Source organism: Conger conger, chromosome 16, assembly GCF_963514075.1.
Source record: "Conger conger chromosome 16, fConCon1.1, whole genome shotgun sequence".
Classification (NCBI taxonomy): Eukaryota; Metazoa; Chordata; class Actinopteri; order Anguilliformes; family Congridae; genus Conger; species Conger conger.
Window position 1 is genome coordinate 3,222,248 of NC_083775.1, and position 144,179 is coordinate 3,366,426.

Sequence of the window (144,179 nt, forward strand, 5' to 3'; positions counted from 1 at the left end):
TCATATTTTAGATATAAGGCTATAGTCTCATGTATTTTTTCATTTTCCACTAAAAACATTTTTTCAACATTAATCATTTTTTTGTGCCATTTTTCTTGCTTTACACTTAAGACTATAGTCTTATGTATTTTTTCATTTTTGTTTTCCACCGAAAACATTTTTTCAACATTAATAATTTTTCATCTTTTTGATATAAGACTATAGTCTCATGTATTTTTTCATTTTTGTTTTCCACTGAAAAATATTTTTCAATATGAAAATAAATTTTAAGCATTTTTCATGTTTTAGATATAAGACTATAGTCTCATGTATTTTTTCATTTTCCACTAAAAGCATTTTTTTAACATTAATATTTTTTTGAGAATTTTTCATTTTTTAGTCATAAGACCATAGTTTTACCTATTTTTTCATTTTCCACTAAAATAATTTTTTCAACATTAATAATGTTTTTGAGAATTTTTCATGTTTTAGTCATAAGACTATAGTCTCATGTATTTTTTCATTTTCCACTAAAAACATTTTTTCAACATAAAATTTTTTTTTGAGAATTTTTCATGTTTTAGTCATAAGACTATAGTCTCATGTATTTTTTCATTTTCCACTAAAAACATTTTTTTAACATTAATATTTTTTTTGAGAATTTTTCATCTTTTAGATAAAAGTCTATAGTCTTATTTATTTTTTCATTTTTCAACATTAATTATTTTTTTGAGAATTTTTCATGTTTTAGTCATAAGACTATAGTCTCATGTATTTTTTCATTTTTGTTTTCCACTGAAAAATATTTTTCAATATTAAAATAAATTTTAAGCATTTTTCATATTTTAGATATAAGACTATAGTCTCATGTATTTTTTCATTTTCCACTAAAACATTTCTTTTAAATTAATATTTTTTTTGAGAATTTTTCATCTTTTAGATATAAGTCTATAGTCTTATTTATTTTTTCATTTTTCAACATTAATTATTTTTTTGAGAATTTTTCATGTTTTAGTCATAAGACTATAGTCTCATGTTTTTTTTCATTTTTGTTTTCTACCAAATAATATTTTTCAATATGAAAATAAATTTTAAGCATTTTTCATATTTTAGATATAAGACTATAGTCTCATGTATTTTTTCATTTTCCACTAAAAACATTTTTTCAACATTAATAATTTTTTTGAGAATTTTTCATGTTTTAGTCATAAGACTATAGTCTCAGGTATTTTTTCATTTTCCAGTAAAAACATTTTTTCAACATTAAAATTTTTTTTGAGAATTTTTCATGTTTTAGTCATAAGACTATAGTCTCATGTATTTTTTCATTTTCCACTAAAAACATTTTTTCAACATTAAAATTTTTTTTGAGAATTTTTCATGTTTTAGTCATAAGACTATAGTCTCAGGTATTTTTTCATTTTTGTTTTCCACTGAAAAATATTTTTCAATATTAATCATTTTTCATGTTTTAGATATAAGACTATAGTCTCATGTATTATTTCATTTTTGTTTTCCACCGAAAATTTTTTTTCAACATTAATCATTTTTCATGTTTTAGATATAAGACTATAGTCTCATGTATTATTTCATTTTTGTTTTCCACTGAAAAATATTTTTCAATATGAAAATAAATTTTAAGCATTTTTCATGGTTTAGATAAAAGACTATAGTCTCATGTATTTTTTCATTTTCCACTAAAAACATTTTTTTAACATTAATATTTTTTTTGAGAATTTTTCATCTTTTAGATAAAAGTCTATAGTCTTATTTATTTTTTCATTTTTCAACATTAATTATTTTTTTGAGAATTTTTCATGTTTTAGTCATAAGACTATAGTCTCATGTATTTTTTCATTTTTGTTTTCCACCAAAAAATATTTTTCAATATGAAAATAAATTTTAAGCATTTTTCATGTTTTAGTCATAAGACTATAGTCTCATGTATTTTTTCATTTTCCACTAAAAACATTTTTTCAACATTAATAATTTTTTGGAGAATTTTTCATGTTTTAGTCATAAGACTATAGTCTCATGTATTTTTTCATTTTCCACTAAAAACATTTTTTTAACATTAATATTTTTTTTGAGAATTTTTCTTCTTTTAGATAAAAGTCTATAGTCTTATTTATTTTTTCATTTTTCAACATTAATTATTTTTTTGAGAATTTTTCATGTTTTAGTCATAAGACTATAGTCTCATGTATTTTTTCATTTTTGTTTTCCACTGAAAAATATTTTTCAATATTAAAATAAATTTTAAGCATTTTTCATATTTTAGATATAAGACTATAGTCTCATGTATTTTTTCATTTTCCACTAAAACATTTCTTTTAAATTAATATTTTTTTTGAGAATTTTTCATCTTTTAGATATAAGTCTATAGTCTTATTTATTTTTTCATTTTTCAACATTAATTATTTTTTTGAGAATTTTTCATGTTTTAGTCATAAGACTATAGTCTCATGTATTTTTTCATTTTTCTTTTCTACCAAAAAATATTTTTCAATATGAAAATAAATTTTAAGCATTTTTCATATTTTAGATATAAGACTATAGTCTCATGTATTTTTTCATTTTCCACTAAAAACATTTTTTCAACATTAATAATTTTTTTGAGAATTTTTCATGTTTTAGTCATAAGACTATAGTCTCAGGTATTTTTTCATTTTCCAGTAAAAACATTTTTTCAACATTAAAATTTTTTTTGAGAATTTTTCATGTTTTAGTCATAAGACTATAGTCTCATGTATTTTTTCATTTTCCACTAAAAACATTTTTTCAACATTAAATTTTTTTTTGAGAATTTTTCATGTTTTAGTCATAAGACTATAGTCTCATGTTTTTTTTCCTTTTTGTTTTACACCGATAAATATTTTTCAATATGAAAATAAATTTTAAGCATTTTTCATGTTTTAGATATAAGACTATAGTCTCATGTATTTTTTCATTTTCCACTAAAAACATTTATAATGTTTTTGAGAATTTTTCATGTTTTACTCATAAGACTATAGTTTTACCTATTTTTTCATTTTCCACGGAAAAACATTTTTCAACATAAAAAATTTTTCGGAACATTTTTCATCTTTTAGACATGAGTCTATAGTCTTATTTATTTTTTCATTTTTCAACATGAATAATTTTTTTGAACATTTTTCATGTTTTAGTCATAAGACAATAGTTTTATTTATTTTTTCATTTTTGTTTTCTACCAAAAAATATTTTTCAATATGAAAATAAATTTTAAGCATTTTTCATATTTTAGATAAAAGACTATAGTCTCATGTATTTTTTCATTTTCCACTAAAAACATTTTTTTAACATTAATATTTTTTTTGAGAATTTTTCATTTTTTAGTCATAAGACTATAGTTTTATCTATTTTTTCATTTACCACTAAAATCATTTTTTCAACATTAATAATGTTTTTGAGAATTTTTCATGTTTTAGTCATAAGACTATAGTCTCATGTATTTTTTCATTTTTGTTTTCCACCGAAAAATTTTTTTCAACATTAATCATTTTTCATGTTTTAGATATAAGACTATAGTCTCATGTATTACTTCATTTTGTTTTCCACTGAAAAATATTTATCAATATGAAAATAAATTTTAAGCATTTTTCATGTTTTAGATATAAGACTATAGCCTCATGTATTTTTTCATTTTTAACATTAATATTTTTTTTGAGAATTTTTCATCTTTTAGATATAAGTCTATAGACTTATTTATTTTTTCATTTTTCAACATTAATTATTTTTTTGAGAATTTTTCATGTTTTAGTCATAAAACTATAGTCTCATGTATTTTTTCATTTTTGTTTTCCACTGAAAAATATTTTTCAATATGAAAATACATTTTAAGCATTTTTCATGTTTTAGATATAAGACTATAGTCTCATGTATTTTTTCATTTTCCACTAAAAACATTTTTTTAACATTAATATTTTTTTGAGAATTTTTCATTTTTTAGTCATAAGACTATAGTTTTACCTATTTTTTCATTTTCCACTAAAATAATTTTTTCAACATTAATAATGTTTTTGAGAATTTTTCATGTTTTAGTCATAAGATTATAGTCTCATGTATTTTTTCATTTTGGTTTTCCACCGAAAATTTTTTTTCAACATTAATAATTTTTCATGTTTTAGATATAAGACTATAGTCTCATGTATTTTTTCATTTTTGTTTTCCACTGAAAAATATTTTTCAACATTAATAATGTTTTTGAGAATTTTTCATGTTTTAGTCATAAGACTATAGTCTCATGTATTTTTTCATTTTCCACTAAAAACATTTTTTCAACATTAATAATTTTTTTGAGAATTTTTCATGTTTTAGTCATAAGACTATAGTCTCATGTATTTTTTCATTTTTGTTTTCCACTGAAAAATATTTTTCAATATTAAAATAAATTTTAAGCATTTTTCATATTTTAGATATAAGACTATAGTCTCATGTATTTTTTCATTTTCCACTAAAACATTTTTTTTAAATTAATATTTTTTTTGAGAATTTTTCATCTTTTAGATATAAGTCTATAGTCTTATTTATTTTTTCATTTTTCAACATTAATTATTTTTTTGAGAATTTTTCATGTTTTAGTCATAAGACTATAGTCTCATGTATTTTTTCATTTTTGTTTTCTACCAAAAAATATTTTTCAATATGAAAATAAATTTTAAGCATTTTTCATGTTTTAGATATAAGACTATAGTCTCATGTATTTTTTCATTTTCCACTAAAAACATTTTTTCAACATTAATAATTTTTTTGAGAATTTTTCATGTTTTAGTCATAAGACTATAGTCTCATGTATTTTTTCATTTTCCACTAAAAACATTTTTTCAACATTAAAATTTTTTTTGAGAATTTTTCATGTTTTAGTCATAAGACTATAGTCTCAGGTATTTTTTCATTTTCCACTAAAAACATTTTTTCAACATTAAATTTTTTTTTGAGAATTTTTCATGTTTTAGTCATAAGACTGTAGTCTCATGTATTTTTTCATTTTCCACTAAAAACATTTTTTCAACATTAAAATTTTTTTTGAGAATTTTTCATCTTTTAGTCATAAGACTATAGTCTCATGTATTTTTTCATTTTTGTTTTACACCGAAAAATATTTTTCAATATGAAAATAAATTTTAAGCATTTTTCATGTTTTAGATATAAGACTATAGTCTCATGTATTTTTTCATTTTTGTTTTCCACTAAAAACATTTTTTTAACATTAATTTTTTTTTGAGAATTTTTCATTTTTTAGTCATAAGACTATAGTTTTACCTATTTTTTCATTTTCCACTAAAATAATTTTTTCAACATTAATAATGTTTTTGAGGATTTTTCATGTTTTAGTCATAAGACTATAGTCTCATGTATTTTTTCATTTTGGTTTTCCACCGAAAAATTTTTTTCAACATTATTATTTTTCATGTTTTAGATATAAGACTATAGTCTCATGTATTTTTTCATTTTCCACTAAAATCATTTTTTCAACATTAATAATGTTTTTGAGAATTTTTCATATTTTAGTCATAAGACTATAGTCTCATGTATTTTTTCATTTTCCACTAAAATCATTTTTTCAACATTAATAATGTTTTTGAGAATTTTTCATGTTTTAGTCATAAGACTATAGTCTCATGTATTTTTTCATTTTTGTTTTCCACCGAAAAATTTTTTTCAACATTAATAATTTTTCATGTTTTACATATAAGACTATAGTCTCATGTATTATTTCATTTTTGTTTTCCACTGAAAAATATTTTTCAATATGAAAATAAATTTTAAGCATTTTTCATGTTTTAGATATAAGACTATAGTCTCATGTATTTTTTCATTTTCCACTAAAAACATTTTTTCAACATTAATAATTTTTTTGAGAATTTTTCATGTTTTAGTCATAAGACTATAGTCTCATGTATTTTTTCATTTTTGTTTTACACCGAAAAATATTTTTCAATATGAAAATAAATTTTAAGCATTTTTCATGTTTTAGATATAAGACTATAGTCTCATGTATTTTTTCATTTTCCACTAAAAACATTTTTTTTCAACATTAATAATGTTTTTGAGAATTTTTCATGTTTTACTAATAAGACTATAGTTTTACCTATTTTTTCATTTTCCACGGAAAAAAAATTTTCAACATTAAAAATTTTTCCGAACATTTTTCATCTTTTAGACATGAGTCTATAGTCTTATTTATATTTTCATTTTTCAACATGAATAATTTTTTTGAACATTAATAATAATTTTAAGCATTTTTCATTTTTTAGTCATGAGACTATAGTCTCATGTATTTTTTCATTTTCTTCTGAAGAACATTTTTCAACGTGAATTTTTTTTTGTGCCATTTTTCTTGCTTTACACTTAAGACTATAGTCTTACGTATTTTTTCATTTTTGTTTTCCACCGAAAAATTTATTTCAACATTAATAATTTTTCATCTTTTAGATATAAGACTATAGTCTCATGTATTTTTTCATTTTTGTTTTCCACTGAAAAATATTTTTCAATATGAAAATAAATTTTCATGTTTTAGATATAGGACTATAGTCTCATGTATTATCTCATTTTTGTTTTCCACTGAAAAATATTTTTCAACATTAATCATTTTTCATGTTTTAGATATAAGACTATAGTCTCATGTATTATCTCATTTTTGTTTTCCACTGAAAAATATTTTTCAATATGAAAATAAATTTTAAGCATTTTTCATGTTTTAGATATAAGACTATAGTCTCATGTATTTTTTCATTTTCCACTAAAAACATTTTTTTAACATTAATACTTTTTTTTGAGAATTTTTCATCTTTTAGATATAAGTCTATAGTCTTATTTATTTTTTCATTTTTCAACATTAATTATTTTTTATAGAATTTTTCATGTTTTAGTCATAAGACTATTGTCTCATGTATTTTTTCATTTTTGTTTTCCATCAAAAAATATTTTTCAATATGAAAATAAATTTTAAGCATTTTTCATGTTTTAGATATAAGACTATAGTCTCATGTATTTTTTCGTTTTCCACAAAAAACTTTTTTTCAACATTAATAATGTTTTTGAGAATTTTTCATGTTTTAGTCATAAGACTATAGTCTCATGTATTTTTTCATTTTTGTTTTCCACCGAAAAAATTTTTTCAACATTAATAATTTTTCATGTTTTAGATATAAGACTATAGTCTCATGTATTTTTTCATTTTTGTTTTCTACCAAAAAATATTTTTCAATATGAAAATAAATTTTAAGCATTTTTCATGCTTTAGATATAAGACAATAGTCTCATGTATTTTTTCATTTTCCACTAAAAACATTTTTTTTGAGAATTTTTCATCTTTTAGATATTAGTCTATAGTCTTATTTATTTTTTCATTTTTCAAGATTAATTATTTTTTTGAGAATTTTTCATGTTTTAGTCATAGGACTATAGTCTCATGTATTTTTTCATTTTCCAATAAAAACATTTTTTCAACATTAATAATTTTTTTGAGAATTTTTCATCTTTTAGTCATAAGACTATAGTCTCAGGTATTTTTTCATTTTCCACTAAAAACATTTTTTCAACATTAAAATTTTTTCCGAACATTTTTCATCTTTTAGACATGAGTCTATAGTCTTATTTATTTTTTCATTTTTCAACATGAATAATTTTTTTGAACATTTTTCATGTTTTAGTCATAAGACAATAGTTTTATGTATTTTTTCATTTTTGTTTTCCACCGAAAAAATTTTTTTTACATAAATAATTTTTCATGTTTTAGATATAAGACTATAGTCTCATGTATTATTTCATTTTTGTTTTCCACTGAAAAATATTTTTCAATATAAAAATAAATTTTAAGCATTTTTCATGTTTTAGATATAAGACTATAGTCTCATGTATTTTTTCATTTTCCACTAAAAACATTTTTTCAACATTAATAATTTTTTTGAGAATTTTTCATGTTTTAGTCATAAGACTATAGTCTCATGTATTTTTTCATTTTCCACTAAAAACATTTTTTCAACATTAATAATGTTTTTGAGAATTTTTCATGTTTTACTCATAAGACTATAGTTTTACCTATTTTTTCATTTTCCACGGAAAAACATTTTTCAACATTAAAATTTTTTTTGAACATTTTTCATCTTTTAGACATGAGTCTATAGTCTTATTTATTTTTTCATTTTTCAACATGAATCATTTTTTTGAACATTTTTCATGTTTTAGTCATAAGACAATAGTTTTATGTATTTTTTCATTTTCTTCTGAAGAACATTTTTCAACGTGAATTTTTTTTTGTGCCATTTTTCTTGCTTTACACTTAAGACTATAGTCTTACCTATTTTTTCATTTTTGTTTTCCACCGAAAAATTTTTTTCAACATTAATAATTTTTCATGTTTTAGATATTAGACTATAGTCTCATGTATTTTTTCATTTTGTTTTCCACTGAAAAATATTTTTCAATATGAAAATAAATTTTAAGTATTTTTCATGTTTTAGATATAAGACTATAGTCTCATGTATTTTTTCATTTTCCACTAAAAACATTTTTTTAACATAAATATTTTTTTTGAGAATTTTTCATTTTTTAGTCATAAGACTATAGTTTTACCTATTTTTTCATTGTCCACTAAAATCATTTTTTCAACATTAATAATGTTTTTGAGAATTTTTCATGTTTTAGTCATAAGACTATAGTCTCATGTATTTTTTCATTTTTGTTTTCCACTGAAAATTTTTTTTCAACATTAATCATTTTTCATGTTTTAGATATAAGACTATAGTCTCATGTATTATTTCATTTTTGTTTTCCACTGAAAAATATTTTTCAATATGAAAATAAATTTTAAGCATTTTTCATGTTGTAGATATAAGACTATAGTCTCATGTATTTTTTCATTTTCCACTAAAAACATTTTTTTAACATTAATATTTTTTTTGACAATTTTTCATCTTTTAGATTTAAGTCTATAGTCTTATTTATTTTTTCATTTTTCAACATTAATTTTTTTTTTGAGAATTTTTCATGTTTTAGTCATAAGACTATATAGTCTCATGTATTTTTTCATTTTTGTTTTCCACCAAAAAATATTTTTCAATATGAAAATAAATTTTTAGCATTTTTCATGTTTTAGATGTAAGACTATAGTCTCATGTATTTTTTCATTTTCCACTAAAAACATTTTTTCAACATGAATAATGTTTTTGAGAATTTTTCATGTTTTACTCATAAGACTATAGTTTTTCCTATTTTTTCATTTTCCACGGAAAAACATTTTTCAACATTAAAATTTTTTCAGAACATTTTTCATCTTTTAGACATGAGTCTATAGTCTTATTTATTTTTTCATTTTTCAACATGAATAATTTTTTTGAACATTTTTCATGTTTTTGTCATAAGACTATAGTTTTATGTATTTTTTCATTTTCCTCTGAAGAACATTTTTCAACGTGAATTTTTTTTTTGCCATTTTTCTTGCTTCACACTTAAGACTATAGTCTCATGTATTTTTTCATTTTTGTTTTCCACCAAAAAATATTTTTCAATATGAAAATAAATTTTAAGCATTTTTCATGTTTTAGATATAAGACTATAGTCTCATGTATTTTTTTGTTTTCCTCCAAAAAATATTTTTCAATATGAAAATAAATTTTAAGCATTTTTCATGTTTTAGGCATAAGACTATAGTTTTATCTATTTTTCATTTTCCACGAAAAAAACATTTTTCAACATAAAAAATATTTCCGAACATTTTTCATCTTTTACATATAAGTCTATAGTCTTATTTATTTTTTCATTTTTCAACATTAATTATTTTTTTGAGAATTTTTCATGTTTTAGTCATAAGACTATAGTCTCATGTATTTTTTCATTTTTGTTTTCCAAAAAAAATATTTTTCAATATAAAAATAAATTTTAAGCATTTTTCATGTTTTAGATATAAGACTATAGTCTCATGTATTATCTCATTTTTGTTTTCCACTGAAAAATATTTTTCAATATGAAAATAAATTTTAAGCATTTTTCATGTTTTAGATATAAGACTATAGTCTCATGTATTTTTTCATTTTCCACTAAAAACATTTTTTTAACATTAATACTTTTTTTGAGAATTTTTCATCTTTTAGATATAAGTCTATAGTCTTATTTATTTTTTCATTTTTCAACATTAATTATTTTTTTGAGAATTTTTCATGTTTTAGTCATAAGACTATTGTCTCATGTATTTTTTCATTTTTGTTTTCCATCAAAAAATATTTTTCAATATGAAAATAAATTTTAAGCATTTTTCATGTTTTAGATATAAGACTATAGTCTCATGTATTTTTTCGTTTTCCACAAAAAACTTTTTTTCAACATTAATAATGTTTTTGAGAATTTTTCATGTTTTAGTCATAAGACTATAGTCTCATGTATTTTTTCATTTTTGTTTTCCACCGAAAATTTTTTTTCAACATTAATAATTTTTCATGTTTTAGATATAAGACTATAGTCTCATGTATTTTTTCATTTTTGTTTTCTACCAAAAAATATTTTTCAATATGAAAATAAATTTTAAGCATTTTTCATGCTTTAGATATAAGACAATAGTCTCATGTATTTTTTCATTTTCCACTAAAAACATTTTTTTTGAGAATTTTTCATCTTTTAGATATTAGTCTATAGTCTTATTTATTTTTTCATTTTTCAAGATTAATTATTTTTTTGAGAATTTTTCATGTTTTAGATATAAGACTATAGTCTCATGTATTTTTTCATTTTCCACTAAAAACATTTTTTTAACATTAATATTTTTTTTGACAATTTTTCATCTTTTAGATATAAGTCTATAGTCTCATGTATTTTTTCATTTTCCACTAAAAACATTTTTTCAACATTAATAATGTTTTTGAGAATTTTTCATGTTTTACTCATAAGACTATAGTTTTTCCTATTTTTTCATTTTCCACGGAAAAACATTTTTCAACATTAACATTTTTTCAGAACATTTTTCATCTTTTAGACATGAGTCTATAGTCTTATTTATTTTTTCATTTTTCAACATGAAAATTTTTTTTGAACATTTTTCATGTTTTTGTCATAAGACTATAGTTTTATGTATTTTTTCATTTTCCTCTGAAGAACATTTTTCAACGTGAATTTTTTTTTGCCATTTTTCTTGCTTTACACTTAAGACTATAGTCTCATGTATTTTTTCATTTTTGTTTTCCACCAAAAAATATTTTTCAATATGAAAATAAATTAAGCATTTTTCTTGTTTTAGATATAAGACTATAGTCTCATGTATTTTTTTGTTTTCCTCCCAAAAATATTTTTCAATATGAAAAATTTTTTTAAGCATTTTTCATGTTTTAGGCATAAGACTATAGTTTTATCTATTTTTCATTTTCCACGAAAAAACATTTTTCAACATAAAAAATTTTTCCGAACATTTTTCATCTTTTAGATATAAGTCTATAGTCTTATTTATTTTTTCATTTTTCAACATTAATTATTTTTTTGAGAATTTTTCATGTTTTAGTCATAAGACTATAGTCTCATGTATTTTTTCATTTTCCACTAAAAACATTTTTTCAACATGAATAATTTTTTTGAACATTTTTCATGTTTTTGTCATAAGACTATAGTTTTATGTATTTTTTCATTTTCCTCTGAAGAACATTTTTCAACGTGAATTTTTTTTTGCCATTTTTCTTGCTTTACACTTAAGACTATAGTCTCATGTATTTTTTCATTTTTGTTTTCCTCCAAAAAATATTTTTCAATATGAAAATAAATTTTAAGCATTTTTCATGTTTTAGTCATAAGACTATAGTTTTATCTATTTTTCATTCTCCACGAAAAAACATTTCTCAACATTAAACATTTTTCAGAACATTTTTCATCTTTTAGATATAAGTCTAGTCTTATTTATTTTTTCATTTTTCAACATTAATAATTTTTTTGAGAATTTTTCTTGTTTTAGTCATAAGACTATAGTCTCATGTATTTTTTCATTTTCCACTAAAAACATTTTTTCAACATTAATAATTTTTTTGAACATTTTTCATGTTTTAGGCATAAGACTATAGTTTTATCTATTTTTCATTTTCCACGGAAAAACATTTTTCAACATTAAAAATTTTTCCAAACATTTTTCATCTTTTAGATATAAGTCTATAGTCTTACGTATTTTTTCATTTTTGTTTTCCACTAAAAAATATTTCTCAATATGAAAATAAATTTTAAGCATTTTTCATGTTTTAGATATAAGACTATAGTCTCATGTATTTTTTCATTTTCCACTAAAAACATTTTTTCAACATTAATAATTTTTTTGAGAATTTTTCATGTTTTAGTCATAAGACTATAGTCTCATGTATTTTTTCATTTTTGTTTTCCACCAAAAAATATTTTTCAATATGCAAATTTTTTTTTAGCATTTTTCATGTTTTAGATATAAGACTATCGTTTTATCAATTTTTCATTTTCCACAAAAAAACATTTTTCAACATTTTCATTTTTCAACATGAATAATTTTTTTGAACATTTTTAATGTTTTAGTCATTAGACTATAGTTTTATGTATTTTTTCATTTTCCTCTGAAGAACATTTTTCAATGTGAATTTTTTTCTCCCATTTTTCTTGCTTTACACTTAAGACTATAGTCTTACGTACATTTTTGTTTTCCACCGAAATTTTTTTTTAAACATTAATAATTTTTTGGAGCATTTTTCACGTTTTAGATATAAGACTATAGTCTCATGTATTTTTCATTTCCCACTGAAAAATATTTTTCAATATGAAAATAAATTTTAAGCATTTTTCATGTTTTAGATATAAGACTATAGTCTCATGTATTTTTTCATTTTCCACTAAAAACATTTTTCCAAATTAATAATGTTTTTGAGAATTTTTCATGTTTTACTCATAAGACTATAGTTTTACCTATTTTTTCATTTTCCACGGAAAAACATTTTTCAACATTAAAAATTTTTCAGAACACTTTTCATCTTTTAGACATAAGTCTATTGTCTTATTTATTTTTTTATTTTTCAACATGAATAATTTTTTTGAACATTTTTCATGTTTTAGTCATAAGACTATAGTTTTATGTATTTTTTCATTTTCCTCTAAAGAACATTTTTCAACGTGAATTTAGTTTTTGCCATTTTTCTTGCTTTATGCTTAAGACTATAGTCTTACGTATTTTTTCATTTTTGTTTTCCACTGAAAAATATTTTTCAATATGAAAATAAATTTTAAGCATTTTTCATGTTTTAGATATAAGACTATAGTCTCATGTATTTTTTCATTTTCCACTAAAAACATTTTTTCAACATTAATAATTTTTTGAACATTTTTCATGTTTTAGGCATAAGACTATAGTTTTATCTATTTTTCATTTTCCACGGAAAAACATTTTTCAACACAAAACATTTTTCTGAACATTTTTCATCTTTTAGATATAAGTCTATAGTCTTATTTATTTTTTCATTTTCCTCTGAAGAACATTTTTCAACGTGAATTTTTTTTTGCCATTTTTCTTGCTTCACACTTAAGACTATAGTCTTACGTATTTTTTCATTTTTGTTTTACACTGAAAAATATTTTTCAATATGAAAATAAATTAACATTAATGTTTTTGAGAATTTTTCATGTTTCACTCATAAGACGATAGTTTTACTTATTTTTTCATTTTTGTTTTCCACTGAAAAATATTTTTCAACATGAATAATTTTTTTCAAGCATTTTTCATGTTTTCGATATAAGACTATAGTCTCATGTATTTTTTCATTTTCCACTAAAAACATTTTTTCAACATTAATCATTTTTTTGAGAATTTTTCTTTTTTTGTCATAAGACTATAGTTTTATGAATTTTTTAATTTTTCACTGAAAAACATTTTTCAGCATTAATCATTTTCTTTAGAATTTTTCTTTTTTTAGTCATAAGACTGTAGTTTTATGTTTTTTTTCATTTTCCACTGAAAACATTTCATCAACGTTAATGTTTTTGAGCGTTTTTCCTGTTTTAGTCATAAGTCTATAGTCTTTTGTATTTTTTCATTTTCCACGGAAAAACATTTTTCAACATGAAAATTTATTTGAAGCATTTTTATGTTTTAGACATAAGACTATAGTTTTATGTATTTTTTCCATTTTCCACAGCAAAATATTTTTCAACATTAATTATTCTTTTTGGAGCATTTTTCTTTTTTTGTCATAAGACTAGTTTCATGTATTTTTTCATTTTCCACTGAAAAAACTATTTCAACAGGAATTTTTTGTTGTTGCATTTTTCATGTTTCAGACATAAGTCTATTGTCTCATGTATTTTTTCATTTTCCATAGAAAATTTTTTTTTCAACATGAATATTTCTTTTAGCATTTTTCATGTTTTAGAAATAAGTCTATAGTCTTACGTATTTTTTCATTTTCATTTTCCACTGAAGAACATTTTTCAACATAAAAATTGTTTTCCAACATTTTTCATGTTTTACACTTAAGAATTATTTATTTTTTTATTTTCCAATGAAAAAAATGTTTCAACATTAAAAACATTTTTGAGCATTTTTTATGTTTTTTTTAAGTCTATAGCCTTACGTATTTTTTAATTTTCCACTGAAAAACATTTTTCAATATGAAAATTAATTTTAAGCATTTTTCATGTTTTAGATATAAGACTATGTTATGTATTTTTTAATTTTCCACTGAAAACATTTTTTCAACATGTTTTACTTTCCCCATCCATAGATGATTAAATCACAAATTTATTTCAATCTTTGTTTCACTTATAGTACATAAGATTTTCACGATTTTCTCAATATTTTTATCTGCAAATGTTAAAAAAGAAATGGGATTCAATTTATTTCTCCATATTTATTAAATGTAAAACTTTTTAAGCATATTCATTTTATTTTATTTCCTTTATTTTCTGGAAAAATGTTTTTGCCAATAAGTATTTTTTCATAATTACTAAATATAACACATTCCTCATCAATTCAGGTGATTCTTTTTCAATAAATTTCTTTTTCAAGCTTACTTTCACTTTTGGGACATAACTTAAACTTTTGTATTTTCAGGATTTTCTGGAAAAATGTTTTTGTGAAGACCTGCCAAAAAACCAATGGGATAAATGTTTTCTTCATATTCATTGAATATAAAACATTCCTGCTGGTATTTTTTATTCAAGTATTTTTTTATGTTTTGGACCCAATAATGTGTATGTAACTATGGTATTTCACTGTTCTTGAAATTGTTTTGCCAATAAATACTTAAAGACAACTGGTATTCAGTTAGTTTCTTCATATTTGGTCAATATAATACATTCCTCTTGCATCCAGTTGTTTTCGAGAATAGTTTTTCACTTTTTGGAAAGAAATTAATATAGACTTATATATTTTTACTTCCAATACGATTCAATTTGTTTCTTCACATTTTTTCAATGTAAGACATTCCTCCTCCAATCTCAGATTTATTTTTCAAGCATTTTTTCTCTTTTTATGATGCACTTTTTTTTACACAGATGGATAAGAAATCATTTTTCTGTCAGAACCATCATAAATATAAAAATAATTATAAAAAATAAATTAATAAATTAATAAATATCATAATGTTTAATTACATCCATATGTCTGAAAACATCCCAAATATCCATACAAAGTTTATAGACAATTCTCACAAGAGTAAAACATGCCAAACACACAAGGCAAAGGTTAATTGTATTTGACATGACAGGAGCAGTTTCCCTTTCTCCCTTGATTTCTGTGAGGGTCTGTGTTCGTTCGATTGATCACATCTTCTTGCCTTCAGTTCCACACAACTGGAGGTCCAGGGTCAATCTCAGCACCCAGGCTGCCATCACTGGGTCCGCTTCCAGCCACTAATGCACGATCGCTCTGCAAATAAGGAAGTGCAATTATGAATGGCAAATCTGAAAATATTTACTGACACGTGGGATCAACAAATAAATAAGAGATAGGTGGGTTAAAGTAGGTCCACCAAGAATGGGTGAGTGGTCAGGTATATGGCCTAAATGTTTTAGTACCACACAAATTAACATAAAACTATAATCCTACATCCAAAATATGAAGAAAATGCAAAGAAAATCGCAAATTTCAGTTTTCTTCCCCATCCATCCGTCAACAATCAGACTTGTTCTCGGAAATGTTCTTGGCATTTGCACTAAAGTCACTCTTGATAAGAACTCCAGAGATAACATTACATTGTGTTACATTATTAGCATTTTGGCAGATGCTCTTATCCAGAGCGACGTACAGTTCATTAGACTAAGCAGGAGACAATCCTCCCCTGGAGCAATGCAGGGTTAAGGGCCTTGCTCAAGGGCCCAACGGCTGTGCGGATCTTATTGTGGTTACACCGGGATTAGAACCACCGACCTTGCGTGTCCCAGCCTTAACTACTACGCAACAGGCCGCCACATAAGAATAAGAACTACTTTGTTGAACCCCGTGGGGATACTCTGTCCGTTGCATTTGACCCATCCTAGTTACTAGCTTAGCCACAGTGCAGCACCCAGGGACCAACTCCAGTGCTGAGGCCAGAGCCTCGGTCAAGGGCAACAGCAGGAGCACACCTTACCTGAAATGCATGTCTTCAGTGTGAGAGGAAACCGGAGTAACCGGAGAAAACCACGCTAACACGGGGAGAACATGCAAACTCCACGCAGAGAGGATCTGGGCAGCTGGGACCACCTTGTTGTGAGGCTACTGTGCTGACCACAACACCACCGTGCCAACCTTCATCCCATTAAACAAGCATAACTTCTGCCCAGTTAAACCTAAATGCGAAATTAACAAGATCCTACTCCTCCCTGAAAACTAATTTAGAACTTTAGGACTCAATGTCCACCATGTTGGATTTTTTCACCATTTTGAATAGTCTGTAAAACACTTCAAATGGTGCTGCTGCTGAATAGGCCGACTGGCCTAAAAATTAGGTGTGCGGGATCTATGGACATGCCACGATACAAATATCACTTTTTACATTACATTACATTATTGGCATTTGGCAGACGCTCTTATCCAGAGCGACGTACAGTTGATTAGACTAAGCAGGAGACAATCCTCCCCTGGAGCAATGCAGGGTTAAGGGCCTTGCTCAAGGGCCCAACGGCTGTGCGGATCTTGTGGCTACGCCGGGATTAGAACCACCAACCTTGCGTGTCCCAGTCATTTACCTTAACCACTACGCTACAGGCCGCCCCGGGGATCATCCAATAACTGGTTTTCCACCCTCCCTTTACCTGGGGGTCAGGTGTGAGGACAGTCTGGTCAATCAGTAGTACTAATTGTTCAGTAAATTACCTGAGAGCAAAGAAAAGCAGGGCCAGATGTGGATTTGAGGGCCAGATTTGATGATCCCTGACCTATACATGACCCTTGGATTCCCTACCCACATTGATTCCCTGGGTCATGAATGAAAATGAGACCTCAAAAAAACCATTGGGACTTTTATTTGTTTCTTCGTATTCAGTAATTGTCATGAAGTATTAGGAGATTAGGAGACTTTTATTTTATTTTGTTTGTGGCAATGACCAGCGATTAAGTGCCAGTGAGCTTGCCTGTGGGCATGGCCTTTCACACACACGACTGCAACTTTAAGAGGGTTTGATGAAATATGAAGCAACCCAAAGACTTATTTGCACACTTGACAAGATCTCAAGGCAGTGAAATTGGCTTTCTCAGCCCACATGGGGGCGCAAGAGAGCAGCAAATATTGAACAAAAGATAAGGTTGACTGAAAATCAACATTTAATCAAAGATGCTACAAACGTGGTGCATTGCTGCACAGTACAGAGAAAATTACTCTGGCAAAATCTGACACGGGTGAACTGAACCCATTTCTTAAAATGAGTGCAATTGCACTGAGGCTGGGTGAAATCACCACAAACACTCACAGTACCCAACCACGTGAGCACCACCATGTGCTCTGATCACACGTGTTTGGGAGAAAGTGTTTTGAAACCAGTTGCATTTTTCAAACCAACCTTCCAGAGAAGTGCTTCCAGTCCTTCTCCCTGGTGGAATGTGGACCTGCGAGACTGCCCAGGCTTCAGCTTCAACGTAAAGGCAGCCTGTGACTTCAGCTTCAGCTTCAACATAAAGGCAGCCTGTGGCTTCAGCTTCAGCTTCAACGTAAAGGCAACCATGTAACTTCAGCTTCCTGCTTCAACGTAAAGGCAGCCTGTGGCTTCAGCTTCCTGCTTCAACGTAAAGGCAGCCTGTGGCTTCAGCTTCCTGCTTCAACGTAAAGGCAGCCTGTGGCTTCAGCTTCCAGCTTCAACGTAAAGGCAGCCTGTGGCTTCAGCTTCCAGCTTCAACTTAAAGGCAGCCTGTGGCAGCCTGCCGCAGCTATCCAGAATGACGGCTGAGATGTGTCTAAAAACAATTTCAATTACTTTCATAGACCTTCTCTTGTCTGCTGTTATTAGTTTCTATATGCCAAGTCAAGTCAAACTTTATTGTCCCACCAAGGGAAATGAGGTTGCAACCAGGCTTAAAAAACACAATCACCATAAAACCCTAAGAGTAGAATATACTACACAGACCAACAGCAACAGACAAAATAAAAATATGAGATCACAAACACGGAGAAAATGCAATACGGCACGAAAGCAAGGAAGCCAAAGTGCCTCAGTGCAAGGATTACTCCTGCAAATTCAGACTGCTGTGCAAACAAAGGAGAGTTTATATGGTAAATTTACAAAGCAGCTGATTGTAAAGAGCTAAATTTGCTTCTGCTTTTCCACTCTGTGCCAACATGAGCATTTATGAATGAAAGTAATAATCCTTTGCCCATTAAGGGTGATATACTTATGAAATATAAAATATAATTTCAAGTAAATTCAGAGCCACCAACTGCCCAGATCCTGCCGTTTCTAATAATTGTAATACATGTATTATTTATCCAAAGCAGGCTAAAATCCCCCCTGGAGCAATGCAAGGTTAAGGGCCTTGCTCGAGGGCCCAACGGCTGTGCGGTTTATCACAGCTACACTGGGGTTGAACCACCAACCTCCCGGGGTCATGCACCTCAGCCACTAGGCGACAGGCTGCCCCTGTTTCTGCAGGCAAACGGCCTCATTCACAGCAAGGGAGCAGCGAACAAGCGTTACATTATTATTACGTTGTTATTACATTATTGGCATTTGACAGACTCTCTTATCCAGAGCGACGTACAACAAAGTGCAAAGTACAAACCCAACACCAGGAACATGAGCGCTGAAAGTACAATTTCAACTGCTTAAGAGTACAACAAAGATAAGGACCAGGGCCCACTTGGTTTATATCTGCCAACGGATTATATCTAAAAAGTTTTTTTTAGACAGCACAACGTAATAGAACGACCCACATTTACATAGGAACAGTAAACAGCTTGCATAGCCAAACAAAACAAGCAGAAATGCAAAAGTAAACTGGGCCCCAATCAAAGAGAGGTGTGTTTCCTGTGTGAACCGCAGCAGTGCAGAGAGCGGAGGTCTGCTGATCAAATGATCTACCGCACTACAGAGACAGCCGGAGCTGAGCCAGGGCTGCCAAATGCATGACGGGATCTTTAATTTGCGAGCTCCCGTCGCTGTGGCAACACGAGACCACAGGCTGAAGTGACAGAATAAAAAAACAGCTACTTCATCTCTGGCGAGTCTGTGAACACGGCGATTCTGCGGGATAATTTTCACACACCGGGGAACTTACTGTAAGAGTTAGCATGAGACAACCGCAGAGCAGCAGTGCCAAAATGGAGATTTATCTGCATACTCCGAGCATTACTCATGATGAATACTCATTACATTACTCAGGGCAGAGATGTCCTCACTCCCGCTCTGAGAAACTTTGTGACTATGAGCCCGGATCTGTTTAAGCTGAAAAAAAAAAAAAAAACCACGTCCATCTTTTGTACATGACTGGGACCTGGAAGGTTGGTGGTTCAAGCCCTGGTGTAGCCACAATAAGATTTGCACAGCTGTTGCGCCCTTGAGCAAGGCCCTTAACCCCACATTGCTCCAAGGGAGGGATTGTCCCCCCTGCTTAGTCTAATAAACCGTAAGTCGCTCTGGAAGAAAAGCGGCAGGTGAATAACTGTAATGTGTGTCAGTGGGCTGACCATAGGCCGGTAGCCTGAGGCCAGGGCTCCCCGAATGCTGGCTTCTGGCTCATTCCTGCCAGTTCCTCTCAGCGCTGCGGTCGGGGCAGGTATTGAGCTGTGCTCAGTCACCGACGGGCGAGAGTGGGCCTGAGCCCAGACGGATGGGAAGCCTGACCGAGCGCGACTGATTGGCGTCGGAGAAGAAGCACCGCCCGTCCAGTTCTCCGCTGTTCCGCGAGAGCTAGCCGCTCCCTTCTGACACCGAAGGCAGTTTTTCACTGTGCTGGTAATTGGCCAGATAGCACTTTCACCCATAAACCACGGGTACCAATTTATGCTACCTGCATGAGTGGTGCACAGCTTTTTCTTACTGTAATGGTAAGGGATATGCCTGCCCGGCTGGGTTTTAAGGTATTAGAAGAATGTGTTTTTCTGCAAAAAGTCGCATTGTTTGATAAATAGGGGGCTCGAAACAAGAACAGAATGCAGCTGAGAGGCTTTGGCTAATTAGTTTAATTAACTAGTAACTCTGCCATCTAGTGGAAAGACGCAGGTACTGCAATTACCGTGGTGGGGGGGAGCGGTAGAGCGAATAACTCAGCCATTGAGATTCATGGGAAGACGGGAGCTTGTTCTAACTGTCATATTTTACAAGTAGGAGTCAGAGCCACACTTCCAAAGAGAAGAGAAATTGGAAAAACACGGGGGGGGGGGGGGGAGAGAGGGAAGAACATGACACTTCCTTTGAAATGCGGCCGGAAAGCTCCTAGGAGGCCGAGTCTGCCACTCATGGTGGGAGAGGATGAGAAAAGCCAGAATGTGTAGAAAGGTTCCCACTCGCAGGACAACGAGCATTGCCGAAAAGATACCGATGACCTTGCTTTGCGGTCACTTAAGCCGGCACCCGACAATCAGACTATACATGACTGGAAAATTTGCAATAAAGGTTAATCTACTATCAACCTTAGCCCAACAAGCCGACCATTACACAGTGAAATCTAAAACTTGGTAATACCACAAAAGGAACGTCAAAATCAAGAAAAATGGACAAGCTTTACTGGTATGGGAGAACCACGGTGCGATCTGAAGAGGAGGAGGTGGTCATTTATAGCCCAACGAGGATTGAATTTAGAAAAACGCTCGTTAAGACAGCCATTTTTTGCGGCGTAAGGAATAGGTTCACTGCGGGCGGTCACAGAGCAGAACCCGCCTCTTCCCGTCACCCTCTTGGACCGCTCCCGGCCACTCCCGGCGCCAGACAGACGGAAAGGTCCGGAATGCCGGGGAAACGGGAAGCACGGACACGGAGGCCGCTCTGCGAAATTCCCGCCCGGAGCGCCGGGCCTAGGAACGCTCCGGGAACGGGAACGGGTTCTAAGAAGGTTCTACCTCAACGTTGCAAAAAAAAATAACGTTCCTGGAATGGCTCTGTGGGAACATTTTACAGTTGCGTTTTAGTCATTTGGCAGACGCCTTTAATCCAAAGTGCACAGGTTCTAGTTAAAGCGTCACATCCATAACTAGTAAAATACACATGAAGAGCCATTCTAAACAAAAATACAACGCAAATTATTATTATTATCACTATTTCTTTGGGTTAGACAAGAGGGATATCGGAAAGGGGGGGGGGGGACATGTGAGGCAAGAGTATTTAACTGTTAATCGTGTTTTTAGAACGTTGCACACAATGTTCCCAAGGTGATGTTCCTGGAACGTTCCGGTAGCGTACGATTTTGGAAAATTTTGCTTCACAAGGTTTTTTTAGAACGTTCCCCAGTAGCCCAAAATATGACATTCAGGTAACGTTCAGGTAACCGACAATAAGGTTCGGATAACATCACTGCAACGTTGTGAGAACGTTCAGGGAACCAAACCTATTCGCTCACGGTGGGCTGGGAGTCATGGACCAGCAGCGCCCAAACGCTGGCCGAGCCGAGCAGGCTGCGGAACTTTCAATTCATTAGTCAATTCCTTGCGGCGCGTTACGTTAAATTTTCAATTAATTGAATTTAAATTAATTTCCTGAATTGAAAGGCCCCCCAGACGGCCGGCGCTGGTGCCATTACTTCATGCCCACAGGCTCAGCAGCGACTGCAGCACCCCCAGCACAGCGCCCCCAGCACAGCGCCCCCAGCACAGCGCCCCCAGCACAGCGCCCCCAGCACAGCGCCCCCAGCACAGCGCCCCCAGCACAGCTCACCCAGCACAGCGCCCCCAGCACAGCGCCCCCAGCACAGCGGACCCAGCACAGCACCCCCAGCACAGCGCCCCCAGCACAGCGCCCCCAGCACAGCGCCCCCAGCACAGCACCCCCAGCACAGCGCCCCCAGCACAGCACCCCCAGCACAGCACCCCCAGCACAGCACCCCCAGCACAGCGGACCCAGCAGGAGGGAGAGGGGCGGGGGGAGAGGGGCGGGGGTCTGGGTGGGAGGCAGCTGCTCGGTGCTGTGAGTGTGTGAGGTGGTTTTGGGGTGGTGTGTTTGTGTGTGTGCGGTGGGTTTGGGGCGGTGTGTGTGTGTGTGCGGTGGGTTTGGGGTGGTGCGTGTGTGTGTGTGTGTGTGTGAGGTGGGTTTGGGGCGGTGTGTGTGTGTGTGCGGTGGGCTCAGGGCAGTGAGTGTGTGTGAGTGTGTGTGTGTGTCGTTTATCAGGCGGAATGGTGTCAGAGTCTTTCTCCCTCTCCCTCTCCCTCTCCCTCTCCCTCTCCCTCTCCCTCTCCCTCTCCCTCTCTCTCCCTGCCCTAATGAACAGCTGCCTTTATGCAGAACTTGCCTGACCCTCCCGCAGCGGGGGGATTCTCTCACTCTTTTAGATGATTCTCTCCCTCTCCCTCTCCCTCTCTCCTGCACCTTCATCTCTAATTTATCAAAGTGACAGATTAAAATGTGTTCGTACTGAGCTGAACTGGAGCTCCCGGATTGGCAGGGTGAACACAGCGCACAGCCCAGAGCAGGGCCCACACTGGATCCACAGGAGATCCACCCTACCTGCACTCACAGATTCCTCCAAGAGGCACTGCCAGATTAGAAATTCAGTTTCCCTGAGCTTCACAAGTATAGGTGAGCTATTTCTGGATTCTCTGAGAGAGAGAGGGGGAGAGGGGGAGAGGGGGAGAGAGGGAGAGAGAGAGAGAGAGAAAGAGAGGGAGAGAGGGAGAGAGAGGGAGAGAGGGAGAGAGAGAGAGAAAGAGAGGGAGAGAGAGAGAGGGAGAGAGGGAGAGAGAGAGGGAGAGAGAGCGAGAGAGAGAGAGAAAGAGAGTGTGTGTGAGTATGTGTGAGAGAGAGAGAGAGTGTGTGTGTGTGTGTGTGTGTGTGTGTGTGTGTGTGTGTGTGTGTGTGTGTGTGTGTGTGTGTGTGAGTGTGTGTGTGTGAGTGTGTGTGTGCGTGTGTGTGTGTGTGTGCGTGTGTGCAATGTCAGTGTCTGCACAGTGCACTTTTTCCCTGCTGCATGGGTCTAGTTGTCAGTAATTAAGCAGCGGTTGGGAGTCTCTACCTGACCGTGGAAGAGCTCTCCCCCTTCTGCTGGAGGAGCCGGGTCTTTAAAAAGACTTCAGACGGCAGCGTTTCAGTGAGCGTTCGGCAACCTCCCGTTCTGACTGGGAACCCTGCGGGCGAACGAGGCCAAGGCACCGATCTCTCATTGTGTACGAACACTTCTCCACTCCTCTGATTTGCAGCATTCTGCTCGATGTGCCAGTTCCTCTTAAAAGTCTTAAAACAGAATATCAGAGTGCCGCTGATGTCACAAACCCCCCCGTTCCTGGTCTCCAGCACAAACCTCTCCCTTCATTAAAAAAACACGCAAAAAAAAAAACATAGTTCCACACTGCCCCCTGTTGGTAATTTCCTGTATTTCAGAGTCATTATAAAAGTTAATAACTTTTTCTTTTTTTTTAATAGTTCAAACAGATTACTGAATGAGTTTATGAAATGCAGTGTTAGATGCATTGTAATTGCATTTCCTGGACAGAATCCCAACCTGGGAATCTTTATTTTTATGTTGTAATTTATATTTATGTAAATACACATTGATCAACGTCACAGATTCAGCCAGATAATTTCCATCTGCTGACCCCGGGCAGGCTGATGCGAACACATCATCGAGGGACAGGCTTCTGTGCATCAGTCATGAAGCACAGCGGGTGAACAGGAGTTCTGGATAATTACCCATGATAACCACCCACGTTTTTTTTCAATCACAATTACTATTTACAGGAAAGCATTAAGCTGGAGGCTGGCAACATTGCCCTCAGTCAGGGATTTGAAATATATCACCCAAGAAACTCTACAGGGAGAATGTAAATGCTTTTAATGGTCAAGGCTGCTTCTCCCTATGAAATACTGAATTGTGATTGTATCTTATGCCCTAACTTTTTCTGTTGCACTATGGTTTTATTTGTAATCTATGTTTTATTCACTTTTTTTGTTTACTTATTGTTGCTGCCATCTTGACTAGGTCTCTCTTGTAAAAGAGATATAATGTCTTGAGACTTCCTGGTGAAATAAAATAAAACTAAATAAAAAAAATTGTTTTCCACACCATGCACCTTGATGGCTCAAGCAAGCCAGCAGCAGAATCCCTCATTTTCTGTTGTGACGATCGAAGATAAGACATGTGCAGATAAGTAACCTGATCTGCAATCTAGATAACACAACATAATCTCTCTCCACACTCTGATCTCTTGAAGCTGTACAGGCAATGGGTGGGGGGTCACGCCATTCAGATATACAAGAACTGGAGACGGCTTCCGCTCACCGGATCCATGGGTTCCTATGGGAGCCGCTCAATGGCGTGAGAAGCCCGTTCATGGAGGCGGCCACGTTTGATTAAGGGGTTTTCTTGGCAGCAGAGCCTGAGCACCGGGTACCTAAACGTGACGGGAAGAACGGGAATGAAAGAGGTCTCACACATCCTCTTCTATGCAGCTCCAGGTCCCTGGAGAGTAATTAGTTTGGTGTGAAGAAATGCTATAATTTAGAAGTACCGCCCAAAATAGTGGAAACTTGCCGGGGTAAAGTTGTACGGACTTCAATGGGGGGCGGAGGGGCGGGGGGGGTGCTTTTTGGCAGCAGAGGCTGCCTCCGGTCAGCACTGGAGTCTGGGGGCTTCCGGGGGGGAACGTCACTCCCCCGTGGGGCCGGCGGGCGGACGTACAGCCGGCTCCAACATGACAGCTCTGCCTGAGCCGGGGATTAGGGAGGCCGGGGAACGGTCACCTGGTCCAGGTACGGCGCCACGGCTTCGCGGTCGGGGTCCAACCTTTCCTCGTTTTCCAAATTCTCCTCCGAGCACAGTCTGGCTCCGTCTGCCGTGGCTGGAACACGTCCAAACCGCCATTAACCGACAAATAACCCGCGGGACTGGGGCCCCAACCAGGATCGGCCCTCTCCACAGGCCTGGGGGGGGGGGAATCACAGAGCAGGATTACTGCGTTAGCTGGATAACTGCACTGTGTAAAACCCACAGAGCAGGATTACCGAGTTAGCTGGATGACTGCACCGAGTAAAACCCACAGAGCAGGATTACTGAGTTAGCTGGATAACTGCACCGAGTAAAACCCACAGAGCAGGTTTACTGAGTTAGCTGGATAACTGTACTGTGTAAAACCCACAGAGCATGATTACTGAGTTAGCTGGATAACTGCACTGTGTAAAACCCACAAAGCAGGATTACTGAGTTAGCTGGATAACTGTACCGAGTAAAACCCACAGAGCAGGATTACTGAGTTAGCTGGATAACTGCACTGAGTAAAACCCACAGAGCAGGCTTACTGAGTTAGCTGGATAACTGCACTGTGTAAAACCCACAAAGCAGGATTACTGAGTTAGCTGGATAACTGCACTGTGTAAAACCCACAAAGCAGGATTACTGAGTTAGCTGGATAACTGCACCGAGTAAAACCCACAGAGCAGGATTACTGAGTTAGCTTTATATCTGCACTGAGTAAAACCCACAAAGCAGGATTACTGAGTTAGCTTTTTATCTGCACTGAGTAAAACCCACAAAGCAGGATTACTGAGTTAGCTGGATGACTGTACCGAGTAAAACCCACAAAGCAGGATTGGTGAGTTAGCTGGATAACTGCACTGTGTAAAACCCACAAAGCAGGGTTACTGAGTTAGCCGGATAACTGCACTGTGTAAAACCCACAGAGCAGGGTTACTGAGTTAGCTGGATAACTGCACTGTGTAAAACCCACAAAGCAGGATTACTGAGTTAGCTGGATAACTGCACCGAGTAAAACCCACAAAGCAGGATTACTGAGTTAGCTGGATAACTGCACCGAGTAAAACCCACAGAGCAGGATTACTGAGTTAGCTTTATATCTGCACTGAGTAAAACATAGAGCAGCTGTTCCAGCTGTGTTCCAGATGTTCCAGGATTTCCTAGGTGGATTTATCCAGCTAAGCCCGTAATCCCACTTCATGTTATACCCCCCTGGTTGGTCAGACTCATAATAATTACAATAACAATAATAATAATAATAATAATAATAATAATAATAATAATAATAATAACAACAATAAATAAAGACAAAATATTTCAATAAAAGCTGAAGCGGTTCAATGGAAACACAGTATAACGGCTTTATGTATAACGTGTACATTTTAACCTATTAATAAAAAAAAATGAAAAAAATAAAACATATTTTTCCAACTGGCCTTGGCGACTCCTCCAGTGAGGCCGGATGGAGGCCGCGAGCCCTCCAGCTCCCGTCTGCGGCCCTGAATCAACGGCCCTCTCGCCGCCGCGGAGGAGACGCCTGGCCGACTCGTAAACATAGCCGTTATTTAGAGCACTGTATCGGTAGGGCGGGGGAGTCTCCGGCAGGAACCCTCGGTTCTCCATGGAAATGCTTCACAGGCGGGGGCGGGGGCGGGGGCGGGGGCGGGGGCGGGGGCGGGGGCGGGGGCGGGGAGAGACACCGAAAGGTGAAATTTGTAAACATCAACAACACAGCCTGACCTGCATATGAACTGTATGAATATGCATCCCCCTCTGTCAGATGCGTTTGCTACTGTATTACAGACTGTACTACAGACTACGCCAAGAGGGGAGTACAGCGAGAGGGGGAAGGAGAGAGAGTCTGACATCTATTGGTTGATGCATCTGTATGTACTTTACAAGAGTTTGTTTATATTTCATACGTTGCATTAGAGTTACAGTACATTGTGATGTTCATGTAAAGCTAGGGCAACACATACTGTATATTGTCTTATGTCATGCCAATTAAATTGGGTTTTTTTTATTTGGGAGGGAGAAAGGGAGAGGGGGGAGAGAGAGAAAGCAGAGGTGGAGATACAGACAAGTCATCTTCCTCTCATCCCTCTCTCCTCTCTCCCCTCCCTCCATCTCTCCCCCCCTCCTCTCCTGCAGTGGAAGGGGTCTAGGATGTATCGACGGCCTGCACTCAATATTAAATCATTTAATATAAGCGGATCACCTGACCCTGGCCTAAGCATGAGCCCCAATCTCACCACAGTTCCACTACGTTTAACCCCGTCGCTAACGCAATTACGCCATCACCGTTACATTTTACCCCATCACTAATGCAATTACGCCATCAGTGTTACATTTTACCCTGGCGCTAATGCAATTACGCATCACCGTTACATTTTACCCCGTCACTAATGCAATTACGCATCACTGTTACATTTTACCCCGTCGCTAACGCAATTACTCATCACCGTTACATTTAACCCCGTCACTAACGCAATTACTCATCACCGTTACATTTAACCCCGTTGCTAACGCAATTACGCCATCACCGTTACATTTTACCCCATCACTAATGCAATTACGCCATCACTGTTACATTTTATCCTGGCGCTAATGCAATTACGCATCACCATTACATTTTACCCCGTCACTAATGCAATTACGCCATCACTGTTACATTTTACCCCGGCGCTAACGCAATTACGCCATCTCCGTTAAATTTAACCCCGCCGTTTTATTTTACCGTTGCCACTCGCCTCTCTTAGAGACAGCGGCAGAGTGTGTTTGCATGTGCGTGTGCGTGTGTGTGTGTGTGTACAGTCTGCATGTCTGTGTGTGTGTACAGTCTGCGTGTGCGCTTGCACGAGGGCGTTTCTGCGTTTGTGTGCGCATGCGTGTCTGTGTCATTCGTGGAGGTGGTGGTGGTGGTAACACAATCAGGTGTATCACCTGCAAACGACACAAAGTTGCAGTCAGGTTGCTTTTCAAACTTTTCAAAGTCGCAGCTTGTCATGGATTTCCATAATGTAAAAACTTATATTCAAAATCATAATTTCCCCCCAGCTTGGGTCACGGTGTCCCTGAATCCTCCTGACGCACACTGGCCAATCACAGGCCGCAGCGATGAAGTGAAATCCAATCGGAGCGATGAAGTGAAATCCAATAGCGTTAACGATTAAGCCCTTTCCGGACCGCCGTCGAGTACATCGGAATGCACGACGCGATCTTGCTTTATGGATCGTTTGCGCAATTGATTGTCGTTTTGGCGCCATAACTGTTGCTATATCATTTGAGTCCAAGACACACTTATATGTCATAATTACACCTTAATAATTGCCAGAGGCTGTGGGAACTCATTTGTCAATACGATGGCATTTGCTGCTGTTCAGCACATCAATAATGCAAATTTAAATGAATACGGAGCAGCATCTGAAGGCAGAACCCTGCCATCTCTGGGGGGCTATGTTTGCTATTCCAACATGGCAATCCAAAGGACGCACAGTGACCACATTATTAGGTAGACCTATGCACTGGCTTCTTAATGCAAATATTTAATCGGCCAATCATGTGGAAGCAACTAAATACATACAAGCATGCAGACGTGGTTACAGGTTCAGCTGTTTTTAACAACCGAATGTCAGCATGGGGAAGAAATGTGATCTAAGTGACTTTGACCGTGGAATGATTTTTGGTGTCAGACAGGGTGGTTTGAGTATCTCAGAAACTGCCGATCTCCAGGGACTTTCACGCAAAACATTCTCTAGAGTTTGCAGAGAACGGTGCAAAAAACAACAAACAAAAAAAAATCAGTGAGCAGCAGTTCTGCAGACAGAAACACCTTGTCAATGAGAGACGTCAGAGGAGAAGGGCCAGACTGGTCAAAGCTGACAGGAAGGTGACAGTCACGCAAATAACCACACATTACAACAGTGGTATGCAGAAGAGCATCTCTGAACACACAACGTGTAAAACCTGGGTAGGCTACAGCAGCAGAAGTAAGTAAAAAATAAGTCTAATAAATACCTAATAAAGAGCTCACTCAGGGTATATATTCAGTCATTATAGTGCGATATTACAAATATCTTTTACCTTACAACTTATGCATTTTTTGATTATACTGAATTGGAAATTAATATTATTATATAAGTCATCAAAGTCTGATAATAGACTTTAGTGCAATATTTTATATATTGTAACTATGTCAACATGACAGCATTTTACGTGATTGCATTATTAAAGATGTTTTATATGATAATATAAAAGAACATGGATGGAGAGTTGAGTTGCTGCAGCAGTGAAGTGTTGTTGGAATGTCGGTTCACAAATCTCTCTCTCTCTCTCTCTCTCTCTCTCTCTCTCCCTCTCCCTCTCCCTCTAATTCAATAATGCTGCATTGACAAAACAGTTGATGTTAATAAATAAATAAATAATGAAAAGGGGAAGGAACAGACCGGTTGAATGAACTCTTTCTCTCCCCCCCTCCCTCTCCTCCCCCCTCTCCTCCCCCCTCTCTCTCTCTCTCTCTCTCTCTCTGGCATGGCTTCCTCTCTCCAGCAGTCCGTCCTACCTGCCATCTGCTGAGCAGCCCGGCCAACACTCCGGATTCACTTTAGTACAGCAAAGCCCCTGCAGTCAGCACGGCCGGCCAGCTGTACCATTATATTCACTCACACACACACCGACACATCGACACACACACACACACACACACCGACACACACACACACCAACACACACACACACACACACACACCCACACACACCCACACACACACACACACACACACACACACACACACACACACACACACACCGACACACCGACACACCGACACACCGACACACACACACACACACACACACACACACACACACACAACACACACACACACACACACACACACACACACACACACACACCGACACACCGACACACACACACACATCCACACATCCACACACATCCACACACACACACCCACACACACACACGCACACACACACACACACACACACACACACCGACACACCGACACACCGACACACCGACACACACACACACACACACACACACACACACACACACACATGCACACTGTATAATTAACCCTGTTAATTAAAATGGGCCCCCCACTGCTTAATTCACGAGCGCCGCTGTTCAGCTCTTGCCATAAATTAGGGTTTGATCCCACGATTTACATTAGACCGGGAACTGTCCAAGAAAGCGTCCGTGTGCAGGGAAGGGAACGCAGCAACGCTGCACGTCAGATTTACCGGTCTTTACTCGTCAATAGCACGTCGACGTGGGCTGCAGGCGTGGATTTAAGTTCGCCGACAGAAATAGGCCAGCTTCCTTTACGCTGGAAACCCCAGTTTCGCCGCTGCTGACCGTCTCGTTTGCGTAACTATAGCGACGTGAGCGCACGGCCGGATCCACCCGGCTCCTTCAGACGCAGTTAATCAAACCCGAGGATCCACCCGGCTCCTTCAGACGCAGTTAATCAAACCCGAGGATCCGCCCGGCTCCTTCAGACGCAGTTAATCAAACCCCGAGGATCCACCCGGCTCCTTCAGACACAGTTAATCAAACCCCGGGGATCCACCCGGCTCCTTCAGACGCAGTTAATCAAACCCCGAGGATCCACCCGGCTCCGTCAGACGCAATTAATCAAACCCCGAGGATCCACCCGGCTCCTTCAGACGCAGTTAATCAAACCCCGGGGATCCACCCGGCTCCTTCAGACGCAGTTCATCAAACCCCGAGGATCCACCCGGCTCCTTCAGACGCAGTTAATCAAACCCCGAGGATCCACCCGGCTCCGTCAGACGCAGTTAATCAAACCCGAGGATCCACCCGGCTCCTTCAGACGCAGTTAATCAAACCCCGAGGATCCACCCGGCAGCCGAGCTGTGAGCGGGAGCAGTGAAGCGTGGCCGCCACAGAGAGAAAAGAAAAGGCCGATTAAGCCCCATCGATCTGCCGAGGAATAAAACGGAAGGTGATGGCGGTTCACGGACCCCCGGACGCTCACTCTAATGTTCACAATGGCTCTCGTAGTTTTTGCGATATTCGGGTTTTTAATCTTTGTGACATATTCATTGATTCGCGTCTTCTCGGCCGACTGACAAATGACGAGAACTGCAAGTCCGGAATGGCCCTTTGTATTGGCATGGCAATACACCTAATAAAACCTATTAGTCTTTCACTGGCATTGGTCAAAGCAGGGGGCTAAAACCAGGCCCAGGAGAACCACAAGCTCTGCAGGTTTTTGTTTTCACCTTAGCCCCGTTTAGAACTCTAATCAGGGGGGAAGTGACAGATTTTAGGGGGGCAATTTTATTCAGGGTCTAGTGTTTTTTGGCTCTGTACTACAGCATCGTGGATTTGAAATGAATTTGAGGTTAGAGTGAGACTGTTAGCTCACTAACAAGACTGTTAGGGGCGGCTTGTAGCGTAGTGGTTAAGGTACGTGACTGGGAGCCACAACGTCGATGGTTTGAATCCCGGTCTAGCCACAATAAAAATGATCCGCACAGCCGTTGGGCCCTTGAGCAAGGCCCTTAACTCCACATTGCTCCCCGGGCGCTGCACTGTGGCTGCCCACTGCTCCTAATAACTAGGATGGGTCAAAAGCAGAGGCCAAATTACCCCACGGGTTTCAATAAAAGGTATATTATTATTATCATTTGGTTATTATGTTACATTTAGGCTTTTTGTTTTGTTTGAAACATACCAATTATTATAGATTTAGCAATGGAAATGTGTGGAGTGGGGCACCGGGACCTAACAGAGTTTAAAGCGTACAGGATCATGTGTTCGTATACTAGGAGGAAACCTATGTGGAACATCTACTTTATTGAGCCTTGTGGGGTAATTTGTCCTCTGGATTTGACCCATCCTAGTTACTCAGCCACCGCGCGGTGCCCAGGGAGCAATGTGTGGTTAAGGGCCTCGCTCAAAGGCCTAACAGATGTGCGGATCTTATCGTGGCTACACCGGGGCTAGAACCACCAACCTACCGGGTCGCAGTCACGCCCCCGAGCTGCTAGACAACACGAGGCAGATTCGGCTGAAGCCTCGGCACTGGAAGCCTTCGTCACGGACTGCTGCGGCTAACGAACGACAGGGTCTAATCTGGCCGGGTCGATACGTTACCGCCCCCCCCTGGCCGGGTCGATACGTTACCGTCCCCCCCTGGCCGGGTCGATACGTTACCGTCCCCCCCTGACTGATGCCGCAGAGCAGAGCAGCAGTGCGAGATTCGGGCAGGCCGTCTGTCGAGCCGAATTTAGGCCCTGCGGAGAACACGGCCCGGGCCCAGAAGAGCCTGCCTGTGCGTGTCCCGGGACAATAAGGTATTCAGAAATGCACACGCTGGGTGTCTCAGTGGCGCAACCTGTAGAGCACTGACCGCGTGCTCATTGCGAGCCGTGACGTCGGCGGTTCGAATCCGACCGTCCGACCGTCCGACATTTGTCGCATGTCTTCCCCTCTCTCTCGCTCCCATTCTTCCTGTCTCTCTCTATACTATATACTGTCCATTAAAGCTGAAAAAAGGCCTAAAAAATATCTTTAAAAAAAAAAAAAGAAATGTACACACCGACATGCAATATTTACGACTTCACCATGAGCCTATTCATAGCCTTGTTAAGAGTAGGAATATGCCATTTTTCCCCACCAATGCTTACAGATTTAAAACAAAACATAAGACACATTCTGACCTAATTAAGAGTGCAACAAATGCTTTTAATCAGTGGCATGTTAAGTGTATTTTAAAAAGCAATACCCAACAGCCAATTTGTTGGAAATAATATAATGATACCACAGTATTTTTTACGAAATAGTTTGTAAAAGGCATACTACTTGTCATTCGGAAATTATCAGTTAAGATATTCTCAGTCCAGTCCTCCAAGGACACCAAACAGCAGTGGAACTAGAGCCCCGGTCAAATAAACCCACACTCCACAGTCCTCAAATTATACTCATTTTAATATTACGCCATTCTGTCCAAACTGCCACTCATCACATAATGGCTATTAGTGCTTTTTGCAGGCTTTCACAAAATGTGGGAGCACAGCTAAGCACACGAAAATAAACCCCTTTCAACGTCGGCCTCGGCCCAGGTTATTCTTCAAGGCGTGTTGCCTCCATTTTCTTCTCCTTCAGAGGCTGAGCCAGACTGGGAACCCTATTGGTGGGATTATAAACCAATTAGCCAGTTTGACTAATACCTCTGGATTCTGCCACCACATAAATACTGATACTTTGCCTTGTGAGCTGTGCTTAACTTTCCATCCGCCATGTCTCAACGGGATGCTTGCCCTGTATTTAATTTAGGCGATGAATAACTACGACTTCACAGTTTGTCTCGGATCCTATTACACCCCCTGTCCGTCAGGGGCTGCCCCCCTCTCTGTGACACAGGAAGACAAGCGAGACGGCGTTTTGAATCGCGTGAAATAAAATGGATCAGGAACAACTCGAAGGCTAAAACGCTGTCGAGGACCGGGTACATGCATCATACCTGAGAAAAAAAGATGCTTCACATCATATTACATTACATTACATTACATTACGAAGCATTTAAGCAGAGGCTCCTATCCAGAGCGACGGACAACGAAGTGCAGTTCAAACACAGGAAGAGGAGCCTAGAGGACAGGGTCACAAATTAAGACGCATGCCACACGGTCTCGTTAATCCCAGCACAGTGCAATCCTCCCCTCTGCAGCTCTCTCATATTCAATCAGCAGACACACCAGCGAGGTCCAAAGAGCCAACATGACGCAACACCAAACACGCACCTCCAAGCCTAACAGCGCCAACGCAACGCTCTGTGAGACCCACACATTCCTCGCAAAAGTTCAGCAACATAAAATCACCCGCTACTCTGAGTAAATTCTAAACCCCCGTCTCACTCACAGAAGACAGCTGTGTGGTTTGTCAAGGCGGAAATTTGCACGCTCCTACCCACAGGTGCAGCCTGAAGTTATCAGCACCGTGTACTTTGGTAAAAGATTTAGGGCAAGTTAAAAATATCTACTCTAAACTTGCTTTAATTTTCTCCCACTAAGAATTATTCATAACATCTTTACCAATACAATACAATATCGCTGATTACTGATTTTGTATTGATAAGAAACTAATGCAAATTGTCTGTGCCTTTATTTTTTTTGCCTATTTAGCTAATCTCTAAATTATTTCATTTACGAATACAGAAATACTTCAGAACATTTTCAGAGATACTGTAGATCACACAAAAACATCAAAACTCAAGTATGCTTGTATGAAGCATGCATGTATGTTTTAACCCCCTACATGCATGCATGCATACATAATACGCACACAAACACAAATTATTTTCCTACATATTAATTAAATGATTTGACAAACCTAAAGAGAATGGGTACAGATACTTTGGTTTCAGATTACATCAATGACACAGGAACACTCCTTGCTGAGAAGTATATCTTTTTCATGTGGTATTGCCGGAAGCCTTAGGGAGGGCTAGCATCAAACTCTGGAGAAAGATTTCAGCATAGAGCAGACACAGCCCAATGCAACTCAAGTCTTCAGCGTTGCAGAAATTACAATCTTTCACTTTTTGAATCATATTTTATTGCATGATATTGTTTACATTTTTTTGGGCCTTGGTGTCTGCACTGCAAGAATATCTACATTACACATTAAAGACACATAAGAATGCACACACATACACACACACACATGCACACACGCACACACACTCAGTAGTGGAGAACATCAGGCAGAAGCACAGCACAATGTTCACCAAACAAAAAAACCATTTGCCGGGACCGCAGTGGAGCAACAGGCTAAGATGAAGCGGCCTTGCGGTTGCAGTTCGCTGCTGTTGCACGCCAAAAGCCAAGTTTGGCCGGCTCACATGGAGCAGCATAAATGGCTCGCTGCTCCAGAGGGAGGGACTTGGCAGGGTTAGTAGACTGCTGCACAATAAAGCACCTCGGGTGCCTTGGAATCACGATCATGAGCATGAGACGAGACGTCTTGAAGAAAGAATACATATATATATATATATATATATATATATATATATATATATATATATATATATATATATATATATATTTGCATCGTAACACACAAAAACACCACTCCACAGCCCAGAGGCCTGCCTACTAAGGCCCAGGAAGGCTGGACACAATTTATTTGTCATTTAGCCAACACTTTTATCCAACTTATTGTGATGACACTGAACTACCAACCTTGTAGCCACTAGGCTACAGGCTGTACCAGTCATGTACCTTAGCCACTAGGCTACAGGCTGCCAATAAATGGTAAATGGTTAGCATTTATACAGCGGCTTTATCCAAAGTTCTGTACAATTGATGCTTCTCATTCACTCATTCACCCATTCACACACACACCAACAGCGATTGACTGCTATGCAAGGCACCAACCAGCTCGTCAGGAGCATTTTGGGGGTTAGGTGTCTTGCTCAGGGACACACCTAGCGCAGAATCGAACCAGCAACCCTCCGACTGCCAGACAACTGCTCTAACCGGCTGAGTCAATGTCGCCCCATAACATAATTAACAATTAACAATAATAACAATAACATAATTATGACCTGGGATGTGGCATGAGTAAGTTCTGCTGTATCTATTTTCATTTGAAACACTGCTGGAAAATAGATGTGGACCGTGAGGCCTTCTCGAAGTCATGTGACAGAAATCGGCGAGAATGTTCTGGAAGGTCCCTTTTTCTCTCAGCCCAAAAAAAGAGGAGGGGGGAATAAAAGATTTAATGTTTGTTGAAACTCTGTCGCCAGAGTGATAACGCAACCTTGTTTTCACAAATCAGTAACCAAAGTATCTTCCCTTTTTTTAGTGTGGTAATATGTAATTTCTATCCAGTTCATTGTGTAATTTCAGAGACGGGAGAAGAAGTAATATTTCAGTGCCATGGTTTGAGACGACAAACCGGTTAATATCTAACGCATTAACAAACGTGGTTAAAGCATTATAGCCCGGGCCACGGCAATACGCCGTATAGACTTCAGGCGTTGGGTGTGTTTTCAAACAGTGTGACACGCAGGAACTCCTGATTTCCTAGTTCTCGATTTCACCCCACCGATCGTCGTTGCAGAGGTAAGATTTGAGGAAGCTCTGACCGGCAGGGAGTGGCTCAACCGGAAAGTCGTCGTTTTCACATTTTACATACTATCTTTCTTCACCAATGGCGCAGGGAGGCTGAGATAGGCTTCCCCCCCCCCCCCCCCAGGTCCGGCTCTGGTGAGTCAGAGGAAGTGGGTTCACAGGCCTGCAGCTCCAGAGACGACTGTGGGTCTCAGCACTCATTTAACTTCTGCTCTTAACTTTCATTTACCAACGCCATTTTGATTTCAGACGGGAGTCAATTTGAGACCATACAATTTTCACTACTTTTTACTACTATATAACTTTATTATGCAGCTCTTATAACATATCAGCGCATTATTTTATTACATCTGGAAATGATACCGACTGGTGTCCACCATGACGTTTTTCATGATTAAATTATTACCAGGAGGGGGTATCACAAAACGTTTGCTTGTGACACACCGTGACGGGTGTTTTTTTTTCTTTTCTTTTTCCTCGTTTGGAACAATAAACATGTTCCAAGCCTTTTGGGTTAATCATCTCTTCATAACATGACCTCAAAATCAAATGGCAAACATGCAGTACTGGAATATTCCACAATGTACTCCAAGCTTTATGTTTCGGCTGGGTAATCTTCCATTCTGATGAAAACGATTACCATTCTCATTTCCTCAAATGTCGCGGAATATGACATTAATGGGTATACTATTGTTAGTGGTAGTCATAATGAACACAATTGCCCTATCATTATTAGTTTTTTAATTATATTATTAGTTTTTCGCAGTAAACACAAACTACAAGATCTGTGTTACAGTTTCACCATGTTTCAGCGCATTTTATTCCATGCGAGTGCTCATTATTTATATTTTTGCTTGTTTACTCATTAAAAAGCATGAAAGGACTCCATAATGGCTTTAGATCGGGCACTGATTCCATTGAGCATCTTTAATTTCAACAAAATGGAAAGTTTCACTGTCCTGGACCCTGTTGATATTGTCTGTTCCCAACAAATACAATGAAAACAAATCAGCACTTTGAAAATGCATGATTGATACTAAATTGGCTGATGTTTAACAGAACATGTATATAAATACTACTGTATATACAGGGTCACGACAAACCTGTTACTCGTTCTCAACAGATCACAGATGGTCAATTTCCATTACATAACATTTAAAATTAATTTACTACCTTTCAGCATTATTGGTTCTTAATGACACAAAAGAGAAATCGACGTGCAACGCTGCCTGCCGATCGGTACCGTTCTAGGGCACACAGTCGAAACATTTGATATGCCCCCCACAAAATAGCCTAGGTAAGGGCCTGTTGGAAAAACATACATTTTCAATGTGGTGTGGAACTAGAAGATAATAGAAGGGGAAGGGAATTTAGAAAGCGATAAATAGAATGAAACCACAGAGTTCCACCCCACGTCATTCTCTGTGAGGTCCTGACTTCCTGTAGCACGCTTCACCAAGGCCAACGGTACAACATGCCCTGCATGATGACTTCTTATAACCCTCTCGGCATAATATACACCGTGTTAGTCTTCCCTCGATCATCATAGGACCTGAAATAAACACCGAACAAAAGACACAACAGTCATGTAATTAATATTATAATAATATATAATATATAATAATATATACAAGTCATTTTAAGACTTCTGAGATTTACTTTAAAGCAAGTGAACTGGCATGCACGAGATGGCAACAATCAGGCCGTCCTGACGATCAAATCCGCAAACCGTCAGACGTCTGACCGTTTTCCTGAGTTTTAAACACCCCCTTACCATCACCTTATTACACTAAAATTCAAAATTCTAGTATCACTTTTAATTAAACTTGGTGGAACGACCATGCCCGTTTATTAGGTTAAAGGTTTTTTCAATTTACACAACCTTGCGTAATATCAGACATTTGGCCAAGATGATGCCCAGACTTCAGATCGTAAACAATATAAATGTATTTTTTCGCACAGGGGTAACATATTAGTAATTCGGGTAAACATACAAGCCAACAGTACGTCCAGAAAACAAGTGGGGTCTTGAAGTTGCCATATTAAATCACACGTTTCCAAGTTCACCATTCATTTACATGACGCTGCGTAGAGGAGGGGCAGCTAGAGATACTGTACTGTATCTCAAATTTGTTGCTCAACTAATTTATGACTGCGGCCGACGCAGCCAGTCGGATGTGAAACTTGAAGCGAAAGTAATCGCTTTTAGATTTCTCCTAATTCATTGGTCGAGGAGCTGTCCCAGTTTTCTTTTCATGGCTTGGAAAAGTATAGATTTCATCTTCAGCCTGGACAGTTTTTCGAGAATCGTAAAACCCTAAGAATCGTTTCCCCGTGGTTCCGCATGTGGAAAACATAAGTAAGTGTAATTTGTTGTTTTGCCTCATTCTAGATTCTAGTGGTTTCATATGACATCTTGCGGTTCAGTGGCATATTTAGGCCCTTTTAAAAAAATGAAACTACAATGTTTACAATGTTTGATTATGTGCTCCGGTGTGTACATTTTACATGCAAGGTATACTATTCAGAAATGTGATATCTGCCTTCATTCTAGGTTCAAACGTCATTTCTCAAGTCACAGATTGTGTTCCTCTATTCGTGGGTACCGCTCTTGAATGTGTTGCAACGCCGTTTTAAAAGTTACAGATCTACCCACTTATGGTTTTAATAGGCTTTCGGTGTTTCACAAATTTTGCAGCTGTTCAGAATTCCCAGTGTTTTCCCAATTTTACTGTGAACTTCTGGCCAAAAGCATAAACCATTACCCGCTATGTTTTGTATAGGCTGCCTCCGACAATATCGGTTTTTTTGTGCCACATTAACCATTGATCCTTTATCGATAGCAAGATCAAACATTCGGGTAAATTAGGCAGATGTGTATAATTTAAAGCAATGCATTTACCGCAAACCCATTTGCAATTTCATTTGTGAATACAACCGCAGAATAACAACGCTATTGTCGTAATTCGTGGAAAATGCTTAAAGAGGATAACGCGAGAAAGTTTCGTTCCAGTCCGTTTACGCAACTACAAGATTTGAGAAGAACTATTTCCTCCTCGCCCACGTGTCGTAGGACGCCTGGCAGAGTACTGCGCTGTCAAAATCACTCAGACCACACCCGGCCCAGCGCGCACAAGCACGTGAGCCGTTCTGACCAGTCCAGTAAGGCGTATGAAATCCGCGATGTTGCGCGCGCTTAATTGACTACTAGTGGAGCTTTTCCTGACACCAGAGCTGGCCGACTGATGGCTGAATTATTGGTCGCTGTGTGGCTATTCGTGCCAATGGCATGACAACACAAGCTGCTCCCCAGTGTGCTCTTTGTCAGAGGTATCGATGGTTAGAAAGACGTAATTTAATAAAGGCGTTGTTAATTCATGCTGTTGCTGTTCTTAATCAAGATAAGAGAAGCACTTAACTGGGAAACACAGTCATCTGACTGAAGTATCGTTCCCTGGAATCTCTCTGGCTGCTCATTTCGAAATGCTTTCACTTGAAAAAAACAGGAGATGCCAGGAGGTTGGCGTTCATGATAGTGGTTTAACCCTTGACTGAGGGGGTGGCCGGTTTAACTGCGAGGGACACCACTAATTTCAGACAGAGAAAAACACTCCCTGTTTATGATGGCTTCCATTCAGGTCTATCACCCTGGGATATCGCATGTAGCCTGTAGCCTTGTGCCTAAAGTACGTAACTGGGACGCGGACGGCTGGTGGTTCAAGTCCCGGTGTAGCTACAATAAGATCCGCACAGCTGTCGTGCCCTTGAGCAAGGCCCGCATTGCTCCTTGGGGGGATTGTCCCCTGCGTAGTCTAATTTTAGTTGGCTAGGTAAGCAGTGCTTTGATAGTTAACTTTGGTCACTTTTGCTCTGTTTGTTTGTTTCTTGTTTAAAAAAAATAAATAAAAAATTGGCCCTCGTCCTTATCTTTGTTGTACATGTAGCAGTTCAAATCGTACTTCCCTCTAGGGTCTTTCAGCGAACTTATCCCTGGTTATGGATATGCACTTTGTTGTACGTCGCTCTGGATAAGAGCGTCTGCCAAATGCCAATAATGTAATGTAATGTAATCAATAGTAAGGTACTTTCGATAAAAGTGTCAGCTAAATAACTCATAATTATTATAATATAACCAGTGCAGTATACTCCTTAAAGTTTTGCATACGGCCTCGTTTTTTAAGCTACGCATTCTGAATCCCGTCAAACGCAAATACAAAACGCTCACGGTGCAGGTCAAGCGCAGTGTGAATGCACGACGCGGCATTAAAGGATGTATGGACACCAGCGACAGGCGGATAGACACAGATTGTCTTTTTTTTTTCCCTCAGGAAACCTGCACTCACCTGTATTATATTATATTATAGGCTACAGAGAAAAGCGAAGGCTACAGAGTAAACACTGCCAGTATGAATTATGAAAGATGAAAACAGAGATGATTACAGCAGACAAGGATATTACACATTTTTCTCTGGAAACGGGACAGTAAGGTGAAGGGGGATTTCTCAACAAGGCAGTGGTGGGCAGTTCATTTTGGCTTCAGGTGCGAAAAACAATGCTGAGGGACAGTGCATTAAGCTTGTCGGGGCCTGGCTGTGGCAGTGTACTTTAGCTCTCCGCAGACTGTGTTTTTTGTTTTTTTGGAGGTTTTTTTAAAAGCAGTTTTGGCTCCAGATGGTGAGAGCTCACCTCGGTACGTTTAAAAGGTTAATTTAATATTGAAATATTGAAACTGAAAACCACGTGAGAAGCAGGGCCACTCACACTAACTCGTAAAGCACATTTTGTGGTCCTTTCATTAACTCCGGTCAGGCTAAATATCCTCCTAACTGAATATTCATTTGTGGGCGAACAAGTTGATTACCGGTGCCAAGGCCCGAAACCTTGTTAATGAAGGAAAGCAGATCGGTTTGATTCGTTCTCGTCTCCATAAACAAAGAAGAATCAATTACGATGGTTCGTTCACATGCCTGAAAGGTTAAGTGACGGGGCAGAGTCATAATTTGCGTATGTACCGAGCACATGGGAAAGAGAAGCGTACAGTTATTTGAATATTCATTCTCGAAAGCTGCAGAATATTTGAATAACAAACTCAGGAGAAAAAGAACATACTTTTCGACTGGCTTCAAAACAATATCTGTCTGTTTCCATCTGTAAGATCAGGACAGAAGACCACACCCAGGCCATCCGAAACCTGTACATCCTGACAGGTAATAAATGCCCAGTCATATTACAGTTTGTGCCACAGTGGCAATAAGCTAACAGTTATTTATCAGAATCTAGTAGTAAAAATGATAGACTGTGATGTGTCTTGGGATTGTGAAGATACTAAATAAACTGAATCAGATATCATCACGTTTAGCAACAATGTTTAACCTGTCACAAAACAAGTTTGCCACAGAAGAATGGGAGTCCTTCAGCCATTTAACTGTAAAATTTGCTCCCATTTCGACTTTCAAGTCAAACGTTCAGTCTGCGGCATCATAAGCTTCAGACATTACCCTTCCTGTTCTATTGTTTTTGCTCTTAAACTTTTAGGTTGCTGGCTCATGCCGTCTATAGCTTTGGATACTTTGCGTCGTAATAAGGTCACTGCAAAGTCACCACTTCACTCAAATTCATGCAGTTTAATATACATCTAAAAATGTTAATGTTACCCAGCCATCCAGACTGTCAACATACCAAGGACAGCTGAGATCTGAAGTTGAAATGATGTAGATCAGGGATCTGGATTAACCGTCTCAGACATTACCTGGAACGTACAATTCATGTAGAAATAAAATGCAGAAAGTATCAGAGACTTCACCTCCATCTGTTCTGAGGAAGTCCAGATATTGGTGCTCATCGTTAAAACAGCACGGTGGTTTTTCTGATCGTTCTTCCCTCCAGGGGGCACGGGGCGTGAGCAACAGCAGGTGCAACGGCAAGGCCAAAAACATTGCGTTTGGCACAAGCCCAGAATGAAAACAGGCTAATGTAATGTAAATTCTTCTGTTTCACCCTCAAAAAACATACAATCAATCTAAATAGATGAATGGACGGTGACACGTGAAAACGGGACGGGCCAACAGGCACAACTACAGCAATAGTATTGCAGCCCGTGCTATGAAATTTGTAAGCATACTTATATTTATTTTTATTTTTTTGAGGATAGATCGGTGTATTTTTTTGTGATTGAAATAAGGCGTTGCAGGCAGTAAATCAGCCCAGGCTATATTAGGGGGCTCGGCGGTGCTAAGATCCTTCCTGCTCAGCCCTCATTGAAGCGTGCTTTGGGTGGGACAGGAAAAGGCAGGCGGATATGCTTCAGCGTATGGCTTGAACCTGAGCAGGACACTGTTTACGGCCTAAGCTACTCAGAGAAGTACATTTCAGATAGCAAATAAGCAAACACCACATTGCAGTTATTTAGCTGACACTTTTGTCCAAAGCGACTTCCAGGGGCCAATTCACCCTGGAGCAAAGTGGGGTTTAAGGGCCTCAAGGGCCCAACAGCTGCACTGATCTTACTGTGGCTACACTGGGTCTCCAACCAGAAATCTTCCGGGTCCCAGTCATGTACCTTTTTTTTTTTTTTTTTTTTTTTTTTTTTAATCGCTAATGGGTGGAGCTAAGAACAAGATAAAGAGCAAGGAAAGGAACGTGGAGGTAATATGTGGCTTGAGATAGGCAGTTACAATCATATAAGGGGCACCATCAAGGTTCATCATTTAAAGAGCAATCCCTGGCTCACTGCGATGGCTCTTGAAGCGATTTTAAAACGGGCCTCATTCACGCACTAGGAAAATCTAAATGCTAATCGTCTTGCAATCTCGGATGCTCTTCACCGGAAGCCATGGGGGGGGGCGCACTCACCCGAATGGGCACAGCATCCACCAGGTCACCATGGAAACGGCACACTGGATGGGGGCGGGGATAGCGTGGAGGCGGGGGCGGGGACAGCGTGGGGGCGGGGGCGGGGGCGGGGATTCAAACAGTCTGCTCAGCTGTCTTCACACACGATGACTCTCGCTCGTTGATGCTGAACAGTGTAAGATCACAAGTGTGTGATTAGAATGTTCTTAACTTGAAATTCTAATGCTGATGTAACAGTCACTACTGGTGAGTGAAAGAAGTGGAGTTCTAGAACATTGACTTTTAAAGAAACATTCCAAAAAAAAACTATAAGGGTTACATGAAAAAATAACTTAAAGGTCATTCACTGCTTGAACACTTCTACTTCTTCTGCAAGAATGCACACGAGAGAACAGTCAACCTCAACAGGACGCTGAAAGTACGCTGCCAGTTTTTTTTAAGAGACAGTCCACCTTCTTTTGCATTCTTAATTCAGGTGGTAGGAAAGCAGTGAGGGCAAGTGAGAGAGAAAGGATCAGTGAGCAGAAAGTGCTTTGGCAAAGCTCAGACTGTGTGTGTGTCTCTGCGTGTGTCTGTGTGCATGCGTGTCTCTGTGTGCGTGTGTGTGTGCATGCGCCAGTATGTGTGCATCTCTGTCTCTGTGTGCATGTGTATGCGCGTGTGTCTATGTGAGTGTGTGTGTCTGTGTGTTCATTTCTGTGAGTGAGTGTGTCTGTGTGCATGCGCCTGTATGTGTGCGTCTGTGTCTCTGTGTGCATGTGTCTGCGCGTGTGTTCATTTCTGAGTGTGTCTGTGTGTTCATTTCTGTGAGTGAGTGTGTCTGTGTGCATGCGCCTGTATGTGTGCGTCTGTGTCTCTGTGTGCATGTGTCTGCGCGTGTGTTCATTTCTGAGTGTGTCTGTGTGTTAATTTGTGTGTGTGTTGTGTGTGTGTTGAGTGTGTTCATTGTGTTGTGTGTGTTGTGTGTGTTCATTGTGTGTGTGTTGTGTTTATTGTGTGTGTGTGTGTGTTTATTATGTGTGTGTTGTGTGTTTTGTGTGTGTGTGTTTATTGTGTGTGTGTTGTGTGTGTGTTCATTGTGTGTGTTTATTATGTGTGTGTTGTGAGTTTTGTGTGTGTTGTGTGTGTGTGTTTATTGTGTGTATGTGTTCATTGTGTGTTTATTATGTGTGTGTTGTGTGTTTTGTGTGTGTTGTGTGTGTGTTCATTGTGTGTGTTTATTATGTGTGTGTGTGTTTATTGTGTGTTTGTTGTGTGTGTTCATTGTGTGTGTGTTGTCTGTGTTGTGTGTGTAGTGGGGGGGGGGGGGGGGGGGGGGGGCTGAAGACCCAGCCGCCCTAGAGACTGCACCATATGTCCAGACTCGCATGCCCAGCAGTGTGATTACACAGCGTCCCAGTCTACAGGAGTCCTTTCAGGACACAGATGTACTGCTGATTTCAGCCACTTCTTTGGTAGCCTCAGTAGGTAAAAGAGGAAAACAAACGGATGCCATTTCCACAAGTACCCACCAGCCAGTTGGGCTAATTGTTTTTCCACAGAGTTCTGACATGTTAACCAGCGCAATTTAATAAGGTGAAAAGGTTACCTTGGATACAAGGGCAGCGACGGAGCGTCTGGCTGTCTCGTATGCGGTAAAGAAAGGGTCCAGTGTGTCCGTGTGTCCTGAGGACGCACGGGAAGAGAGACGCAGACTCAGACATCTGCTGAGGAAGGAGCTCAGTACCTCGAGGGGGTAACAAATAATAACCCAAAACAGTCGATACAGAGAGCGCGGTTTGTGCGCCAGTAATTCAATTTCATCAGCATGCCCCGTGTATGAGAGGCACTTAATCAGAATCATCCTCCCCGTAACTCTGATGCAAGCGCGCCCGTAATTACGGTCTGGTCTATGCCGTTTCCGCTCGTTTAATGAAAGGGAGGGAAACAGACGAGTCTGTCTTTTTCCCTCTCCCATAATTCCCCCAAGGTCGGACAGGCGTACATTAGATGCCGTGCAGGCTCCCGATTGTTCTTTACAGATCAGGACCAAACTGAAAGAACAATGTTAGGCAAGTGGTCTGCATTTATATAGCGCCTTTATCCAAAGCGCTGTACAATTGACGCTTCTCATTCACCCAGCCACACACTCCCAACGGCGATTGGCTGCCATGCAAGGCACCACACCCAGCTCATCAGGAGCAATTGGGGGTTAGGTGTCTTTGACGCACCCAGGTCGGGATCGAACCAGCAAGCGCCCGACAGCTCTTCCCTGCTAAGTGAATGTCGCCCCCTTAAACGAGGTCTTAATGCTGCTACTCGGTGTGAGATACGGTTCCAGCCTGATTCGACTGACTTACGGGCTCCCGGATGTTTTTTTGACGTAAATAAATGTGGGCAAGACCGGCTTGAATTCGTCAGGTGGGAGAGGTCCTGCGAACAGAATTTGTGTTTTGATTCCTGTTGACCAATCGGGAGGTGGTTCCGTTCATGAAGTTTTTCCGGATCTGGTTCGGAAGCCAGTATAGTCTATGCCATCATCCGATCGGTGTCACAGTCTGACCTCACAAAGTGTGAGAGGTCATCTGAGCTCCCAACATCATAACGACCTCGTCTTCCTGGGACACTACATCATTACATTACATTACATCACATTACACTACACTACATTACATCAATGGCATTTAATGGCAGACGCTCTTATCCAGAGCGACGTACAGTTGATTAGACTAAGCAGGAGACAATCCTCTCCTGGAGCAATGCAGGGTTAAGGGCCTTGCTCAAGGGCCCAACGGCTGTGCAGATCTTATTGTGGCTACACCGGGGATCGAACCACCGACCTTGCGTGTCCCAGTCCTGTACCTTAACCACTACGCTACAGGCCGCCCAGACCTGTACGTACGGAAAGACAGACAGGGCCATGACAACGTTAAGTAAAACAGTAATGAAAAGTGATTCAACTAAATGGGCTCTAGCAACAGGAATCTGAGACAGCTCCCAAACTCCATAGTATATCTCAGTGCTTTTCTAGCGCTGCATTTTCCAGTGCTAAACGTGTCACACTCCCAGTGCTGATGGGTCAGAGAGTCCGCTGGTTCTCAGTGCGTTTCAGTTCTTCAATGATTCACTTAAGTGATCGGCTGGATGAGAATCCACACACCTCGTACTCAAGAGGGTGTAGAGCTTAGAACGAAATCTTGCAGATGTAGCAATCTCATCATGATGTTATGTTATGATCGAAGGGAAGTCACGACCACCTGTAGATGCTGTAAATCCCAGGACTGGAGAGGTTTCACACCTCTGCTGCGATGGCTCTCATTGGCTCATCTGCCCATCTGATGTCCCACAGGTGGAGTAGTGGATGCTGGGAGTCTGTACCGGGCGGTGGACTGTCTCCAGGTGTGTGACCCCAGGAGTAACAGGGGTGGACTGTCCCCCAGGCGTGTGACCCAAGGTGAGTTGCGAAGACAAGAGAAAGGGATTGTGTGAGGGGGTGGCCCCTGGTCAGAACACGCCCCTCTTTCCTAGAAGTGAAAAGTCTTTTTTGACAGTCACAACCTCGTCCCGGCTGAGGGAGCATGGCCAGGCTCCCAGAGTGACTGATTCACCAGGAGCGATGTCGAAATCTCTGGAGCGATCAAACATTTACTCTTGCGTTCTTCCACTACACCCAGGGCCCCGGCACACATCCCCTCCAGGGCCCGACTGTGACTGAGAGATCCGCACCGTATTAACCGCCAGTACCCAACCTCCGCTGTCCCAAGGACACACGTGAAGAAAGGGCCTTTACGCATGACAGTCACTCACTCCCGTTAGCGCTCGCAGAACAGCACTAGAGCAAACACTGCACGCTAATTGTGCTAACAGAGTGCGATTCCACACACGCGCGCACGCACGCACGCACGCACGCACGCACGCTATCTTACAGTCCATACTATCGCCAGACTTGAGAGAAATGCTTGATTTGACCTTTTTGATAATCATAAAATCATGCAAAAAAAAAAAAAAAAAAGAAACGTCTATTTTCAAATGCAGAAAAAAAACTGCTTCTTGATATTGATGCACTTGCTCGTTGACAAACAACCTGGTGTGTCACTTCCTCTCAGTTCTCCATTTGTGGTTAGCACACAGAACCGTAGAGGGAGGGACAGAGGAGATTTTGCTGAAGCCTGACATACAAGACTCGCAGTGTAGAAAAACAACTAAAAATATTGACCAATAAGCATGTGAGAAAAACCATCTCCCCCTCCACTCTCCGATTGTTGAGCCCACCCCATTCTCTGTTCTTCTTCTGTGGTATCAACATAAATATGTGCTGTGTGGTTGAATTTACACTGCCATTAATTGTAAAGTGTTTCAGACGAAAGCGCTATATAAATGCAGTCGATTTACAATTTACATTACATTACATTACATTATTGGCATTTGGCAGACACTCTTATCCAGAGCGACGTACAACAAAGTGCATACCCATAACCAGGGATAAGTTCTCTGAAAGACCCTAGAGGGAAGTACAATTTCAACTGCTGCCTGTAGCATTACCATTTACCATATCGATTTACCCCTCCCTGCTCTCCCTCTCCTCCCCTCTTGTACCCCTCCCTGCTCTCCCTCTCTGTCAGTGATCCTGCTTAGAGCCTCTCACCCCGTCCGTCACCATGGAAGCCGTCGGGAAATACGATTTCGCCGCCGCGGCCGAGGACGAGCTCAGCTTCCGAAAGGGAGACGTTCTGAAGGTAAATGGTAAAATGGCAGGCATTTATATAGCGCCTTTATCCAATGCGCTGTACCATTGATGCTTCTCCATTCACCCATTCATACACACACTCACACACCGACGGCGATCGGCTGCCATGCAAGGCCCCGACCAGCTCGTCAGGAGCATTTGGGGGTCAGGTGTCTTGCTCAGGGACACTTCGACACAGCCCGGGCGGGGGATCGAACCGGCAACCCTCCGTCTGCCAGACGACTGCTCTTACTGCCTGAGCCATGTCGCCCGGGGTGAGACGCCCAGGGGGTTAGACGCCCTGCCTGAAGCAGGCCCAAATCGCAGCCTTAACCACAACGTGTCCACCCAAGAGGCAGAGCTCGCTTCAGTTCGAATAACACGTGAGACCTTGGAATTATAAAGTTATAACTAGGCCCAGATGGAATCTGCTGGCTTTTCGGGGGGTTTTCTGCAGGGTTTCCAGATTAAAATCTGCAGAAGATCTGCGGTATTAATTTTAGCTCCAGAACTGTACTGCAGTCATTCACTACATTAATCAACGTGTTCAACCAAGCGGAGAGGACCACAGTGTTACAGGAAGTAAAAAAAAAAACATTATTATGATTAATGTAATCAGCATTCTAAATCTTTATTTCAGTTACCACAAATTGCAAAAGTGTGAAAATGTCAAAGATTGGGACACACATTAAACTATAATTGACCCTGGAAAGTGAATAGATCAGCCTTGAACATATTAAGAACAAATGTGCCGATTGTTCAAGAGATGCTTACAAACAGCTGGCAGTTTAACACTAGAAAGGCCATCGGGCATTTTTGACTTTACAGACAAAATTAACTTTTTCCTCAATTTAGTCAGTTCTTCACGACCATACGAACCGTCTTGAAGTATCTATTCCAAAAACATTGTAACACTGTAATACTAACATTTTTCCATCAACTTTCTGGAAAACAGGATTTGCCGTCATTTAGATGAAATTAATACAGATTTGCCATTCCCCTCCAATCAATGTCCTTTCATGCAGTGGGGCATATTATTTCCCCCAGAGCCAATGAGGTGTTAATGAGGGGTAATTCTTTCCCCCAGAGCCACAGGCTACAGCTCTGTTTCCCCCTCCTCATTAAACGGCAGTCAAACCGACTCCCTGCCCTCCAAACATCCCCCTGAAAGAGCAGTTTCACTCACATATAGGTCACAGTGCATAAGCTAGTGCTGCTCTAACTTCTGTTCAGTGTGTCTTTAATATAAAAATGTATATTAACTTTTCCCTCCCTACCTCCCTGTGAACCTTAATTGTTGTCTTTCTGTGATTTACTTTGTGTATCGGTATTTTTACTTGGCTAGGTAAGCAGTTTTTGGATAGTTAAGTTTGGTCACTTTTGCTTTGTTGTTTGTTTGTTTATTTGTATCTTTGTTGTACAGGTAGCAGTTAAAATTGTACTTCCCTCTAGGGTCTTTCAGCGCACTTACCCCTGGTTATGGGTATGCACTTTATTGTACGTCGCTCTGGATAAGAGCGTCTGCCAAATGCCATTAATGTAATTAATGTAAAAAAAATTAGTCCAATACAGCAAATGCAATATGCTCCTCTTTCCATGACTTTTCCTAAAATCTGTATGGAATTGAAATTCCCATGAGATATTTGACAGTGTGATCTTCGCCTATTGCACAATATGCGTGTGAAGTCCACTGAGTGAACTCGAGTACACCGTATGGGATAAACAACCGACAGAGACATATTTCTGCCTATATTGGAAGTCCCCCCCCCCCCCAAAAAAAAAAAAACCCCCTAACAAATCCAAGCAGGGCAGAATTAGGCTCACTGCAGTAATTGCAACAGTCTCCTGCAGCTGGTTCTGAAATTACCCGACCTTCAGGTCGAGACAGAGATGCACTTCAATATTAAAAATTATTAAATTATTTTGAGAAATTTGAGACTACATACCCTAATCCAGTGGTTCCCAATCATGATCCTTAGTATGATGGGTTTCATGCCAAGCTTAGAATTAGTACTCTTTATTTATTTTCTTAATGTTTTTTTTATTTTTTATTTGAAGCTTTTCATGCCTAGAGGGTTTTTTTTTTTAACCCTCTTAAGTCACATCACGTAAGAAATATCCAAACACTCCATGAAGGATATGTGAAAAAATGCTGTAAAATAAGAATGCTTTCAAAAAATAGAAATGTTAATAGTTTATTTTTCATCAATTAACAAAATGCATGAACAGAAGAAAAATCTAAATCAAATCAATATTTGGTGTCACCACCCTTTTCCTTCAAAACAGCATCAATTCTTCTAGGTATACTTGCACAATGTTTTTGAAGGAACTCGGCAGGTAAGTTGTTCCAAACATCTTGGAGAACAAGCCACAGTTCCTCTGTGAAGCCTCAAATGCTTCCGTCTCTCCATGTAATCACAGACTGACTCGATGATGTTGAGATCAGGGCTGTGGGGAAAATACCATCACTTCCAGAACTCCTTGTTCTTCTTTACGCTGAAGATAGTTCTTAATGACATTGGCTGTATGTTTGGGGTCTTCGGCAAACAAACTGCCTTCTGCTACAGCCAAATATTTCACATTTTGACTCATCAGTCCAGAGAACCTGCTGCCATTTTTCTGCACCCGAGTTCCTGTGTTTTTGTGCATAGTTGAGTCGCTTGGCCTTGTTTCCACGTCGAAGTTATGGCTTTTTTGCCGCAATTCTTCCATGAAGACCACTTCTGACCAGACTTCTCCGCACAGTAGATGGGTGTACCTGGGTACCACTGGTTTCTGCCAATTCTGAGCTGATGACACTGCTGGAGATCTTCCGGGAAGTAAGCATGATGTGTCTTTCAACTGCTGCACTAAGTTTCCTTGGCCGACTGCTGCGTCTACGGTCCTCAACATTGCCCGTTTCTTTGTGCTTCTTCAATAGAGCTTGGAAAGCATCTGGAAACCCCTGTCTGTCTGGGAGAGACCTTGCTGATGCAATATAACTACCATGTTTCTTGTTGCTGTGCTCAGTCTTGCCATGGTTTATGACTTCTGACATTAAACTGTCTTCAGCAACCACACCTTGGAAGCAGAGTTTGGCTGTTCCTCACCCAGCTTTAACCCTCCTACCCAGCTGTTTCTGTTTCAGTTAATGATTGTGTTTCAACCTACATATTAAATTGATGATCATTAGCTCCTGTTTGGTATAATTGGTTATATATATAATATAATATATAATATATATAGGTATAATAATTTTGTTAATTGATAAAAATAAACTATTAACATTTATATTTTTGAAAGCATTCTTACTCTACAGCATTTTAGCACACCTGCCTAAAACCTTTGCACAGTACTGTATGTGTGAAGTTTTACAGAAAAATACTGTATGAAAATTATGAAAATACTTTTGCAACATTTTAAAGGTTGCATCCGCTTGGAGCCCATTCACTGCGGTATCTTTGAAGATCGATATCTCAAAACTGCTCAGAACACAGATAGAATCTTATAATTCCAAGGTCACGACATCTTCTGAGCACATACCGTTATCACTGACTTTTGTGGCCGATTTAACAGATTAGGGTAGATGCTTGCAGAAGTGCCATTTCTTCCTCTCTGAAGGAGAGCGAGACCACGTTCACCTCTCTCAAATCTCTCTCTAAACCCCTTCAGATCATAAGCACTGAGGATAACTGGTACAAGGCAGAGTTCCATGGACATGAAGGCTTTGTTCCCACCAACTACATCGAGAGAAACATTCCCAGGTGAGACTCGTGATCGAAAAGCCCCGTCCGCACCAACAACTATAACGATAACGATAACGGTAATGATGTGAGCATCCACACTGACGAACGATAACGCCCTGTAGTCTCTGGGCTATGTTACCTGTAAATTCGGATGCATTTTGATCGTTGCCGTTTTATCGCTCATGCAGCTAGAAAAAAGAAATCTCTCTGAATGTGATCTCAACAATATTGTGTATACATCTGTATATATTTGTATTTCTGTATGAGTGTATGTGCGTGCGTGTGTGTGTGCATGTATGTGTTTGCACTTGTGTATGCATCTGTGTGCGTCTCTCAGTGTGTGTCTGTGTATATATTTACGTTTGTGTGTGTGTGGGTCTCTCTCTGCAGCTGGTTCCAGGAGAACTGCAGCCGGGGTTCAGCAGAGGAGACTCTGATGTCGTGTGAGGTGGGGGCCTTCTTGATCCGCGGCAGCCAGAGCTCCCCTGGGGACTTCTCCATCTCCGTCAGGTCCGTATGTGTGGGCCCCAGGGCCCAAAGGACTCCAACTGCACCACACGGCACATATTCCCCCACACACCTAACCACACAACACATATTCCCCAAACACCACACCATACAGCACATATTCCCCAAACACCACACCACACAACACATATTCCCCCACACACCTAACCACACAGCACATATTCCCCCACAGACCACACCACACAACACATATTCACCAAACACCACACCACACAGCACATATTCCCCAAACACCACACCACACCACACAATACATATTCCCCCACAGACCACACCACACAACACATATTCACCAAACACCTAACCATACAGCACATATTCCCCAAACACCACACCATATAACACATATTCCCCAAACACCACACCATTCCACACAACACATATTCCCCAAACACCACATAACACATATTCCCCAAACACCACATAACACATATTCCCCAAACACCACACCATTCCACACAACACATATTCCCCAAACACCACATAACACATATTCCCCAAACACCACACCATACAACACATATTCCCCAAACACCACACACATTCCCCAAACACCACACCACACATATTCCCCAAACACCACACCACACATATTCCCCACAGACCACACCACACCACACATATTCCCCACAGACCACACCACACATATTCCCCAGACACCACACCACACATATTCCCCAGACACCACACCACACATATTCCCCACAGACCACACCACACATATTCCCCAAACACCACACAACACAACACATATTCCCCAAACACCACACAACACCACACCATACCACACAGCACATATTACATTACATTATGTATTTGGCATTGGCCAGACGCTCTTATCCAGTGCGACGTACAGTTGATTAGACTAAGCAGTGCACCCCTGGAGGATGTTAAGGGCAGGGGTAAGGGCCTTGCTCAAGGGCCCAATGGCAGTGCGGATGTTATGGTGGCTACACCGGAGATCGAACCACCAACCTTGTGTGTACCAGTCATGTACCTTAACCACTACGCTACAGGCACATATTCCCCACACACACCACACCACACATATTTCCCCCCACACTGGCCTGCCCGCTGTATGCTGTAGTAATAATAATATTTTATTTAGCTGACACTCTTGTCCAAAACGACAGATGACAGGGGACAATCCCCCCTGGAGCAATGTGGGGTTAAGGGCCTCGCTGAAGGATGCAGCAGCTGTGTGGATCTTATTGTGGCTACACCGGGGCCTTGGACCCACGACCTTCCGGGTCCCAGTCACGTACATTAGTAGGCTACAGGCTGCCCCATGCGGTCAGAATCCAGACAGCTGGACATAACCACGACAGTATTAAGCTCATGTTATCAAAACCCTCCAGGCCCAGTCCAGTACTGGGGAGCTGGGGTTTTTCCTGCTGAGTTAAAGATAACCAAAGCTATTATTTGCAGGAAGAGGCCACGCCAAGGTCACATTCAAACCCGAGAGAAATGTAGCAAAACGTTCATTTAAACGGACTTGCAAACCGTGGGCGGACTGACTGACCTAGATACGGTTTGGCCCTCTGGCGTCAGAGAAGGCCATTCGGGATTCAAGGCATAGGCCTACATCATTATTGATCTGGGCTACACCCCGAACACGCCCACAACACAGGAGTAAACATACCTCAAAGACTGTTGCAAAACGTCGCACACCGTTGGGAAGAAATGTATATCGCACAACCCAGAAACCGCAGCGATAAGTTTTCCGATTCCGAACGTGCCCTAGTTTTTCATTTGTCGAAGAAATGCTAGCTGTTCGGCAGCTTATACACTGTTCAGGCTATCCAAGATTGCCTCTATCCATCAACGCTAATGTCCATGACACGTGCCTTACATTAGATCATCCAGAACGCACACCTACCTAAGAGCAAATTACAAATCAAAGTGCCCGAGTACATTCAAATAGGTTAGTGAGAGCAGCCATTACGCGGATGATGAGAAATAGCACTCACCACTGCGCACCTCTTCAAAGTCTGTAATTAAGTGACACGGCGCAAAAGGACTGTGCTGTACGGTGAACATAGCCATGACTTGAGGGGGGGGTTTAGGCGTAAAACGAAGGCGAGAGCTGGCAATCGCTGCATTCATACCACTGTGCTTTATTGCTTTCATAAAATGGCTACAATGTATAGAAACAAGTTACATTACATTATTGGCATTTTGGCAGACGCTCTTATCCAGAGCGACGTACAGTTGATTAGACTAAGCAGGAGACAATCCTCCCCTGGAGCAATGCAGGGTTAAGGGCCTTGCTCAAGGGCCCGACGGCTGTGCGGATCTTATTGTGGCTAGACCGAGATTAGAACCACTAAACCGTGCGTGTCCCAGTCATTTACCTTAACCACTACGCTACAGGCCGCCCTAGTCATTGATGCAAGTCATTGATGACACAGTGTAATGTATTTTGTAATATTATTTCGTATGTCACAGTTTGTGTGCGGAGTGATACGGGCCGTTGCTGTATCACTGTCACTGTACAGCGCAGCCTCAGCCAATCAGCATCCAGGATCGAAACAAGGTTAGGTATGGTTACAGTCCCAGCCAATCAGAGGGCGGGTCTGATGGGAGTAAAAAAAAGCACAGCCACCCTCCCCATCATAGGGATTGCACAAGGCCACCGGATTTCCCAAAAAACCACGACTGAGAGGGTTCTACGAAGTCCAGTATTCATATGCTGATGACAGTCAGTCTGGATCACCATGATTTGTGATCAAATAGGGACTGAACTGCAGGGCAGACCTATTGTAAAACACACATGCACTTATCATTGTTTACGGCAAGACCTACCCATAGGAACGCACGTGAAGGCCCCAAAAGAATTATCACAAAGAATAATTATTACCCATAATTCTTTCCATAAAAAACAAGGATAAGAGTGTGTGTGTGTGTGTGTGTGTGTGTGTATTGCAATAGGTGTGGCCTACAGTAGAGTTCACCGTGAGGTGATAAATCAGGTTTTTATGGAGAACCAGACTCACAGTGGGGTGTAGCGGGTACCCACTATCAGCATACGAATGATGGATAATACCTCAAAACACCTTTTTACCATTTCGGTCGTGTTGTTTTCGACAGTCGGGTGAGACAAGGCATCAGCGTCGCGCTGCAAAGAGGGTCCAGCTCATCAGAAGCAGCATATATGCAGCTCTGCGCATAGTCAGCCCCGCTTATTCAAATGCAATGCGCTTAAAAGTCACATTAATATTTCACAAACCTACAACTCTCGTTGCCGACGTGGTCCAACGGCGCAATTTATGCCAGCCCACTCGCCTCATAAATCAACCGTTGGCTTGGGCTGTTCGCTGTTCAGCGCGGTTAGATTCGGGCTGAGAATGAGAAACGGCCGCATCCTCTCTGCGAGCACTCCCCCCCGGTGGCCAGCTGCGGTACTGCACGTGTCAAACACGACCGGACGCCCGCGATATCTGAAAATGATTTCAGAGAGGCACACTCTGCTATCCCAAGTGGTGCACAAAAGCCTCAGACTCAGGATAAAACTCTGATTTGTCACAATCGGTTTTTTCTTTTTGCATGAGATTTTCAACGTATTATACTGTCAATCCACGTGGATTTATTAACACCAACAGTTGAACCACTTGATTACCTTGGGGGTAAAAAGACAAAGGCCTATTCTGAAGGGTCTCTCAGTATCAACACAAATTTCCTGTGAACTGCGATGGGACAGTGACCCATCAATAGCTCTATAACTGGAGTAGCTCTATAACCGTCTGTCTTTCGTTCTTCAACAGAAAGCACCGATTCACATCACTGGTTCCTTAACCTGTATATGCTAGTTCCTTTGTTTGAATCGTGAATCCTAGTAATCTAATCGCTAGCTAATGACAGTTTGAATCAGTCTTACCCATGATAGTTTTTAATGGCTGAAAGGTCAAAGGTTGAAGAAAACGCATACAGTGCCATGCCTACATCTGCCAGGAGGTGGCGCCACACGAGAAGGGTGAGTGCTGAGACGGACTTCACCGCGTGAAGAATCAAAACGTAATGCAGTCCACTTCACCTCGTGTCATTTCTAGGACAAACCCATCAGTCTGTAAAGAAACACTCTCTCACTCTCTCACTCACTGAAGGATATGAAAGCACCTCTCTTTCTCACCTTCATTCACTGGGGGTAGTCTGTAGCCTAGTGGCTTAGGTACATGGACTGAGACCCGGAAGGTTGGTGGTTCAAGCCCCGGTGTAGCCACAATAGGATCCACACAGCCGTTGGGCCCTTGAGCAAGGCCCTTAAGCCTGCATTGCTCCAGGGAGGATTTGTCCCCTGCTTAGCCTAATCAACTGCAAGTCGCTTTGGATAAAATGCGTCAGCTAAATGACACAAATTATTACAATTAAATCGGTGAGGGATATGAACACAGCCTCTTCTGACAGCGAGACAGCTCACACCTGCGTGCTTACCACCCCCCTCCCCCAGGCACGAGTGCGATGTGCAGCACTTCAAAGTCATGATGGACCACAAGGGCCAGTACTTCCTGTGGACGGAGAAGTTCAGCTCCCTCAACAAGCTGGTGGAGTACTACAAGCGCACCTCCATCTCGCGACAGAGGCAGATCTTCCTGCAGGACCGGAGCTGGGACCCCATGGCCCCGGCCGTGTCCATGACCGGAGGGCCCCCGCCGCAGGTACTCAACCCCTGAATCTCTGAAATGCTTTGATAAAGGTTCTCCGCTATGCCAAGTTGTGCACAAAAGCACCGTTCGTTCTCTCAGGGTAAACTTTTTTTTATGCCCCCACAAGTACAACATTCGAGGGGGGGGGGGGGGGGGGTGTGTTGTGTTGGGCTTCATGTGCCCTAGGTCTTCTTCGGTGCACTTGCAATAGCTTTTTATTGCTCTTAAGATTATTTTTTATTTGCCTGTCATTGCTTTCAGTTTCTCTCTCAAAAGCGCAATATACACGTTGGGTAAACTAAGCGGTAGGTACACTTTAGTGATAGGAAAAGGCGAGCACTGCTGGGCTGAATGGCCTGTTCTCGTAATTACATTATGCTATCTCGACACGGCTTAACCGCATACACCATTTTGCTCCAACTCAGGATCTTGGGAATCATAGAAAAATTTGATTTTCCCACATTGGCTTGTTCATGTCTTCACAACTCTGATATTCCTGACAGCACATGAACGCAGCATAACCCTACAGTGAGGTTTAGCATGACCCGACAGCATGATCCCTGTTCTTTACAGGCAAAGAGAGGAAGTCTCCCGGAGGAAAGAAGCTCCCCCAACCCCGCAGCCCACCGGAGGGCCTCAGACCTGCCGCCCTCCACACAGGTAACCCCGCTGTCATCAGACAGGTAACCTCACTGTCATTACACAGACAGGTAACCCCACTGTCATTGCACAGGTAACCCCACTTTTTAAATAAATCGTATGTGTTAATAGTGTAATTATTGTTACGGTTATGTTTATTGTTCTTTGTGTGGACTGCTTCCATCTCTTCTTCTTCAGTATAAGAGAAGCAGCCTGGATGACAGAGTTCACACCCTGGGCAGCATGGGAACGGCCAGTCCTCCCACCTTTGTCCAGACCCCACGACGGCCCTCCGACAACACGCCTTTCGGACAGGTACGCGTCTACCATCCAGCGTCCGTCTCCCCCCCTCCCCCCCTCCCCCCCTCCCCCCCTCCCCCAGACAGGATCTGTGCAATCCCAAAATGAGTCTCTGACAGGGGCACAAACTGGAAGATGTTAAAACACGGCCGCCTGAGGATCGGGAACGGCCGGTTTAGAAATCGCAGAACGTTCATGAACGTTCTACTGTCATCCAGTGCACGTTGTCATTCGCAGTGACGCTCTGTCACTGGACTACAAACTGGCCTTTACTCATACTGTTCAACTGTCCTGTGGTCTTTACGTTAACATTACATTACATTATTGGCATTTGGCAGACCCTCTTATCCAGAGTGACGTACAGTTGATTAGACTAAGCAGGAGACAATCCTCCCCCGGAGCAATGCGGGGTTAAGGGCCTTGCTCAAGGGCCCAACGGCTGTGCGGATCTTATTGAGGCTACACCGGGATTACAAGCACCAACCTTGTGTGTCCCAGTCATGTACCTTAACCACTATACTACAGGCCGCCCCTAAAACTTTTAGTTATAATGACTGTCTACTCATTTAAGTTGAGGCTACTCTGATGGTCTAGGAAAATTCAGAATTCAGTGTGTACTGGGCCCAAATTGGACTTGGGTTGAGGGGCGCCCGGGGCCTATTCCACGAAGCAGGATGACAGAGTTAGCCGGATAACTGCGCTGAGTAAAACCCGGAGCAGCCCTTTTTACTTCAGTCCATGTTCCAGATATGGGAGGGCTCCAGGTTTTACACGGTGCAGTTATCCAGCAAACTCTGTAATCATATGATTTATTCATATGGTGCAGGCCCCTGGTCAGAATTAATTATGTATTTTGCTTGATTAATGCTAATCAGGGTCTGTAGGGTATGCCTGAAGAAGCCTGTCACAGACCTGAGATAGAGAATGAGTGCAGGTTACTACACTGGGCTTATGAAGAGTGATTCCACCTGAAATGAAATGCCAGTTTACCATACTGGGATGATGCAATCAACCTGATCTGTATGTGTGTGTGTGTGTGTGTGTGTGTGTGTGTGTGTGTGTGTGTGTATGTGCGCACGCATGTGTGCGTATGTGTGTATGTGTATGTGCGCATGTGTGTGTGTGTGTGTTTGTTTGTGTGTGTATGTACACGTGCGTGTGTGTATGTGTGTATGTGCACGTGTGTGTGTGTGTGTTTGTGTGTGTATGTGCGTGTATGCACGTGTGTGTGTGTGTATGTGCATGTGCATGTGCATGTGTGTGTGTGTTTGTGTGTGTGTGTGTATGTGCGTGTGTGTGTGTGCGTGCGTGTGTGTGTGTGCACGTGTGCGTGTGCGTGTGTGTGTGCATGTGCACGTGTGCGTGTGTGTATGTGTATGTGTGCGTGCGTGCGTGTGTGTGTATGTGTATGTGTGCGTGCGTGTGTGTGTGTGTGTGCGTGTGTGTATGTGTGTGTGTGTGTGTGCGTGTGTGTGTGCGTGTGTGTATGTGCACGTGTGTGTGTGTGCACGTGTGTGTGTGTGTGTGTTTGTGTGTGTATGTGCGTGTATGCACGTGCGTGTGTGTGTGTATGTGCATGTGCATGTGTGTTTGTGTGTGTGTGTATGTGCGTGTGTGTGTGTGCGTGCGTGTGTGCATGTGTATGTGTGCGTACGTGTGTGTGTATGTGCGTGTGTGTGTGTGTGTGCGTGTGTGTGTGTGTGTGCGTGTGTGTATGTGTGTGTGTATGTGCGTGTGTGTATGTGCGTGTGTGTATGTGTGTGTGCGTGTGTGTGTGTCTCACAGAGGCCAGCCCTGCAGGTGAGGGCTCTGTACAGCTTCACGGCAGAGGAGAGCGATGAGCTGGGCTTCAGCGCCGGCGAGGTCATCGACGTGGTGGACCACTCCGACTCCACCTGGTGGAAGGGGAGGCTGAGGGGCAAGATCGGCCTCTTTCCCACCAACTACACCACGCCCATATGACACCACCAACTACACCACCCCCACGTGACACCACCAACTACACCACCCCCACATGACACCACCCAGTACACCACCCCCATATGACACCACCACGTACACCACCCCCATATGACACCACCACGTACACCACCCCCACATGACACCACCCAGTACACCACCCCCATATGACACCACCACGTACACCACGCCCATATGACACCACCAACTACACCACCCCCATATGACACCACCAACTACACCATGTCCATGACTGCACGCCCGCATGACACCACTCCCATATGACGCCACGCCCACATGACACCACGCCCATATGACACCACCAACTACACCACCCCCACGTGACACCACCAACTACACCACCCCCATATGACACCACCAAGTACACCACCCCCACATGACACCACCCAGTACACCACCCCCATATGACACCACCACGTACACCACGCCCATATGACACCACCAACTACACCACCCCCATATGACACCACCCAGTACACCACCCCCATTTGACACCACCCAGTACACCACGCCCATATGACACCACCAACTACACCATGTCCATGACTGCACGCCCGCATGACACCACTCCCATATGACACCACTCCCACCAACTAAGCCACTGGTCCACTAGCAGCCTAACTCAGGGATGCAGTATAATCCAGTGAAAACGTATAGTGTGTGAGATGTTTGTTTTTAAACTTGGCTAAAGGCTAAATGATAAAACTCAGTGTAAAAGATGATAAATTAAAGTAAATGGAGGTATGATTTTAATGAGTGTAATAATGATGGCATGCTATGTGGCTTCTGTAAAACAGACCACATTCCCGGAAACAAAGAGGTAACCTGTCCATCAAGTGCAGATAGAATGATGACAGCGGAAAACGCCGCCAAACGCCGCTTGGTGGTTGGAATGTGATGGAAAATTGTTTTTGCCCTGTCATAATATATATTTAAGGTACCAGTTCAGCCCAGTAGTTGTGTACTTACCCACTAAGTACTAGGTAACTAACGGGCTGTTTAAAAAAAAAAGATAATAATAATAAATAAAAACTTTCAAAGCATTAGAGATTATTCTATAAATCAGCGATTTGATATCAATTATTAATGGTGAGATGCACGATCCAAGATACATGATACAGGTTAATATATGCAATAACATAAAAAAGAGGAAGAAAAACTAACTAAAGCTATGCTAACTACAGTTTAACATTTTTCATAGCTGCTGATGCTTTCGCTAAATTTATATTTGATACGGATATGATAAACGTCATTTACCTGGATACCTTGGTTTTATTTGTTTCTGAAACATGCCCATCGTGCTACTAGTCTGTTTCTATGGACATAGGCATGTTGTAATGAACCGTATTATTTTCCTAATAAACTACATAATGTATAAGAATAAAATTAAAGTATTTTTCTGAAAAATACATGGATGGCGAACATTTATTTCTGTGCGGAGTCATATTAACTACAGGTGTGTGTGTGTGTGTGTGTGTGTGTGTGTGTGTGTGTGTGTGTGTGTGTGTGTGGCAGAAGCTTGGAATTTTGACCACAACTACCTACACTCGCAGTGCACAATAGTCACCCGAACTATAGCCACTCCTTATAAATGACACGTTGGTCCCGCCCCGTCCGTTGCTTGGAAAAGCGCTTAGCTCACCTGTGCACCTCTACAAACGGCCAGGTAAAGGTAGGAAGAGTACTTCCTGGAAAGGTTCTCAGTTATGGCCGAATCCCAGCTCATGTGCATGGACGATGGCCATGTCAATGAAACTATACCGGAGTCCAAACCCGAGTACTACTACAGCGAAGAACAGCGGGCGGCGATCGAACAGCTCCTGACGAACGGCGACGGCGCGTTCAAGATGCGGCTGAAAGAGGATAAAGTTAAGGACTTTCTCTCCGCCCGCGAGATTAAGCGGATCCGCGATACGCTTCGTGAATATGAAACGCACGGCGAGACGGACAAAGCTAAGTCCGGATCGACGAAGGAGTCCAAAGCGGACTCCGGTGTTCATTCCACGTACTGGCCCGATCTTTCCGATACAGAGATTCCGCCTCTTGACATCGGCTGGACGGAGGGGGGGCTCTACAAAGCGGCGACGCGAGTTGCCGTGCACACGCACCCTGCAAAGCAGAACGGACCTCACATTAAAGAGGTGGTTCGTAGACTGATCCAAGAATCCAACAAGGTAACTATGTTGGCATTTATTTTCCTGTGCTATGTTATCCACTGACGATGGACTTGATGGCCTCATTGTACAGAAGTAAACGAACCCAAATATATTTGGTGTAAAATTGTATCCATTGTTTGGGACTGTCCAACAATCATACACAATTTTATAAACATAATAGCCAGCTTGACATTCGATTTAGCGAACATTCAATTCAATTGCAGAAAGTATATGACTGGCCTCGAGCTATAAACGAACTTTCAACCAACAGGAAATATTTTAGACGTTACTTGTGTTTTCCAGTGACGCGTGTCTCAAGCCACGCGTTTCAAGAACATTTTATTATTATGGGAATTTCGCCAGCATCACACATCATCATAATGAAACAGTCTGCTGTTACAGTCATGTACTGTGTAACGCTGGGCAGGGCATATCTGCTTTTCAGGATGGCACATTTAAGACGTAGCTTAGGCTACTTAATTTTATTTAATACATGATTGTTGTGTAAAATCAACTCGGACAAAGGGCATCTTACTCTGAAAGGGGAGCCTACATATAACTCGGCTCTTGGGACTCAAACTCCTTTGGAGGTCAATCAACACTGCGTATGAATCATGTACAATTCCAAAAACCTCCACATTCCGGCGTTGAGCATTATAATATAATATAGGCATCAGTTCAGTTCGAGCTAATCGTTCGTACATTTCCAAAACCATTTAAGACGCGCACTGACGTAAATAGGACAATGGCAGAGAACCGCCTGGGACCTGAACTCATAAACCTCCGAGTCCTGAACTCCAGGTCCTAGTCCGGGATGCCCTGGTGTATAATAGCAATCTTTTATCAAGGGGTCTTTGGATCTATAACGAATCACAAACAATTTGTTATTTCGCTGACACCTTTATCCAAAGCAACTTACAACTTACAGGGCCAGGGGCATTGCTCGAGGGCCCCAACAGCTGTGCAGATCTTATTGTGGCTTGAACCACCAACCTTCTGGCTCCCAGTCATGTACCTTAAACACGAGCTTATAGGCCTCCGAGAACACAATCTGAGGTGGGCCCATATTTAAGACGGCTGTTTCGGCAGACATTATTCCGCATCCGTTTTGTGTTGCTATTATATTGCTAAAGTGTAGACCAATGGAGCAGATGGGAGCGCTGGTGGCCCAGGCCCTCGTTACAATAGGGGCATATCCTCTGCAGCAGGTCGCTCCAGCAGCAAACGAGCCGCAAAGGGAACCAGGTCAGATCCAGAAATATTTTCCCCTTTTATGAATGTTATGTCCACATAAGCACTACGCACGAGTCGGCACCAGCTTCCATGGGCCTCGTTTGTAGGCCGGCTGTGTTTGTATATGCCGGCTAATTTAATTAGACACGGGCAGTGAAGTCGGCTGGCACCGCTGACCATTTATTCTGTTGGCTTTTTTTGGGGGGCGGGTTCAGGGGTCTACACAGGGTGGCAGTGTAGCATAATGGTTAAGGGACCCCTTGAGCTGTACAATGTATTTGTGCCAGTCTGCTGTGAAAATCGCTATACAAATACAAGTTGAATTGAATTGTACCCTTCAACAAGTTGCTTAACCTGACCTGACTCAATAGCCTACTGATCCAACTGTATAAAAGCAGATGTATAAAGGTCGTCAATCATGTCAAGTTGCTCTGGATAAACGTGACTAATAAAATGGAGGAAGAAGAATGGGAATGAGACATGGAAATTCGTAGAAATTACTTGCGTAGGAAACTACAGAATTCCCCGCTTCCGAGGACAGAGTGCGGAGACGTGTTTTAACTAGTCCCGTCTCCTTACCCCGTGGGCAAACGCCGAGCCGTCACACGCACAAACGTTAGTTTCGTACAGAAACCTGTCCTGCGGGATCCCACGACGTTGGCTTGCCTTAAAACGCACAGGGCTTCCCGCGTCCTGACTGAAAAGGCCAATCACGGCTCGGACGGACGCGACTTTTCAGAACCGAAACGAACAATCACATAAAAAAAAAAAAAACAGTAGGGATGGACTCCCAATGTTGCCATAGCAACAAATCCACAATCCACAGCAAAACGGAAGTTCGGTCGTGAACTGAACCTAGTTGACCATCGGCAGTTATTTTTTAAATGGCTTATACAAGCTATCTTCTGAGGGGAAAACGGGAAATGCTTTAGTTAATTCGCACAAGAAAATAAGCTTCCCAAGAGATGGCAGATCTATACACTCACCGAGTACTTTAGATAAGCCTTGTAAATGAGAGGTCAGAGGAGAATGGCCAGACTGGTCAAAGCTGACAGTAACGCAAACATTACAACAGCGGTAAGCAGAAAAGCATCTCTGAACACACAACGCACCATAACTAAGTGGATAGGCTACAGCTGCAGAAGACCAATAAGTCTAAAACATAGGTCTAATAAATACATAATAAAGTGCTCACTGAGTGTAAAAGCAATAAAGTCAGGAGAGGCATTAATCTAAACCATTTATTTTTGGCTGGCTGACCTAAAAAAAAAGGGCCCTGCATTATGTTTTAGTGAGCTAATTACATTGTGAGATGAATACAATAAATGTCTAATTGCTTAGCTAAAGTGGAACTAGTCGGCATGATATTGAATGCGATGAACGCACTCAGCCCATTAGCCATTGCGGCAGGTGGACGTGACCGTACAAGCTAGTCAAAAATAAAGACCAAAGATCTACAATTCAAGGATATACCCAATTATCAGGTGTTCGAAGCCTGCTGTCGCATTGCTAGGCAGTGTTTTGTTTTCATTCTTGTTCTCACGGTTTTGTGGTTGTCATGAGTATGACCTCAGAAACCAGTGGAGCCAAGTGGTTACCGCTCGCCCATATTTGCAGTTCTTCGGAGATTACTTGCTGCCAGTTAACTGTGATTCTTCACTCATCTTCTTCCCAATTGCCTTACACACAAGAATCCTGTGCACTTTTATTTACTGGAAATAAATAATATCACATCAGGAGACTTGGCCCATCTTACGGTTATCTTTTATATTAAAAAAAAAAATGAATTAGGCCAATTTGTCTTGACACACTAATGGAGTAAGCAGGGTTGCATTGTGGAAGTGCTATAGTATTTACACACATTACTGGCTGGATTTAACAGACTCCTCAGATAGTGCTTACACTCACATTCACACTCACACGGGATATAGGACCGAATAGGCAAAGGCGGCCATTTTAAACATAGTTTCTGGTCCTCAAGCCAATTTTCACCCATATAATGGGGCCAGTTGTGTGTCATGCACGGTCCTCACTTCAACATGAACAATGAACTAACATATCAGCATACCTCCCACACAGGTAGTAGGACTAACTGCATGCCCAGTGTGTGTGTGTGACCTGTAGCGTAGTGGTTAAAGTAAATGACTGGGACACGCAAGGTCGGTGGTTCTAATCCCGTAGCCACAATCAGATCCGCACAGCCGTTAGGCCCTTGAACAAGGCCCTTAACCCTGCACTGCTCCCGCTTAGTCTAATCAACTGTACGTCGCTCTGGATAAGAGCGTCAGCCAAATGCCAGTAATGTAATATAATGTGTGCACACACTCAAAAACGTACACACAGTCAAAAACGCGCACACAGTCAAAAACACTTCACAGCGATGGAGGGAATTCGCCACCCCCGGGACCCACCTGGGGTATTTTAATCGCCCGGCGGGTTTTGGCGCCTTTTCCTCAGAACAGCGGCGCCTCACGCGGTCATGCAGAACGCGCGTGTGGGGACAGCCTGAGGCAGCGCGCAGGCTGAGCCTGACGAACACGTGGCCGAAGCCGGCGTACTTACAGCGCCTTACTCACTTCCTGGGTAAAGTGTGCGCGTTAGTCACGGTTTCAGAAGGGAGAGACGACCCACGATGCCCCAGTGCCGTGATGGGGACATGCTGCTAACATTCGTATGAGACGTTAAACTGAGGACCTGACTCCTTGTGCCTCCATTAAAGATCCTGTGACACTCCGCAAAAAGAGTAGGGTCACTTCCCAGTGTCCTGGCTAAATTCCCAACCTGCCAACTAATCATCCCCCAAAAAAAAAAAAATGTTTTCTCCCTCTCCACCTCAGCTGCTGTTGTGGGTGAGTGTTCTAGCACAAAATGGCTGCTGTCGCATCTCCCAGGTGGGTGTTACACAATGAGGACAGTTCTCAGTCATCACTGTAAAGCGCTTTGGAGTGTGAGAACTTTATCCATCTACTTCCACTCAAAACTTTTATTTCCACTCCCTGACTCAGTTTGACTTCACGTGTCCATCTTATCAAGTCATAACCAGTTATAAAACTGGAGATTCACTTTTGGCCATAAATGCTCAAGGCCATAGCATTTATACAGTATTCAAACCCCGCAACCTCCTGGCCTTTCCCACGGGCTAGCTCTCCTCGCCCCTGTTCCAGTCCCACGCTCATTATAGGTGTACATTAATAATACAATAATCACATGATTTTGTTAGATACAAGAAAGGGGCTAACTCACTACATAACCGGTTTTTCAGGTCTAATCTTAAGTCGCGGTGTCAGGCAGCACTTAAAGATTTCCAGATAAGCGGATAAGAACTTTCACCTTGCAGCCAAAACGTTATTGTTGTACTCGGGGAAGTCTAGCTGCCAACTGTGGTACGCTAGTTTATAAGTTGATGTATTCTTCAATGGTTCCGATTATATCTGTATGGTTACACTAGGACTCGGAACGGTACTGTCCTCTCAGGTCTTCTTCACACTTGTACTTCTGTTTGATCTGCACTTCGTTGTACGTCGCACTGGATAAGACCGTCTGCTAAATGCCTTGTAATGTAAACAAACAAAATGCGGGACATAGGTAGGTCTGTATGATCACGTATGCTCTTCGGATTCACAGCAGGGTAATCTAGATATGCATGGCACACAACCTGAAAAGCTTCCTGAAATAGGTGTACAATGTACATAAACTGCTCATAATGTGGAATAAAAACTAGCCATTGCTTTTCTACTACTGTAATTATCCTGTAATTCTTGGTCCTTTCATTAGTGGAAATATCATATTGAGGCCACATTTGACTTTGACCCGCATGGTCATAAATCTTAGTGAATAAGAATAGAATGGAATCAGGGCATGTTCTTGGCCCAGGGAAAGCCAGGCCCTTCCTTCTGTTATTAGTTCACCTTGACGTGGAATAGAAGCACAGGTGAGCTTCTGCTGTGACAGGCGAGCTTGTCAGGTGACAGGTGAGAATTCTGTTCTCAGAGAGGATGTGACGTGCACTCGTCCCGAACGATGTGTCGTTTCTGTCTGACCGGGACCTCCCTCGATAGGCTCTGCAGGCGGAGCGGTATCCCACAAGGCAAACAGAGACAGGAGGGAAGATTCACACGGCGGAACGCAAACAGAATGTGGCATTTTCGCGTGGCCAGTTTTCCTGGGTATTTATAAAAGATGAATGGCCGCTGCGTTTTGCCCATCTCGACCGCCGTTGGTTTCAGACCTCTAAGCTATTTGGAGTCGTGTCATTTCTTGCTCACCGCCATGGGGCATGACGTGATTTAAAAGTCCACCGTTTGAAGGTTATTCATGCTAGCACTGGGTGAAAGGTCAGACCCAATTCCGAATCATTCCCTCCTATGGCACAGCTGGGTGGCACGGTGGTGCAGTGGGTAGCATTACATTACATTACATTACATTAATGGCATTTGGCAGACGCTCTTATCCAGAGCGACGTACAGTTGATTAGACTAAGCAGGAGACGATCCTCTCCCCTGGAGCAATGCAGGGTTAAGGGCCTTGCTCAAGGGCCCAACAGCTGTGCGCATCTTATTGTGGCTACACCGGGATTAGAACCACCGACCTTGCGTGTTCCAGTCATGTACCTTAACCACTACGCTACAGGCCACCCACGCCGTATAAGGAAATGGAGGGTAGAATGGGGACTCAGTCTGACCATAGACCGGGTCTTAACACAACGTTACCAGAAGTAAGCAATTTTGTCAATGCCATTACATTGCAGCAACATTGTGATGACGTTTTTGTGTTAGCTGGGCTAGGTATGAAAGGCTGATCCCAGGTGAGTTAGGAGAGGGGATAGAGCCTGGGGGGAGAGGGAGCAGGTTGAGGCAGCAGTGACTGAAGCTCTGTTCTCCCAGGTGCTGATCCCAGATCAGTTAGGAGAGGAGAGAGAGAGAGGGGCAGGTTGAGGCAGCTCTGTTCTCCCAGGCGGGGAAAGCCTCGCTGTAAGCCTGACAGAAACGCTGCCGTGTTTCAGACTCCCCCGAGTTTTCCATCCTGCACCTCAATTAACCCGGCAACCAGCCGCCGCTGCGGAGAAACCCGGTCTGCCGGGCTCATTAAGACGCGCCGCGGCCCCGCTCTGACGAAGCAGCCGCTGCCGCACACAATGTGGCCCGCGATCACAACGCGATCATAACGCTTCCGTCACGACGCGCGCGCGAAATGCGCGTTTCTGAATACTGCGATAACGAAATGACTTGCGATAAATAACTAAATCAACACTTCCGTGTGTATTTTACTAGTTATGGATGTGATGCTTTAACTTGTGGAAGAACCTATGCACTTGTAAGTCGCTTTGGACTAAAAGCGTCTGCCAAATGCCAAAAATGTAAAAAAAACAATGTTAATATTGAAGGGTGCACAATTCTTGTCTTTCTGCTTTAGATTCACTCCTAACATGGACCCCAGACAACAAATAGCCTATGTCCACTGAATAAAGAAAATTACATACATTACTTCCAACGTGCTTTTATTGAACAAATTGCGCATGAACAGCCAATGAATTTAACAGAACATCAATTTAAATAGATACTATTGCGGTTCAAGAAGCAAACTAAATAAATATACGATATATCACACATCCCTATGCACGATATAATGTCCCGCTTCCAGAGAGAACCCACCTGTGTCACTCGCTGGAGTGCTCCAGACGGGTTTGGAGCAGCACCGCCCCGGTTTCTGATGATGCTCTGGTTCTGGTTCTGGTTCTGTGATGCAGGTGGTGGTGGCAGTCATGGACCTCCTCGCCGGCCCGGTTTCTGATGATGTTCTGGTTCTGGTTCTGTGTTGCAGGTGGTGGCGGTGGTCATGGACCTCCTCACAGATCTGCTGATCCTGCAGGACCTGCTGGACGCCGCGGCCAAGCGGAGCGTGGCCGTCTACATCATCCTGGACTCCCCTGGCGTTCCGCACTTCCTGGACATGTGCAGCCGACTGCAGGTGGGACCCATGCACCTCCGGGTAAGAACAGCTTCCTACTCTTACTCTATCTATCTATCTCTCTCTCTCTCTACTGGGAGACATAAGCGCAATTGTGAAACTGGCAATGGATGGAGCTAATAATTCGCTGATGCTCTTATCCCAAGCAACTTACAGTTGATGAGACTAAGGAGGGCACAACCCCCCCCCCCCTGGATCAAGGGCCCAACAGCTGTGCAGATCTGATCGTCCCAGTCATGTACCTTAGCCACTAGGCTACAGTCATGTACCTTAGCCACTAGGCTACAGTCATGTACCTTAGCCACTAGGCTACAGTCATGTACCTTAGCCACTAGGCTACAGTCATGTACCTTAGCCACTATGCTACAGTCATGTACCTTAGCCACTAGGCTACAGTCATGTACCATAGCCACTAGGCTGGCTGCCCTGCTACAATGAGCCTTTTTTCCCCTCCACAGCAAAGTACCATGATCAATTACGAAGGCTTATGGCAGTGATACTCAATCTTTCCCAGAAAGGGCCGGTGTGGGTGCAGGCTTTTGTTCCAACCGAGCAACTAAACGCCCGATTCTACAAACCAGCCTTTTCCGTGGCTTATGGTACTGTAGTTCCACAATGCTTCCAGATGCCATTATTATTAAACTGTACTAACCTGTAGAGCAGACTCCAGGGAAGTTCAAGGGAATTCCAGGGAACTGCACTCGCTTGTTGCGTAATCCGTTCATCTTCACAAGTGAAACGGAAGCTTTTGCTTTTGTGCAGAGTTCCACGTACCCATATGTGGTATGTGCTGGCTTAGTTTGCGTGTCTGAAGCCCTACCGGTGCTTTTCTGGGTCATGTTCGTGCAGTGGGACACTGACAAAGCTCAGACAAGACAAAGGGAGGTCCAATATTTCGATGGTGTCTCCGGTGTCCCATCCTGACCCCTGACCTCCGATCTGTAGCGTAGTGGTAAAGGTACATGACCGGGACACGCAAGGCCGGTGGTTCTAATCCCGGTGTAGCCACAATAAGATCCGCATAGCCGTTGGGCCCTTGAGCAAGGCCCTTACCCCTGCATTGAAGTCAGTAAATAATTAAGTATAGTTTTCAGCAAGAGTAAGTTCACAACTCTGACGACTTTGGCAGTACTCCCAGTCTACCTTTCGTTGGATCACTTCACTATTAGTTTGTGATAACAGAGCTGTGTGTAGGTGTGTTTGTATACATGTGCCAGAGCTCTCGCTATGTCTGTGTGTGTGTGTGTGCGTGTGATATGACCCCGCTGTGTGTGTGAGCGCGCGCGTGTATGTGTGTGTGTGTGATTTGACCCTGCTGGTGTGTGTGTGTGATTTGACCCTGCTGTTTGTTTGTGTGTGTGTGTGTGTGTGGGTGTGTGTGTGTGTGTGTGTGTGGGTGTGTGTGTGTGTGTGTGTGTGTGGGTGTGGGTGTGGGTGTGTGTGTGTGTGTGTGTGTGTGATTTGACCCTGCTGGTGTGTGTGTGTGTGTGTGTGTGTGTGTGTGTGATTTGACCCTGCAGTGTGTGTGTGTGTGTGTGTGTGTGTGTGTGTGATTTCACCCTGCTGTGTGTGTGTGTGTGTGTGTGTGTGTGTGTGTGTGTGTGTGTGTGAAATGACCCTGCTGCTGCTGTGTGTGTGTGTGTGTGTGTGTGTGATTTCACCCTGCTGGTGTGTGTGTGTGTGTGTGTGTGTGTGTGTGTGTGTGAAATGCCCCTGCTGTGTGTGTGTGTGATTTCACCCTGCTGGTGTGTGTGTGTATGTGAAATGACCCTGCTGCTGTGTGTGTGTGTGTGTGTGTAATGACCCTGCTGTGTGTGTGTGTGTGTGTGTGTGTGTGTGTGTGTGTGTGTGTGTGTGTGTGTGTGTGTGTGTGTGTGTGTGTGTGTGTGTGTGTGTGTGTGTGTAATGACCCTGCTGTGTGTGTGTTGTAGAACTTGCGGGTTCGGATGATGGATGGCTGTGGCCTGGCCCTGCCTCAGGGGAGGCTGCCCGGGGCGCTCTGCAGTAAATACATGCTGGTGGACGGAGACAAAGTCATGTTCGGATCCTACAGGTGAGTGACCCTCTCCGCCCCACGTCACGGGCCTGCTCTCCTCTCCTCTGCGTTCCTATCCCATAATCCCGTTCACCTCCACCGTGTTCCTATCCCATAATCCCGTTCACTTCCACCGCGTTCCTATCCCATAATCCCGTTCACCTCCACCGCGTTCCTATCCCATAATCCCGTTCACCTCCACCGCGTTCCTATCCCATAATCCCGTTCACCTCCACCGCGTTCCTATCCCATAATCCCGTTCACCTCCACCGCGTTCCTATCCCATGATCCCGTTCACCTCCACCGCGTTCCTATCCCATAATCCCGTTCACCTCCACCGCGTTCCTATCCCATAATCCAGTTCACCTCCACCGCGTTCCTATCCCATAATCCCGTTCACCTCCACCGCGTTCCTATCCCATAATCCAGTTCACCTCCACCGCGTTCCTATCCCATGATCCCGTTCACCTCCACTGCTCAGCACTCCGCACTCTCCGTTACCCTCCACTTCATCCATCCTTTCTGCCACGCTCCAGTTGACACACCTCAGCTTCTCCTCATCCTGTGGGCCGCAGTGTCTGCAGGTATTTGCCCCACCGATTACGTCTCTTCCTGAACCAAGCAGGTGAAATAATTAGTGAAATTGGGTGGTGTAGTGCACGGTTGGAGCAAATACCTGCAGACACTGCAGCGTACTGGACCAGGAGGTGAATACCCTTGATCTGAAGTGTAGCACAGCTTTGTTATTGCATAAAAATTTCACATTTACATTTTAGGCATTGAGCAGACCGGCTTATCCACACCAACTTGCAGAGCTTACATTCTTTTATACACATTCACTTTCTTAATGCGGCAGCTAATTAATGTTACTAAAAGCTGGCCAGCCTCTTGATTGGCAAGTGTTGGCCAGAAGAGGACACAGCCACAGGTTGCCAGCGTATCACAGTAATGACTTGAGCGTGTGTTTGTTTTATAACATTTCTAAGGCGAACGCTCTGTACGGCACGCCTTTTAACTCGAGAGCGTTTCCGTCCCCCCGCAGCTTCACCTGGTCCACGTCCCGCATGGACAGGAACGTCATCACCGTCATGACGGGCCAGGTGCTGGACGTCTTCGACCGGGACTTCCGCGAGCTGTACGCCATGTCGGCGGGCGTGGACCTGTACAAGGAGTTCCACGTCACCAAGCCGCCGAAGCCCCTGCCCGTGCGGCACGCGCCCAGCCTGCGCACCTCCACCGGCGTCTACACCTCCCGCTTCCAGGTCTCGCTCGGCGACTCGCGCCAGGCCAACTTCAAGGTGCCGGCGCACAAGTACCACAACCCCAAGTACCTGCTGGTGGTGGGCAACACGGCGGCGGCGGCGGCCGCGGCGTCCGGCGCCCGGGGCTCGCTCCCCGACCTGTCCTCCCGCCGCGGCTCCCTGGGCGGGCAGAGCGCCTTCAACGTCATGGAGCGCTTCCTCCAGAGCAGCGGCGGCAGCGAGATGCCGGAGGAGCCGGGCCCGCTTCCGGCCTCCGCCGCCCCGGCCGCCGAGCACCGCGCGAAGGACGCCAGGCGGCCCAACGGCCCCGCCGAGAAGAAGCGGAGCTCCTTCAGGCTCTTCCTCAAGGGCAAGGGCGCCCAGCCCAGCGTGCCGGAGGAGGGCGAGCTCACGCCCACGCCGTCCGGCGCCGCCTCGCCCACGCGCCGGGGCCCCGGCGCCTCGCCGGAGGACAGCTTCGAGGAGAGGCCGTCGCAGCCGAAGGTGAAGACCAAGAAGAAGGTGCTGCACCAGAGGAGCGTCTCCCTGCAGGCCGTCAACCTGGACGACGAGAGTACGTACCCGGATCACACACTGATAATAACCATCATCATCATCATCACAGATTTTATTTATATAGAGCTTTTCCCATATATATATATATACAGTCAGGTCCATAAATATTGGGACATCGACACAATTCTCATCTTTTTGGCTCTATACACCACCACAATGGATTTGAAATGAAACGAACAAGAATTGCAGACTTTCAGCTTTAATTTGAGGGTATTTACATTCAAATCAGGGGAACGGTGTAGGAATAACAACAGTTTGTATATGTGCCTCCCACTTTTTAAGGGACCAAACGTAATGGGACAAACTAACAATCATAACTCAAACTTTCACTTTTTAATACTTGGTTGCAAATCCTTTGCAGTCAATTACAGCCTGAAGTCTGGAACGCATAGACATCACCAGACGCTGGGTTTCATCCCTGGTGATGCTCTGCCAGGCCTCCACTGCAACTGTCTTCAGTTCCTGCTTGTTCTTGGGGCATTCTCCCTTCAGTTTTGTCTTCAGCAAGTGAAATGCATGTTCAATCGGATTCAGGTCAGGTGATTGACTTGGCCATTGCATAACATTCCACTTCCACAAACTCTTTGGTTGCTTTTGCAGTATGCTTCGGGTCATTGTCCATCTGCACTGTGAAGCGCCGTCCGATGAGTTCTGAAGCATTTGGCTGAATATGAGCAGATAATATTGCCCAAAACACTTCAGAATTCATCCTGCTGCTTTTGTCAGCAGTCACATCATCAATAAATACAAGGGAACCAGTTCCATTGGCAGCCATACATGCCCACGCCATGACACTACCACCACCATGCTTCACTGATGAGGTGGTATGTTTTGGATCATGAGCAGTTCCTTTCCTTCTCCATACTCTTCCCATCATTCTGGTACAAGTTGATCTTTGTCTCATCTGTCCATAGGACGTTGTTCCAGAACTGTAAAGGCTTTTTTAGATGTTGTTTGGCAAACTCTAATCTGGTCTTCCTGTTTTTGAGGCTCACCAATGGGTTACATCTTGTGGTGAACCCTCTGTATTCACTCTGGTGAAGTCTTCTCTTGATTGTTGACTTTGACACACATACACCTACCTCCTGGAGAGTGTTCTTGATCTGGCCAACTGTTGTGAAGGGGGTTTTTCTTCACCAGGGAAAGAATTCTTCTGTCACCCACCACAGTTGTTTTCCGTGGTCTTCCGGGTCTTTTGGTGTTGCTGAGCTCACCGGTGCGTTCTTTCTTTTTAAGAATGTTCCAAACAGTTGATTTGGCCACACCTAATGTTTTTGCCATCTCCCTGATGGGTTTGTTTTGATTTTTCAGCCTAATGATGGCTTGCTTCACTGATAGTGACAGCTCTTTGGATCTCATATTGAGAGTTGACAGCAACAGATTCCAAATGCAAATAGCACACTTGAAATGGACTCTAGACCTTTTATCTGCTCCTTGTAAATGAGATAATGAGGGAATAACACACACTTGGCCATGGAACAGCTGAGCAGCCAATTGTCACATTACTTTTGGTCCCTTAAAAAGTGGGAGGCACATATAGAAACTGTTGTAATTCCTACACCGTTCACCTGATTTGGATTAAATTAATCAAATTAAAGCTGAAAGTCTGCAGTTAAAGCATATCTTGTTCGTTTCATTTCAAAACCATTGTGGTGGTGTATTGAGCCAAAAAGAGGAGAATTGTGTCGATGTCCCAATATTTATGGACCTGACTGTACACACATATATACATATATACATACATGCATCATATTGTAACATAGCATAACATAATGGTGAGAACAGGCCATTCGGCCCAGCGATGCTCACTACCTTTTCCTCCCACTAAAGTGTACCTACCGCTTACTTTACCTGAAAGCGAAATGGTACCTTGCACCTTATCAAGCCTGGCCTTGAAAGCCCCCAGCGTTTCTGCCTCCACTACACGTCCTGGCAAAGCTATTCCACGCAAGGATCACTCTCTGCGTGCGAAAACAGACACAGATAAATGACTTTAAAGCACCAAAAAAAAAACAGAAAACACATAAACAACAGTAAGACAATACAATAGTACGGTACAGTGAGGGATGTGAAATGGCAGAAAGTCTGTGTGCGTGTACTCGATTCAGCGGTTGTGTCCCCGTGCCGTAAAGAGCGCGGAAAAGACGCTCTTCAACGGAGGTGACACCCACACAGTAATGAACAACAGTCTGTGCTTCAGATACCACCACCTCCTGTTGTAATTAATGTTTTAATCTATTTTCCCCTCTTTGTTTCTTTTAGGTGTAAAAGGTCGGCAGCGAAAAGGAAAGAAGAACTGCATTCAGTCCTGAGATGGAGGAGGAGAGAGAGAGGAAGTGACAGAGGGAGAGAGGAAGGGGGAGGGGGGGAGAGTGTGTGTGTGTGTCTGTGTGTGTGTGTGTCTGTGAGTGCGTGTGTGTCTGTGCATGCATGTGAACGTGCGTGTGTATGTGCGTGCGTCTCTGTGTGTCTGTGCGCGTGTGCGCGTGCGTGCGTCTGTGTGTGTGTGTGTGTGTGTGTGTGTGTGTGTGCGTGCGCGTGTGCGTGCGAGAGCAAGCGAGTGAGGGAGCCAGAGAGGAGATAAGGAGGCACAGATAAGGAGATCAGCTTGGGCAGAACTTAGCTACAGTCAGCGAAACAGAATGAAACCAAAGGGACTCACTTCGTCAAGAGCACAACGTGGGGGGTGATAAAGAAAGAAACATTAATGGACGTTTAACGACACGACAAAGGGACTTTGTGCAATACGACTTTATGCCTTTCAAACACATTCCTCAGGGATGGTGGCACCCCCACCATCAGAATGCAAGAGCCCTTCACTGCACTGAGATGCACAGACCCCCCCCCCCCCCCCCCCCCGATCATGTCCTCCCCACATCTCCAAGGTCACCAGACGTGGTGTCCTGTGTGGAGCGAGTCGCACGCTTGGAGCAAGAGCTGATGATCAGAAAAGTTCAACCAGCAGCCGTTTAGGAAAGCAACACTGTGAAGCCACAGGAACACTGGTCGTGTGGCAAAACTGAGGCCAAGATCTGACAGGGCAACCAACAGGGTCTCACACACATACACACACACACACACACACACACACACACACCTGGGCATTACCCTCAGCGGTTGTGTGTCCGTGTTATGAAATCTCGTACGTGACACCGGTGTCATCCCCTGAGGCGACGCCCACGCAGTTATGGTTCGACCTCCTGCCACTGCCACGCCATAAACTGTGTGCACAGTTATGAGTCCTAGGGTGTGTCTGGAGTTCAGCAACCTTTAGCGCCACACCAGTGTTTCAGCGGCCTACCGACTGACAGCCTTTCGTCCTACAATGACTTCTGCTTGACCTCAGTATTAACGCTAAGGGGACAGGTTCAGCCCCCGGGGAAGTGGAGTACTGACGAAACTGCATTCTGGTCAAGAATGAGAAACGGAATGCGTTTGATATTGTGTAAATAGCATTGTCTGTGTATTTTGGGAGCCATTACTGTGATTCTGAACGGGTTTTATTTAATGTTACGGACTACTGAGAACAGGTAAATCCTGTAGTTCGTAAGCAATTTACACCGTAATAACTCCTTTCGCAATACAGTTATGAGCATAGCATGCGGAACAGATCGCACACGCTATCGTGACTGTTTTTCCGGTTCTATGCTCACATAAAATGGCATTAATGACTTTACCGTCGGAGTCTACAACTCCAGATTCTGTGTAAGCCTAATTGTTCAATTCCAAATGGTTGTTACTGAGGTTGCATCTGTTGTGAAAACTTTAATAACAGCAGAAAACATGGAGGATCTTGTAAGTGTAAAATAAGCCATTCATTTTTACCTGTTAGACAGTGATTGTGAAAATAAAAAAATGTTTTGTTTGGAACAAAAAAAACAAAACAAAACACAAAGCACAGAAAACATTTTGCTCAGAAATTGCATTTCTCTGGCAGCAGGTACCTGACATCAGCACAACACGAGCTGTGTTCGGTCCAATAGATGAGAAATGGATGTGATCTGTACGTATTCTGAATCTATTCGATGATGGTGCATCTTTACTTGCTGGTCTGGCACTACTGTTCAAAATCTTTTAAGTGTTACGGCCCTTCCTTTCGACCCAAAAGGGGTTTGCCATAATGGCCTCCTTCCCAAAATCAAGAACCTAATAAAGGTGCGTGGAGCACGACATGCGACATCAAAATAACTGAAAGCAGGGTGAAGCAACTTCGTGAATTCAAACAGCGAAACCGATGGACTCACCGCAGGTGTAAGAAGCTGTCCAAAGGCCCGTGTCAATCCAGCCTTCCGGCCTCCTCCAGTCGTCTGGGGCTTTCCTGGTTCTCGACGAGTGAAAGCAAAAGGGAGACAGAACTAAAACAAAGTTAGCTAACAAACGAAGATCGACTGCTGCGTTTTCCAGTTTGCCCTTTTGCTGATGACCCAGCCGGTAACACAGCCGAGCGAATAAAACGTTGCCCTTTGTTGCCGCGTAAACATAATCCTAAACTGAGTTTGTAACCATAAACATTCAACTCAGAAAGTTGTTATGGATAGGATATGTAGGCCTGAGTCAAGTGCACTACTAAGGCTGCGGTGGGATGCCTGCGGACAACCTCTTCCTTCCCCAAACATTTTTATGTGAATGTATCGCTCTGAATCGGAACGTCGATAAATCCGTAACGTAAACCTTTTTTAACGGGGTTGTCTAGCACACAACGGACTGGGCAGTATGTAGTTTCCACAGAACTGTGAAAGAACCGATACAGTTATGCGATCGTGTTTTCTATATGTGAAGGAATACATAACCCATTGAGCTAAGACCTGGAGACAGCGTCCGCGCACCGTGGTTTCGGTATCTGCTCATGAAAGCAATTCTCGGAAGCTACCATGTCTATCTATGTTAGCATCGTACCATGCGCGAATTTTTCCCCCCTCCCACTAGAGCATGCGCACTGGATACCCAAACCCAAGGGATGAATAGTATAGATTTTTTTAGACGACGTCTTCTGTGCGTCGGTTACTGGAGATAATTTAGTTCCGTGTCAATACATTTTAGATTTAAAATGTACTGTGCGAAATGGTATAGCCTAATACGCCAAGGGTATATTCATAGATTTTAATTAACTTCAATCAGGAACTTTTTGGCACCAGAGGCTTAATAAGCTGCAATACCTCCGGTAACCACTGGAATTTGCGAGTTTCTGGGGGAATGTCAATGTTTTGGGCAAACCTCTTCCTGCTTTATCACCGCTTTAATTACTCTTCCCAGTGTCTGTCAGGAGTGACTGGCCACCCCTTGGAGTCAGGGTCCAAGCAGTGTTTATTCCCATCTCCTCCAGACTTTGGCTTCTGGGAATAGGGCCTAGAATGTCTGAAGTGCTTGAGACTTCTGTCGGTATACTTTGTGAAAAGAAGCTATTCAATCCTCAGTTCAATTGGGGCATGTTCGCGTGGGCCACAATACATAAGGCTTCCTGCTCTAACACGTACACATCAAGCCGACTAATTATATTCTTTAAAGAACAAAGAATGTTTTACGTCTTCTCTGGAAGCCTCTCTGACGCGTTTGCGCCGTTTCACCTTATAAAACGTTAAGGGCGTGTTCTCGCTCATGGCGATACCGATCTGTACCCTCAGTGATTTTGTCAAACATATTTCCATCTGCCAAGAGATGTCAGCGCCCCCTGGTATTGAAGACGGGTTACTGCACCAAAGAAAAACTAAAACTAAAAAAAGCCAGACACTAAACTAAGCCTAAATGTGTTCGTTTCATAGAATACTAACCTAGACATTTGCCATGCCCTGATGCGTTTGGAAACGCGTTTGGAAATCTACCCCGGGCATATTGACTCACACTCATATATCACAAGCTGATTGTGCTGAAATGTTGAGCAAACATATTAAATGCATATACGTAGGTAAAGGGAACCATGGATTCCCCCTCAGACGTAATCATTCCAACTACTTGGCTCGCCTTTTTTTTTTTTTAACTGATCAGCCTTTCAGATGCCAGTTGCTTGACGTACGCTTTGTTTGCCAGACCAAATGCTGACAAAGAGTTTCATTTTGTAATTCTAAAATTCCCCAAAAGAAGCTTTAAGAGCACATGCCTATGTGAAATGACAGAAAGAATATATTTTTTTGGGCGGCATGGATGGTGCAGTGGGTAGCACTGCCGCCTCACAGCACGGTGGTCCTGGGACCCCGTCGGCCGGGGCCTCTCTGTGCAGAGTTTGCATGTTCTCTCCGTGTCTGCGTGGGTTTTCTCCGGGTACTCCGGTTTCCTCCCACAGTCCAAAGACATGCATGTTAGGCTGATTGGGGAGTCTAAATTGCCCATAGGTATGAGTGTGTGAGTGAATGGTGTGTGTGCCCTGCGATGGACTGGGGACCTGGCCAGGGTGTATTCCTGCCTTTTTGTGTGCTGGGATAGGCTCCAGCCCCCCTGCGACCCTGTTCAGGATAAGCGGGTTCAGATAATGGATGGAAGGATATATATATATATTTGAATAATTTGGTGAATTATTTCAAGAAGTCTGAAAACACTTAGTCCTCTTGAAATAAAGTCAATATTATAATAACTATAGATCAGTGGTCACCAACTTTTTTTCCTGGAGATCTACCATCCTGTAGGTCTTCATTGCAACCCAAATTTGGCACACCCGATTCTACAAATTAGCAGCTCAACAGGATCTTTAGCTGTTGAATGAGGTGTGCTTTGCTGAGGTCGGAGTGAAAATCAACAGAACAATAGATCTCCAGGAACAGGGCTGGTGACCCCTGCTTCAGCTCAAATATTAATTTTAACTTTCCCATAGTTTAATAAAATCATTCTTCTACCCCCCCATTCATGTTTTACCTGCCTAGTGCATACTGCTTAGGGTTAAAAGGGCAGGCTTTCTGAAGGTAAATAATGAAAGTATTCAGAGTGGCTTGAGGTTTTGTTTCCAGTAGGCGGTTCGGTGTGTGTGTTTGTGTTCGCACCCTTGTTTGATAAGTTCAGATCAGTTGAACAGGAATTAGCTTACAGCTCGGTTTTAAGTTTTTGCTTCATGTCACACCAATCCCAAATTACTTCAGTATATACATTTCTCCCGGAAAACTTGAGGAAATCTCTGAAAAGTTTTCACCATAATGAGGACCACAGTGTTCCTATATCAAAAGGCACGATACACTGGGAGAACGGTGCATTATGCAGTGCAATATCTTGTGCAATATCCAGACGCCTTTCAGCGGAATAGAGTACATTTATAAGTATTTGTTTACCTAAGGTTCAATAAACATTGCTCTACTTGCACTTACATTTCTTCTCATTTCAGCACTCTAAAGCTCCCCGCTGCCACCACCCTCCCCTTCCATATATGTATATATACATATCAAATATGTATATATATATATATGTTTAAAAAAAAGAAGTATTTATTTATTGGAAGTTAGTCAAGAAACATACGTGGCCATATTACATAAAGGGCGAGGTTGCTACTGGTTTCTCTTTGGTGGTTATGTTAGTCAGAGATAATGCACTATTGTGTTAGGGCACACTGTGTCTACAGTTTATTCCCGGCAATAGATTTCCATATCGTCACTGTTTGATATGAGAGCAAGGCTGAAGACACAGCCCTGCCCTGTAAAGTCAAATGGGAAATTCAGCAGTGTGTGTGTGTGTGTGTGTGTGTGTGTGTGTGTGTGTGAGAGAGAGTGTGTGTGTGTGTGTGTGTGTGTGTGTGTGTGTTGTGTGTGTGTGTTGTGTGTGTGAGTGTGTGTGTTTCCGTGGGACCAATAGTTTACTGTTAGTAATAGTACGATAGTGAATGTTTATATTAGGTTCGACATCCAATGACATTAAGCAAAAGGGTGTGGTCCTGGAGTCCTGTTGTTGATTTTTTCCCTCGTCTTTGTTCGCTGGGCAACAGAAGCCAAACAGTACAGGAGATAGAAAAATGCAAAACCACCATTAAAAAAGTTAAAATAGTATGAGGCATCACACAAATTTTGTCCTCAAACACCAACCGGGCTGGTACTCACGGTTATTGCAAAAGTTAATCAGTAGTCGCCACCTGCTGGCAGAAAGTAGAATTTAAAAGACAGAAATAGAATAGAATAGAAAAAGAATTCTGAAAAAGAACTTTGGCTGCGTTGGAAACCGTATACTAGCATACTACTAGGGAGGACAACCGAAAAATTTATTTCCGGAAATCAACATGAATATTATGATTACAATCTCAGTTTAACCTTAAATTAACGTGTTGTGGACAATAATTCTGGAATTTTAATGTGATGAAATAAGCGCTCATTTTACCAGCATTCCATCAATGTTAAATGCTGGACCCCGACGGGACAAAAACAGGCAGATTTCACTGACCATTCCATTGTTTACATTTTTGGAGCTCGAAAATGGTGAGGCAACAATAGCAAATGGTTTACTTGACGCGCTCAACCATGGCAGTTGGTGGTAGTTCCAACTGTCAAAATTGCCAGGTCAATATTTTCGCTGGGTACTCGGTATGTCCAGCCTTATAAGTCCAAAGTCCCTGGTTACTTTTTAATAGTTTAAACGGATTTTGATAATAGACAAGTCAGCCTCCAATCATGTTAAAGCTTTCGAGCGTAATGCATTGGCGAACTCAAGTGCACACACAGCGGTCTACATTCTAAAGCTCCACTTTGCCCTCCCTAATACTACTCATACAACACTTACGGCTGATGTTTATTGAAATCTAGTTCGAGTAGTATGCTAATGCCGTTTCGAACACAGCCTTTGTATTTATGCTTCACATAATCCTATACAACAGGGCCAACATGTGCTGGCTTTCGTCTCCACCTTAAAATAAGCAACCGATTCAGACCCAAGAAACCAGGTGAGGTGAGTTAACTGTGTAATCAACGGCTTTCATTGATCAATTAATGCCAAGTAACAACGGAAGCCAGCACACCCTGCGGCTCTCCAGGACCAGGGTTGCCGACCCCTGCTATACAATATGTGATTAAAATATTTTAAACAATATTATGTTTTAATAGTTTTTCTGTTCAAAGGTTTAGGTGCTGTGCATGCTATCTGTATATCTGGACTGAAGTACCCACTGATTTGCCACTAGAAGGCCTATGAATGAACTGAAAGACCAAACCTAACAGAAATATCGACATTTATGTTGATTTAAGGCAATTAATTTATTAAATAAGACATTCAATATATACAAGGTAATAAAATACTTTCTTTGCTTCAGTATTTACAAGAACATTTACAATTGATATTATGCTAAAACAAATCTGTTGGTCAAACATTTTCCCTTTAAAATGTTGTGCACATTAAACATTTACAAAACCAAATAGTGCTTCAACAAATGCTGATGTTAACCAAAAAAAACCTCCAAAAAATATGTGCATTTGTAAGGAAAATGTACATAAACAGCAAATATCATATCAACATATACAAAAACGATTATATTATTAATGCCAATAATTTATAATACAGTTTTATAAATGCATTATTAGCTGCTACAGACCTTTTTTTTTTTTACTACTGATAAATGCAGGATTAGCTTAACATGGGAACTCTTCAGCCCATCTTCAGAAATGGCAAACAATAATAAAAACAGGTACAGGTTGAACAATTTATTCATGCACCCTGCTGAAAAAAACAGCTCAAGCTATGTTTTGAAACAGCTGCTAGCTGGTTGACCAGTTACACCATTCTCAACATGATTTGACCAGCTCAAGCTATGTTTTGAAACAGCTGGTAGCTGGTTGACCAGTTAGACCATTCTCAACATGATTTGACCAGCTCAAGCTATGTTTTGAAACAGCTGGTAGCTAGTTGACCAGTTAGACCATTCTCAACATGATGTGACCAGCTCAAGCTATGTTTTGAAACAGCTGGCAGCTGGTATTTCAAGCCGGTCATCGCTGGATTTTACACCAGGGTGTACACTGCTGTGGAGAGCCTCTAACAAGGAATGGCGGGAGCACTAATAAAAATAATTTCTTTTGAGGAACAGGAAATGACGATGTGAGGTGGTATTTATATCTATCAGGATCAGCAATACAGTGAATTACACCATTGTTAGAAAAAGAGAACTTTAACTATGAAAAGCAGGTCGGAGGCTTGATGTGGGCCCTTCTGCTAAGCACCCAGAATGATGTTGGCTTTTACATTTTACATGAAAGCTGCCAGTCTCTCCACAGCTAAAGTTGTCCATTCAGAAGGGGTTCTCAAAGTCCATCCATCCATCCGGGGCGACATGGCTCAGGCAGTAAGAGCAGTCGTCTGGCAGTCGGAGGGTTGCCGGTTCAATCCCCCGCCTGGGCTGTGTCGAAGTGTCCCTGAGCAAGACACCTAACCCCTAAATGCTCCTGACGAGCGGGTTGGTGCCTTGCATGGCAGCCAATTGCCATTGGTGTGTGAGTGTGTGTGAGTGTGTGTATGAATGGGTGAATGTGAAGCATCAAGACATGGGGAGAAAATGCAAACTCCGCACAGGCCCCGGCCGATGGGGACTTGAACCCAGGACCTCCTTACTGTGAGGAGGCAGTGCTACCCACTGCACCATCCGTGCCGCCCTCTCAAAGGCATATATAAAAATATATTATATAAAAATATATTAGGGTGTCTGAGATGGCCAGGTGGGTACTGGCTTGGCTTTCTGATTTCTGCTTTCATGTGTGTGTGTGTGAGTGTGTGTTTATGGGTCTGTGTTTACAGTACTGGTGTGTTTCTGTGTGTATGTGTGTTTGTGTACAGTATGTGTGTGTGCATGTATGGATGTGAGTGTGTGTGTATGTATGTTTGTGTACAGTATTTGTGTGTGTATGTATGGGTGTGAGTGTGTGTGTGTGTGTGACTGTGTTGAATATCCGAGTAATTTTGTGACTTTTGGAACAGGGTGGATGTGAGAACAAACACATTTTAAAATAGAGGCTCTGTCACTGACTGTGTTTCATGAGAAACTTCCCCTTTCCTTATCTCTCATGCGACCATTCGCCATACCGCGACTGGCCCTCGTTTAAAGACACAGTGCAGCCGGTCAGCGCTAACACAGACTAACAGTGACACGTCCAAATCGACTGCACCATTTCCACACCGCAAACACACATGGGAAGAGGCACAGCGGGGCAGGTATGCAGGCGATACCTGAGAGAAAAGCTGAAGGTGTACCGAAGGTGTGACTGTGGACCGGCCAATCAGAACCCCTCTCACCGTAGCTGTCAAATGAGCAGCTAGTCTGCATCCTTATTGTCCTCGACCTGATGACACAGTCCATGTCCTCCACTGCACCTCTCTGACGTGCGATTAACCAGGAGTGACATCACCAGCTCAATGGCCAATCGCAGGAGGACGTGTGTGCATGCAGTTCTCCATGTATCTCACTGCATGCAGTGAAATGTCTAATGTTAATTCAACTCTAACGGAGTACATACAGGTCAATTCGGGACCTCGTGTACTTTCTAAATGTTTATTTAACACTGATCCTGTTACTGTGTGCCATCAGGTGAGTCCTAACGCCCCAAAGACCTTTCAGGCATTCCAAACGATTACAACATGCCACTCGGAGCGAACGATCAAAAGTATTTTTGCTCAACCTTAACACCTCTAATCGTTGGGAATAGCTTCATTATCAATTGTTTAATGTAATAAAAAATGTTCTTTGCGAATATAATGCAAAAACTGTACTAACTAAAAAGTACTTTGTTTTGCTCTGATGTACTGAGATATCATTGGTACCGCAGTGGCATCTAGGTCTGAATGCAGATTCAATAAATCTCCAGTAATCTACTATTTCCTGCCCGATTTTCCTGCTATAATGAGCTCTGTTTTTCACACTCTCGGCCGTTGGTTCGGGCCATTAAAATGCGATTATGTAATTTGCTTTCATCAGCCCTCTGCAGTGGTAAAGCTCAAGTTACACAGAATTACACTGAAAAAAGCAACCGGAGTGCATTTTCTCCAGTGCCTGCGTGACGTCAGAACACAAACCAACTACACTTACTGAGAAAACAGGGCCATGAATGTGTGAAAAAACATTCACTGATTAACAGCAAAGGTGGCCTTGTCAGTATATTATCTTCATGCCAACCTCTGCTCTTAAGTATTTAATTATCCCAGTCCTTTTTACATTATCGAACATTTGTAGCTAAATGTCTTAATACTGTAAGCTCATGAATGATAGCTGAAGACTGTCCCGGTATAAAATGTTTAAATGTGCTCTAATCTACAAGTGAGAAGGCTTTGGCATCTTCAGCAAATCAGCAAGCTCAGCCAGGGTAAATGGTAAACCAATATCCTGCAAAACACAGTAGCCCTGTTTGCCTGGGCCTGCCCTTCCCCGCTGCAGTATGAAATGAGGTGGCACACACTGACTGGCAAACTGTGAACAACATACAGAATTTTTTTGGTCAGAAATGTCAGTTAGAAGTTTATAATTCCAAGGTCTTGTACTGTCTATGTGATATTCATATGGTCAGAGTCGGGGTTTTGGGTGTAGCTTCTGTACGTGCTCTCTGCCGATGGGCCATATTTCACACACCTACTGTCCTTTTATTAATAATAATTATTAATACCATTGATAATATTTTTTTGTGATGAATTTGTGAATGCCCCTATGTCCAGCGGAGATCATGTCAGTGGGTGCTGTTTCCTAACCCACCATTAGACACATTCCGTGTCCTACTGTACTACACCCCTATCATGATGAGATCTTTGTCCCCCACAACATTTCCCCCACAACACTACAGGAAAAAAAAGGTTTTGGATGACAGAGGGAGGTGATTGGCTGAGTGGGCAGCACCCATGCTGGAGGGTAGAGAGGTGATTGGCTAAGAAGGCCCCATGCAGTGCTTCTGTCCAATCCAGACAAAGGGTGCCATCGTGGGAAAGTGTGCCATTAAAGCAGACGCCTGGACTTCTTAGAGAGGTCAGCGGTTGTCCATCTCCCCTCTGTACTGAGGACACCATTTCCCAGAATCCAAAGTCCTGCAGGAGGACTGACCTGCTGACCTCTCAGTGCTGGGAGATGTGGTTGAAGACCTTCCTCTTTCGGTCAGTCACCAGGTCGTAGAAGGGGTCTTTGGTGATACTCGCCCTGCGGAGGGAAACATTACATTCAAGCTGACGCTTTTATCCGAAGCGATTTACAGTTGATTAGACTAAGCAGGGGAGAATCTCCCCAGGAGCAATGTGGGGTTAAGGGTTGTCCCGTACCTTAGCCACTAGGCTACAGGCTGCCCCACAGAACAAGCAGTCCAGTGTCATTCAAGAGTGATAGCTCACCTCAACATTCCCATAATCAGACAGGAACTGAGTTCTCCATCAAAAGATATATCAAAATGACATTTCTCTATTATACTGCAAGAAACCACCAGATTACAACTAAGCGTCCGGAAGACTATGAATAATGTGACACGATAGGATTTGTGCTCAGTATGAGCAATGGTTGAAAATTCAAACAATGCAACATCATGTAACCATCGGAGATGACTTTCTTGCTCATATGATATTATATGTCGCTAATACCACGTACATATATACAATCAGTTTACAGGTACTTTGAGTTTTAACTCATGAAATTTAGACAAGTACATTTTCTAATTTTCTAATCTAATACACATCAAATTAATACATTACACAGCAGTTTTTTAGCTGACACTTTTATCCAAAGCAACGTACAGTTGATTAGTCAAATCCCCCTTGGTGCAATGCGGGGTTAAGGGCCTTGCTCACAAGCCGAACAGCTGCACTGATCTTACTGTGGCTACCAGGTCCCAGTCAAGCACCTTGGCCACAAGTCTATAGTCCCTGTGTTTAAGTGAACAGCGCACAAAGCCATGGACGACTCAATGCCTCCCTCGCTGTCGATCTGTCGATCTTTCCGGAGAGGTTTCCGGTGTCAGAGACGCAGCCCTCGCTGTGCCTCTCATTGGCGTGGGCAGGGACCTGGCCTGATTGGCCGGAGCAGTCTGGGGGCGGGCCTCACCTGATTGACTTCATCCAATCGTCTCGCTCCTCGGCTGAGGGGGCGGAGATCTTGTAAGACTGGTGCTGTCCCTCCACCACCCGTCCCTCTCTGTCTGTTTTACAGGCCTTGATCTTCTGGCCCTTGCAGACGGGGTTATAGAGCTCCAGGCAGTACTATACAGACAAGAGAAGGGGTTATAGAGCTCCACAGAGTACTATACAGACACAAGATGGGGTTATAGAGCTCCAGGCAGTACTACACAGACACAAGATGGGGTTATAGAGCTCCAGGCAGTACTACACAGGCACAAGATGGGGTTACAGAGCTCCAGGCGGTACTACACAGACACAAGATGGGGTTACAGAGCTCCAGGCAGTACTACACAGACACAAGATGGGGTTATAGAGCTCCAGGAAGTACTACACAGACACAAGATGGGGTTATAGAGCTCCAGGCAGTACTACACAGACACACGATGGGGTTATAGAGCTCCACAGAGTACTATACAGACACAAGATGGGGTTATAGAGCTCCAGGCAGTACTACACAGACACAAGATGGGGTTATAGAGCTCCAGGCAGTACTACACAGACACACGATGGGGTTATAGAGCTCCACAGAGTACTATACAGACACAAGATGGGGTTATAGAGCTCCAGGCAGTACTACACAGACACAAGATGGGGTTATAGAGCTCCAGGCAGTACTACACAGACACAAGATGGGGTTATAGAGCTCCAGGCAGCACGACACAGACACAAGATGGGGTTATGGAGCTCCAGGCAGTACTACACAGACACAAGCGGACACATTAAGCACATATATCATACATAGGGGGGTGGAATTATGTGAATTATGTGATAGTATAAAATACACATTGAATGCTACTTATATTCTGATCAAGAGCGAATGACTGAAGTCTTACAGAGAATGACAGTTGACGTGCAGACTGCTCGCAAGACATTAATAATGAAAGGGAGGGACACAAAGGACGACGCGTCTCAGACGTACCGATTTGTGAGGTTCCGCCACTTCCGCCACGCACAGGTTCTCCAGCGGGATGATCCCCCTGGGCTCCTTGTCCTGAGCAGAGAGGCACAGGGTGAGAGCGGGTCGGCCGACGCGTTTCGGTTCCTCAAACGCGACCCACGGCCGCGGACGGCCACTGAGGCGGGCCATTGTTCTTTCCGTCACCTTCCTGTTTGTGACGGTTTCTAGGCAGGAAGTTGGGCCCCCGTGGCACTCCAGTCGTAAAAACAGAGTGCACACACGATCGGCCGCAGCTCTCCCTGCGTCCATACCGTAGGAACCAGTACAAATCCCCTACCTAGGCACGTGACGCGTATTTACAAAATAAATAATAAAGCCTCCCGATCACAGTCTGAAAGTAGGACCAATGTTGCAAACTCTGCAGACTCTGATCATGCTCAATGTTTTAATTTAACGTTTTAATTTTAGTTTTAATTTTAATTACATGGCGAGTTTACATTACATTTACATTATTTGGCAGACGCTCTTATCCAGAGCGACGTACAGTTGATTAGACTAAGCAGGGGACAATCCTACCCTGGAGCAACGCAGGGTTAAGGGCCTTGCTCAAGGGCCCGACGGCTGTGCGGATCTTATTGTGGCTACATCGGGATTAGAACCACCGACCTTGCGTGTCCCAGTCATTTACTTTAACCACTACGCTACAGGCCGCCCCACAGCCTCCACACCAAACAGCCAATCCAGGATCAGCTCTTACTTTGTCACCTGATCTGACTGGACCCCTATGTATAAACAGTGCGAGTATCACTGTCCAATGCAAGGATAACTTACTGTTGTGTACTTAAAGTAGTACAGGCAGTTGTCTGTCAGAATGAACCACCTCCTCTTCCACGTCTTCACTCTGCCCCCTGTTGGCCAGGAGGAGAAAGAACAGGGTAAGGACTGAAGTATTAAACTCACTGGTATTCGTCTATGGGGTAAGAGTCTTTCCCAGCAACACCTTCATCCTTCCTCCGCATTATCTTGCACATCGTACGGTGGTGCAAGTTAACGGTGGCACTGACGGGTATATAACTGTCACTTTGTCTCAGCTGTAATGGTGTTTGCTTATCATGCGAAATTCAGTTTTGTAAGTTGCTTCGGCAGAAAGCGCCTGCCAAATGAGGGAATTTTTAAAGTCACACTGAAACACACACACTGCATTCCTCTTACAGAGAACAGCACGTACCATAGCTGTCGGATGTTGTCAAACCGAGATCAGCATTTAATTCACGAATCCTGCAGTGTAGGAGCCCGGCCGGAAAGCCTGCATACCACCCTGCTCTTTTGCGTGATGTGCTCTCTATCTTCACAAATACCGCAGTGTCGCGTGTGCAAAACTCACCCAGTTTTAGGAGCCAGCCTTCTCGATCGGGGTTGAAGAAGGTGTGCGTCAGGTCGTTCCCATCATCCTCTGGGATTTTGAAGGGCTCGCTCCGGATGCTCTCGTACAGTTTCTGCAGGTTTTGGGGGGGGGGGGGGGGGGCAGAGCCAAAATGGGTGTAAGGATGCAGCCTGTAGCCTAGCGGCGAAGGTGCATGACTGGGACCCAGAGGGTTGGTGGTAACAACAATAAGATCTGCACAGCTGTTGGGCCCTTGAGCAAGGCCCTTAACCCCACATTGTTCCAGGGGGGATTGTCCCCCCTTCATCTTGTCAACTGTAAAATAAAAGCGTCAGCTAAATAGCAAATTATTATGATTACTATTATTGTTATTAAGGAAACTTCCTTTAAATACTGTTGCCATTTCTGTCCCCTTAATATAAAGGGGACAGCCAGTGAGTGAACGGGTTTGCCATTTAGATGAGGTGAAACCACAATAAGGAGACAGCCAGAATTTAGCGGTCTGCGGCAGGCATCAGTTCATCACTGGGGGCTGTTGGGAGTGTGAGAACACGCAGTGCCGATGGATTCTCACCCACGTAATCTGAGTAATGGGAAGGTTACCCTGCGGAATTCTACAAACAATCCTGGGACTATATCACCCGTATACATGAGAATGATTACAGAAATAAAATATACACGACATGAACACTCAGTGACGCTGAGGACTAACCCTCGGTCCTAGCCCCCCCCCTCCCCCCTCCCCCCTCCCCCCTCACCCCTCACCCCTCACCCCTCACCCCTCACCCCTCACCGTCAGCAGGTCGCTGGGCAGGTCACCCCCGTTGTTGATGCCGCGGTTCATGCTGATGAAGCGCTCCAGCGTGGTCTTCTCCTTCACGCAGGGGTTGTGCAGGCTGGTGTTCAGCATGATGATGGCGAAGGACAGGATGTAGCAGGTATCTAATCCCACAAAATAAACGCTGAATGGTTAATGGTAAATGGTCAATGGTGAATGGCCAATGGTAAATGGTCAATGGTCAATGGTCGGAATTTATATAGTGCCTTTATCCAAAGCGCTGTACAACTGATGCTTCTCATTGACCCATCCGTACACACACATACAGCAACGGTGATTGGCTGCCATGCAAAGCACCAACCAGGCACCAGAATAAGTAACTAAGGTGCCGTGCAGTCGGTACCTTATGACCAACATACGCGGCCTGACCCGTTTCAGCAGAAATTCCAGCTGTAATCGGCATTCCCAAAGACAAGCTTCAAACACGCTTTCACGAAACTGAGAAAACGCGCTGCATTACTACATTACGTGATTGTATACGTTAAATAAGTTTAAGTCACATTGTATTTTTTTAATAAACTTCATTATTTACAGAGCTATTAAACACTGACAATACGCAGATATGAAGAAAGCTCAACACAGTGAAGTCACTTCTGTGAAGTAAATGCACATACTGTGAATGGTACTAGCATTTAAGGATGGAGTGTGTCTTAGTCAACACCAGTGCTGTTACACCACTCGGCTATCACCACTATCGCTGTTCTGTTTGAAACAGGTCGCTTTGTTGCAGGACAGTTTCGCCAACTCTTTAAAGACGTCATCGCAGATCAGGAGGAGTTTCTTTATCATCTCAAGCACCGATTAGAATTTGAGTTCACTGACCGCCCACTCAGTTTTTCTGAAAATCCTTCTGAACATTTTTCCTTTGTCATATCTTGTGAATCAGAGGCGCCATTTCCCCCTGCAGTGCTTGACGATGCAGACTGCTGGCTGCGAGTGTTTCACGCCCACGCCACGGAGGTGCTAGCCACAAAGAAAGGAGGTCAGGGACCCAAACTCCGGCTAAAGAACAGCGTTTGTTGTTGTGCCGAACGAGGCTCGTGACAGACACAGCGAGGGCTAGATGAAGATCAGAACATTCGGAGAACGACAAAACCCTCGCCGTCAGCCATAGCTCTGTATGACAACAGGCAGATGGAATTTGCCTTCGCCTATCTGCCAACTGTCACTCATCGTCTCCTTCCCTTCTCTGGTTTCTGCAGCGCTGAGCAGAATTTGAATATAACCAATTCCTCTCAAGCACTGCTTGCCCACTCCCTGCGTTCTCACTATGAGCGATTCGGCCGGTTTGCCGGAAGCTGAGCGACGGCCAGCAACGTGAGCAACCGGGCAATGAACGTTGGCCGTAAATAATGGCCCACGGCTTAACTTTCCGCCCGGCATCGTCCGTCAACAGCCAATCGTAATCTCGGGTTTAATTTGTCCAACCGATATGATACCATGTTGTGAAAAATTGTTCCGCCGAGGTTCGGTGCAGAAAAATCGAGGAACAGCTTGTAATGATGGTACAATTCAACTGGGTTTTATACAACATGGCAGTTTCCCAGGTGAAGGGAGAGTAATGGCAGTTTCCCAGGTGAAGGGAGTGTAATGGCAGTTTCCCAGGTGAAGGGAGAGTAATGGCAGTTTCCCAGGTGAAGGGAGTGTAATGGCAGTTTCCCAGGTGATGGGAATGTAATGGCAGTTTCCCAGGTGAAGGGAGAGTAATGGCAGTTTCCCAGGTAATGGGAGTGTAATGGCAGTTTCCCAGGTGAAGGGTGTGTAATGGCAGTTTCCCAGGTGATGGGAGTGTAATGGCAGTTTCCCAGGTGAAGGGAGTGTAATGGCAGTTTCCCAGGTGAAGGGAGTGTAATGGCAGTTTCCCAGGTGATGGGAGTGTAATGGCAGTTTCCCAGGTGAAGGGAGTGTAATGGCAGTTTCCCAGGTGAGGGGAGTGTAATGGCAGTTTCCCAGGTGATGGGAGTGTAATGGCAGTTTCCCAGGTGAAGGGAGTGTAATGGCAGTTTCCCAGGTGAGGGGAGTGTAATGGCAGCCGTACCTGTGGACTGGAAGACACCGGCGTTGCAGCCGCAGTAGCGGCTGGCGAAGGCTTCCATCATGCGATCGATCTTCTGGGCCTCGCCCGGGAGACGGAAGCTCCACAGGAACTGCCTGAAGGACGGACAGACAGACGGACACGCGGGTCAAGGCCTGGAACAGCTGACTGCATATATCACTGACACCAAGTATCGCTGTGAGTATGGTTCTGATTAGTGAAAAAACGAATAATAATAATAATAATAATAATGCGCTATTTAGCTGAGGTTTTTATCCAAAGGGATTTACAGTTGATTAGACTAAGCAAGGGGACAATCCACCCAGAGCATTGCGGGGTTAAGGGCCAACAGCTGTGCAGATCTCATCGCGGCCTGGCCTGAACCGAACCTTCAAAATTTCTGCTCATGTACTGAACAGACCCTCTTAATCCAGAGCAACGGCCATTATTGTGTGTTTAAAATGTAAAATGTGTGTCGCTCAATGCTGCTGTGGTAATCACGGTGTACTTTCACTCACCTCAGGGCCTGCACAAGATTAAGGTCTGAAAATTCATGCAGCTCCACAAAAGCCCTCAGCGTATGAAGGTGCACTTCCTCCCTGCAGACGGACATAGTGGGATAAGAATCATTCAGAGTGGCTCATAATAATCATCATCATCATCATCAACATCATCACAACCATGCTGAAAAAAACAGATCAAGCTAGGTTTTGAAACAGCTGGTAACTGGCTGACCAGTTCAGACCAGCTCCCATCTCAACATGGTTCAGCTAGTTCGCCAGTTCAGATCAGCTCCCAGCTCGACATGGTTTGACAAGCTCAAGCAATGATTTGAAACAGCTACCCGCACTAGCTGGTTGACCAGCTCATACCCAGCTAGACCAGCTTTATAATCAGCTCATACCAGCTAGACCAGCTTTATGACCAGGTTGGCTATGCTGGTTGACCAGCTCATACCCAGCTAGACCAGCTTCATGACCAGGTTGGCTATGCTGGTTGACCAGCTCATACCCAGCTAGACCAGCTTCATGACCAGCTTGACCAGCTCAATTTTCAAGCAGGTCAAGCTGGCATTTTGCAGCAGGGCATCATGGTTATGAATCATACCTCTCGCCCAGGAAGTCCCCGATCGCCGTCTTGTTCAGACCGTCCTCTTTGTACAGGAACTCTGCCACCGCCTGGGGCTCCCACTCCAGAAGACCATTATCAACCAGGTACTGAATACCCTGCAGATGAAGAACGCCATGGTGAGGAATGTACCAACGAAGAAGAGGACAGAACGGGGAGGGGTGAACAACAGGGAGAGAGAGAGAGAGATGGAAAGAAAGGTGGGGAGGATGAAGAGAGCGGTGGGGAGAGAGAGGAGAGAGTGAAAGAGAAGGAGGGACTGAGGGAGGGGGAGAAGGAGAAGGAGAGCGAGAAGGAGACCAGAGAAAGGTAGGTTGATATGAAGGATGTGCCGCAGAAGAAGAGCAGAGAAGGGGTAGTGGTCACGACAGTTCAGATAGGCTTTCCCAACTCACTTCACTGTGCGGTAAGCTTATTTGGTCCAAGACCAACAGTACCGTGGCAAAAGTCTTAAACATTCTTAAACATAACATTCTGTACAGATAAGATTCTTTCAAAAAGAATTCAATGAAAGGTCCTAAATAAACGTAATACACATTTTACATTACCTTTTAGTAATTTGGAAGAATAGTTAAAAACTGAATCAAATCAGTATTTTTTGTGACCACCCTTCGGCGTTAAAACTGCATCACTTCTCTGAGATGGCTAACGCTGTCCTGCAGTTCTATAAGACAATCTGCAGGGAGGTTGTTCCAAGCATGTTGGAGAACTTGCCACAGTTCTTCTGCACTTTTGTTGGCTCCTTGCTTCTGATCTCAGACAGACAAAAATGTGTATTTAAGTTAAATATTAAAATGTCTCTGTAAAATTACATCTTTTGGAAAAGGAATATTTGGAAATCTCAAATGTATTCTTTTATACTAACACACACAAAAAACCCCCCCATATATATAATAAAGTCTAGGGTGACTGTCCATTATGATAAGTACAGTTCATATTCAATCGCACATTGTTCAGGTCACATGAACCTACCAGCCAATGGGAGCTTAGATTGAATAGAACACAGCGCAAGCTGACGCAAGAAAAGCAATTCGAAAAAAAAGGGCTTTCATTCCACCAAGAACCTTTTGATGAACTCAGTGGCAGTTCTCAGTTACCTTGAAGACTATGCTCATAGCAACCGTAGTGATAAACAAGAGCAAAAGAAATGATTCAGGACCGAACAAGGGCAACACAAACAAAGAAACGAAACGCTGAGTGTTAAAAGCACACAGGGTCTACTCGACCACACAGAGCTGTGAAGCAGAAACCGCAAGGCATCATGGGAGGAAGGAAGTACTTCATTCTCGTTTCTGCACGAACCGTTTCCCGGCAGAGTAACTCCGACGCACACACCACACACTTCCACCATCTACGCCCGCAGGCTGCTGGTCCACCGAGGGAGAATCCCTTGAGCAAGGCCCTTAACCCTGCATCGCTCCAGGGGAGGATTGTCTCCTGCTTAGTCTAATCAACTGTGCGTCGCTCTGGATAAGAGCGTCTGCCAAATGCCAGTAATGTGATGTAACAGCATCCTTCCATCCAACTGCCAAGGTCCAATTCGGTCAAAGGTTATGCGTCCAATCAGCTTGCAGTGGCAACTGACTGAGAACTTGAATCAAATCCTTTTTCCCCAAACAACACACAGCACTGAAACATGGGTGCTTTGTTTGATTTCCCATTTGAGCACCTCCAGAACAATCCTGGGCCAAGGATACCAGGAACATTACAGACGTCTAAATAATCTATAAATTGTTTAAAGGTATTTACTGGCATCCCTGAACAAGTTTTCCTTTTCACTAATTACAATGATTACGCTTCAGGTGAGACAATGCTGGCTCAAGATCAGTAACTGCTTTCCTCTGCATTTTGTTAAGACTTAAATCTGAAAATCGTAACTTAACTTAAATCTTAAATCGAGGTTACACAGGACTGAGATCACCCGTCCTCAACGGAGAGGCCTGAAGTGAGTTCATCTACATAATAATTTCACAATAATTTGTTATTTAGCTGACGCTTTAATCCAAAGGATTTGGCTACAGACTGCCGCGTTATAATGTTATAAATTGCTCACTCGTCTGAACAAATTAAAACACTTTGCAGTTGAGCAGCCACTTTTGATTGGCTCCCGTGAGTTCAGGGGTCCCTCTGTAACCACGGCCGCGAGGAAGAGCTTCCGAGCAGTCGTCGGGGTGCTGAGGCACACGGACGGCAGAACGGAGACGGGGCTGCCTGCAGCAGCGTAGGACAGCTGCTGGCCTCGGAGGTAGGCGAAGGGCGCGAGAACGCGTGTGCAGCGCGCTGGATGCTCGGCGCAGGGAACCACATCCTGTCTCAGGGACGGAGAACTGGGGCGGGGGCGGGGCTGCGAGAGCTCTGAGCTCGAGCTGCGCGCACACCGTGCCGTAGATCATCCGTTCATTTCCGCGGGCGGAGATTTTCACAGAGCGGCAGCCTGTACACAGCTGTACACGACCCGGAAGGTCGGTGGTTCAGAACCCCGGTGTGGCCATGTTAAGATCCGCACAGCTGTCGGGCGCCCTTGGGCAAGGCCCTTAAACCCCACATTGTCTCTCTTCTGTCTCAGTGGGTTTCGATGGTAAGCCCTTGACACTGGAAAAACCTTGACATTAATTCAGTAGTCTCAGATTTAAAAAAATGGAATGTCAGTTTAAATCAATGAAAGAATAAATTGAAAGTTAGAGACCTGAAAATGCTTGAACAAAGAAGTTACCCTACGCAGATGCTTTAAGGCAACCGGGTTTCTCAAACCATTTCCACTCTTGGGTTTTGCTAGAAAGCCATGAACACTAAAAAAGCGCAACTAGGTGGGCTGAATGCCCCGTTCTCATTCTCAATCCTCAATCACGCCGGTACATTCTCATGCTCTTGTGACAATGTGACTCTGTAAGGGGTCAGGGGTCAGAGGTCAGAGGTCTCACCTTCTTGGGATCCATATTGAACTTCTTCTTCCCACACAAGAACTGCTTGCTCTTTAAGATGTGTTTGCTGCAGAGAAAGACGTGAGCACGTGACACAGTTAAAATGGTAAATGGACTGCATTTTAATAGTGCTGCATTTTATCCAAAGTGCTTTACAAATAATGCCTCTCGTTCACCCATTCACACACACACACGGCTATTGTTGTCGCAAGCGGTCACCATGAATAGAATAGGGAAGTTTATAACATTGATTCCCACTTCCTTTACAGTAACTACATTAAGCACAGTTCCACACTTGTGTAATTTGGTTATGATTTGGTTTCTTCCGCCATATTGGTGCTGTGTGTCGATGGAAGTCCTTATAATACCAAACTCTACAGCTTCAAATGGTAAAATGGTAAATGGTTGGCATTTATATAGCGCCTTTATCCAAAATGCTGTACAATTGATGCTTCTCATTAACCCATTCATACACACACTCACACACCGACGGCGATTGGCTGCCATGCAAGGCACCGACCAGCTCGTCAGGAGCATTTGGGGGTTAGGTGTCTTGCTCAGGGACACTTCGACACAGCCCAGGCGGGGGATCGAACCGGCAACCCTCCGACTGCCAGACGACAGCTCTTACTGCCTGAGCCATGTCGCCATGTCACCAGCTTCACGACAGGGACACTAGCGAACGAGAGAGGAACCTCTATTTGCAGGAAGCCTACTAATGAGTGCTTACTGAAACACGCGGCAGCGAACCAGAAAAGTAGTACGCCTTCATATAGACATGTATCTCAGGCCTTTCAGTTTAAACAGTGGTCCACAGATCTAAGGAACGCAGTGACTACATTCAAAGAAAGATCTGAGATTTTTAGATAACACTGATGCTAAAATATTTAAATGTTTAAAATATTTAAATCAGTGAGATGAAGCTGAATGCGGAGTACACTGAGCCCAGGTTCTTTCCGAATGTAGTTACCCTCCTGTGAAATCCAGCTATGGCAGCTTCAAAAGCTTGAGGTGGCCAAGCTGGTCATAAGTTGGTCCAGCTGTGTATGAGCTGGTCAACCAGCTACCAGCTGTTTAAAAACCTAGCTTGGGGGGGGGGGGGGTTCCAGAAGGGTACTCAATTCTGTAGATCTGTGCTCCTGTTTGTAAACCCAAAGAGCTAAAATAATACCTAAATATATTTCATTTTAAAACGTACACGTTCCTTAACAGGCACCCTGTGGTAATCTCGGAAAGAAACTGGGGTAATGCTGGAATTTACTACAAGTCTACACCAACCGCTATCAGATGTGCACTGCATCAATGAGTCACATCCACAATGTTATGGGTGCGACCCAATTAAACATCTGCATTAAGTATTGGGACAAAAAGCCATGAGTATTAGTAGCAAGTGCCAAACACACACACACACACACACAAACAGTAACATGTTGTATGCAAATGTGCTCTATCAGCGCTGACTTCATGCTGTACTGTATATAGGCTACTGCTGTATGCACTGCAGATGACTTCACGCAAAGCAAAAATATCTTAGACAAAAGTGTCTGAACTGGGATTGGATGAAGTACACTCATTCCACGGCACAACAAGCCCCGCTGGATTTAGAGCAACAACCTTTAGATTTCAGGCACAGCTTGCTGGCCGCTACAGTCCCAGACTGTTTGTTATCGCTATTGGGCTAGATTTAAAATTACCGGAGGGAAGAAAGAAGGCTATCGCGTTATTAACTTTCCGTCAAGGTGCCGATGATGTGCCCGTTAGTTACTGCACCAGCGAAGAACAGCATTTGTCCGCAGCACAAAACAAACTCTGGAATAGATCCAAACGAGCCGTCGAACGGTGTGAAATCTTCATCAGTGGAGCCCTCCCTGCCTGTGTTTGCTGCAGTGCAATGGGCACGCAGATGCGAGATGACGCTCTGGCTCCGAGCTAAGCGAGCGTAATTGGACCATTACTTCTCCGTGACAAGCCGCTGCTGGGGGAAAGACGGCTAATTGCGTTAGAGTTCTCTCCCGGCCCTGCCTAGCTCCGGCTTCATGCCTTAATTAGGCTCTTGATAACTTCGGATTTCTGCATCGTGAAAGGCAGCTGTAACCTTTAGCGGATTTCTGTTTTTGCATTAAATGCGTCAGCCTCCGTTGTGTATTTCCCGGGGCGATCCAGACCGACGTATTTATTAAAACCATAAGTTAGCGCGGAACTATCCGATTGTCTCAGGTCTACGGAGGCCAGCAAACAACGCTAGCATGATTAACTCAAGGTACTGACTCTCATCCTCGAGTGTGGCTCCCCCAGGAGAGGATGCCGTTTGAAATGTAGGAGAACAAGTAGATGGCAATCGGGTAATATTATTCGTACCGTGATGAGAGAAAGAATGTGCAAAGGTCCACTTACTTTTCCTCGTCCGATTCAAAGTTCTGGATTTCTTCCATCACGTTCTCAATCTCAAACTTAAGTTTCTATAAACAAAAAATGGCGAGGGGGCATGCGGTAAGTAACAATCATTATACAATGACATTACAATCATTTGGCGTACAATAAAGTGCATAACCATAACAAGTGTGCTGAAAACCCTAGAGGGAAGTACAGTTCCAAGTGCTGGCGTGATCGCAGAGATAAAAACTTGAACCCGTGTAGAATAATCAGAAACTGACCAGGAAGTAGCAATAAAGCAGTCTTGGAAACTATAACACTAAGAATAGTAAAATAAATAGACATAAGCGTGATAATTACAGCGTACAACATACGTAGCTAATTAGAAATTTCAGGGAGGTCGAGAGGGCAGGGGAAAAACAGGTAGATGTGACACGCCCTCACCATTCACACTTCCTAATGGTGGTGACTTCACCTCCCGTTATTAGGAGACAAGTGTCATTCCCAAAACAATTAACATGTTGCGCGTTAGAAGTCGCTAATACAATAATATGATAAATGAGTGTTGGAGCTAACATACTAAATATAAGAAAACATTTCTATATTCACAATAAGAGTTCTAATAAACTCGTAATGAAGAGTAGCAGATTTAATAAAAACACGGACACAGATATTAAGCTTAGTCCTGGACTAAATTTAGTCTTGTACGGAGAATCTCCATGCAACGTATCCGGGCAAATGTAAATGTAGATTTGTTTCTTGTTCCTTATTTACCTGAATGTCGTCCAGTAGGTCATTCTTGTGTACTTTCAGGACTTGGATTTGTTTCCGCTCCATTGGTGTGAAGTCTCTGGACACTGTGAAACATGCAGATTAAAACTTCACTGATACAGCTGTGCATGAACATCAGGGATCACCACATGCATTCATTCAAGTGACATATCTGCTGTCCTGGATGCAAAGGTGTTTTTTTTTTTTTTACATACCAAGAATATTGCAGCATTCTAGACTTTGTGTCTTGTGAGCTGCGGGCAAATGTTGGATGTTGGACCGGTCGGTGAGTGTAGGTTAAAACTTCTAACACCCTCCCTCCCTCCCTCACTCCCTCCCTCACTCCCTCACTCCCTCACTCCCTCATTGTGAAGAGCAAGAGAGGACTAAGAATAGCCAGCCCCTGAATCACTACAATCGGCGCCTGAAGTTACAGAAAGTTCACAAATAAATGGACTTTCCTGAAAATGGAGGCATTTTGAGCATCTGATATTTATGGTGTTTCCGGTATTATATGTCTCCTGTATTTAATTTTCTACATTTATCATCCTTCTCATCTGAAAACATTATGGGCCAGTGGTCCTCCCTCCTGGCCCTGGAGGGCTGCAGAGTGTACTGCTTTTTGCTTTGGCCTTAGAATCAGCGAGCAATTTCGACACGAGAAACCAGGTGAGGCACATTAACTGTGTAATTAACTGCTTTAATTTCTCAATTAAGTGTTGAGTGACGACAAAAGGCAGAGTGAGTACCAGGAGTGAGGACCACTATTACAGGCTATTATCCCATGCATAAAAGGCCCAAGTCTGACACTGTGAGCTGTAAAATATGATTTACACAAGAGGATGATAAACAATATAATCCTCATGCATCTTCATTGTGTGAGCCCTCAGCATATAATAACTAAATGGGTGCGCCTGTACTGCTTAAATCTTAGTCTACAACAAGAGCAAACAGAAGAATAGTACAGCTAAAGAGATTACATTACATTACATTACATTATTGTAATGTAACATTGTGTGTAATGTAACAGATGACACATTTCTGGAGTTGTTTTTATATTATTGCAGTGTTACTGCATGTTCTCATTTGACCCAGATAGCATTTGTGCACAATGGACATTTTACATATTACAATGGCTTCACAATGGCTGGCAAAGGGGCATCTGTGCTAAACCTCAGGCACACACACACACACACACACACTGTGCAAGGTGATAACATGATACCTTGGATAACATGCTGTACATATACGTACACACACAAACACACACATACACGTATGTGCGCACACACACACACACACACACCTTAGATAACATGCCATATATATGTGCACATTGTACACACACTAACTCGCAATAATTAATGTTCCTACATGCAGAGCATCTTTCCTCAGCGCTAACTACAGAATACATGTTTATATTGCTCCCATTTTGGTCTGAGCTATGAGTGCATGTGCATCTGATTCAGCTCTTCCTCCTTAGCCTCTCACCACCTTAAAGAGGGATGTGGAACCCTTTGGTTTTCTGAACAAGTGACCATCCCCCATTTACAGATTGTGAACAAAAACTACGCCGTACACATTTTTATAACTCCCAGAACTGGTGTTCTATTGATAAATTAGACACACAATGTCAATCTGAACTTAGGTTATTTATTATTTTATTTGAACCAATAAGTATTTCAGAAAGTGACTGTGCTACAAAAAGATGACCAAACAATTGGATGAGAAGCCATAGTCGGACAAAATGGTGGACTGCTGGCTAACTTTGTCAAACACAACAGAAGCGACTTGCATGTCTGATTAGTCAACCATAGGAAAATCGAATTGATTAATCCTTCTGGGGAAAAGTTGACTGCACCAATTAATAGACCGTGCATTGCATTACCCTGCTGGAAAACGCTAAGTTTTGAAATAGCTGGTAGCTGGTTGACCAGTTCAGACCAGCTCCCAGCTCGACATGGTTTGACCAGCTCAAGCTATGTTTTCAAACAGACAAACAACCAGCACTAGCTGGTTGACCTCATACCAAGCTAGACCAGCTTTATGACCAGCTTAGTCTCATGAGCTGGCACATTTACATTGATGTGAAAACTTAAAATGTTGATTAATGTGCACGGTCCCTGGTATAAATTTTTCTTTTTTAAAAAATAAAAATGTATTTTTTTTTTATGTTAAAAAGCTTGGCCATGTTAAGTGACTTCAACTGATTAAAATGAGCAATAATTGCAGACCTGGAGAGCAACATTAAGGCAAGTTGACAGTGCTTATCAAGAACATGCTAACATACAAGCGCTGCATACATAAGTACTCATCGCACTTCACAGATTACATTTACATTACTGCCGTTGAACAGGTGTTCTTGTCCAGAGCAACACAGATTTACGTAGCATGAATTAATGTTATATAGCTACTAGTTATGTACTGAACCACTGTTGTGCAGAGCCTTGCTGAAGTGTACAATGGCACTGTGTCTGACCTGGGAGTCAAACCTACATCCTTAGGATTAAAGCCGTTCTCTAACTCTCATATTACACTGACAATGACTTGCCGTTGACTATTGAATGCTCAAATGGCAGTTAGAGTCATAGACTGATCATTGTGTTCCAGTTCTGGGAAATAACTGCACATTTAGCTGTGTAGACATGACTGGTCTTCTCAATGGAAACCAGGTCTGCTTCTGCTTTCTGCACTAGCACTGCACTGTCACTGAGTCATGACCTCAGTGTACACAGTAGTGTTCCTGATGTTGCTAATCCATTACATGGCGTAAGAAAACGCATTCAACTCCAGCTACCAGACTTACTTATAGTGATACCCTCCTCGTAATGGACACGTATAATGCCAAAACACACAAAAAAATCTTCCACTGATAACAGACTCAAGACAACAGACAGCAGGACCTGGAATCCAACAAGCACACGAGCGGTCCTCATGGGTACCGGCCTGGCCGGCGGGTTCAGTCAGAAATGACAAACCGAGATTTGAGCCATCGTGACGAAGAGGAAGACGAAGAGGAAGACGATGAGGCTGCTTTACCTTCTTTTTTCCCCCAGAGGAAGCTGTCTTTTCGCTGGCTGCACATCTCCGCTGCGCTGAAGTTGTGAAACAGGAAACGTTTGTTCATGTTAAGCTTGAAGGCAGCGCTTCAACACAGAGCCTGGCCTACAAAGATGTTTTTTTTTTTTTTTTGAGACATAAAAAGGAAGCAGCCGTCACTCACTGAGGGGCTGACACTCACATACGCTAGCCTCGCATGACTGATACAAACCTTTACTTGACTAGGGAGTCACATTGAGATTAAAACCTCTTTTACAAATGAGACCGAGCCAAAGACGGGGTCAAATAGCAACACAGAATGACAGAATCATAGTCGTGAGACCATACAACACAGTACTATCTATAGTAAGGAGTTCCTCGCTTCAGAGAGGTCATGAAGGGGTCACACGGAATGGCAGAGTGACCCCCCCCCCACCCCCGAATGGAGATAGTTGCTCAACAGTGTTCCACAATTAATAAAGGCTATAAGGAACTTTCCATAAACTGTCACAAGATGAGGCACATCCAACAATCACTGTAGCCTCTCCAGAATCGTTGACTGTTATCAATGTTCTTCGCATCCGCTTGGCTTAATGCACGTTCGTTCGTGGCCCCGTTCATAGCAGGCGTTCAGTCTACTTCATCTCGTATGCATTAGAAGATATCCAAAAAGTGAAATAAATGTTTGCCGTTTCAAATACTGAGCTCGTAATATTTCATAAGAATGAAAGTGTAGTTTGTATGCACCTCACCTCAGAGTTAGGCTGCTGCAGTGAGCCCATACACATTACTATTATTATTATTATTATTATTATTATTATTATTATTATTATTAATAATAATAATATTACAGATCATTTGCCTGGTAGGCTGTTGTCTCCACTTTATTTGCAGCAATACAACATGTCAGCTCTGAAAACATTAAATTACCACTCATAAAATGGTGGTAATTCACAATAGTCATGATAGTAACTATTATATACAGTAGTGCACAATGACCACGACAGCAAATTAAATATGAAAAAAGTGGGCACCAATCACTAACCTTCAGAGTTCCATAATAATAATAGTAACAATAATAATAACAATAGCAATAACAACAACAATAACAACAACAACAACAACAACAACAACAACAACAATAATAATAATAATAATAATAATAATAATAATAATAATATAATAATAATAATAATAATAATAATAATAATAATAATAAATTAATTAATTAACATAATTACCAGAACAGACAAAAGCAAATCAAAACCAAATGAAAATAAACCAATTGGAAATAAAATGAGCTCCAGTAACTTACCTGCGCTGTAAATATTCCGTCATTTGAGCACAAAATTTTAATTTCAGCCCAGTGAGAACAAATCAAACGCAAGGTATCTTAACATCGCAGAACACGCTGTCGTCACCGTTCGCAGAAAACTGTGCGCCATTTCCGCGAATGATGCAGGCTATGTGCCATTTCTTCTTGCAGTTGCGTTGCTTCTTACGTGGGCAGTATAAACTAAATTACTGCAACAAACTTTCCCTCGTGAAATAATGGCTATTGTGCAAGGACATTGTGTGCGCTTTAATTACATCAATTAAAAAGAATTTTGACGCTGTATAACTCAACGTTGCGGATTATGTGTTTATGTGTGAAGTTTGCCGTATTCTGAAGACAGGTTTTGGAAATGTAAAACAGCATACTGAAAGCCGGTTGTGCCTGAAGGCTTAAATATAATGTTGTGGTTGTGTCAAAAGTTCAGTTAAGTGGCCCTTCAAAACGTGGCAAAACGTTTCATCATTTAAAGTTTGATTTTGTATAACCAGTAATATAAAGTAGATCAAGAACATTACTTTTAATAAATAACTCGTAATATGGTTAGGCGATTACTGAATTGGCAAGTTGACGTTTTCTGGTGGAAATTGCCGCCGCTGACTCGTGAACTGTTATCTGGCGCTATCTGGCGTCGATACGTGTGTATTACAGTTATTTGTCGTATTTTCGTAGATCATACCTGTATTTATTGCGAATGTATGATTAAAGCTATGATAAAGCTTTTTATATATTATGCTCTGTATAATTCAATTTTGCGATTAAATATAAGATACAATGATGTATGATACAAGCCAAGACGATAACGAGAAATGAAAAGCAAATTAAAAACAATAGGAACATCGTTTAAGATAATGATTAAAAACATTTAGCCTACATGTATTAATTAGCCGTTGGCATATGTCTATGTTTTCAATTCTGGAGAATATGGGAAGTTTCCATGAAGTTTACACTGCACCTGACAAACTGAGACACGTTTAGCTGCCTGTTCGCAAGATGAGACACGAAACGAAAGTATGCTCCCCACGCGAGAGAGAGAGAGAGAGAGAGCGAGAGAGAGAGAGAGAGAGAGAGAGAGAGAGAGAGAGAGAGATATTTCCTGTATCACACCAAAAGTTCCACCTTGTGTTTTTTCTTTCTCGCTTGTTCATAAAGTTTCAAAAGCTAACCCAGCGTCGGAATAATGCAAGCTATTAAATGTGTGGTGGTAGGCGATGGGTAAGTCGTTCAATTATTTGTACTGGTATGAATTATTGTATTTAGTCAGTTGTTCCGCGTATATATGTAAATATAGTGGTAGCCTACTCTACAGGCGCATTTAGGTAACCGAGAACTGCATTGTTGTCCGTTATCCATGCAAACTCAGTCGGTTTGTTTTAACAAATCAGAGAAATCACTTATAAGCACAGATAATCCACAACTGAGTGCTACCAAATCTTAATAGCAATTTCAACCGTGATTGACGTGGCTCATCTAATTATTACAGATAATACATTCGCCAAAATTAATTTCGTCTTGTTCCGACTGAACCTTGCTGCCATATTTTTGTCACATCAGCCTTTTCCTCGGTTTATTTCAAGCTATTCGTTTTTGGTAGGATGCCATAATCCAAAGCACACATTTGTGATTCCAGCACAAACTGCACCCCATGTCTTTATGTACTTTGCGTGTGTCCATTTGATGTGGTCAGATAGATCTTTACCATTGTTTATGGACAATACTGTTTTTTTGTTTTTTTTTTCATTTAAGTGGAGCAAACAACAGAGGTAAGGTTTTGTACAGGGCAGGCCTATTGCTCTCTGTGAGTGTGCACTTGCCCCTTGCTCCTATGGAATTTACTTTACGTTGTGCTTTGAACGTAAAAAAAAAAGAGTCCGACGCGGGTCCAGTTTCGAGGCTGGGGTGGTTTTCTGTGTCGAACCGGTCCCGGTTCACAAGCCCAGACTGCAGTGAAAAGTCAGAGAAGGGCCCTTGTTCAAAATGTTCACTGCAAGATTTGAAGGAACTGTCATGTCAGCGGGGTGAGCGGGGGCTTTTGGCGGAGAGAACAGGAAGTGAGTGGCTCTCAGACGCTAATGGGAGATGGGCAGATATGCAGAGGATGGGGAGAGACTCTTAGATAGGCACGGAGATATGGAAGGAGAGACTCGGGCAGAAAAAGAAGTGGGGGGGAAAAGGCCAGCCCCGGGATGGTAAGGTTCAGAGCTATAGAGAGAGAGAGAGAGAGAGAGAGAGAGAGAATAAGAAAGGGAGAGATAAAGGTGTAAGAGGCAAAGAGGAAGAAAGAACAGAGAGAAAGAGAGAGAATAAGAAAGGGAGAAAGAAAGGTATAAGAGGCAAAGAGGAAGAAAGCTTTGAGAGAGAGCCTTGTTCTACAGTTTGGGCAGCGGCATTGCTCTAAAGCATTTCCTGTTAAGTGAATCTTTTTCTGAAACGGATCGGTTCCTCTTGCGCTATTTTGGCACGCACGTCCTGTCAGTCGAGTTCCTCTTCGCGGCCTCTCTGCAACGTTCGGCGCTCTGATGCCTAAACGCCGTGGGTCAGGGACAGAGAGGCCGGCTCAGTCCCCTCTGCACGGATCAGAGGTGCCCTGTCCCCAAAATGAGCCTGGGGCTGGGGCCAGAGACGTGGCGGCTTGGTGGCTGACCCTATCTGCACACCCCTGGTCCCCGCCCATTAGAAAGATGAAATGATGCCTGCAGAGACACTCACTTCCTCAGCCTCCAGGTGTAAAATGGCGTAGCCCTCATTCTACTGAGCGACCCGGACCTGAACTCACACAGCCACATCGTCTTTAACTTCCACCGACGATTAAATGCCCGGGTGCAATTGTTTCTTCTCCAGCGCAACCTGGAGACTATTAGCTATTAACAAAATTACATTTGTTGTAGTTTCAATGCAATGCAAACTGTGGCCATCTTGCAAATTGAATGACGGTGAACGGATTCAGGGCTCAGGGTTTTACCGCGTGTACCCCACACGTCCCCGCCTGGCTCGCAGACGCAGACGCGGACGGTTTTTAGCGAGGCATTGAGGAACCCAACCCCCCCGTTCTGAGTTTTGCGTGAGCAGCTCACTGTAAGCCTATTCATTTCCCCTCTCTTCCCCTTCTAGATGTAGCACACACTCAGAGAGCACTGATACTTCCCCATACACAAGGTCCCATTTCAGAGTTTCACCATGGTGCAAAGCATTGTGGACAATGGAGTCAAATATGGTTCTCACTTATGCACTGTGTATCAGTGTGTGTGTACGTGTGTGTGTGTGTGTGTGTGTGTGCATGTGCTTGTCCATACGAACTGATGCATTAACATGAACAGGTTCTGTTCAATGACTGGACATATACAAATATATATTTTTAAAAAGCATTCAAGATTAATTGCGCAGATCAGGACAGTGCTGTTGCTGATGCAATGAAAACTGACACAATAATATTAGCCAACAGTAGTGGTTGGGCAATATTATTTCCATCGTGTTGCTGCCACTTCCCTTGTGTTTCTGGTTTTAGGTAACCAAGGACACAGCTTTCACCGACTCAACCTCACCGCCTCGCCAACCGTACATTTCACGATGTCATTTCTGTGACATGTTTCAGGCGCAAGACCGTGTGGTCACTCAGGGTGTTCCCTTTTCTGCTGCGCCGGAGGAGGAAAGGACGGGGGAAGCCATTTAGAGCAGAGAGAAGTGCATTCATCGCACCGGCCGCATTATGAAAGGGCACGAGATTATTGCGATATCATAGGCAGGGGCAGAGCCGTGTGTGGCAGTGCAGCTCAGCCCCTCTCAGTAAACTCACGCAGTGATCCGCGGCTGTTTGAGAGCTCAGCGATAAATGACAAGTGTCGTTGAGAAGATTAAAGTGGATAATTAGCTCGGCGCTCACGAGAGTCTATTCGTGAGGCTGTGCAACATCCACGATCAAGAGGATAACGGTTGGCAGTGACAGTTAATGATCAGTCGCTCACTGTACGCACTCTCTCACTCACAGACCGTGAAGCTGGGTTCCCCAGGCAGAAATAGATGAGTGAAACGTATACGTACAGCACGGACACGCGCACAAGCATGTATGCACGAAATGTAAAGATTTTCACTTAATAACTACACATTTAAAATTGGCAAAAAAAGATCTCACATACAGTACCAATAATTGTGAAGACATGGGGACTTATAATTGTTTTGTAATGACTGAAAGAGCCGCCATTTTGAATGTATCAGGCGGTAGAGGTTACAGGATCTCCCTTGGCAAAACTGTCAAGTTTCAGAAACTGGCTTTCTTTTTTTTTCTTTTTTTCTTTCTTTTTTTTTTACAAACGGTGCAGAAAGAATAAAAATCAAATATAAATGGCATGATGCCAGACTGTGGGAAGGACTCATGAGAGGACAAGCAACCTATATATTTTATATACTGAGAATACAATTAACTGACAAATCAAAATAGAAATTTTGGCCACCACCAAAGAAGGTATTTTTTGGAGAAGAAAGCCTTTGATGAGAACCAAGAAAACCTTGCCAACTGTTAAGCATGGACGTGGATCCATTATGCTTTGGGGTTGTTTCGCAGCTGGGGCACAGGAAATATTGTGTGAGTGGAAGGAAGAATGGATTCCACCAAATATTAAGAAATTCTAGAGGCTAATTTTCAAAGGTCAGTCCAGACATTGAAGTTTAAGAGTGGTTGGGTATTCTATCAAGACAATGATCCAAAGCATACCTCAAAATCAGCCATGAAGTACCTCCAGGAAAGAGGAATGAAGGTTTTGGAATGGCCACCACAGTCCCCAGACTTATTATAGAAAATCTGTGGAGAGATCTCAAACAAGGCGTAGATGCAAGGAGGCCAAATAATATTTCTGAGCTAGAGGTGTTCTGCCAGGAAGAATGAGGGAAAATTCCAAAAGCAAGAATTGAAAGACATTTAGCTGGCTACAGGAAGCTTTTGCAAGCTCTGCAGGGGAAAATGCCTTGTCAATGAGAGAGTCAAAAGCTGACAGGAAGGTGACAGTTACGCAAATACCCACACATTACAACAGTGCTATGCAGGAGAGCATCTCTGAACACATGACACATCAAATCTCTTAAGAGGATAGGCTACAGCCGAGGACCAATAAGTAAAGTCTAATAAATAGGCAATAAATTGCTCACTGAGTGTATATATATATATATATATATATATATATATATATATATATATATATACAGTACTGTGCAGAAGTCTTAGGCATCCTTATTTTTTTGTGTGTGTTAGTATAAAAGAATATTCAAATATTCATTTTCCAAAAGATTTAAAAGAATCTTTTCTGTACAGAATGTTATACAGGTGCCTAAGACTCTCGCACAGTACTGTGTATTTAAATGCATGGTGTTAAATATATTGATCAATGTTGGGAAGCACTGTGCAAGCGAACGAAAGTTCATGCTAACGACAATGACAGGAACGTGAGCTTCCTGGTGGCACACTCCTCCCCCCCCCCCCCCCCCCCCCCCCCACCACCACCACGCCCGTTGTATTGTGTGCCCCTTGGCATCTGCCTACTGCAGACAGTCCCTGTGGGCATTGGTTGAAAGTTGCATTAGACAGGAGCTCTCATAATCTCTTCACGAAGGAGTCCAGGCCTGGAAGAGCCGCCGTCAGCACACTGAGAGAAAAGCTTAAATGTGCAAAGCAAGCAGTGTGAAAACACACACAGGATGTGTGAATTGGGCCTTCCTGATTGTGCATTTTCAGAGTGTCGTGACCTTGGAATGATAAGGTTCTACCTGCCTGTCTGTTCTGTTCTGAGTAGTGTTTTTGCGATATCGAGCTTCAACGTTTTTTTCACGTCCTACACAACAACGCTGAAATGCAGGGCAGTTCTTCGTAGATCAGAATGACAGACAGCCTAAAAAGTACTCGGTGAATGTACAGTATCACGATCCTATCAAATTGCTCTCTAAACCGACATATTTTACGGCACTTTGTCAAAAACGTCAGTTGGGACCCTATAATCCACGTGAGTGCGAGCAGCCTGGTACCGTGGTTACTGTCGGGCGCAGGAGCCGGCCGGGGAGAACACCAAATTTGGGGCCATCTTCACCACACCGCTGTGAGTGAGGAGAGCAGTCTGCGTTTTGAGTCAGCTGCACTGGAAACCTCACGCAGACAGACGGGGGCTGAAACGCAGGTTAGAGCGGGGCTGGCTTCCGCACTGTGACATGTGCGCGGGTTAATTTTTGAAAGGCGGGGGAGTCGACCTGACTGATGTTAAATGAGGAAGGAGAAGTGAGCCGTAGCCTGCGGCTCTGGGGGGGAAGAATACGCGCCGCTGTGTAAAAGGATAAAGATTGGAGGCGAACGGAAAATGGGCAGACTTTTGATCGACGCGCACACCCGCTGGTACATGACGATGTAAAATCTCAATTCAAGTAATTATCCAGCTAGTGGATGGGAAAGCATGGGTCTTTTGTATCAATTGTATTCATTTCATGGAACATTTGGTTATGAAGAATTTACTAAATTGAGGCGTGTCTTTAACTGTTCAAAGGGCCAACTGTTCTCATCTAATTTTAAATGGAGGTAGTGTTACTTCCGCATGACAACAGACAACCAGGCTAATGTTAGAAAGAAACAATAACAGCCCGCAAATAATGACATAGATAATTACATTATAGGCATTTGGCAGACACTCCTGTCCAGAGCGACGTACACAAAGTGACTTACACAACCGTAGCCAGGGTGTGCTGAAAACCCTAGAGGGAAGTACAGATACAAGTGCTGGGAATGACCACAAAGATAAGAGCTTGCGCCTTGTAGATCAAGCTGATGAGACATTACATTACATTACATTAATGCCATTTGGCAGACGCTCTTATCCAGAGCGACGTACAATTGAATAGACTAAGCAGAAGACAATCCTCCCCTGGAGCAATGGAGGGTTAAGGGCCTTGCTGAAGGGCCCAACGGCTGTGCGGATCTTATTGTGGCTACACCGGGGATTAGAACCACCGACCTTGCGTGTCCCAGTCATTTACCTTAACCACTATGCTACAGGCCACCCCGAGACAAACAAACAAAATGCAAGAGATAAGTAAATTATTAAAAACCGTATATCTCTTTTCAATCTCTTCCCTTCTCTCCATCTCTCCCTTTTTCGCCCTGCTCCCCGTCGCTCCGGCGTTTTTTTCCGTTCTCTGGGGCAGCGTGGCCGTTTCTGTAACCAAGGTTACGGCAGCGGAAGTCGCTCCTGAGACGGCTCTCAGCGGGGCGGCGAGCGCCCGGTTCCGTCGCCCCCGCGTCCCAGAACACCGCCCCGTCTCCCCGACAGCGGCCATCGCTCACCGCACGCGGCGAGAGAGGCCGGCGCCCGCCCGGAGCAGCCCTGTGCAAGTCAGGGCACAGTCTCGCTCGGCTATACGCGGCTAACGCTGAGGCCCTTTCAGCTTTCAGCTTCTTATACTGCACGTGTGCATGTTTAGTATGACTATGACTTACAATGAAAACTATTTCCGCATGTTTTTTTTATATATGTATGTTTTTTTTGTATGTATGTGTATGTGTGTACGTATGTATGTAGAAGTATCTAGCCGCACAAATTGATTAAATGGATGGAACTGCATTTTAAATGGGTGACCCGTGCAAGTCGTTCTGAGAGTAACAGATCACAGTGACGTACACAGTTCACAGTTTGTTTAACTGTGCGTATGTGTGTGTGTGTGTGTTACTGTGCCCTTGTTGTGTGTGTGTGTGTGTGTGTGTGCGTATGTGCGTGTGTGTTACTGTGCCCTTGTTGTGCATGTGTGTGTATGCATGCATGGGTGCCTGTGTGTGTGTGTGTGTGTGTGTGTGTTCATGGGTGTGTGCATGCTTGTGTGTATGTTTGTGAGTGTTTGTGTGTGCGTGGTTGTGCATGTGTGTGTGTTCACAGGTGCGTGTGTGCGTATGTTTGCATGTGTGTGTGGATATATATGTTTGTGTTCATCTGTTTTTGTGTGTGCATGTGTGTTTGCATGTGCGTGTGTGTGCGCGCATGCGTGCGTGTTTTTGTGTGTGCGTGGGTGTGCATGTGTGTGTGTGTGTTCACAGGTGCGTGTTTGTGTGTTTGCATGTGTGTGTGTGTGTGCATGTGTGCGTGTATGTGTGTGAGTGTGGTGCATGTGTGTGTGTGTTCACAGGTGCGTGTTTGTGTGTTTGCATGTGTGTATGTGTGCATGTGTGCGTGTGTGAGTGTGGGTGCGTGTGTGTATGTTCATGGGTGCGCGTGTGTGTTTGTATGTGTGTGTGTGTGAGTGTGAGTGCGTGTGTGTGTGTGTGAGTGTGAGTGTGGGTGCGTGTGTGTATGTTCATGGGTGCGCGTGTGCGTTTGTATGTGTGTGTGTGTTTTACTGTGCCCTTGGGCTGTGTTTAAATGCCCTCTCTGAGTGTCTCAGAGCTGCACATTCCAGGGCTCCTGTCCTCACACGCCATTTTGGCTCTGTATCTGCAGGAGGAATTTCACACTGTTTTTCTTCTTCATGTCTTTTTATGCTGTATGCTCCGTCCTTCACCCTTGTGGGTAGTCATGTTCAGCAGGACCGGGCAGGCAGATCACTGGACTGTCAGTGTTTTTTGTAAGGGGAGCAAGTTTGCGCTGGAGAGTGTTATTTGTATATTTATGTAACTGGGAGTAAACCTTTTTGCACGCAGGGTGCGTGTGTGTGCGCGTGTGTGTGAGCAGGACACTGGCAGGGGTGGGGTTGCAGGTTCATGACCGTGCATGTTTCCTTTCCTGCACGCGGTCTCGCCCGTGCCCTGAGCCCTGAATGTGACTGCAGAATGCGTGTCCTCTTTGTTGCGGTGCGAATCGGCGGCCTGTAGTCTAGTGGCTAAGGTACATGACTGGGGCAGCCTGTAGCCTAGTGGCTAAGGTACATGACTGGGGCAGCCTGTAGTCTAGTGGCTAAGGTGCATGACTGGGGCAGCCTGTAGCCTAGTGGCTAAGGTACAAGACTGGGGCAGCCTGTAGTCTAGTGGCTAAGGTACATGACTGGGGCAGCCTGTAGCCTAGTGGCTAAGGTACATGACTGGGGCAGCCTGTAGTCTAGTGGCTAAGGTGCATGACTGGGGCAGCCTGTAGCCTAGTGGCTAAGGTGCATGACTGGGACAGCCTGTAGCCTAGTGGCTAAGGTACATGACTGGGGCAGCCTGTAGTCTAGTGGCTAAGGTGCATGACTGGGGCAGCCTGTAGTCTAGTGGCTAAGGTACATGACTGTGGCAGCCTGTAGCCTAGTGGCTAAGGTACATGACTGGGGCAGCCTGTAGCCTAGTGGCTAAGGTGCATGACTGGGGCAGCCTGTAGCCTAGTGGCTAAGGTGCATGACTGGGGCAGCCTGTAGCCTAGTGGCTAAGGTGCATGACTGGGGCAGCCTGTAGCCTAGTGGCTAAAGTACATGACTGGGGCAGCCTGTAGCCTAGTGGCTAAGGTACATGACTGGGACCTGGAAGGTTGGCAGTTCAAGCCCTGGTGTAGCCACAATAAGACGCTATAATAGCCACAATAAGATGTTGGCGCACTTGAGCAAGGCCAAATTGCTTAGTCAAATCAACTGAAAGTCGCTTTGGATTGGAGCGTCAGCTAATTAATAGTAATAATAATTATTATCAAAGCACTCCCCCAGAACTGACTGCAGGTCAGGCCAGTTAGGACCGTGACTGGCACAGCCAATCAAATCAACTCATGAACTAATCATGATCTTCAACCAAGACACTGATAAGCAGAATCATAAAACAAAACTCTGGCACCCAAACCGGCACCAGATAGGACCCCTCCTTTAAACTGAAGGAGGCTGTGGCAGTAATGGGACAGTGGGCCCATTATTTCATCATATTGTTTGGCAAGCCATAGTGGGTGAAAACAAAATACGTAGACACAAAATCAAACATGAAGATGGTACACATTTTTTTTTTTTTTAAAGACAGATCTACGGATGATCATTTGCGATAGATTATATTTTTTCTGGCCACAGTAAATATTCAGCGCACTCTTTGTCCATGAATGAATTTTCACTCGCACATGAATTTATTTTAAGCCTGATTTCACAGACCTTCCGTTTCAGAGTGAGAAGACTCCACTCTCACCACCTGAAATTAAAATCTGCGGTTAATTTAATCTGCATTCATGTTGATGGGATTTTGTGTTTTGTGTTTCAGAGCCGTGGGAAAGACATGCCTTCTCATCAGCTATACCACCAACGCCTTCCCTGGGGAGTACATCCCCACTGTGTGAGTATCTCCCCGTGTAAGAGCTATCGCCCCGTGTAAGAGCTATCTCCCCGTGTAAGAGCAATCTCCCCGTGTAAGAGCTACCTCCCCGTGTAAGAGCTACCTCCCCGTGTAAGAGCTATCTCCCTGTGTAAGAGCTATCTCCCCGTGTAAGAGCTATCTCCCTGTGTAAGAGCTATCTCCCCGTGTAAGAGCTCTCACTCTATAAGAGCTATCTCCCCGTGTAAGAGCTACCTCCCCGTGTAAGAGCTATCTCCCCATGTAAGACCTATCTCCCCGTGTAAGAGCTATCTCACCACTTGAGTTGGCACAGTGGAACACTGCTTTAATTACACACATCTGTCTTTGCAGGTTTGATAACTACTCTGCCAATGTCATGGTGGACAGCAAGCCTGTGAACCTGGGACTGTGGGACACAGCAGGACAGGAGGACTACGACAGGCTGAGGCCCCTGTCCTACCCACAGACGGTAAAACCACACACTCACTATACTACACACACACACACACACACACACCTCACAGCACACAGTCACACAAACACACGCACTACACAAACACACACACACACACACAACACACACACACACACACACCTCACAGTACACACACACAGTCACGCAAACACACACACTACACAAACACACACGCACACACACAGCACACAGCACACAGTCACACAAACACACGCACTACACAAACACACACACACACGCACACACACTACACACCAGATCACACCACACCACACCACACCACACACACCGGACAGATACACGAACACATACAATACACATAATACATACTACACACACACACACACACACCCCCCACACACACACACACACACACACCCCCCCCACACACACACACACACATTTCCAGTTGCCTGTATGACTAATACCCGGGTGAATATGGGCAGCTCACGCACGGTGACATCGTCACCCAGCCTACCGTGCGTCTGTGGCCCATGCAGACCACCTGTGCCCCCTGCCGCTACACAAGAACGCGCTTTCTTTTCTGGGAGGCAACAGATTGCTTTCTGGCCAACGCAAGATCAATAAATATAACAGAAACATTTGGCAATCGCTGCTGTTGCGTGTTGTTTTTCGAAGTGTTTTCTTTTACCTGACTAAATTCAATAGCACCTTATTTCCCCTCTTTGAGGGCGCACGCTGTACAGAGCATCAGCTGTGCGGAAGATTGCCTCAGGAATCTTCCATTTTGTCCCCTGAGCTCCACACCCTAGGGGTGAATGAGAAATGGCTGCTCCTTTGAACCCCCACCCCCCCCCGCCTCCAAATAATATCAAATAAACAGACGGGTTCCTGACGCAGGTAGCAGCCTCTCTCAGCTCGCCCCTGACCCCCTCTCCAAGCTCGTAATCCCACTGATCCTTCTCCTTAATGGATCCTTTGCCACTATGCATCGGAGGGTCAGAGGTCAGCCAATAGCAGAGGAGGAAGTGAGCAGAAAAAAGGGCAACTCGGTGATTAAAATGCACTTTTTTTTTTTTTTAAATCAGAAGCCGGCGTCCCTAACATTGCGCCACCTCTGTGCCGACAAAACCACCGGGCAGGATGACCTTCGTTTCCACAACGCTCAGATGTTTTTAGTGACTTTGAGGGGTTTGGGGTCCCTCAACACTGCGTTACAAAATGCAGAAATTCAATCTGAACACATATTTTTGTCTTTTGTCTATTTAGACTTATTTCTATTCTTTTTTTTTGCTAAATAACACATATTGCCAGAGAGAAGGGACAATTTGACTCATTTGATTTGATTTGCCAATGGGGTGAGAACATTTAGCTTGTTGTCAAGCAAAGGGTAACTTAAAACAAGCAAATACTTTCCACTGGACAGAAAAAAATGAAGATTGCAACAGGTTGAGACGGGCGTTTTTTGCAGTGAAGTGTGTGGCATTAATGTTGTGCAGCGTTAACACGTGTGTGTGTGTGTGTGTGTGTGTGTGTGTCCACCTCTTTCAGGATGTGTTCCTCATCTGCTTCTCTCTGGTGAGCCCAGCCTCCTATGAGAACGTCAGGGCGAAGGTGAGTTTCTGCGGTGACGCCCCCACACTCACACCCCCGGGGGGCAGGAGGCGGGTGGGGTTCGCCTGGGTGCCCACGGCTGGATGGGGCGCTGCGGGCCGGCGTTCCCCGGAGATCCAGGAACGTCGGGATGACACAGTGCACTATCCGGGAATCACACATCACTTCTGTACCCCGAGCCTGTTCCCGTCCATTCCGGGGCCAGTCCCACCGACTTCCCCACATTCCCCACCGACTCCCCCACATTCCCCACCGACTCCCCCACATTCCCCACCGACTTCCCCAAACACATTTAAACAGGACTTGTCTCCATTCTGTAGGCGGCTACGCCTGCACCAATGTCGTTTCCATAAAACCCGACCTACCCAGTAGAATAACGTGAAGAACAGGTGCTAAATCGTGGATTCTGTGGTCATTAAATTAAAACAAGATGGCCTTTGGAATTGTAGAGAAGATGGAATACGTGCTTATATCCAGCAGGACTGTAGCACTGTCAAAAGGGACTAGGAGTTTACCACAGTGTGGCAACGTTTTTTTTTTTTAAGTTGTTGTTGTTTGTTTTGGCAAGTAGTTTAGTCAAAGCCATTAAGGTCCTCTCTATCTTTCCTGCTATGCAAAAGCATAACTTCTAAAGCATACTGATGTGGAACGCAGATACCAGTCAAATTGCCAGTGGGTGTGCCAGACCCTGAGCTCTGGAAGGATCCCAGCAGAAAAAGAAAACTTTTTTCTTTTCATTTCTAACAACCTAATACACTCTAACACTCACAGACACGTTTATGATATGTAGTGGGAGTTACCGTACAGTTCCTTTCTGTACGCATGGCCGGTTATATGAAACGTGAAAAGTTCGGAAAGTAAGTTTTATCGTATCTGCAGTTATTGCAACTGACGCTAGATGGCGATGTGCACATTATGCGGCACTGTCAGCCGTGCGACTTGACATCTTTAAAAATCCGTTTATACTAACACTCCTACACACACGCCGCGGTCCCCGTTATTACTGTGCATAAATTATGTCTCAGATTACAGTGAAATGTCATAATCTTCCTCTCGATGAAGTTTCATGCTTCAGTTATGCCGTTCTAAAGTAACTGAACATGACTAAGGCGTTTCTAAACTTTTTGCATCTGATACTACTACTAATATGGACTGTCAGTATAAATGATTTTATATTCTTCAATTTTATATTCTCTTTCCTGCGCTGCCTGAATTTGTGATAATGTAGTTCACACCCAAAGGATAGTTTTAGATGTAACAAATTAATCCTTCATATTTAAAAAGGAATCCTTCAATATGAGTATCATTCATATTTAATTCAACAAAAAGTAAAATTTCTATCTACCAATTACTTTTAGGGTCCTGTGGCACCAATTAAGCAGTATGTCAATTAGTACAGAGGAATTAAATTAATAAATGATGATAATGTAACTGGTGGCACGGATGGTGTAGTGGGCAGCACTGCAAAGAGGTCCTGGGTTCGAATCCCCGTCGGCCGGGGCCTCTCTGTGCGGAGTTTGCATGTTCTCCCCGTGTCTGCGTGGGTTTCCTCCCACAGTCCAAAGACATGCAGGTTAGGCTGATTGGAGAGTCTAAATTGCCCGTAGGTATGAGTGTGTGAGTGTGTGAGTGAATGGTGTGTGTGCCCTGCGATGGACTGGCGACCTGTCCAGGGTGTATTCCTGCCTTTTGCCCAATGTATGCTGGGATAGGCTCCAGCCGCCCTGTTCAGGATAAGCGGATTAAGATAATGGACGGATGGTGTTTCCGAGTGACAGTTTATCACCATACCTCAACAATATTTTTTATTATTAGGGGGGCAGCCTGTAGGCACCTTGAGCAAGGGTCTCAACCCCGCATTACTCCAGGTGGGATTGCCCCCTGCTTAGTCTAATCAACTGTAAGTCACTTTGGATTTTTAAAAAAAGCATCAGCTAAATAAAAATGATCCCTGGTTATGGGTATGCACTTAGTTGAACATCACTCTGGATAATAGCATCTGCCAAATACCTATAATGTAAAAAATCAACAGTCACTTGTTTTGAAAATTGTGATACCACAACAGATATTGGACTCTTTTTTTTTTTCAACATTATATTGTATTGACACACATTTGAATGGAAGACCATGTTTGACAGACATGTATGTGCTTATGACTGTAGTTGCTTACATCTGTTATTATTGGATGAAAAACAGCAAATGAAAAGGTTTTTATGAAGCTCAAGCGCCTTGCACAGAGCTACAAGACGTATTTCACTTGTACATTTGAGTCATCGATATCCTTTTTGCGAATCGTCCCCCCCCCCCCACACAATAGCAGACCTCCACCAAACAATTCTGTTCATCAGTGTTAATCAGAGGCAGAGGGAATGCAGGTGTGATCTTAATCATCTCACACCAGGAATAGAAGTGCAGAAAGCGGTACAGCACTCCAGCGCTAATGAAGAGGCTCAAAGGCATTTTACCTAGATGTGCCTGCTGCTGTAGCCCATCCACTGTGTGTTCAGAGACGCTCTTCTGCATACCACTCCTGGTTATTATCACGGCATGGTTACGTGCGTTATGGTCACCTTCCTGTCAGCTTTGACCAGTCTGCCCATTCTCCTCTGACCTCTCCTTGACAACAACCCGTTTTTGCCCACAGAACTGCTGCTTACTGGATGTTTTTCGCATCATTCTCAGTAAACGTTTGAGACTGTTGTGTGTCGAAAATCCCAGGAGATCAGCAATTTCCGAGATACTCAAACCACCCTGCCTGGCACCAACAATCAGTCAAAATAACTTGGATCACATTTATTCCCCATTCTGATGTTTGGTCTGAACAGCATCTGAACCACTTGGCTTTTATGCATTTGCAGTTGCTGCCACATGATTGGCTATTAGGTATTTGCATTAACGAGCTGGCGTACAGGTCTACTGAAGTGGTCACTGAGTGCAACTGCGTCCTGCATTAGGTGTGTATAAATGTATAAATATGTAAATTGGGGAAAAAGTGCAGTTTCCGTGCTATTGATTTATGTCACCACAAAGTAACGAGGGTGTCAGTAAAATGGATGATTGGTGTGGCCGCACAGTCAGACGCTATCGGGTTTCAGAACAATGAATGAGTGCACGGCGTCGAGGCGACCGTGAAAATGCTAATCCTGAAAACGTCTGCCCTCGGGCTGTATAACACAATTAAACTGGGCATGTTTAAAGCCCGGGCCCAGCAGACACTTGTGCTTCCCGTTTGGAAGGAAAATCCGAGCGCTGTTTTTCAGCGCTTTCACGTTCTGTTATTGCCTCGTAAAGACACGATGACGAATGGCGATGCAGTCTCAGAGAAGCGAAAACATTTAACTTTCTGAAATGCGTCACATTTACCGCAGAGGGCAAGAGGCATTCTGAATCTGTGAAATTAGGCAGACGCTGAGAAAGTTTTGAGTAATATGTCTTCAAGAAACTATTTGGACAAAGAAGACTCGTTTCCGGTTTAGGTATGTTGGTCTTTGGCCACAATTGTCTAAATTGACAGGTACATTTTTGAGGCACTGAGTAAGTTTATTTATTTTGCAACAAGCAAATTAGTCAAATTCAGCTAAATTTACGAGCCCACTGAACCAAGATGTCTGCATCACAATGGGTCTCCTTTAATAAAAGTACAACAGAGAGTCTCAATATTCAAAAGCACAGGGGAGGTCAGCTCTGGAGCAGACCTGGGTCAAATACGTAATTGTTTTGGATTCAAATACTTTCTACACTTTCCTGAGCTTGTCTGGTGTATTGGAACCTATGAGATACCCCACGTCCCGGTCCTCTTGGTGGGCTCAGTTGCGCCAGGCGAGATCAATCGAGCACAGGAAAGTATTTGAATCCGAAATGATTTCGCGTTTGACCCAGGTCTGCTATGCATGCATGTAGCAGGGCCTTAAACGCGTTGGAGGCCCACGAGCAGTAGAGGATCTGTGAATCTGCTCCTCCATGTGTGTATAATAAAGTGTAGTTTGCTGTTGTTAAAGTGCACAGTGTTCAGTGGGCGGCCTGTAGTGTAGTGGTTAAGGTACATGACTGGGACCCACAAGGTCGGTGGTTCTACAATAACACAGCCACAGTAACATCCGCACAGCTGTTGGGCCCTTGAGCAAGGCCCTTAACCCTGCATTGCTCCAGGGGAGGATCGTCTCCTGCTTAGTCTAATCAACTGTACGCTGGCTCTGGATAAGAGCGTCTGCCGAATGCCAATAATGTAATGTAGTGTTATTTTGATGAATAAAGGAGATAAAGGAGATAAAAGGGCACTTGTTGAAAGACGTTCTGGATTAATCTGGGCCCTGTCCCTTTTGATTTCCCTGCGCCGTGCGTCTCGTCTGCTGCAATCTCCACTTCCCTGCCCTCATGCAAACACATTCCCGTTTCCTCCTGAAACAATATCCTGAGCCCCCCCCCCCTCCTCCCCCCCTCCTCTTCCACTCTCTTTCCACTGAGTAACCATGGCAACAATACCCACATGCATTTCTCCGTTATTATAGATTTTTATTAAAATCTATATGGAAGAGTTAGGAAGGTGCGCAGGTGCACAGGTGTGCTCTGCCCGGCCGTTCACATGAGACGGCCTGTTCTTCTTCTGTGGTCATTAATGCTGCAGTGTAGTGGTGAATTGGGATTGATTGAGTCCATATAAGAATTAGCTTAAATGCATGAATCTATCATAACACCTATTATTAGAGCGGTTTTCATTGAACTGTTTATGAAGGTCTACAGTGATATATAATACTGTCTGAAGCTGTAATTCACATAATTGCCATTGTGGGCCAAAATCACACACATGCATTCAAACCAGAACATGGGTAGCCCAGACCTGGGTCAAATATGTTGTAATTTTAGATTCAGAACACTTCTCTACAACGTCGTGGGGCAACACTGGCCCAGGCGGTAAGAGCAGTCGTCTGGCAGTCAGAGGGTTGCCAGTTCGATCCCACGCTTTGTGTGTTGAAGTGTTCCTGAGCCAGACACCGAACCCCCCAAATGCTCCTGACGAGCTGGGTGGCGCCTCACATGGCAGCCAGTCACCGTTGGTGTGTGAGTGTGTGAGTGTGAGTGTGTGTGAGTGTGAGTGAGTGTGTGAGTGTGTGTGTATGAATGAAAAGCATCAATTGTACCGCACTTTGGATTAAGCTTGTCTGGTGCATTTCAACCTATGAAATGCTCTGAAAAAGAGAAAACCCTGCCTCCTGCTCTTCTCGGTTGGCTCAACTGCACCGGGCAAGAGCAATCGAGAGAAAGGTTTTTGCACCCAAAACAATTACATTTTCAACTCAGGTCTGGTGTAGCCTCCGGATCGCCTCAGGAAAGTTACCTGACAGATTCGATGTGACAGTTTATCTCAGTTTTCATTTGGCCACATTATGTCTCCCCCACAAAGCTCTGCTGCCTGTGCGAGCTGGCAAAGATTTTACACATCTTTAAATTCATTTATTCTTGTAGCACTGCTCAAGACGCGAGGTTAAGAGGCGTTCTCGGTAAAATAATTGATATTATTCCGGCTCGTTTGGATTATTTCAGCGAAGGGCTTCGCGCTTGCACATCGTGACCTCTGCAAAAGCCCTTCAAGAGGAGTAAAACACAAGCCTAAGCAGATGATTGGTGGATGGGCGTGTGTTACTGGCGAGCTGCTAGCGCGCAACGTCGGTGAAAGAACACGGAGGACGTATCTTCCTTTACTGTGTGTCACCCCAAGGCCGCGCATATCTCAGTGCGGAAGAATAACATGCTGAGCCCTGCATCACGACATTCCCGGAGAACAGCACCAAGGCCCGTCCTGATTGTCCCCTGCTATGACGAATCGGTCATTCAGCGGGCTGCTACACGGCGAGGCCTGCTTTTGTCCAGCTCTGAGGGCCCCGGCCCTGGCTTTGTGCCGGCAACACAATGCGCTCGGTGGATCAGAACGCGTCCCGCCCTCTTGGGAAAGGCAACACGGCAGAGCCGCGATATGTTCCGCACACCCACATTTATTCCTGTGCTGTGCGCTTTCGGTCATTTATCCAAAGCCACTTACAGTTGATTAGACTAAGCAGGGGACAACAAGCCCCCCCCCCCCCCCCCCCCAGGACCAAAGTGCTATTAAGGGCCCAAGAGGTGTGCGGATGTTATCATGGCTACAGCGGGACTTGAACCAGCTTTCCAGTTCTCAGTCATGTACCTTAGCCACTAGGCCACAGGCTGTCCCAGTCATGTACCTTAGCCACTAGGCTACAGTCGTGTACCTTAGCCGCTTGGCTACAGTCGTGTACCTTAGCCGCTTGGCTACAGTCGTGTACCTTAGCCGCTAGGCTACAGTCATGTACCTTAGCCGCTAGGCTACAGTCATGTACCTTAGCCGCTAGGCTACAGTCATGTACCTTAGCCGCTAGGCTACAGGCTGCCCCTATCAGGCATCAGGGCCCTGATCAAGTGACACCATACCTCTCAGCTGTGTGCCGAGTCCCAGGCTTGGCAGCGGAGTTGGCGGACGTGCCGGTCCTCACCCTGGCGCGCCTGCTAACCTCTTCCCCGTCCCCGTCTCCCTCTCCCGCAGTGGTACCCCGAGGTGCGACACCACTGCCCCTCCACCCCCATCATCCTGGTCGGGACCAAGCTGGATCTGCGGGACGAGAAGGAGGCCATCGAGAAACTGAAGGAGAAGAAACTGGCGCCAATCACTTACCCACAAGGCCTTGCGCTGGCCAAGGAAATAGGTAGGTCGGCCTCAGCGTTGTCTCTAAGAACCACAGGGCTCATTCCAGTTGCTTGTTTTTCTCCTCATCTATCTTCTCCTTGCTCCTGACCTGGATATCGATCGAGGTCCGCCATCTTTAAGGACATTCCCACCCCTTAAATGTTCCATCTGGAAGCATAGAAAGAGTTGGGAACTTTCCCTTTGAGCAAGAAAACACATCATTTTTTCGGAAGTATTTTTTCAGGAAAGCCTGACATATAAATGATCAACCTGTGGGTCAGTCTCCCCCTCATCTGCCATGCCTGTTACTGACGTGGCTTCAAACTGGCGTTTGAAGGAGCGAGGACATTCCATTTGCCTAATTCACGTTTTCCCCTACCTTCATTTATTTTGACGGGCAGATTCTATGAGTAGGTGCAAGAGCAAGAAGCAGAAAAAGAAGGAGAAAAATAGGCGGATGGAATGAGCCAATGGTGTTGCGGTACTCACCAATAACCACGGTGCAGTTTAATTTAATTTAGCTCCTGCCATGAAGCCTGGTAACAGATACAGATGGGTGGTGTTTTAGCCCTGAGGGCAGCAGAGGGCGATGTGATAAATGGAGATGGCCCAAGTGCTGGGGTGTCCTGGCTGAGACTATTTGGGAAGAGTGGTTTGACATCGCTTTGTGCTGCGGGGGATTTTTCCTCAGAATGAAAATACAGGGCTGTGCAAACGTCTTAGGCACCAGTAAAAAAAATAAAATAAAAAAAAAAAAGAATCTGTACAGCTCAAATATTTTCAAAAATAATGAAACGAAAGGTTATGAATATTGGAAAATGCATAAAGAGCAGTAAATAGTACATCAAATCAATGCAGTGTAGCCACACAGTGATCCACACAGCTGTTGGGCCCTCGAGCAAGGCCCTTAACCCCGCATTGCTCCTAGGGGGGGGGATTGTGCCCTGGTTAGTCTAATCAGCTGAAAGTCGCTTTGGATAAAAGCGTCGGCTGAATAACCGTAGCGTGACGTCTGCCCTGTACGACAGACTCTGTGAAGTACCTGGAGTGCTCTGCGCTGACACAGAGGGGGCTGAAGACGGTGTTCGACGAGGCCATCCGAGCCGTGCTCTGTCCCCAGCCCACCAAGATCAAGAAACGAGGATGCGAGCTACTCTGAAGGTGAGAGGTGGGGAGGCACGGAGTCCAGCCCCGCGCGGTCCGATCCCCTGCTCCTGGGGAGACAACTGTCCTGCGGAGCTGGAGTGAAAACCTGCAGGACGGTAGATCTCCAGGAACAGGGGTGGGCAGCTCTGCTCTAGCTGTTGAATGTGGTGTGCTTTGTTAGGGTTGGAGTGAAAGCCTACAGGATGGTAGATCTCCAGGAACAGGGTTGGGCAGCTCTGCTCTAGCTGTTGAATGTGGTGTGCTTTGCTAAGGTTGGAGTGAAAACCTACAGGATGGTAGATCTCCAGGAACAGGGTTGGGCAGCCCTGCTCTCGCTGTTGAATGAGGTGTGCTTTGCTAAGGTTGGAGTGAAAACCTACAGGATGGTAGATCTCCAGGAACAGGGTTGGGCAGCCCTGCTCTAGCTGTTGAATGAGGTGTGCTTTGCTAAGGTTGGAGTGAAAACCTACAGGATGGTAGATCTCCAGGAACAGGGTTGGGCAGCTCTGCTCTAGCTGTTGAATGTGGTGTGCTTTGCTAAGGTTGGAGTGAAAACCTACAGGATGGTAGATCTCCAGGAACAGGGTTGGGCAGCCCTGCTCTCGCTGTTGAATGAGGTGTGCTTTGCTAAGGTTGGAGTGGAGACCTACAGGATGGTAGATCTCCAGGAACAGGGTTGGGCAGCCCTGCTCTAGCTGTTGAATGAGGTGTGCTTTTGTTAGGGTTGGAGTGAAAACCTACAGGATGGTAGATCGCCAGGAACAGGGTTGGGCAGCCCTGCTCTAGCTGTTGAATGAGGTGTGCTTTGCTAAGGTTGGAGTGAAAACCTACAGGATGGTAGATCTCCAGGAACAGGGTTGGGCAGCCCTGCTCTAGCTGTTGAATGAGGTGTGCTTTTTAGGGTTGGAGTGAAAGCCTACAGGATGGTAGATCTCCAGGAACAGGGTTGGGCAGCTCTGCTCTAGCTGTTGAATGAGGTGTGCTTTTTAGGGTTGGAGTGAAAGCCTACAGGATGGTAGATCTCCAGGAACAGGGGTGGGCAGCCCTGCTCTAGCTGTTGAATGAGGTGTGCTTTGTTAGGGTTGGAGTGAAAACCTACAGGATGGTAGATCTCCAGGAACAGGGTTGGGCAGCTCTGCTCTAGCTGTTGAATGAGGTGTGCTTTGTTAGGGTTGGAGTGAAAACCTACAGGATGGTAGATCTCCAGGAACAGGGTTGGGCAGCCGTGCTCTAGCTGTTGAATGTGGTGTGCTTTGCTAAGGTTGGAGTGAAAACCTACAGGATGGTAGATCTCCAGGAACAGGGTTGGGCAGCCCTGCTCTCGCTGTTGAATGAGGTGTGCTTTGCTAAGGTTGGAGTGGAGACCTACAGGATGGTAGATCTCCAGGAACAGGGTTGGGCAGCCCTGCTCTAGCTGTTGAATGAGGTGTGCTTTTGTTAGGGTTGGAGTGAAAACCTACAGGATGGTAGATCGCCAGGAACAGGGTTGGGCAGCCCTGCTCTAGCTGTTGAATGAGGTGTGCTTTTGTTAGGGTTGGAGTGAGAACCTACAGTACAGGGCAGTCCATCTCCAGGAAAAGGGTTGGGCAGCCCTGCGCGGAGAAACAGAATGACCTGTTCTCATCATCACACACTCTTATGACCTTGTGGCCTTGCCTAGCTAATCAAGAGAACATATTGTCTACTATATCCAACTGTTTTTTTGGGGTTTTTTAAACTACAAAACATTCGATGTTGCCTCAGAGACTGATGCTCTTAATTCAAACCAGCAGAACATGCACTCTGTCCATTAACCTCAAACAACAACCACATTCAAGGATTTCTGTCTGTTTTTCACATACTTTCATGATTATCATTGATTGCTGAACTGCTGAATTAATTTGAGGACATAAAAGAAAACGGCAGGACTGTCTTTAGTCCTTTACTTTAACGGTGACTAATGCGTTGAGCGATTGGGCTGAATGTAGCTGGATGTCACTATTAACAGTGAACTTCTTTAACCTCTGAAAATATAAAAACTCATGAAGAAGTCTTTCTTTCTGTTCATTCTGTTCAGATCATCCATTTTGTAAATTCAAACCCCTTTAAGATTCATTAACTTCATTTTATCCTCCTTTCTAGGGGCTCTTTGCTTACAAAAGGCTTGCAGCCGTGGGACGGAACCGACAGGGGAACTACATCACAAAGACCCACTCCATTTGTCTCTTCATTATAACATTCTTCTTTTGTCCTAATTATTTTAATAACCACCTCAATTTAATGACAACCGCTGTAAAAATAATCTTACAAGTATTTAAGAAACTAAAAGAACTATGGTGTTGTTGTCCTGTATAAAGGTACCTTCTTAAATATATTTCAGCATATTTACAGAATATATTTTCCAGAGAATTTGCATGTGAAATTATATGAAATTTGAGGGGGTTAATATTTCAGAACGTATTTCTTTCCTATTCATAAATGTGGGTTCAGCTTTTTATTTTACATATGTTGACAGTTCTGTGCAGGAATAGACCAACATTTTTAGGTACTGCCAACAGATGCACAACGATTCTGTATGGTTTTGGCCACATGACCCAGCCATATTTTTATTCTAGAATTTTCATTGGTTTCTAAATAAAAGTGTTGCTTTAACTTCAGCTCCCCTGTCCAATGCTTCTCTGCGTTTTAGATCATGCAGTATGATCTCAGATGAAAGGTTTCTCACACACACACAGATGTGCACACACACATGCACAAACGGGCCCACACACACACACACACACACACACAAACACAGATGCTCCCGCACACACACACAGATGTGCACACATGTGCACACACACATGCACAGACACAAACAGATGTGCCCACACACACAAAGAAATACAGAAGCACACGCACACAAATACAGATGTGCCCACACACACACACACACAGACATGCACAAACACAGACATGCCCTCACACACACACACACACACATGCACAAACACAGACGTGCCCACACACACACACACACACACACACACACAAACACAGACGTGCCCACACACACGCAGACACACAGACACACTCGCACGCACAGACTTCTCTTTGAGTAAACACGTCCGACTGAAGAGGTTCCAGGCAGACTGAAATCTGAAAAGGTTTCCTGTGGAAAGGAAAGTGCACGTGAGGGCTTTGTCCCTTCACGGAGGCCACACCCACTCACACGGAGACCGGCCACTCAGCTGCGAGCAGCTCTCATTCACCAGCTGCCTCTCGCTTTAAGGAAAAAGCGATGTCATCTTCTATATTTGACTTAGCTCTGCGGGCGGAGTGTAAGTGTGCAGAGCGGAGAATATTATCAATCTGTCCCCCCTCATTAATCTCCCAGCTCCACGATGCCAATGAAAATAAACCATAAGTCACACGGCACTGTTTATCCGTGAGAACACACCCACGTTCTCAAACAGGAATATTCCACGCGGCACACGACAGTAATTACCTCTGAAAAAAAAAAAAAAAAAAATGCTGCGATTCCCCTTCGACCTCTGACCTTCAACCTGGCCCCCCCCCCCCCCCCCTTCGACATCTGACCTTCAACCTGGCCCCCCCCCCCCCAAACACAAAGGTGCTAATGTGTTTTAGTCTCGCACCATGACACCCAATTCTACTGATTGACTAATTGTGGTCTTCAGTCACAACATTAATAAGTAGACTCTGGGCGGTACATCACAAAGCAGGACTGCCCCCAGTTTGCCGGATAAAATCCCAGACTCATTCCAAAACTGGAACGTGGACTGAAGTAAAAACGGGTTTTGCTTGATTTTTACATTACATTACATTAATGGGTGCAGTGGGTAGCACTGCTGCCTCACAGCAAGGAGATCCTGGGTTCGAATCCCCGTCGGCCGGGGCCTCTCTGTGTGGAGTTTGCATGTTCTCCCTGTGTCTGAGTGGGTTTCCTCCGGGTACTCCGGTTTCCTCCCACAGTCCAAAGACATGCAGGTTAGGCTGATTGGAGAGTCTAAATTGCCCGTACATTTACATTTACATTTTTGTAATTTGGCAGACGCTTTTAATCCAAAGCGACTTACAAGCGCATAGGTTCTACCACAAGTCAAAGCATCACATCCAGAACTAGGAAAACACACATGGAATGCTGTTCTAAACATAGTTGTCGTCATAAGTGCAATTTTTTTTATAGGGATAGGGATAGGGATATCAGAAAGGAGGTGCGGGGGAAATCAGGAGGGAGGACTAAGGTAGAGTTTGAAAAGGTGGGTTTTGAGTCCCAGTCATGTCCCTTAACCACTACACTACAGGCCGCCCTACCGCCCGCCTTTATCCAGCTAGCTCAGTAATCCTGCTTTGTGATATGTGCCTTAGTGCTGGGCTAAAACAGAACCCTGCGCCCACACTGGGCCGTTTTGGGGTAAGATTGAAGCCCCGTATGCTGATGCAATTTCAGAGCGAAGTGTTGGGAGGTAATTCCTTTCCAACAGAGGCCTGGATCCAGGCAATGTTTGTCCTAACACTATGACTAACCAATAGACACAGTCATTATTTATTTTCTTCACAAACACATTTTGGCAAGTTAATTTCGGTGATTGCTGAACTCCTCAAACTGTGCAGGCAGGTGGGAGTCTGAAGGGGATGGCATGTCAGAGCGGACCGCTCCTGCTCACTGTCACTGTCAGAGGGCATTACTCTCTGTCGGAGCTGATTTCACTCTGAACCCAGTACTGTGGCTGTGCCTGGAAAGAGCAGAATCCTACAAAAATAACATAAATGGCATTTCAAACAGCCACACGCTCGTTCAACACACTCGCACACCCAAACACAAACGCACACACACACACATACCTACACCGGTTACTTGTATTTTAAATTGTGTACGTTTACATTGTGTTTGCGTGTGTGTGTATGTGTCTGCGTGTGGTACTTGGATACAGCACATAGACGTTAACATTGTGTTTGCGTGTGTGTGTGTAGGTGTCTGCGTGCGGTACTTGGATACAGTACATAGACGTTTACATTGTGTTTGCGTGTGTGTGTGTGTGTGTGTGTGTGTAGGTGTCTGCGTGTGGTACTTGGATACAGTACATAGACGTTTACATTGTGTTTGCGTGTGTGTGTGTAGGTGTCTGTGTGTGGTACTTGGATACAGTACATAGACGTTTACATTGTGTTTGCGTGTGTGCCTGTGTGTGGTGTGTGTGTGTGTGTGTTGAGTGACTGAGTTGTGGCGGGTGTCTGAAATAGCATTTCTGTCATCTCCGCAGTGTTTCTCCAGCCGGCCCTGGGCCGGACGGGGGCCGGTACGAGCTCGCTGGGCCGATGGCCATGATTGGGTACTCCCTGATTGATGGTGACGGACGGCCTGATTTTGGGGTCTGTGCGCTCTCTCCACTCTGCCCCACTGACCAGCTGCGCCCCCGTGCCCCCGGACTTGGCTGTAGGGGTTCTGCAACAGCACGTTTTTCAATTTCTGCGTCTCCTCTCAACTGGCGAGGAAAAGTCACTCATAAATAATTCAATGTTACATCTACGTGGAGAATGTGTGGGAGGCTGCAGCCTCTCTCTCTCTCTCTCTCTCTCTTGCTCTGTCGCTCTCTCGCTCTGTCTCTCTTTCTCTCTGCTGGTCGGCACACCATCGCCAGCAAGGTCCTTTGGTGAGGCCGTATCTGTGAGAGAGAGAAAGAAAGAGAGCGAGAGAGAGAGAGAGAGTGTGAAGGTAGAGGGAGAGCAAGCTAGAAAGAAAGAGAAAGTGTGAAAAGGGATAAGAAAGAAAGAGCAAGGGATCAGAAGTCAGGGAGAAAAAAAAACGAGGGTTAAGACAAGATGGAGGGAGAGGAAAAGGGTGGTGAAAAATAAAGAGAGGGAAGGAGAGAGAGACAGCAGCCGACCCATCAGACTTCAATCGCAGAGTACCTCCATCCTGAGCCACCGGGGCCCCCCCCCCCATCACCCCAGAACACCCAGGGACATCAAAGCACTGCTATTTATTACAGCCCCTCACAGGACAACGCTGACCTGCGGGGCAGCACCCCCTACACAGGGACAAACGGAGCTCCAGCGTCAGCTTCACGGACGCAGGCAGGACAGGTGAAATTAGCTCAGGAGGTGAGGCCGGTCATCTGGCAGTCGGTAGGTCGTCGGTTCCATCCCTTGCCCGGGGTGCGCCGAAGTGTGCCTGACCAAAACCCCAAACCTCCGATTGCTCCCGACGAGCTGGTTGGTGCCGTGCATGGCAGCCAATCGCCGTTGGTGAATGAGTGTGTGTGTGTGTGTGTGTGTGTGTCTGTGTTTGTGTGTGTGTGTGTGTGTGTGTGTGTCTGTGTGTCTGTGTGTGTGTGTGTGTGTGTGTGAATGACAGGCATCCATTGTAAAGAGCTTCACAGTCCATTCACCCTTTACCGAATACCGAAACCTCACCCCATTGGCCACATAGACCACCTGACACCTGGAGGGCCAAGAGGCAGAGTGCCAGAGTGCACTCTATTCTCTCTAACATGAAGGAGAAAAAAAAAACACCATGTCAGAGAAGCATGTCTGACGAAGCCAAAGAGGTTGTAAAACTGTACTATGGTACATGCCTGGGACCCGGAAGGTTGGTGGATCACAACAATAAGCCACAATAAGATCCGCATAGCTTAACCCTGCATTGCTCCAGGGGGGATTGTCCCCTGCTTAGTCTCATCAACTGTAAGTCACTTCGGATAAAAGTATCAGCGAAATAACAAATTATTATTATTATTAATATTATTATTATCATCATGATAATAGAACTGGAGATGGTTTTGGCCTGAAGCTCCTAATGCTGGTTTGAGGTGCAGATGGGCCCCCCACAACCCAGGTGTGTAATTAGAGTGAGTGTGCAGAAAACAACTGAAGGCACGTCTTAAGTCACATGATGAAAGCTCCGGCCAATGGAAACTGTTGGTACTGAGGGCTCAACGGCAGGGGTCAAAGGGCACATCAGGACAAATAGGGCTCATTCCGATCACCTGTTTTTCTCCACTTTTGTCTTTTTCTTGCTCCTAAGATAGAAATCAACCAAGGTCCGCCATCCTTCAGGACATTCCAACCTGCTGAATGTTCTTTCTAGGAGCTAGAAGTTGAAGTTAAGAACTCCCAATCTTTCCATTACATTACAGTTTTGGTATTTGGCAGACGCTCTTATCCAGAGCGACGTACAGTTGATTAGACTAAGCAGGAGACAATCCTCCCCTGGAGCAATGTGGGGGTTAAGGGTCTTGCTCAAGGGCCCAAGGCTGTGCGGATCTTATTGTGGCTACACCGGGATTAGAACCACTGACCTTGCGTGTCCCAGTCATTCACCTTAACCACTACGCTACAGGCCGCCCCCCTGCTCATGAGGAAACAGGAGTGCATCACACAACATTCCACCTCTCAACTGACTACGAACTGACGTTTGAAGGAGCCGACGTTCCATTTACCTAATTCATGTTTTTCACGATTCCCCCCCCCCCTTTGCTTCTCTTTCTTTCATCCTTTCCGATCCTCTCCCGATGGGTAGATGGGCCAAGAAAAGGAGAAAAATAAAAATAAAAAGAAGAAGAGGAAAAAAAAGAAAAAGAAAAAGAAAAAAGGGATTGGAATGAGCCCAAAGCCACTTCAGCGAAGGGCCTCACCGGCGAACAGGCCGGGCCGAAGAACCACTCCAGCGAGATCCTCTCTTCTCCGCCATTCAGAGCGCCTCACAGAATCCCAATGAGCCGGAGGGGTGGAGAGGGGGTGTGTGCGAGCGCACGGGGGGGCCGGGGGGGGGCGGGGGCGCACGGGGGGGGAGGGGGGGGCGCAGAACGGCCTGGCCGCGCCCGTGGGAGATTACATTAGCATACCGCCAGACCGACCGTGGCTACGCTGCGCCGCGTCTCAGCACCTTCAGCAAACTTATCGACCGCTTTCCCCCCCTCGGTGAGCGCAAAGCAGCACCCGTCCATTAATGAAACGCAATAATCTAGCCACCGAGTGTGATTACGTGGGAGATTGAAACGCGCTAAGAGTATTCTGTTAGTGGGATGCAGTCCCACGAGGGCACGGGCATGAAGTGAAACTCGGAATACTCCGGTGAGACGTTACGCCCCTAATTTCCATGGTTTACCCAGGGACTTCCGTGCGCGGCATGGGAACCACTGTAATCTAATGTAATGACAGGGGCAGAAGATTAGCCTTTGGTTGAAAACATTCAGTGCAATGTTTTCCGCTGCTTGGTTTTAACATCGCAATAACGCTTTTTGCCACGTCCCTAATGAACAAACATGCACAGTGCTTACATATAATACTGTAAAGTGCTACAAATACACTTTTTGGGGCAGTCAACTGTAGACTCTGAAAGTGGTGTTGGAGGGCCAGCAGGGAGGCCGTCTTCCCTCTTGCCAAATTACCCCTAATATCGAATGCAATGATGGGAACACTGTGCTGTAGGAGACACCGTCTTTCGGAGTAGATGTTAAACCAAGGTCCTGACTCACCGTGGTCATTAAAGATTAAAGCCATGACACTCTTTGCAAAGAGTAGGTGGTTCCCTGGTGTCCTGGCTAAGTTCCCAACCCTGTCTCTCTCAACCTGCCACCTAATCCTCCCCCGACTCAATTGGCAAAAACAATTGTTCTCTCCCTCTCCACCTCAGCTGGTGTTTGTTGAGCGTTCTGGCGCAAAATGGCTGCCGTTGCATCGCCCAGGTGGTTTTCTACACATTGGTGGATGAGAGGTTGAGAAAGAGTTCCCCCCCCCTCATCACTTGTAAAGCGCTTTCGAGTGTCTGGGAAAAACGCCGTATAAAATGTAATCACCCATCTATCTATCAAGCAGATCTGCGCACGGACCGGCCGGCTCATTCGCGCGGCTGAGCCGCCTGCAGCCAGGGGAACGGGCGTGGTTCACCCTGGTTCACCCACGCCGTCCATCAATCTCCAAGGACACTGACCGAATCAGGGTTCGTTTAACCGCGGCCAGGCCTCCGCGCTCAGGAAATGAGGAAATTACAGAGGGGCCCAGAGAGCTCGGGCCTGGGGCAGGAGAGAGGGGGGGGGGGGGGGGGGGGGGGGTAGAGGGGTGGGGGTAGAGGGTGGAGGGCATAATTTGGCTCATTACGATGTGCACTCACTGCTTACATCAGCCCCATTAGCTACGCCCCGACCCCGTGGCTAAAGACGTCTCATTTAGCGTTGACCAATGTCGTCCTTACAGCATTACTTTCTCCTAATCATGAGTGCGCTAATGTTTTAAAGGAGTTAAGAGAGAGAGAAAGAGAATGAGGGAGGGAAAGAGAGAGAGTAGTTTTTCTCGAAAAACTGCAACCAATAGTCATTACAAAACCAACACAAATAGCCCTGCTTAAGGACGTTCCGTGACTAATCTCAAAATCAAGATTGATCACAGCGCTTCGTTAGAGTGGCAACGGGAAGGTTTCAGGCGGGAGTCTCCAGTTTCCTGGCAACGGCGTTTCATCAATCAATTAACGAGGCATCTCTGCAACCGTTGGGGCCCAAGTCGAGCTCACCCAGACATGACGCGCAGGGGGGCCTGTTTGGACGCCTGGCGCTGCTGTAACGCCAGACGCGTCTCGGAGACGTTTCCCGCTGATGTCTGTGCCCTGCTGAGGGGCCCCCTGGGCCCTGCTGAGGGGCCCCCGAGCCAGCCTTCACCCGGGCTCTCGTGCGCTTCCTCATTTGGGGCCGGGCTCTGAGGACACATTAAAATCCATTTAAACCGCTTTGACCGAGCATGTCTTCACAGCCGGCCAATTAATCAGTCAGAGCCATCGCCAAAGGAAGACGCATGGCGCCATCTAGTGGCGACCCAAATGCACTGCCCGAAGTTCGGGGGAGCTTCGGAAACAGCGGGAGTCCAAACACTGCTGTTGCAGAATTGGCCAGGAGAACAGTCCCACAATGCATTGCATAGTTAGCTAGCTGTAGCATCACCCGAGGGTGCAGTGACTCCCTCTAGTGGACGGGAGGTCTGCCGGCCGTGCACTCCAGTGCAGACACCGCTGTTCATAACCCCAGCTTGGTGAAGGTGGAGTCCATAGCAGAGGCTGGGGGGTGGGGGGGCCCGTGTCAGGATAACAGAGGACACTGCAGCTATGAGAACAGCTCACACCTGGCTTTTACCTGTTTGACCTGCTGCCCTCAGGCAAGTCGCTACAGGTGCATCACAGCAAAAACAAACAGATTCAAGGACAGTTTCCTCCCCAGAGCTATAACCTCTCTGAACTCAAACATGCACTGCCCCCCCCCCCCCCCCATACACACTGTTCAGAGTGCATCATCCCCCTGTCCTTGTGCAATAATTTATAAACAGCGCAATATATTCATATTTTCATATTTATAGATACCTATTTATATTTATAGATAGCTGCAATACTTCACTGGTATGATGTTGTTCGTCACTGAGTGTTGTTGCTGTCTTTTGTGCACTTTAAGGTGAAGCTCATTGTAATCTCGTTGTACACTGTACAATTTCTATTCTTTCTATTCTCTACAGCATTAGGTTAATTACACTTGTTTAGCTGACGCTTTTATCCAAAGCGACTTACAGTAGATTAGACTAAGCAGGGGCCAATCCCTCCTGGGGAAATGTGGGGTAAAGGCCCCTAGGCTACAGGCATCTTAGCCACTAGGCTACATGCAACTTAGCCACTAGGCTACAGGCCCCTTAGCCCACAAGGCTACAGGCCCCTTAGCCACTAGGCTACAGGCCCCTTAGCCACAAGGCTACAGGCACCTTCGCCACTAGGCTACAGGCCCCTAGCCACAAGGCTACAGGCACCTTCGCCACTAGGCTACAGGCCCTTAGCCACAAGGCTACAGCACCTTAGCCACTGGGCTACAGGCCCCTTAGCCACTAGGCTACAGGTTGTCCTCACAGCAGCAATCAGGCAGGCCAACCAGGGGTAAAAATGTGTCAGTTACAGAAAGTGGGGGGGGGGGGGGGGGGTGGGGGGGCGGGGAGGAGAGATAATAAAAACAATAACTCTCTCTAAGTATCACGGCTGAATATGATTGTATAATTAAGACCCTGAAACGGAGGGCAGGTACCTCGGCCGGAGCCCGGAGCGCCGGCAGGAGAAAACAACGAGGAAACATCGTGTAGCACGGAGCGCACAGGAGATTGAAAACACAAACCAGAGTGGGGCACGGCTCGAGTCCTGAGCAAGTAATGAACTATCGATTCCCGACGCCGGTCGGCAGCCTGTTTTCCTCCCTCTGCGTCTCTTCATCGCCAAAACAAACGGCAGCGCGGAGGAACAGACAGCGGATTCTGCGGACACTTCGAAACCCGGCGGACGTACCACAGCTTTGTTGTTCACGGGAGAGCCGGGAACAAACCGCTTTGTGCGGTCCTGTCCTGCGCTTCAAATGTTAGCACCAGTGGTCACCAGTGTTTTCGCAAAAAGGTTCGTGAACCTGATGTAGTCACTAACTACGTTACTCACAAACTTATCTGTTACATACGTTTATACCTTAGCAAACGTATAATTAGTTAACTATTAACAAATACATTACTGGCTTTTTCATTCCAATATGAATTGGCAATGACTATTGTAGTTGTTAGCATGAATTAATGGTGTACAAATACATTAACAGAGCTGTACAGATTAACTTCTCAGGAGCGGTTAGTCAACAACGACATTTGTTCATAGCCAATTCATGGAACCTTTTTGTAAAGTATTACCACATTAGTACTTTTTTCTTGCTCTTTGTATATGTACATAGAGCTTCGCAGATTTGTGCTATTGTATCCAGTTCAGATCGACACTGGACTACTCAAAGCACACTCATGCTCATGGCAGTTACTAATTAACGTGACTAATTTAAAGGACTTGAGTTGCAAGTGATTTTTGACAATTGGCATAATTTTGACCTTCACCATTATTACTGTGATTCAATGTGACTCCTCACGATTCCATCCATCCATCCATCCATCCATCCATCCATTATCCTAACCCGCTTATCCTGAACAGGGTCACAGGGGGCTGGAGCCTATCCCAGCATATATTTGGCGAAAGACAGGAATACACCCTGGACAGGTCGCCAGTCCATCGCAGGGCACACACACCATTCACTTACACACTCATACCTACGGGCAATTTAGACTCTCTAATCAGCCTAACCTGCATGTCTTTGGACTGTGGGAGGAAACCGGAGTACCCGGAGGAAACCCACGCAGACACGGGGAGAACATGCAAACTCCGCACAGAGAGGCCCCGGCCGACGGGGATTCAAACCCAGGACCTCCTTGCTGTGAGGCGGCAGTGCTACCCACTGCACCATCCATGCCACCCTCTCATGATTCCAGTGAAATGCATATATGTACTTATGTACTGTACTTTTTTTTAGTTTAAATACACATCATTCTTCCGACTCATAATAATATCCGGTGGATGACATCTCTGTCTATTCCCACAGGAATGAGACGGACTGCACGGAATAATCAATATCCAAATGGAGCCAAATCATTTGCAATGGAAGACACGGGGGGGGGGGGGGTTCATTACAAAATGGCTTCCTCTCCTCTCAAAGCTGAGTTGCATGAATTTCAAATGGCGTTGAGTTCAAAGCATCACAAGAGCCAGAAACCATCAACCAGACAGACTTTGGGTTTATTTATTTTCTTCCCGGTTCAGCTAAGGTATTGCGGGCCAGACACATTGTGGACTGCAGCATTTTGACTATATTTTTCTAATATTGTTCCTTAATGGGGATGTCAACTCACCTGTAAGCAACACTTCCGATCTTCAGCTGTTGCTCAATCCAGCATAGAGTAAGAAGAGACGTGAGCTCAGGGAATAGTTACACGGCAACAGCAACGATGAAGCTGTAAGAGAAACAAAGTTGTGTAAATAAAACCCTTAAATGGTTAAATAGTAATTGGGGGCAGCCTGTACCTGAGTGGTTAAGGGATTGGGACCCGGAAGGTTGCTGGGTCAGGAGATTTTGAGTACGTTCAGGCATATAGTGGCGACATGCCTCAGGCAGTAAGAGCAGTCGTCTGGCAGTCGGAGGGTTGCCGGTTCGATCCCCCGCCCGGGCTGTGTCGAAGCGTCCCTGAGCAAGACACCTAACCCCAAAATGCTCCCGACGAGCTGGTCGGTGCCTTGCATGGCAGCCAATCGCCGTCGGTGTGTGAATGGGTGAATGGGTGAATGGGTGAATGAGAAGCATTATTTGTACAGCGCTTTGGATAAAGGCGTTATATAAATGCCAACCATTTGCCCTCCATGTCTTCCTTGGGTGGCATGGTGGCTAGCATGGTTTGCATGGTTAGCATGGTTTGCACTGTTGCCTCCCAAGAAGGAGGTTCTGGGTTCTCCCCGTGTTAGCGTGGTTTTCTCTGGTTACTCCGGTTTCCTCCCACACTGAAGACATGCATGTCAGGTTAGGCGTGCTCCTGCTGTTGCCCTTGACCGAGGCACTGGGCTCAGAACTGCAGTTGGTCCCTGGGTGCTGCATGGTGGCTACCTAAGTCACCAGGATGGGTCAAATGCAGAGGACACATTACCCCACAGGGAATATAAAATGTGTAGCTCTGGCTTCTATATGCAGCATGGAAAAGAAACACATTTTTTATTTATACTACTTTTCATTTCGCATTCAACACGCAAAGGGCTTGAGAGAAACCATGCTAACAGGCTAGCATGCTAATAAACCAAATCATTCTCCATTATAAATGAGCGGATGGAAACTGGGACACATAAATTGTCATCACATTACACTTATTTGTCTAGCAACCCTGGTCCTGGAGAGCCGCAGGGCGTGCTGGCTTTCGTTGTTACTCAGCACTTAACTGATCGATTAAAGCTGTCGATTGATCACACGGTTAACTCACCTCACCTGTTTTCTCGGGTCTGCAATCAGTTGCAATCAGGTGAAAACAAAAACCGGCACGCCCTGCGGCTCTGGCTGACCAGGGCTGCCGACCACCAGTCCAGCAGAAGCCCCCATTCAGAGTCACATTTACTATTTACTGATTTATTTACCATGTCATTTATTGAGTATCCAGTTCTAGCCATGTTTCCAGCAGGGTTATTTGTAGAAGTGGTCAGGATGAGCAGCAGGCTTCCAAACAAGCAAGGAGACCCACCTCCTCCTCATCCAAGCACCACTGCCAACACAAGAACAAATACGAGTAGCAGATAAATCAGTTATATTCAGTTAGAGGCCCACACACATCAGCAATCTCTTCCTGGTAATAGTATCTAAAACGCCCACAAAACCTTCACAAAGAGCAGTGAAGTAGGTTGGTTTTTTTTTTTTGGCCCTAACCCTGCCCCCAGAGCCCAGAGCGCAATTCCCCCTCTCCCGCCCCCTCGTCATTCCTTAACTACGCAAAAAACATACGTCATGTCAGGTGGGAAATTGTTTTACAAACAGCTTGGAAAAATAGCAGTTAGGCCCTAAAATATGCATCCTTCTACCAAAATTGCAATCATCTTACTTTGGTCGGTTTGGGACACAAATCGAATTTGAAAAGCTCAAAAACACCTTTACGATCCAGGCAGTCTTGGGGCGACATGGCTCAGGCAGTAAGAGCAGTCGTCTGGCAGTCGGAGGGTTGCCGGTTCGACCCCCCGCCCGGGCTGTGTCGAAGTGTCCCTGAGCAAGACACCTAACCCCTAAATGCTCCTGACGAGCTGGTCAGTGCCTTGCATGGTAGGCAATCGCCGTTGGTGTGTGTGTGTGTGTGTGTGTGTGTGTGTGTGTGTGTGTGTGTGTGTGTGTGACTGAGTGAGTGTGTGTATGAATGGGTGAATGAGAAGCATCAATTGTACATGGTAAATTACCATTTACCATGCACATTATGCCCAGCAAACAGCAGGATTATCGTACACTAGCTGCATCACAGTCATGAACTGTTGCAGTCCCACTGGACTCATGTGAAGAGATCAGCTTGTTTACTGTAAAAAAATAAAATAATCTTTTACCTCATTTTTCACCCTCAAAATAGACCCGTCATCCTACTGTCCAGCTGAGTGTGGGGAAAACATAACTCTCCAGTTATTAATCAGCGCTGAAGAAAAGCAATTATCCAGGAAGACGTGAGCCAGCAAGAAGACGGCAGAAGCCTTGGATCGTTAACCTTTTTTCCTTAATTAGTGGCTGCATCGATTGTTCATTAACGAGCAGTTAGCGGTCAGGGAACGATGACGCCTGTCATCTCAGACGAAAGCGACGTTAAAGCTGACGTTAGCCCAGCGGCTTTTAAAGACAATGAAGAGAGCCTCGCCGGGCACCATTGTAATTATTATCATTGCTTCAATTCCCGTCGGAGGTTTCCATTATACCCTTGAGCAAGGTACTTCAACCGAATTGCTCCAGCGAAAATATTGCGCCGTATAAATGGATTGGATGTAAAAAGAATGTCATCTGCGCCGGGTGAATGAGAGGCTCCGACAAAGGCTGAAATCGCTAATGTACCTGCCCGGAATACAAAGACACGCAGCTGGTACTCGTATGAACGCAATGACGCTATTCGAGACTCTGTATGCATATATTTGACTTTTTTAAAATTCGCTTAAATCACAAACGTTTCTTCTGCGGGCGTTTGTGATGCCAGCCTGGTTAGTCCATAGCCCGCTCTTCTGAGTCAGTGCCTCCCCACGACGCCAACCGGCATCAACTCGTAGGCCCAAAAGCTCTCTGGCCATTCATTTCAAATGAATAATAATAATAATAATTCAGTGCCCAAATTAATCGGTTCTAATGTCAGCACAGTAGGTTGAAAAAGAAAAGTTGAATGAGTAACCATACAACTCAAGCTCAGTAGCAATTCAAAACATTCACTGGAAAATGTCAGTTTGTTTAGAAAGCCAAAGCGGTAAAGTTTTTTTTGTGTGTGTTTCTTCAAGTCTTTCCAGTAATAACAGAACACTATCAGTCCACTTCAACCGCCCCCCCTCCCCTCCCCTCCCCCCACCCAAGGACAAACAGCTCACACAACACTCTCAAACCGACAGGGAAAAAAAAAAAAAAAATCTAATGTTACCACTAGGAGCGAAAGGAAGATGAATTGGACAGACGGAGCAACCGTGTCCTGTGGGGAGGGAAGAAACTAAGCTCTTTCGAAGGGAACCGAGCGGACACTCGTGTCAGGAGTGTTTGCCAACGACAGTTCCCACACGACTCTGCAATATGTGCGGATTCAGAGTCCACACACACATCCTCCTCACACGGCCATGTCTCACGTCCAGTCACCCATACCGCTCTGACGCGTCGGAGAGACTCCGAGTGACAGCTGACGCGTCTCCGAGTGACAGCTGACGCGTCCGCCCACGCCGCCGGGAACCGGCCCAGGAGCCGGGCCTCGCAAAGCTGCCCGTTCCTGGCTCTGGACCAACGGAAACGCAGCTCAGACCCTTTCCAACCGCTTTCCCGTCTTTCTGGTGATAATAACCAGGAGGCCCGCCAATGCGGACGCTCATTACAGGGCAGCTCCCTCAAATTGACCCCAAACATACTGCAATATGGAGGTTAAAATACCGCAGAATCTACCAGAATCTACTGAAACCTCCGGGTTGCCATTGTGGGGATTCATATTTAATTCATGAACACATCACAGGTTTCAAGATGTATACGTATTTCCATCCTCTCAGATACAAAGCAAGTGACACCATCTAAAATATGGCATATGTACAATATATTCATCGGGAGATATTGTTTAGATCTACACGATCAAGAAGAGTCGCATCATATCTTAGTGTTGTTATGACCGTCACTGTGTGACTGTCAAAGCTCTCCCCTTCAAGATGCATTGTATTAATACGGTAAATGAATATTACTGTAAATCATTTTGAGCTCCCATCTACAGTACATGTACTGTAACTGACATAGTTTCCATGATGTGCGGACTGAAACAATGCTGTTTTGTAATACATCTGATTGATTAACTGAACTTGGACAGATAGGGCAGAACTGGAATTCATATTCTTTCCGATGAGCCCGCAAACCTGGTCCATTCTGGATGCTTGTTGCAACTTATCCATTAAAGGACAAAACCAAATTCTGCTGAAAAATTTAGATTGCTACAGGCGCAGTCATAGAGGATAAGCACCAAAGCCCGTTTAAAACATTTTGTAAAAGAGGGATGACATTGATTAGACATGCATTTCATACGCAGTGACTAAACCAGTGTAAATGTGACTCTCGGTTTCTGTTTCTATGCGTTATTCATCATCAATTATACGGTTTCTTTGAATACGGTAAGATAAAAATACAAAGAATTGAGAATGGCAGTTCAAAAAATAAATATCAGTAATCTACTGAATAAAAACCCTGTTTGACTTTATTTCCCCACACAGATAAGCATGGTTTATGTCCCCATATCTTCATTAGAGATGGCTTTTAAAAGATAAATCACATCTTCACGAACATTAATGACACTTTCATTGTCGAACGTGATCTGGCAGAGGTAAATGGCGACCATTAACCACATGCATTGTTTGGAGCTGAGATAAATATGAAATATTGTGTTGCATACATTGTATTTCTGTGTTGCTTTAACATCCAAATCATGTCCTGGGAATAGACCAATACTAACGGATTTGCAGGTGCTAATAATAAACAGGGCTCAAGAGTTAAACGTAACAAAAACACACCGAAAATAAGCATTTCTTATCGCTGTAGATAACCTTGCTTTCTACATGTACCGTTGTTTGCTTTAGCGTTTCGTACAAGAACAGCGACTGAATGACGAAGCGCCCTTGAGCTCCAGAGTCAGGCTAAGCCATTTTCCATTTTAACAGTACGTGTATGTTAGCTATCACGTCCATTATCAGCGGGACAAATAAAAAAAAGTTTTCAATGAATTACGGCGGTCGTTCTTTATTGTCAGCTTCTAACTAATTTAGTGCTCTCTCTCGCTGACACACACACACACACACACACACACACACACACACACAGCAGATACGTGAACGTACATAGGAACCGAAGTGATTTATTTCAACACCTCCCACTTCGCTCTCACGGGCGCTGAGATCGGTTACCTGGTTACGAGAGAGAGATGGTGCAGCGAGTAATGTAATGTTGCGGGTTTCAGCTGTGGAGCAGAAGCAGACGGATACAATCTATTTCTCTGTCGTCTCCTGCCGACCGGCAAGTTTACTGGTTTGGTGTAGCCTAACTGTATCCGTTGCTAAAATAAGTGCGTGTCGGTGTGAGCTGCATCCATATTGCTTTGATGTTAGATTTTATGTCCTACACATTTTAACTTTTTTTTTAATCGACCCATTCATTAACAATCGCCTTTGGGATACAGGCAGTAACAAGACAACACCGACAACATAAGTTCTCATAAGGTAAGTCCACATTCCTTTGCAATTTTATATTGAGGTTGCGTCAGGTCTGGAAAACAACGAAATGCACCGAGGACTTGATGGAACTCAAATGAACAATAAAACTCGGTCACACTCGTGTTCATAACCTACAGCAAAACTACAAGACGACGCTATGATGCAGTCTGGAGTTGTGATTTGAGATTTATCTGAACTGCTGTATTACTGTGTACGCTACATTTCCGGACAATAATTAATTGTCTCGTTAACTTTCCGTTACTATCGCAGAGGTGTGAAAACAGTAGGGAGATGCATAGCCAAGTCGACATAAGGTCTGTTGAGCGCAGCGTGAGTGAGTCTAAAGTAGCCTGAAACTGCAGACTTACATACTAGCTTAATAGCTGGCCTTTACTTGAACACAATAAAGTTACGTACATATTCTCTCATATTTCAATTGCACACATGCATTCTGCGATCATGTGAAAAACATTCAATTTCGCAGTCTGCCCACGCTAAAGACTGTAGAAGAGGTCTTATATTGCTCTCTTGTCTCAAGAGAATAGGGCAACCACAGAGTACTTCACAAGGCTAGATGATGTAGACTCGCAGGTTGTGATATCCCGCAGACCTTGGACAGCATAGACTGTCCATCGCAGCTCTGCCAGGTTTGAGACAGGGTTGGGACAGCCCCGTTAGCAGCCTTTAGTGATCCCTGTTCTCATAAGTCAATTTGTGAGCTGAACCCTACGCCTGTGAGACATTATGTAGAGATGACAGTCCGGCTCGGAGCACTTCTGGCTGTGGTCAGTCCCTAATACAATGGAAAGTATATTGCCATATATCTAAAGATACTCTATGAATATTTCTAAAGAAATATACGGAGGCACTGCACATACAGTGAATTCCATTAGCCTTGGGACAAAGATATATTTTCTTCTTGATTTAGCTCTGTACTCCACAATTTTAGATTTGCAAAAACAATGCGGTTCACATGCGGCTAAAGTTCAGATTTTCTACCTTCATCACATAGAATCTTAGTACATTCTGGTTTCGCCATGTAGATGTAATTACAGCACTTTTTATACAAAGACCCCCCCCCCCCCCCCCATTTCTGGGTGCTTCACAGGTGTTTCCGATTAGTCAGGTGTATTCAATCACTTCCTTGGTGCAGGTATGAGAAAGATTCCAGTACCTATTTTAGGTTCCAGGCTTCTGGTTGCCTTTGGGGCACCGTTGTATTGTCACACTGTGGGGTGAGGTACCAGCCACTGAGTTTGGAGGAATTTGGTCGAACCTGAGCAGAAAAGATGCTTCTGTACACTCGAGAATTCATTCTGCTGCTGCTACCAGCAGTTACATCACCAACAAAGACAAGTGAGCCAGCACCTGTGGCAGCCATACCTGCCCAAACTAAACTATAACACCCCTGCCACAGTGTTTCATTGATGAGGGCGGTTCCTTTTTGCCCCCTACTTTGCTTTTACCATCAGTGCGGGTGACTTTTGTTTTTTACATCATGGTGAGATGACTTCGGTCAGCGACTGTCGAGGTCCTGCTTGGTCCCTTTACGATTGCTGAGCTCACCAGTGCTCTCGTTTGTCTTAATGACGTTCCAAACAGTTTATTTTAGTAAGCCAATTATTGTTTGCCCTCACATCTTTGACTGGGTATTCTTATTTCTCAGCCTCATAACGGCTTCCTGGACTTTCACTGGCATAACTCCGCATGTCACCACCAATAACAGACCGCAAAGGCAATCAGAACCCAGAATCAAGACTAGATACGGACAGCTCTCATACCTGCACCAAGGAAGCGAATGAACACACCTGCTTAATCGGAAACAGCCATTAGCCTGAAACATGCTCTGGGAATGGGGAGACTGTAACTTCTACAGGATGAAACTAAAATGTATAAAAATACTCTTCAACCACATCCATGAATGTTTGAGTACTAATCTAAAACTGTGAAGCACAGAGCCAAATGAAGAAAAGATATGCTTTTATCCTAAGAGCTCACTCTATATTATGTAATATATTCCACCATACTG

At 43.6% G+C, this 144,179-nt stretch overlaps 4 protein-coding genes across 12 annotated transcripts; 3 read left to right on the forward strand and 1 right to left on the reverse strand.

The window, feature by feature from the left end:
* Positions 1 to 38,519: 38,519 nt before the first annotated feature.
* LOC133114410 (growth factor receptor-bound protein 2-like) lies at positions 38,520 to 61,194 on the forward strand. Of its 4 annotated transcripts, none has more exons than XM_061223757.1 (10): positions 38,520 to 38,774; positions 46,596 to 46,700; positions 47,869 to 47,982; positions 51,624 to 51,715; positions 52,088 to 52,207; positions 56,673 to 56,880; positions 57,442 to 57,528; positions 57,706 to 57,822; positions 59,593 to 59,765; positions 60,064 to 61,194. In XM_061223757.1, the coding sequence occupies exons 3-10, from the start codon at positions 47,905 to 47,907 to the stop codon at positions 60,065 to 60,067; spliced, it is 879 nt and encodes a 292-aa protein (XP_061079741.1). In that variant the 5' UTR covers positions 38,520 to 38,774; positions 46,596 to 46,700; positions 47,869 to 47,904; the 3' UTR covers positions 60,068 to 61,194. The 4 variants fall into 4 exon arrangements, with proteins under 4 accessions (XP_061079741.1, XP_061079740.1, XP_061079739.1 ...); XM_061223756.1 differs by adding an exon at positions 41,571 to 41,622 and having other exon boundaries at positions 38,521 to 38,774; positions 59,593 to 61,194; XM_061223755.1 differs by having other exon boundaries at positions 38,521 to 38,774; positions 59,593 to 61,194.
* A 259-nt stretch (positions 61,195 to 61,453) lies between these two features.
* Positions 61,454 to 75,364, forward strand: LOC133114408 (protein FAM83F-like). Its single transcript, XM_061223754.1, has 5 exons — positions 61,454 to 61,961; positions 68,997 to 69,164; positions 71,075 to 71,196; positions 72,221 to 72,993; positions 75,258 to 75,364. The coding sequence occupies exons 1-5, from the start codon at positions 61,494 to 61,496 to the stop codon at positions 75,305 to 75,307; spliced, it is 1,581 nt and encodes a 526-aa protein (XP_061079738.1). The 5' UTR covers positions 61,454 to 61,493; the 3' UTR covers positions 75,308 to 75,364.
* Positions 75,365 to 82,132: 6,768 nt separating this feature from the next.
* LOC133114786 (cytohesin-3-like) lies at positions 82,133 to 103,828 on the reverse strand. Of its 6 annotated transcripts, none has more exons than XM_061224429.1 (14): positions 103,723 to 103,828; positions 102,408 to 102,533; positions 99,372 to 99,454; positions 98,619 to 98,683; positions 96,225 to 96,291; positions 93,283 to 93,401; positions 92,694 to 92,774; positions 92,179 to 92,291; positions 90,096 to 90,244; positions 89,303 to 89,414; positions 88,750 to 88,826; positions 87,940 to 88,011; positions 86,947 to 87,101; positions 82,133 to 86,055 (listed from the first exon to the last, which is right to left on the reverse strand). In XM_061224429.1, the coding sequence occupies exons 2-14, from the start codon at positions 102,493 to 102,495 to the stop codon at positions 85,974 to 85,976; spliced, it is 1,263 nt and encodes a 420-aa protein (XP_061080413.1). In that variant the 5' UTR covers positions 102,496 to 102,533; positions 103,723 to 103,828; the 3' UTR covers positions 82,133 to 85,973. The 6 variants fall into 6 exon arrangements, with proteins under 6 accessions (XP_061080413.1, XP_061080414.1, XP_061080415.1 ...); XM_061224430.1 differs by having other exon boundaries at positions 102,408 to 102,463; positions 103,723 to 103,798; XM_061224431.1 differs by lacking the exons at positions 102,408 to 102,533; positions 103,723 to 103,828 and adding an exon at positions 99,584 to 99,672.
* A 988-nt stretch (positions 103,829 to 104,816) lies between these two features.
* Positions 104,817 to 126,495, forward strand: rac2 (Rac family small GTPase 2). Its single transcript, XM_061225185.1, has 7 exons — positions 104,817 to 104,955; positions 113,900 to 113,971; positions 114,323 to 114,440; positions 115,959 to 116,021; positions 122,578 to 122,737; positions 123,747 to 123,879; positions 125,986 to 126,495. The coding sequence occupies exons 1-6, from the start codon at positions 104,921 to 104,923 to the stop codon at positions 123,875 to 123,877; spliced, it is 579 nt and encodes a 192-aa protein (XP_061081169.1). The 5' UTR covers positions 104,817 to 104,920; the 3' UTR covers positions 123,878 to 123,879; positions 125,986 to 126,495.
* The last annotated feature ends 17,684 nt before the right edge of the window (positions 126,496 to 144,179 follow it).

Coding starts and splice junctions, on each gene's coding strand:
- LOC133114408 (XM_061223754.1), top strand. CDS start 61,494: ATGGCCGAATCCCAGCTCATGTGCATGGACGATGGCCATGTCAATGAA. Junction 69,165..71,074: donor TGGGACCCATGCACCTCCGG/GTAAGAACAGCT, acceptor TGTGTGTTGTAG/AACTTGCGGGTTCGGATGAT. Junction 72,994..75,257: donor CGTCAACCTGGACGACGAGA/GTACGTACCCGG, acceptor TGTTTCTTTTAG/GTGTAAAAGGTCGGCAGCGA.
- LOC133114786 (XM_061224429.1), bottom strand. CDS start 102,495: ATGAACAAACGTTTCCTGTTTCACAACTTCAGCGCAGCGGAGATGTGC. Junction 93,402..96,224: donor TCAATATGGATCCCAAGAAG/GTGAGACCTCTG, acceptor CTTCATCTGCAG/GGTATTCAGTACCTGGTTGA. Junction 88,012..88,749: donor ACTACTTTAAGTACACAACA/GTAAGTTATCCT, acceptor CTCTCTGCTCAG/GACAAGGAGCCCAGGGGGAT.
- LOC133114410 (XM_061223757.1), top strand. CDS start 47,905: ATGGAAGCCGTCGGGAAATACGATTTCGCCGCCGCGGCCGAGGACGAG. Junction 51,716..52,087: donor ATCGAGAGAAACATTCCCAG/GTGAGACTCGTG, acceptor CTCTCTCTGCAG/CTGGTTCCAGGAGAACTGCA. Junction 52,208..56,672: donor GACTTCTCCATCTCCGTCAG/GTCCGTATGTGT, acceptor CCCCTCCCCCAG/GCACGAGTGCGATGTGCAGC.
- rac2 (XM_061225185.1), top strand. CDS start 104,921: ATGCAAGCTATTAAATGTGTGGTGGTAGGCGATGG. Junction 113,972..114,322: donor GGGGAGTACATCCCCACTGT/GTGAGTATCTCC, acceptor CTGTCTTTGCAG/GTTTGATAACTACTCTGCCA. Junction 122,738..123,746: donor TGCGCTGGCCAAGGAAATAG/GTAGGTCGGCCT, acceptor CCTGTACGACAG/ACTCTGTGAAGTACCTGGAG.